The sequence below is a fragment of the Populus trichocarpa genome, chromosome 8, assembly GCF_000002775.5.
Source record: "Populus trichocarpa isolate Nisqually-1 chromosome 8, P.trichocarpa_v4.1, whole genome shotgun sequence".
Taxonomy (NCBI): domain Eukaryota; kingdom Viridiplantae; phylum Streptophyta; class Magnoliopsida; order Malpighiales; family Salicaceae; genus Populus; species Populus trichocarpa.
Window position 1 is genome coordinate 4,416,476 of NC_037292.2, and position 140,155 is coordinate 4,556,630.

Below are 140,155 nucleotides of genomic sequence, written 5' to 3' on the forward strand. Positions count from 1 at the left end.
GGCCGTGACAAATTACCCGTCATTTGTATTTCCCTAGTAATTTAGGCTAGTTGCATGAATCTCGTGGTTGCAATTTGCAACGTTGAACTAGCACTTCTCTTATTTATTTATTTTAAGTTGAAAGAACTAGCACTTCTTCAAGCACCATGTTAACATCCATTGTCGGGCCATTAATTAGTTACGGCAGGAAAAGGAGTAAAATTACTTTTTTATTAGTCAATTATTAGGCTGTTACTAACTAGTTTGATTTAGGCAATTTACTAATTTTTTACAGCTAGACAGGCCCCGTTCATAAAAGAAGAACAAAAACAGAAGGAAAGAATGAAAGATTGATAGAAATGCCGAGAGTGACTGGCAGTTCTCTTTTCTTTTCCACACAACAATTGAAAGTATAGTTTGGAATCCAGTGAGGATCATTAATTTTCCCGATGGTCTCTTCAAATTAGGTCTTGCTTCTTGACTTAGCAGACCCAATATAGAGCTGGCTTCCTCTACATGGATTTGATTGACGGCGAAACTGCTGAATCTAGTTCAATGACCTTGTAACCTCATGTAGTCCATTTTTGACAGAACAATTAGATTTCAAGTCCTTAGAGGGGACCATGCGAAATGAATGTGCCAGCAAGAGATCCACCATGGCCTGGCGCAAATTGACTGCCTTCTTTAAACAATAATTGACTGCCAAAATCAGCAATGTTAATTTTGACAAGCGAAACGTTGCAAGCCTAGCTATGTCTACAGTAGAACCTTGTCATCTCAACCCCAAGAGAGTCTATAACTCCCCATTCACCAATTATCATCTTCGATTGACTATAACCTCAATGGACCATGCATGAATTCGTCACCTTAGCGGAGAAAAAATAAAGGAAAGAAGCAGGAGATTAAAAGCATTGGCTATATATATAGACGTACCTTCCCTCAAGCTGCTATTGGACTCCATCTTAAGTGATGATTTGGTCTTCTTCCATCAGCATCTCAAATACTCGAGAATCGCGTGTTGAACTGATTCACTTGAAAGTTCTAGGATCGAAGACCATTAAAGCACGCCTTTTTGTGAAAAGGTAGGAAACTATTCGCTATTTGGGCCAACAAAAAGAAAGCCCAGCTTAAAAGGACACGGTCCATCCACATACAAAGGCAGGCGGCTTTCTGACCAGGGTACCTCGTGAATTTCTGTGCCATTCAATTTAGACTTGTCAGGTCTACTATTTCCCCTATTTCCCTGGAAGCCTTCCGGCTTCTCTACGGTCAAGAGCTTCTGCATGCTATCCGTTACCATCTCAGGCTAGGCCTGCTACCCGCATGTTTTATATTTTGTATCAATCTACTTCCCGATTACTGGAATTTCTTTCATCAAAATTTCCTACTTCAGATTACAAGTTCTCTTCAAGAAGATAATGAGCTTCACCAGGCCCTCTAGCAACAAGATCAGGTCTAGCACACATGACTACTACTCATCCTATCTGCCCTCCTTATAGTTTATACGTCTCCTAGCTAAAACAGTCAGCATTACCGAGATATGCACCCTCCTGAAGTACATTTCACAGTTTCAGCAAATTCAAAGACCATATTAAAATGAATAATCCTGCAGTTCAAGCACACAAAAAGATTATCTGATTCCCGAGTCGTGACAGGCAATCAACAAATGGCATGGATAACGATCTAAATACTTTGCCACTCAATGGTTTCATGGAATACCTTATAACATATGCCTACGTCAATGTTTTGTTTTATCGTATTATTTCCCTCTTTTTGTGCACCATAAAATTCCGGACCGACTTTCCACCATCAAAATTACATTTGAAACAAAAAAATGAAGGCTGTCTAATGTGTGATTTTCTTCGCAAGGCCAAAAACAAATGGAGAAAAGAAAAGGAAACTCAACCACCTGGCATGGAGGACTTTCTGTATTCTATGATGGAGAAGAAAAGCTGACACGGAATCCTGACTTGCCACGGTCCTCGCCAAATTTCTTCAAGATGTTGCAATAATTCAGCTGGAAATAAAATCAAACTCATTAGAGATGAAATGCCTGACTGAGGTCTTGTAGAAATAAATAAAAGAATAAAAAAACAGATTAAAACAGGAGATATCACTATGAAGTTTTCATTCCCACCTCCCCCATGAGAATAAGAACAAAAACAAATAAATTTTCATTTCCATTCCCTCTCTTCATTTCCATCCCCCATTGATTCCTTTCAACCAAACAACTTCAAAATGGAAACTTTCATTCCCATCATCCATTTCTTGTTACTAGACAGCATGTAAGTGGCACAAATTATAATAGTACATTCCATTTATTTGGTAGAACAAGAAGAATAAATATTTCATTGAGAGAAACCCTTCCATGACTCTTTAAGTTCTTTGGTCAATGTCTTGACGAGATAGCTCACATTTTCATGACATTTAAATTTTTTGATGTTGACTCTCCCACTGTTTCAATAGGATTGTGCTCAACAGCTACAATTTAAAGCCCAAAATGTCCTCTACTGCTTAGGTACAAAATGAAAAGGTAAGAAAATTACTCACCTCCATTCGGAAGAGATTTGTAGGAATAACAACTCCAACTCCTACGGAGCTACGGAATGATTGAGTGAACTTTTGCAAAGAAAAATTCCGATATGAATTTTCTGTTAGTTTGTCGACATTCCCAGCAGAAGCAAAAAGGTGTCCATGGATTCCTTTTGCACTTAACCACTTCGATGGAAAATCAAAAGAAAAATCTGCAAAAGCAGCAACAGCAAGATCTCCTCCAAGATAATCCCTTCCAGAATCAGCATTCTCATCAGCTGGGTTATTTTGCAATTGTCTTCGAGGCTCAGTAGGGCCAAGACCTTTAGTCCTAAACCCCCATAATGATGTTGGACCACCCAAAGTGCAAACTGGAGATAAGTTGCCACCAAGGAAGAACCTTTCTGGCAGTGGTGAAGGCATGCTTGAAAATCCAGATCCCCAGGGAAAAACAACACCAGCAGATATTCCCAGGTTCAGTGCAGAATGGTAAAATCCAAGAGGTATAGCACAACGAAGATCAAGCTCCTGTTTTAAGTAAGAAAAAATGGAAAGCACACAAGATTTAAAAGTGCAAGTAATGGAGATGGAACAAAAAAAACAGGCATCTCATATTCTAATGAGGTATCCAATAGCTAAGTATAATCAACATAGTAGCATAAAGCAGACCAATTTGTTTTAAAATAGAAACCATAGCAAATACAACCACATACATATATGATGTAAACAGAGAAGACCAGTTGAAAACCTGAAGCTCTTAACCATGCTTAAAATTAAATTTATTAATGAAAAATAGCTCATTATTGAACAAATACAGCTCAAGAGACAAGAGGTGTGAATTATTCCCAAGTAACATGCAACAACTAATCTATGCTTAATTAACCACTTAACAAACAAAGATTGAGGAGCAGAGCCTCGTGCATGAATTTAAAATGTTGAGAATGACATGTTAGCTTTCAAGTTTAGGACAAACAAATCGAAATGCTAGCTTTTGTGTGAACATTTATTTTGTTCCCCAATTTAAATCATTTGAGATTGGTATTCTAGAAAGGTACACATGAAAGGTTCTTCAAACCCAGACAATCTTCATACTCTAACACAACAAACAGAAAATTCAAAATTTTCTTTTTAAATTCTTTTGACTTTTTGTTGGTATATATTTCTCTATTTTTTATGGTGAACCACATCTGAACAATTAGTATATATAGTGTATTTGCTCTCTAGATAAAACTTGTATTGGCAGCCACTGGCGGAACCAGAAAATTTTAGGATGGGAATGAGAGCAACAATATGATTAGTTACAAAGAAGCTGGTAATTGAATATGTTTTCCTTACAAATCTAACAAAAAGCGGCTATGGAACTTTGTTTGTCATTGTTTTCTTAACGAAAAAGGAAAGAATGGGTAAAAGTGGGCATGACATGTATTTTGTCATTTAGAAGTTATGCAGTTTTGGTGCTTCCAACTTCCACGCTTGTACAAGTAGGCATGGAGTTGTCCAAGTGGGGACAATGTTAGCCAGTGCAAGGGATCAACATTAAGCATTCTAGTTGTTGCCTACTAGACTAAAGGACTCAAATATTTCAGTGCAGAACAGTTGACTCCACCATCCATTTACTTTATCCCCCACAAAGCTAGCAGCAAGACAATTACTGATTATCATTAATGGAGTTTGAGTTGACCTGGAGAAAAACTAAAGCCTAGTTCTTAGATCTGTTAGCATGACAAAAATTGAAGTAAAAAATTTGTTTGCTTCTCCTGGAAAAAGGCAAAGTGAGCCCCAACACACAGCCAAAAGAACACCTCAAAAACATAGCTTGCATTAAAATACAGCAGATGGCCATTATTTTCTATGCCAAAATCATGAATGGGAAAGTTTCAGAGATGCAGGGAGAAAAGTTGTAAGGTGTTATTAACACATAATAAAAATTACAAGCCATCAATAACTGTGAGGAATAAAAAGTGACCAACAGAGCTTTTCCAGAATCTAAATGGCTGGCCTGAGAGAAAAACAAGAGTACATTTCAGTATGATCTAATCCCACAGCATTGAGATTCAAAACACCACAGACATTTAGTTTTTATGGTAAAAGAAAACTGACAAAGCTAAGCTACATAAAAACAAATGACATATGGAGAGAGGTGGAGACATGAGCAAAGAAGGCAGTCAAAACAAGCTTGCATAGAGCCAAAAAGTGGCAGCATTGCCAGGAAAGAAAAATGCTTGAAAGAACTGAATAAAACAGGTACTAGGAAAACCAGAAGATCAAACATGAAATGAGTATCAAACCTGGCGCAAAAATCGTAAGCTGCGACTATCAGGTGCAAGGCCACCAATTTGGGTTGTAGAAACAAAAGCAAATCCACGTGTTGGCCTCAGAGGTGAATTTCTCCTGTCAATCTTAAATGTGTACTTCAAAGATGAAAGTAAACCATGACCAAGCTGCCCCCTTACTGAACTCGAAGCTGTTCGTGATGGATCTGTCAATGTACGCCAGGCAAGATTGTACACCACATCATGGTTCCTGGTTGAGAATAAGCCAAGAGATAGCCCTAGTGATCGCTCTTTGAAAGAGGAAAACTTTAGGCAGTCTTGAGATTGCAGGAATAGTCGCGCTGTTACCGGGTTCACAAGTCCTTTGAATCTTGGCAAAAACACACCAGCACTTACCTCTGCCTTGTGGTCACAATCATATGCCAGAGAGCCATCCCAAAGATCCCCATAACCAAATATGTTTTTGTACTTGAGTGTACCCTCCAATGTTGATGATGAAGCCTACAAAACCAACTTACAATTTCAGGAACCCCTTAGTTTCCAATAAATCTTGAGAAATGAACCTATAGTGTAAAAACGTGAATCAAACTCAGTAGAGATTTTATAATTATGCAAATGCAGAATATTCAGCTATCTAATGCCCCACCGATACGAATTATAACAGTAAACATATGCATGCCATTATGAGCCCACATCAACCACCTTACACTAGACATGTTCAGTTCCATGCTCCTAGTCACTAATACGAATATGTAATGACACAAACCAGTTAAGCCATTAAAATCTTTCTATTTCCCCTGTTTTTCAGCAACCAAACAGAGCACCGAATCATTAATCGCAATTCCAAAAAATTGAAACAAAGTATAAAAATGCCATTTTATTTGTGCCTAGATGGTAGACACTAGACAGTGACCAATTATAGCACCATATTAAACAAAACCAACTACACAAATGCAATTCCTCCCTTCCACTGTTACCATTTCCCGTTTAACAGACGCGCATCGTTATTCAGTCATCAATTAAACAAGCACAAATTTTCCCACATTTCTATCAAAATCACTCACAGTCACTAGAACAAAATCAATCACAAGAAATCGAAGCTACAAAGACGCACATTATAACATTATTCAATTACCCAAACACCGCCAATTCCAACTAGAAAAAGAATACATTCAAGATGTATACCTCGCCTTTGTTGAAAACCCCAATTTCACCCAAGAGAGGGCTCTTAGTTTCCACAACATCGACAATCACGTTAGCAGTCCCAGGCAACTCCGGCGGGCCCGAATCAATCGTGATCTTCACCGAATCAAAAATCTCAAGTGCTTGTAACCTAAAATTCACATCGCTTGAAGCCGCAAACAACTCTTTAAAGGTAGACGCATCTTTAAGCGACGCCGTTTCTGCTTCAATCAAAGTGTCTTTAGTTTTCGTGTTTCCTTTTATTACAACATCATGAACACGAATTGGGACCGATTCGTGTTGTATTCTGCGAAAGAAATTCTGAAATCGGTTTCGGAGCTTCGCCTTTTGGGATTCGAGGTCCTCGTCCTCGTCCTCGTCCTCGTCCTCGACGTCGTCGCTTTGTTCGTAGAGGTCTTCTTCGTCTTCATTGTTAGGGTTTTGTACGACCGGGTCGGAAATGTCGGATTCTGGTTCTGCCATAATGAGAGGGAATTGAGTGAGGCGAGGAGGGAGAGGGAGAGAGAGAGAGAGGGTTTAGGTGGAGAAGATTTAAGAGCGTACCGCTATTTTTTTTAAGTATTTTTTAATTAAAAATATAGAAATAATATTATTTCTTTTATATTAACATATTAAAATTATATAAAAAAGTTTTTTTTAAAAAAAAAACAATTTAACGTTTATAGATGACTTTAGTGTATGCCCTTGTGTCCTAGTGTGTGTTTTATACAGTAGGGTAAGATATTTTTAAAAAATATTTAAAATTTAAAAAAAAAAAAAAAAAAACAAAAGGGCATCAATGCAGTGTTTCACCGTGTCGTGTGAGAGATTTTAGTGTAGTGATTTTTTTTTGTTCCGTTACATTTTTTTTCATTTTGATACCTTGATTTTTTTAAAAAAAAATTATCATTTAATGTTACATCTTTTTAGAATTAATTGTGGTGATTTGTTTGTATGATTGTGTGTTACTTTCTTTGGTTTGACAAAGTAAGATTCGATTTTATTAATTTACTAGAATTAGAGTTTTGAGGATCAAATTTGGAGCTTAAATAAATATTGATTCTCTTTTATTTGTTAGTATTTGGAACTGATTTGGAAGGTCAAATGAATTTTTTTTGTTACTAGATATTCTTTTTAGTTTGATCCTTTCGCACTAACTTTATTTGAGATTTGATTTGGTATTTTTATCTTCGATGCCTGGATATGGAGCTCTCATAATGTCGCGACAAGATTCTGGTGTTTGATTTGAAAAAATAAAATAAAATCATGTTTATCTCAAACAACTAAGAGTTAAGAAACCAAAATTGAAACCGAAATAAATATGGTGGACGATGGTAAACAAACAGGGCATGTGCACTGCACGCACCAACATACAACAGTTATACACCGCAAACAAACAATGTGTGAGGTCACTTACGGTGGTCAATCACGATCGTTCGTCATTGCACTAGATTCCTCGCAGCAAGAACTTCCCGATGAGGCGGTGGTGTGCTTTTCTTTTATTTCTTCTTTTCCCTATTTTCTTTCTCATCTCTTTAAGATTCAAAAAATAAAAGGCGTTTGACATTTTATTTTTTCAAATTTAATTATCGTTATTTTGATTGATATTTTTTTATTTAAAGTTTTTTTTAATTGATTTGTTTTTTTTATTTTATTACTTAACATTTGGTTTAATGACATTTTCAGATCAAATTTTGTTCTCGTTTTTTTTATTTAGATCATTTTTTTTTTATTTTTTTAAATTTCACCAATCGACATTTTATTTCTATTTTTAGGTCAAAATTATCTTTATTCTTTCGATTGTTGTTTGTTTTGTTTTAAATCTTTTTTGATTTATTTTTTCTCATTTTCATCCCTCAGCATTTGGTTGATTATGAATCTAACATTGTTTTTTTTTTTTCAGGTTTACCTTACATAAAGTAATCTAAACCTCATGACCTGGGTTACAAGTTTGAAAGATTAGCCCGAGTTAACTCTGTTTTCTAGGTTTTTCAATATTTTTTTTATTTTATTATTCAATATTAGGTTGGCTTCATAATTTGATTTAATTTGACTTTTTACGAAGTTATCCCAAATCTCATGATTAAATCATGGATTTTACAGGTTAACTCAAGTGAACTTGGATTGTTTTTTAATTATTTTTTAAATTTTTCATTCAATAAATTTTATTTTATTTTATTTTCTATAGAATCGGTTGTTTGAACTTTTTCTCTCAAATCACGCCCTCGGCCACCAATCTCCTTTTTCTTTCTCCTTTCCTGTCGATAAAATGGAGGGTGAGTCTGAGTACTCTAAAAAGTTTAAACAAATATACGATCCATTAGATCAAACGACAGAAGTTAGCATATGAGATCCTGCACATGCTAAATGGGATATATAATATCGATCGATGTTCTAATTCAGTGAAAAATCCCAATCGTAGTTGAACAAGCTCTAGTTTTTCAAGGACTTGAAGGAATTGACGGGGAAGGTCTTAGTGATGCACGAACTTGATAAGGAAATTGATAACAATGTAGATTCGCGATTGCTTTAGTTTGGTGCTTTTGATCATGGTTTTTTCCTGGCTACAGTACCATGGGCAGGGTCCGGGCTTATGAACCAGACTAAATAACATGGTCGGTCCGGGCTTTGGACTTGTAAAAACAAGTCTGGCCTGACCCAGACCCATATCGAACCCAGTCAGGTTCAGCCATGAACAAGTAACAGGTTACAGGTCTATACTCTGATATAGTAGTTTCATAAAAAAAAATTCAAAAACCCACAATCCTCCGCTCCTCCCTCTTCTTCTCTCTGGTTGCTTCTTTTCAACTTAACTTGGTGTTCTATCAACAAAACAAAGCAACTAATCAACTCTTGTATTTCCAAATGGAAACAAAGAAGTCAATAACCCACAAACATAATGATCTCTTCTCTTCTTTAATATCGGACATCAAATCTTACACTGGCAATGACCCTCTTCTCCCTTGGCTCCGGTACTCCTAATCTTTCTCTTTTCTCTTCTTTGCTTGTTTTAATAATAATATTGCTGCTGCTTTTGATAACCGAACTTTATTATCTGTTCTTAAACAGGGGGATTAAGAAACTGAAGGAGTGTCTGCATCCGGATGCACTGAAACAAAAGCTGCCTCGTTTCTTGCAAAAATGCACACAGAGTTTTGAGTCGGATAGGCGTTACAGAAATGACTTGCGCTACCTTCGTGTCTGGTTACAGCTGGTGAATTTCAGAACCCGTCTCTTTCCCTTTTTATGTTTTTGTCTAATTTATTGGTTTTTGGATTGGTTTATTAGATAACTCTGATTTTTGAACTTGGGCTGTTTATTTTCTTGCTTGATTTCTCTGTTTTTGTTTGGTGTCTGAGTAAAATGGGCAAACAGAAAAGAAAATGAAATCGGAGAAAATAAAAGTGTATTAAATGTTAAGAAAGACTGGCTGTAGTATTTTATCATTGTAATTCTGGTTATTTGTTTATTTTGAATGGGATTGAGTAGATGGATTATGTGAATGATCCAAGAGCGCTGTTGAGCACCATGGAAATGAATCGCATAGGAACAAAGCGGTCGTTATTCTACCAGGCATATGCTCTGTATTATGAGAAGATGAAGAAATTTGAAGACGCTGAGAACATGTACCGTTTAGGGGTTCAGAAGTAAGTTAACTACATTTCAAAATATATCTCAATATTTGAATGGAAGAGGACCTTTGATGTTTAGTTCTACTGCACATTATCATTAAATGCTTACAACACATCTGAATGAGTGGTACATGGATTTTGTAACGCAACCCTTTGGAAGCATGAGGCCAATTAGCAGTTTAGTGACTTCCCAGTTCTGCATCTAGACAGTGGGCATGTTTGTTTTTCTCGGCAATGTAGTTTTTAGGTGGGACTACTCTTACCTGTTGGCTAAAGGTTGAGAATGTCAAGGTTTCTGAGAAAATAGTGGATTACGAGCTTAGATGAAAGCCTCTTTCCCTTTCAACTGGGTTTCTTAGCCATTTTCACCTTTCATTTGAAGCAGCTGGCTTGATTGAGCAGTCACGTATATTTTTTTTTTTTATCTAAATGGACTACAAAATGCAGTCATTTTACTGAGTATTTGCATTTTGTTCATGTGATTGGCTTCACCTCTTGGTTCCTGAGGGAATGCTAGAAGCTATATTTTGTTTTTTTTGTTCTCCCCTTCCTGTCAATATAAGCTAAACCTCACTCTGAACTCATGTGAGAATGAAAACCTTATTCATTATTTGACCATCTACCTCTACCATGCAAAGAACATATTATGGCTGCTAATTACTAGCTTTATTGCATCACAAAAAGAATAGCAACTTGCCAAATACATCATTTACTAAAATAGTAACTTTTGTATTTCATTATGTTACATAGCCCTTTGATGTTTTGGGTGGTATATGATTTTTTCTCTTGAAAATAGAACTAAGCAATATCCTCCATCTGAAACAACTTCTGAACAGCCTCGCTGAGCCTGTTGATGAATTGCAGAAATCATATGAGCAGTTTCTTCATCGCATGGAGAGACACAAGAAAAAGGACATCCAGGTGGTGTTCATTTTGTTTTAGATGTTGACCTGCCTTCATTATTTGTAGAGGTCTTCTGTCATCTAACTTTTCACAGAGGTCTTGCAGCACCAGACAGGAAGGAGTGGTAAAAGACCTCAATCTACCAGGAAGACGGAAGAGAACGATGAGAATGTATACAGAATTGAGGATAGACCTAAAAAGATACCGGATGGGAGTTCTCAGCATGTAAAGCCAATGAAGGAATCTAATCATGTTGGATTTTCAGGAAATTCATGTGAATTTGGCTTGGGTAGTGATCTGTCCACGAAGAAGGAGCATGTGAAAAAGATTGGACAGAGAGATGCATCTAAGCAGCAAGAGGATACAGGAGAGTCAGATGAATCCAAGATGTGTCACAGAGATGACACGGTCGTGGTAAAGTTTGTAGACACTGCAATAGTTGGGAAGCAAGAAGCAGAAGATGCCTGCCATCATGGACTCTTGGACCCTACAATAAATATGAAGGAGGCCATGAATGCCATCAATAGCATGTTTCGAGAGCCTTTAGAGATTGCTCCAATAAGTAGATCACGCAGAAGTCGACCAAAAGAAGAGCATAGTTTGAACAGTGAATTTGATGTCTTTATTGATGAAAATTTGGACAATGGAACCGAATCATTACATCAAAAAAAAGAAAAGAGTATTTCCCTGAAGGTGCATGGTAGAGCTCAAATCCCATTGATTCATCAAGAACCATTCCAAATATTCATTGATGATGAAGAAAGCGGTGAAAATGGTGACAGAACTCAGAAGAATAAATTAAAGGAGAGTAAGACTCGAAATCTGGCAGAAGGTTCTCGGTCATCTGCTTTACCTTTAAATGCTTTTGTCTTCCCAAGTCCGAAGGATCTTCCAACTGGAAGCTCTGATTATATGGATGATGAGAGCTTGCCTCGAATAAAGCATAGAGAGGATACAGTTGTTCACAGGTTTGTCGGGTCTACCATCTTAGATGCGGCGGCGGTGGAGAATGTTTGCCACCACGGATTAGTAGATCCTACAGTCAATTTGAAGGAGGCTATGGATGATATCAACAACATGTTTGGGAAACCAATGGATTTTGTAAGAACCAAGAGACCAAAGCAGGATAAAACACCAGTTATGAAACAAGACATTTGCGGATTTTCAATACTTCCTGATGATGATCTGGAACATCAACAAGGTCAGCCACCACCCAAGTCCTCCAGAGTAAGCAACTCTGATTTGTTTGAGCCAACAGTTTTTACAAAAGCGGCCATGGATGACATAAATAAAATGTTTGGAATGCCATTGGACTTTTAGGAGCAGTTATTATTAATGGCACATAAGATTTCAATCTGTAGCTTATTTAATGTGTTGTGATTTACCACAACATTTGGCTTGTGCTTGAATTCGTTAAAATTTGATCTCTTTGATCATGCTTCATATCAAAATCTTCTAATGTGGTTTAGCGTTTGCCTGCACTATCTTTATTCCAATCTCCGGTTGCAGCTGATCATCTTCATCTGCATTGTGCTGTGATCTGTCATCAGAGTCCTCGTGATGTCTGCAAATACAGCCTGGGCCCTAGAGAAAGAAATATCTAAACAACGACTTTGTAATAGATAAAATGCAACTCTTTATGCCATTATAATACTTTCGCAAATACAGCCAAGAAAAAGAAATAGCTTACAACAACATTGTGATAGTTAAGAAGTAACACTTCATGCAAAGGAAACAAAGTCGTTGAATAAATGGAACAGATAGCCACCATTCCTAGATTATAGTTAAAATCAACAGGGGAGGGAACAAAACAAGAATAAAAACCGAGATGAAGATTGGTCACGAGCTAAAAGATCAGTGAAAGAGCAGTAATATCAGACATGAGTTTCAGGAGTGCATTGAGCTGGTCGGAAAGCCAAGGGACCTGCAGCATAGATCACAGCTTCGTAATGACTTCCTCGCAACACCTTGTTCTCAAATCGAAGTGGAGCACCATAGAGTCCATAGTTAACATTGGAGAGGAGGCTGCAGTTTGCAAGACTAGATGAAATGAGTTTCACATGGCAACCATGGAGGGGATGGTCCAAAATATTGTTGCTCATCTTGAAGTCATCAAGTTGTGCGTAGAAGTAACCATATGCATTGGTTTCATATGCCTTGTAGTAAGTGACTTGTTTCTTGAAATTTTTGCAAATGACACTGACTTTAGCTGAAGGGATTGGCTCGGCCTCTGTCAAAGACCATGATCCAGAATACTTACAGCTTTGGCAATAGACCATGCCTTCAACCACCACATCGACTTTCTTCTCTACCGGCTTGGTTGGAGTAGTTTCATCATGGGCAGCTGTTGAAAGGAAGGCTAATGGGAGCAGCAAGAGAGAGCAGATGACAATTGTGAGCTGGTTGCTTGCCATATTCTCTGTGGAGGTTGTTGCAGCTTAAGCAGAGAGCAAAAGTGATTTGTAATTGTGTGAGGGTAGATTTGAATATGCAAGTATTTATAAGCACTGGAAATTTGTTGGTCCATGATCATATTTCTGTTTGAAGATTTTGATAGACGTGGGGACTACTAAGTTGCGGCTGTCAACTACTAACTTCGATCCTTTAAAGCTTGTTAACGTGAAGACCACCTTCCTTCCTGAATAAAAAATAACACGAAGAAAGAAAAACGCCTTCCATTTTATTTTTTTTCTGTCGCATGAGAGAGATTTATGCAGTATCTTATTTGTCTGAAAAGCACGAAGATGTATGATTTTTGCCTCTATTTGCTCGAAAGAATGGAGCCCAAGATTCACAGGCGGGAATAATTGAACCCTCGCATGTGCCCACCAACACAATGATTGTGGAGAATTCCTCGGCCTGCAGATTTTCAAACAGATTTTAGGTATTTTCCCCGTAAAATATGTTCAAAAGGGCTGTGGACTTGGGCCTACTGTTTATGGTTGTGCTAATTCTATAGAACTTTTGATCCATAAGGATCTGTATATTGGTATTTCGAGAATGACAAGTATATACTCTTCTTTCTTGTTTTTTTCCCTCCCTTTGTAATGCATTTTGGGAATGCTGAAAATCAAAGCAGTATATCCTGGTTGCAGTTTTACTAATAAGAGATGATAATTTTTTATTATTTATTTTTACATTTTAAAAATGCTTTAAAAAAATAAAGATTTTTTATTTTTTTTTACTTCAAATTATTTTTTTATGTGTTTTCAAATCGTTTTGATGCGATAATATAAAAATTAAATTTTTTTTAAAAAAATATTATTTCAATGAAGTTTCATGTGAAAAACACTTTAAAAAACAATCGTTACCATAATACCAAATAAGCTTTAATTTTTCTTCCATACATAGCACCATTGAGTTTTGAAAGATAAGGGTGTGTGTACCAATATAGAATTATTTTCATTTTTTTCAATAAGAAATAAAAAAAAGCATTCATTTATTGAGAATGAAAATGATTTTTTTCATTAAAAAAATCAAGGCTACAACTGTTTTTCATAAAAAATCAAACCTATAATTTAATTTATAATAGCTCTTAATATTTTATATTCATGACAATCTAATTACAAAATATTTATTTTATTTTATTTTATTCAAAGTAAAAACCATCATAAACTAAAAAAAAAGGAAATTTTTATATTAGATTTATGATAAAACAATTTTAAAAACATATTACTATATTTATGAACATCTTACATGTTTAGGTCTCACCTTGTTTATAAGAAGGAAAAAAAAAGGGGAGGCCCCTTCCATGCCTTTTTGGAAAGTAATCAAAATCCACTGGGATGAGAGAGAGCCACCGTGTTTAGCATTGACCGCAGCCCCAAACGGGGCTGTGGGGCAATCGCTGAACTTTCGTGGATATTGTGCTCTATAGTTGATCTTTACATTTTATTTTGGCAGCCAGAGTCATCACAAATCACAGTATATTTATTTGTGGGATACTTTGAATCGTCATACTATGGAAAAGAAAAAAAAGAATTATGAGGCACTGCTTGCTCTATGCCTATTATCTTCAGTTGAAGTCCATCACCATCAGAATTCAACGTGTCAAAGATAGAGAGAGGAGAGGAGGAACAAGTAAAGAACAAATGGAATATTAACTAATTTCCGTGTGGTTGTGCTTCTATGGCTCATTTCCCAGCCAATTTCCAACCTAAAAAGGAAAGAAATTACATATATATGTATAGAACAGGGAGAGAGAGGCGCACCAACTCGGGTATATACAAGTAGCTGATCTCCCTTACCTATGATAGGTAAAAGTGGGGAAAAACCTACAGGCAACTGGTTTTGTGCCTCTATAACTATAAAAAATGAGAAATTGAGCTCATACTTCCAGTCCGATCATATTTTAGCTGGCTTCTGTGGACAAAATTTCAAGCTCTGCCCACCACAGAGGAGAAAGTTTTGGGATTGCTGCATCTGGTGTTAATGTAGTTATCTCTCTTAACCCTCCAGTAACTTCTCTCATTGTTGGTCTTTGTTTTGGATCCGGGTGCACACAAGATTTTATTACTTCACCAATTCTCTCCAGCTTTTCCTCTTCGAACGAGTCCAGAGTTGGATCCACCTTTTCCCTGAGGGGTTGGTACCCTCTCAAATAGTCTGATGCCCAGTCTTCAAGTGAGACATTGTCCACCGAGTATGGTAGCCTACCAGTAACCATTTCAAATAACAAGACACCAAAATTGTAAACATTACTTTCTGGGAGTGCCAAAGGCACATCTGGGAGCTTCTTGCCAGATAGTTCCATCTCATTTGCAATTATGTCATTTGAGAAGGTGAAGTCTGAGATTTTGGATGCATAGTCCTCAGTTAGAGAGATCACCGAAGAGGTCAGGTTGCTGTGAGCTATTGGTGGATTCAGCTGGTGCATATGCTCAAGGCAGTAAGCCATGCCCATTGCGATTCTCAGCCGCATCCCCCAGTCCAAGTGTTCAGATTCTTTAACTGCAGGATGAAACTTAATAATAAGATTTACAATCTACAACAAAACCAAACACAAAGCAAATGGAGAGAGAAAATTTTCTTTTTCTAGGGGCAAGAACTAAAGATGGATTATGATTTTCAAATGCCTGACCCGCTGGCCAACTCAAGATCCTAAGTGCATAAAACTTCCAAAACCTCGGTGCAGCAAAGTAAATCTCTTATTCACAAAGTGATGAAACCCACACAAGGGAAAAAGAAACCCCTAAAGTTGCACTCCGTTTAATCAACATTCATTTTCTTTACACTCTCTATCTTCTCAAGATTGGAGGTTAATGGATCATTTGCATATGAAAGACTCGATTCAGGATACAAGGTAGATATCAGAAAAAAAAAGGAAATCAATAGTTTTAATATGAATATTAATGAGGCAATACTTGCAAACATCATTTGTTTTAAAAATATACTTCATAAAGTTTTTGCATTAACTCTACAAGTTGATTAGGCTCCATTTAGCATTGCGGTTTAGGTGCTTATTAAAGTGATTTTACAAAGTGCTTTTTGTCTGAAAAGGCACCAAAATTATTGTTTTTTTATAATTTTGATATGAGAAAGTCAAAATCATAGCACTTAAAAAATTAATTTTATGCATTTTCAGATGAAACACACTTTGAAAAAACACTTTCAACTGCCTTACCAAACACACACTTAGAATGATGATCTTTATGTTTTTATTTAATGAATCTCAACAACAAAGATCTTATTTTTGGTATGTGTTCTGCAACAAGGATGCTAATAACAAATGATTCTCACTCACTGTGTAAATGCTCGAAGAGTGTCCCATTCGGCGCATATTCAAATACCATCATTCTTGTGAAAGGCTCCTCCTCCTCACAGTACCCAATAAGGTTAACAAAATTCTTGTGGTTCACTTTTGATAATGTCTCGATCTGAAGCATAAAACGAGAAAACAATTAGGAAATGCCAGATCACACCATAAGCATGTATTGTTCAATGGGAGTTAAACGTAGATTACCTTCTGTCTAAACTGAACTTCTAGATTCTTCGACCAATCCTTGGCAGATGTTATTGCAACAGATGCCACAGCTAGCACAGCTATTTCAACTCCACTAGATAACGTCCCTTTGTATAGTGTGCCAATTGGTGAAGAACCGATTACATTACTAAAATCTTCACAGCCCGCTTCAAGCTCAGATCTCTTAAGCTTTGGCACACCTGAAATGTAAATCTAAATCATGTTAGTGCAAAGACAAGGTTAAAACATGAACATGGAAATATAAAACACTGAAGGGGATGAGGAAAGGAAACAGAGGAACAAAAGGATGTGGACCCACTGTCTCTAGATGCACATGTAGGTGGTCAAGAGTTGAACATTTATGACATCAAATACAGAAATATGATGGTAATGATCACAAAAGCATGCAAGATTAACACCAAATTAACTCAACTAAGTCAAACTCAATATCATTACTTCTTATTATCCGGTTCAGGTTTTCAGATAATATATTACCGAATAGATGAAGGAACAAGAATACTTTTTTCCAATTTGGAAATGGAGTCCCAATAAATACTTCTTGATTATTTTACCAAGAAGAAAGACTTACCAGTTACAAATGCTTTCTGAAGCTGTCCACTCAATCCTGTGGCCCAAGGTTTGACAGAAGCCTTGTTGGTTTTGCAGATATATATACTGAGGATTGAAATGAGAATAACTAGGGTGCCCCCTATAGCTCCAGCTATGATTGCACTTTTTTTAGATTGGAAAGATTCAGATGATATTCTGGGAGCACTTGAGTCAGATCGAGCTGGAGCTGAAATGGAAGGTGGTGCAGATGGATCACTTGTAGATGGTGCAGTTGACTCTTTTGGAGATGGTGAGGGGGATGTCCTAGAAGGACGAGGAGAAGTCACATCTTTGTTATTTTTATTATTTTTCAGCTGTCGTCTGTGAACTGCATTTTCTATACGCACAAGATTCCTATCGAAAATGAAAAAGAAAGGCATTATATTATAAAAGCATGGAGCACTTAAAACATTATGTACAAAGAAGATCAAGAAACACAAGATAAACTCAAGAAAAATTCTAAAGGTATGACAATTCAGAGGTCACTTCAATGTCAAAGACATTAGGGAAATGTCACCCCATGGTCTAAAGAGCCCATACAATAACCTCATAAGGACCCATCTCCTGGAGTTTGCCCCAGACATCCAGAGTGATATCACCCACAAGAGAGTATCATCAAGTTGATCATAGTGACATACCATGTAATGGATCTTTTGTTGCGGGATGAACCTTTAGCTGCATTAGATAACTCGTTCTCGTCTACTTGAAATTCAGAAAGCGTCTCCAGATGTTGAATTTCAGATGATAAGCTTCTGAGTCGCTCATTGTTGTCCAGCAGACTGGATAAAGGTAGAAAATAAGTTAATAAATCAACAGAAGCAGAAGATAACTTCGTTGGCCATAAAAATTGTTTGACACTCACAGGATTGCCAGGGAGGGATTACTGCCAAGATCAGGTGGAAGGGGCCCACTGAAGTTATTGTACCCAAAATCTAGCACTTCCAACTCCTTCAGCTCTCCAACCCCTTCGGGGATGATCCCCGAAAATGAGTTGTTGCGTAAAATACTGCAATAAAACATTAAGAGACAATGCTAGAGATTAAAATTTTGAGCATAAAACAGAAGGAATGGCTCAAAATATCAGTCACCTAATGAATACTCACATAGACTTTATGTGGACAAGGTTTGCGATTTCAGGTGCCAGTGTTCCTTCAAGACAAAGATCTTTCAAGTTCCTGCGAGTTGTATGACAAACACACCTTTAGAACAAGAAATTAAAAACAATCCTACCGAGAGAAAGACCGCATGCAATCAATACCAACTGCCCAAGAGAACATTTGTATGTAAATACAACAGCAAAAAGTCATCTTTACAGCAAATCAAACAAAATATTTAGAAGTATCGCAAGGAATTTAAAGAGAATTACTTTGTTCTAACATGTTTTTCCAAAAGAATTACAAAGAACCACTACTTCCTCATTGACTTACTTGATTAATTACATAACTAATAATAACAAAGTTGACCAAATCACAAATTTTAACATCCAAAATTTTAAAGTAACCTTGAATTCTCAAAACAAAAATACTATGAAGTTAGTAAATTAGTAAGCCTTAAGTTTACAGCTTATTTCAAACTCCTTCATTTCCCTAAATTTCCCAGAAACCAAACAGAACATAACAGAAAAGTCAAAATCTCTTAAAAACAAGATGAGGGAAGAAGAAGAAAAACTTACAAAACTACAACTTTGCCATCATAAGAGCACTCAACACCGAACCAGGAACAGGGATTAATCACTCCAAAATCCATTTTCCAGCTCTTCAACGCACCGTATGGATCACTCACAATTCCCTCTCTCAACTTCAACAACGCCATACCTGCATCATCATCATCTGCTCTTTTTATCACTTGTTCCACTACTTACTTTCTCGAGAAATTAACCCAGAAACGAACAACACAAGCATAGACACACTTACTTACCTTCATCATTAAGCGAAAAGCAGAGAATCAAGTTTTGATATACCAAAAACAAGATTAGAACTCCAAACCGACTGATTTTCCAGTTATTGATCTCCATGAGAACAACAGTGCCCAAACACCAGCTGTATTGAATTGTAAACAAGTAGAGAAACAAGGAAAGGAAGAAGAAGATAACATTCAAAAACTATGTTCTCTCTCGCGTGCGTGCTTGGATTTTTTAGACATGTTTCGACCCCTTAGAGACGCTTTTGATTTTTGAAAACGCGTCTTCTCTTTTTCTTCTAAATTTCTGGTACTGGACTTCTTTTTTACTGCTGTAAAATACATTATTTATTTAATTCCTGAAAAATAATTTGTTTTTATGCGTGGTGTTATTATAAAAAAATAAGCTGAATTTTTTTTTAGTATTTAATTAAAAAATAAGATAGAAAAAAACTTATTAATTTTTATTAAAAATATTTCAAATTTATTAGAAAAACTAGAACCTTATCTTATATGTAAAAGAGTTAAATAAGAATGAAATTGAAAAAAACAATTAATAAATTATTCAAATAAAATAATAACAATAATAAAAATTAAATCTAACAAACAAAAAAGTTAAAAAATAATAAAATTAAAAAATATATAATTTCATAAATTATTTTAAAAAAATAAAATGCAATAAAAAAAATGAATATCAAACTTAATAGATAAAAAACTTTAATTAAAAAAAATAAGAGAAAAATAATAATAATTAAAAAAAATAAGACCTAAAATTAGTATAAAAATAAAATTAAATCAAGTTTTATAAAATTTTAAAAAATTAAATATATATATATATATAGCAATTAAAAAATTAAAGATTAAATTTAATATTATTAACAAATAATAAAATATTTTTGAATTTCTCACATTTATTATAAAGTAATTTTTATCTAAAATAAATTGATGATATTTTTCTAAGAATAAATCAAATATGTTTTAATTAAAACATATTTTTTATTGATGAACTTTTGTAACGATAAAACACGGTTCTGAAAAATAATATCCAGTACTTTCCATGAAATAATTAGGCATTACTGTTAATTTTTGAGTCCTTCCAGTCAGGTGCCGTCAATGTTATAGACTTTTTGATCGGTAAGAAGAAGAAGTAAATAAAGGTAACCGGGAAACTCGGTCACTTTCCTAATTAATTGCTGTCCAAGTGATCATGCGGCCGACCGCTTGGACATTTATTGGAATATTTTAGAAGAATAGTAAAATGATATTGATGAATAGTGATTCCTAGGTTGGTCGCCGCACTGTGCCGTGGATTATTTTTTTTTAGCATAAAAAATATATATATAAAAATAAAGATTCAAGAATATTCAACCTTTATAATATTTATAATATTAATTATAATACTAATAGTAATATTTTTAATATAAATAATGATATTTTTAATATTAATAATAATATTAAACTTGTTTAACCTAACTTTAAGTGGATTTGACTATAACACCAAATCCAAAAGTCTTGGATGTGGATCTGATTGCAAAGCTGTGTCATGAAAGAATGATAACTAAATAGAAAAAAAAATTAAACAAAAAAAAATTAATTAAAAAAATAAAAAAACAAAAAGCAAAGCACTATTATAATAAACAGTGCTCTAGAAGGAGGAGTACAATAAAAACCTCCCATGAAATCAGGATAATTTAATAATAAAAAAAACAAAATAAATCATGAAGTTTAATTTTCAATCAAATCGATATTAAAAGATGTAATTGAAAGGAAAAAACTAATTAAAAAAATATGAGTCAACCAGATTAACCAATCAAACCAGATTAACCCAACAAACCAGATTAACTTGTTAAACCTTAAATTCGTATAACTAAATAGAAAAAAAATTAAAATTAAAAAACTAAATTAAACAAAAAAAATAATTGAAAAAAAAATATAAGGAAAAAGCATATTAATTGAAAAAAACTAAAACTAAAACTAAAAAGCATTCGTCATTAACTGTAAATTTATACAGTAAAAAGCTGAACTCGCCCTGTAATTGGATTCGGTGGGAGCTGTGGTTGTTTCCTTGATGTCTCTATTAAAGTCGAGGCTGTTGTTATCTTGGGGTCGAGGCAAACTTAATGATACTATTATACTGATTATTTAGCAGCGTTTTCTTGTTTCATAGTCATAATACAAGCAATCATGATATAATTAAATAAATATATGATTGATTTGCTCCATAATTTCAAGAAATACGGTCTCGCCATGGCCTCTCACATGGCATTATTGCTGCCTTCTGTAGGGTCTTAATCAAGAATTTAGAGTACTTTTTTCCAATTTGCAGTAATCCTGATTACAGTCGTTAATACCTGCAGTTGAATTATCCTCCCTTGTAGAAGCCTGATTAGACTTCTGCACTTTCTTAGTGTGAAAAAGTAGTTCTTACTACGTGTTCATCAAATATTAAAAAGGAAATTGCTAGCTATTTTGAAAAGTATGCTAGCAAAGTCGAAACCTGGGAAGTAAGTTAACCAGCAAATTGACTACCGAACAAAACATGGTAGACCTCGTCTTTTTTATATATTTATAATTACAAATGTAAATTGCAAACTTTAATCGGTTCACCGGACCTTTGTACCATATAATCTTTCAAATAATAATGATTATACTGGGTAGTGTTTAGAAATGCAGTTAAAATAGTGTTTTAAAAAATTAATTTTTTATATTTTTAGATTATTTTGATGTGTTAAGATTAAAAATTAAAAAAATATTATTTTAATATATTTTTAAATAAAAAATACTTTAAACCAGAAAATTATATACTCACCTTGTACTTATCCTGTACTTGGGTGGCCACGAATTTCTAAAGTAGAAGACTGAGTCTTAGCGCGTGTAATGCGAATTCAAGATTTGTATTTTAAAAAGATGATAAAAATAACGAACCGGCGTGTGGGTTTTAATTACCACTCAAATTATATAGGCTGGAAAATCTTATTTCGCCTGTGTTCTTCATTTTGTTTTCTAATTGCTGGCAGCTTGCTCTATAACATGATTTATCGGAGATAACTACTTGAAACATCGAGCATGCATGCATATGGTTCGTGTTCCGGTTCAGTACTGTTTGGTGTTAATCAGGAGTACACCGGTGCTATACATCCACCTCCGATCTTCCATGCTTGTGTTTGAAAAACATGATTAAATTTTAAACCGTTTGGTTTTAATTAGATTGGAAGGGAAGCACTGACCAGACAACGAAAGGGAAATGATGTTTGTATACGGAGAAAGAACGCAATGTGGTCCCTTTCTTTAACCAAAGCGCACGTCAAAGCCAATAATTCCAACCAGCTTTATCCAAATTTTGAACGGAAAAAACGCGGGGTTCGTCTATGGGTATTTAGCAGTCCCCAGTCTGACCGTGTCAATGAATCATAGGACAACGTGTTTTTTTAAGTTTGAGTGTATTATGTATTTTAAAATATTTTTTATTTAAAAATATATTAAAATAATAATTTTTTATTTTTTAAAAATTATTTTAATATCAGCGCATCAAAATAATCTAAAAACACCAACAAAATATTAATTTAAAACAAAAAAATAACATAAATTTAAATTTTTTTAAAAATATTTTTGAAATACAAGAACAAACAGGACCGTAGTTACAATTCTGAGATGTGGGGTCGAGTCACCGAGGACTTATAATTTAAGTAATCATTTTGAATTTAAAGATTAAGAGAAATTAATAAATTCATTTCGAATAGGATTCTAATTCCGGTATAACGATTTGTCTAAAACTAGATTAGAGAACGGTTTAATCTTCTAAAAAAATATATATAAATTACTTAAAAAAGACTCTGAAGTATAATCTGTATTGAATGATGAATTGACCCCAGATCACTTACAATCCAAGATATAAAAGCACCCTCGTACGTCTCATCTGGCACGAGGAATAATTAGGAAAAATCAAAATCACATAGAATCTGTAATCAACCTAAATGTTGTTGCGTGTTTGTTCTCATTTGAAGTTAAGTCAATACAGATTAAACCAATAAATTAATTTAAATAAAGTAATGGGGAGTGATCTTTAAATTCAGATTTATTTGATAATGTAATAAGTATAAGCATTTATAGATGCCAGCGTTCTAATATCTGTAAAAACATGCATGTATCAGAGAAGTACAGTTTGAGCTGTCTTGCCTTTGTTGCAAGGCATAAGAAATATTACAGGCTTGATAATTACAGTAAATTGTGTAGTTTACTTGGTAGGTAAAGCCATGGGGCATTCCTCCGAGACTTTAAAATTATAGATGATCAGTATATTCATAGATGAAGCTGTGACATTGAATAATCTACCAGCCTCACCCGCAATCTGTTGGCATTGGACTTTATACCAAAACCATCACGTTCGAGGTTTGAGACTGATGAAGAGAGAAGATTAAAAGGAAATTGAATAATCTATTAAACGATTGCCAGTCATGGCAGATATATGTCACAGTCATTCACTTAGAAGTTACTGTTAAGTAATATTTATCTAGTTTTATTTATTAAGGGTAGAATAGTATTTTCAGTTTAACCTATATATAATTCCTTTGTATTTAGGTTAACTTAAGCACTCATAATAAACATATTATTGAGAATTCTAGCCTCCTTTTATGTTTCATCTGAATTACTTTAACATGGTATCAGAGTCTAGTTGATCGAACCCTTGGTTTGTTAATTTTATGGAACTCGCTGTCCTTGTAGAAATCATGTTCACCAATGTCAGAGCCACTGCTCGTATCAAAATCATTATCATCATCCACTTCATTCCCTGTAGGATGTTCCAGCACGCTCAATGCATTCTTTTGAAGCTTAACTTCAGATCCATTTTTCAAAACATCAGACATGGGTTGTTTGACCTATTAAAAGATGGAGGATGAAGATCAGGTTTTGTGCTTGCAGCTGAAGAATTAATATCTGAAACTTTATTTTAGATTCTTCAGCTTCTGCAATTTGGTATTTCTTTTTTGTATTTGCAATTGTTTTGGTATTTCGTCTTCTCTTCGGTTTCTGTAATTTGGTATCAGCTTCTGCAATTTGGTATTTCTGTTTTGTCTCTGCAATTGTTTTGGTATTTCGTCTTCTCTTCGGTTTCTGCAATTTGGTATCAGCTTCTGCAATTTGGTATTTCTGTTTTGTCTCTGCAATTGTTTTGGTATTTCATCTTCTCTTTGGTTTCTGCAATTTGGTATCAGCTTCTGCAATTTGGTATTCGTCTTCTCTTCGGTTTCTGCAATTTGGTATCAGCTTCTGCAATTTGGTATTTCTGTTCTGTCTCTGCAATTGTTTTGGTATTTCGTCTTCTCTTCGGTTTCTGCAATTTGGTATCAGCTTCTGCAATTTGGTATTTCTGTTCTGTCTCTGCAATTGTTTTGGTATTTCATCTTCTCTTCAGTTTCTGCAATTTGGTATCAGCTTCTGTTTCTGCAAAAATAAAATAAAATTGGAGTGATATTTTGTCTTCTGCTTCTGCAAAATCTGGTATTTCGACTTTCCTTCAGCTTCTGTCATGGCATTTACTACCAAAGAGATTGTTTGGTTACGTTGGTTACTTGCTGATATGAGAGTTTTCTTTTCTCATCCTACTCCTATAAATTGTGACAACCAGAGTTCTATTCAGATTGCTCACAACTCGGTTTTTATGAGCGAACTAAGCACATTGAGATCGATTGTCATCTTACTCGTCATCATCTCAAGCATGGCACCATTATTTTGCCTTTTATTCATTCTTCCTTGCAGATTGCAGATTGCAGATTTCTTTACTAAGACGCATTTCATATCTCGTTTTTGTTTTCTAGTTGACAAACTCTCGATGCTTGTAGATGTCGCATCGTGAGTTTGAGGGGAGATGTTAAGTAATATTTATCTAGTTTTATTTATTAAGGGTAGAATAGTATTTTCAGTTTAACCTATATATAATTCCTTTGTATTTAGGTTAACTTAAGCACTCATAATAAACATATTATTGAGAATTCTAGCCTCCTTTTATGTTTCATCTGAATTACTTTAACAGTTAGAACCAGTCATGCCCTTGCTCCCAAGGCATGAGAATTAAGTAAGGTTTGCAGATATGTTGGTTACAGTTTGAGTATCAAACTGGTTTTATTAGATGAATATTCATCTTGATTTCTTCTTCTTCTTCTGATCTTTATCCTTACAGCAGACAATCAGACAAATGTAACTTGGACAAAGGTTAGCTTAGGTGGTGACTTGGATCTTACCATGTTTTTCCGTTCCATATTCAGGAACAGTATGCTAGTAACCATAGTAGAAATTATCTAATCAGCAACGTCTGGGAAGTGAGTTGACTGGTTTTCTTTCGTCCAGAACACATAAACCGAAAAGCCAACAGATTCCTTCACGGTTGGTGTTAGGAAAAGACCTACCTAGAAACGGACAAATTAAGAAATCAAAAGATACGAATTATATATTAACTTAATTATTTTTTTGTTAATGTCTTCCTTGTTGAACTAGTCAGAAGTAAGAACCCCTGGTTGAAATTAAGTTTCCTCTCAATATTCATGTCTTAATTTTCCACTGCGCGCAATGTCATTTTTATGAACCAGACATCACAGTGTTGCATAAATGGTTGAGAATCAGTGGAAGAATTGCAAGTCGATAAGGACTTTTGTTTGGAGGTGCTTCGTGTTGCTGGTTTGAGGTCAATAGCCACACAAAGCTTTATCTCTTGAGGTCAATGATTTGTGTGGTGCTTTCATTGTACAGTATCTAACACGACACCAGATATTTCTCGGAAAACCATTCTTTCTTTCTTTTTTTTTCTTTTTTTATCGCTCACAAAATCATTCTATAACGTTATCAACCGAATACGAGCATGGAGTGGATGGCGTCTTATTGACCTAAGTAATTAATAGTAGTATTTACTTTGTTTTTTTTTTTTTTTTAATATGGATATCTAGGCTAACTTATGTATATTTTAACTAATCTAACATGTTCTGAAATTAACAACCATTTAAGTTTCCAGTGATCCCGAGGTTTGTAGAACTCAAACCGATAACCTCTAAAAAGCAAATCTAATATCTAACCAGTTGAACTATACCCCTCGAGCCCTATTATTTTTATAATATATTAGAGTGGTCTTTCAACTAATTTTAGTTGAGTTGCTAATATCAATACTCGAACCCCTTTAATTTCTTATAATTACTTCAGAGTCCCTTTTTTCTTTATAAGCATGAGATACAAGATAACGCCTGGAATACGCAAATAAGAAACCAAAACAGAGGAAACGAAGAACCATGAAATTATTTCATAGTCCTTTAATACTGAAATATAACTCAATGCTCTAACCACACCTTTTGTATATGGAAATATGTTAATATTAATTTGAGCATTTTCATGAGTAAGCATTTGATTACAACAAAAAATTGTAGAGCACTTGTAAAACGAAGAAACTGTCTAGTTTTTCACGAAACAGATAGCTAAAGGTTTATCAATTTAAAACGAACTGAAGAGTTGGAGAGCTTGTTCTCTGCAAATTGGATGGTGGAGGAACGTAAACGTCGATTTAAGAAACCGCTAGTGACTAAATCATCAGAATTTAAAACCTGATCACCAAAGTGCAAGCACTAAGACACCATAGCTTTTTGTGCCATTAAGATCCATATTAATTAGCCATAAAAACACTATTTTACGTAGAATAATGCCATTTAAACGACCTATTTACTGGATTGTCTTGCGGAATAGATACAAAGACAGAGCTTGTTAGTTATCTGTGCTAACGTAGATAAACAAAATAAGCTTGCAAATTTGATGGAGAAAAACTTGCAACATTGTAAGAGATTGTTTATTTGAGTTGGGGAAAGGCGAAGGAACGAGGAGGAGATGGGCCAGGGATAGATGATTAATTGGGGATTTTGTGGAGAATCTCGAGAACCATGGCTTGAGGTTTAAGCCTTCTAGAGAACGGGGAGGAGAGAAATTCGGACCTTTTATGGAGTTTGATCTAGCAAAGCCCATTCGACAAATGCACGTCCTGTGGAGCCTGATTTTCCTTGGATTTAGTGTTTTTTTTTTTTAAGTCTCGTAAAAAATATTTTTTAAAGTATTTTTTATTTAGTATTATAATATATATATATATATATTAAAATTTATTTTTAATATTAGCACATTAAAATAATCCAAAAACATTAAAAAATAATTTAAAACAAAAAAAATTCAAAATTTAATAAAAAAACTAATTCAATCACAGCTAGTATAGAAAGAAAAAGAGAAATGAAAATTCTCATCACTTTATTAGTAAACAATATTTTATTGGATCCTTTATTAATATAACATTGCATTTTATTTAATAACAACCCTTTGTTAGTTAATGTCATTAGAACTTAGCAATTGACCAATGTACATGTATGTTTTTGAGTAAGCTTTGCACATCTATTTTTTTTTAAGGATTTTTTTCCGATGATAGTTTAGAATTTATCTTGATTTTGGTGTTGCCACTGTAAAATGTTCTTCTAAATAAATAGTAATAAGATTAAATTTGTTGACCTTATTACCGATTTTCTATAACCAAGTATATTTAATGGCAGGGAAGTTTGACAGAATGTCCACGAGTGTTGAGAAACAAGGGCGGAGGCACAGGAGCTGGCAGGCCCCGGCACCTGCAAAGTTTTTTTTTTTTTTTTTCCATCCCTCTTTCTTGAATAATTTTAATTTTTAACTTTGAACTTTTGACCCTCTAGAAATCTTTTTTTTTATTCATTAATTTTCCCCCAACAAAATTTCTTGCATCCGCCCCGTCGAGAAAGGAGTGCCGTTCTAGGAATAAGTAAAACTTAGCGTCCAAAAGAATAGATAAATGTCCTGTGAGGCCAGATATGCAACGCACAGTTTCTTTCTTATTTATCATGCATCGCGCCTATTTAACTCAGAAGTTTTTATTAATTTTCATGGAAAAACTTGGGTTTTTTAAATTGAATTTTTAACGAAAGAGTGCAAGAACAACCTAAGGTGTGCGAGCCATAACCATACACAGCCTCTTGCGAAAACAACATAATTAACAAGTTCAATTGTTTAATATTTTAGTCTAGATTTTAATATGTAAGGGCTAAAGGTGCGACATTTCTCGAGGAGCAAGCTGCCTTTTTTTTTTTCACGTAAATTAATCCTGTAGTAACGAATAAAAGAAGGTCAATGCTTAGTGTTTCATAACTAGAAGCCCATAAATCCGAAAGCAAATGATCTGTGCATCGATAATCATCCCTGTTCATGCGCTATTTATTTATTGAGTGGATTTATTATTCCTTGATTGCTCTATTATTAAATAGAACCAAAACTATTAGCGGAACATGAATTTACAAGGATGAAATGGGTTACCTATTCAAATTTGATCCAAATTTGTTAGAGATTTTTCTGGAATGTGTTTTTTTTTAATTGAAAATATTGATATGATTTTAACTCTTATTCACAGTGGCGGAGCCACAGAGGGACAAAAGGGGGCAATTGCCCCCTTAACTTTTATTTATTTATTAATATATTAATATATTAGTTTAGAGAATTTATTGTTACTGAGGGAAGGAAAAAGGAAAGTTGATATTGTTTATAATTGTTGACTTATATATTAATATAATATAATATAATATATATACATAGCTTATTCCACGGAAGTTTTTCCTTTTTCCTTTTTATTTCTATATTAAATCATTAGTACCGGCTTAAAATTATAGAATCAAATTATAGAATCCCTGACTAACAGAGTATTTTTTGTTCCTGCCTATCTTTTCATGAGCTGCTGTGTTTGCTTTACTCTTTTCAGTTGTTGTTCTCTGCCTTTCTGATATGTAAATTTCTCATAAAATATAATTAAGTAATTAATTTTTTTTTTGTTTTTTGTTTTATATTTTAGCTAAATTTTCTTTATTTTTTTTATTTCATTGTTTAATTTTAATATTATTATTTTATAATTAATTATTAAAAATATTAGGGTTTATGATAATTTAGGGGTTTTGATATGAATATGTTCCAATATGTTCAAAATAAATATTTAAATCTACTAATTTAATCAATTAAATGTTTCTTTTCTTATTATAAAGGAATAAATTAATATTCATGCAAAACCACTATTATTGACATATCTTGCATTGGTAGAGTAGTTTATTGAAATTTAATATTTTCATATGACTTGTTTGTAAGTAAAATATCAAGTAGAAAGCATGTTTTTCAAAAATTGTTCCTCTTGCACATACACGAGGCATTGCTCCTCAATTAAATATCTAGAAATGATTAAGTATAATTTAATCAATATACTTATTATATGCATATAGATATGAATTGAAATAGGTTTTGATTTTGATGAATTGATGTGTATTTTGCTATGAATTTCATATAGAAGATTTAGAATTATTGTGTAACTCAACTGATTTTTATTTAAAAGTGAATTATTGTGTAGTTGTGTTAATTATTATGTAGACACTAATGATGATAAAAAATCTAGCAGGTTCATATTAAATTAACATGTCACTAGACAAGTATTTCAAGCGTAAATCCCTTGAGGATGAAGAATCAATCAAAGCTTGAAGTCATGTAACTCAATCAAGTTCAAAGAAAAGTCATATTGAAATAGGATGGGAGATAAGTGGATGAATAATAGTTTGGTTGTATACATTGAGAAAGATAACTTCGATAAGATTGATAATGAAGCTATTATGAAGCGGTTTCAAAATATGAAAACTCGAAGAGAACAATTATAATGTAAGTTTTTTTAGTTTAAAAGTATTTTTAAATTAATTTTACTTGATATGAATTAGTATATATGTTTCGAATTGATTTCTAATGTATATCTATATAATATATTATTTGTTAATAATTTGCCCCCTCATTAAAAAAACTCTGGCTCCGCCACTGCTTATTCACAAAAGAAAAGGAAAAAGAAAAACTGGAAACAAAAAAGAGCACATAGTACCTGTCTTGATATCTGATATGACTTTTAAAATGCCTAGTCATAACAATACAAGCGAGCCCTTGAGAGCATTTAAGCCCACAGCTTCCATTTCACATGCACTGTATAGATTTTTGATACGTACGTGAATAAGTTTATAACGATTCTCTTTTCTGGACCTAAATTTCTTGAGGAGAAGAAGGACATTAATGAAATAATTAAACTAAAATTTCTCTTTTATTAAATGAAGTATAAATTCGTCAATGTTTTGCAAATTAATCACCAATTTCTAGTCTGCTACATTGAGAAAAACCTCAATACATACATGCTAATACTGGGCACAACCGAAATATTGAAGTTTAAATGATTGGATAGATGATGAGTTGGTACGTTCTACCACCAGTTTTAATCATTTTATTTGGTGGAATTTTATTGTTTCCATCTTATATTTTCGGCTATTTTTTAAATAACACATCTCGGACGGATCTTAGAATGGGGCTTTAATGCACTAAATCTCAACAAAGTATTATTTTATTAATTTTACTATTCGGTGATTTTTAGTTCGATTTGTGGAATGGTAATAAATTCTCATGTTGGATTCAAACAAGTTATTCAGCTGCGTGCAATCAGGAAATATGTAAAAAAATTTACTTTTCATCATAAGCGATTCGAGATCTAAGCTAAATTTGCACCTCGACCAGCAACCTTGAATTGACAAATCTTATGGAATGTGATTGCTATGTAAATTTGTCTCTGGCTCAAAGTAAATGTGCCGAGGAGCTAGATGCACATTGTCAGGACAGCACAAATGGAGTAGTAATTGTAAATATGTTGTTTTTATGAAGATTGGTGTATTTGGTGGTCGAATCTTAGAATTCAAAGATAGATTTATGACTATCATACAATATTTCAATAATTTTGGATACGTACGAATATTTTTTTTTGTGCTACAACCTTTCGTTCAGAGTTAATACTGTTTAGTTAGCATGATTTTTAGATTTTAATTTTTTATATATAGTTTTTAATTGTTTTTTTATTAACGTGGGTGTCCGGGCCAGTTTGCGCACACCTCGACTAAACCCACGGGCCCTAAAGTTAACGACCGTGTAAGCCTCCAGTGACCATCATATTAGCAACCACAGGGCTCGAACCTGAGATCACATGGGGAGCAAAAGTTTTTTAATTGAATGCTTTTATAGATTGTCTATATTATGATACCAGAAGTTCGTTAAATTATTTTTGAGACAATCCTTTTTAAGCAAATAAATAAATATGGATTATGATACATGCAAGATATCATGTATATCAGCTTGATTTCTATCAATAAATCAAAACTATTTTTGGCAATAGCAATAACCAGTAATACATTTATCCTGGAGTTTCGTAGGTGTTTGTAATATATTATTTTTTTGGTTTTTTCCCCACTTTCAGTTCTAATATAATGGTTAAGAAAACGTGCCTTGTGATGGTGAATATATATATATATATATATTATTGTAGGTGGTCAAGCTTCTCGATGTTGTAATTGGGCATTTATCATGTTTAATATATATTTGATTGGACAATTGTAGTGACAGTTCATAAAAGCATAAATACTTGGCAATCTTTCATCCTTTTTATCTATATTTGACACAGCTTCTGCAATAAAAAGGTTCTAAAACCTCATTTTCTAGGCAAAACATAAACCTTCTGAGGTTTTGGGGGGAAGTGGGGGTTTCGCTTTGACTCGGTGCCCTTTTTTCTAAGATATATTATAATATTTATTTATGTACTTTTCCCTCCACCTCTTACTTTGGAACCCTAAATAATAAATTATAATATATCTTATCCTTTTAGCATCGGTTTTTTAGATTTTTATCTCCATGCCTAGAGCAATCAAGGAATAATAAATATTCCACTCAATGAATGCCTTGGAAAAGTGCTGAGATGAGATGAAAAGGTTGTTTTTAAGCACAAATTCATGAAAAATGCAACTGAATTCAACACGACTTAATGAATCTCTAACATTTATACAAGCTATTGATTAAAAGTGATTTTATTTAGAACTATCGAAGTTTTCAAGAAAGGGATGATAAAACTCAATACGACATTAAAATATGCGACTTACCCCTGATTGGCTACTTACCCTTGATCTAAACTATAAACTCAATACACATTCCACATAACAATATACGTTTTTTTTTTTTTTTGGTTGTCTGAACTTTGCAAATAATAAACCTTGGTGGTAAGATAAAAGAATTGCTGGGACTCCGAAACATCTAAAGAAACAAATCCCGGAAAATAAATGTAAGCCATTAAAATACACACGGGATTTCCCATAAATAAACAACACCAAACACTGTCCTGTATAATTTTAGTTTGACTTTCTGGGCTAAGATGATGATGACCTGCGCCTACGTAGCGAAGGAACACAAGTGGGGCATCTAATCAGACCGTTAACATTGCAAGCAGTGCAGTTTTTGAACCCATACTTGGCGGTGTAGATCTTGTGGCTCCCACTACACTGTTCGCAGAGAACAAAACTGAGCCCTCCGCATGTATCACAGGCATTGGTGACAGAAAGCGGTAACCCGCCAATCAGCTTCTTCAAATCTCCACTCTCGTGTAATTCAGTGATTTCCTTGACCCCGCCAATATATTTTCCTCCGATGAAAACAATTGGTAAAGTAACTTTTTTTGACCCAATAATCTCTTGTAACTCGTCTAAATACATACCGTCCATCGATAAATCACGTTCGTCTATCTGGACACGAAACCCACGGAGGATGGATCTGACGGTCCTGCAATCCTCAAAGGTTCTGCGGACAATGCGGAGACTAGTAAAGTATAGAATGATGTGTTGGTCCAGGTGGGTTGGCAGTGAAATAGATTGATTGGTCGATGGGTGTGCATGGCGGTGGGCCCATGAACGGAGGACTGAAGTGGAGATCCGGGCCCGGTGGAAAAGGGAGGGCGATTTGGGGGAAATGGGTTCGGGTTCTTCAGTGACGAGGGTTTGGATATCCTTGAAGGAAGAGCAACAGAATCTTGGTGACGGAGGTTGTGATCTCGGGGAGGGGGGAAATCTTGAGGGCGATCTTAACCAGTTGGGCCACATGAATGGAAGAGAGGAGTAAGGAAGGTTTTAGGGAGTGGAAGAATGCTAGCGAGGAAGGGTTTGGTGGGGGCTATTGAGAAAACGATGACGGAGATATTGTGATTATGTTTTATTGAAGACGTGACTATATAAGTGCTTTTCTGTTATGGAATTACAAGAAATTAATATGGTATGTTCTTTAATACCCCCTTTTGTTTCTACTAGAAACTTGGTGTAAACATTGGTAAATCCGCTTCTTTCACAGAGTAATGGCAGGGATTTTAAATCTTTTACCCACACTTACTTTATTAGCATGTAAATTTACTAATTTATAGACATAGCATTATTATTTTTTTATGAAAGTCGTCCTCTATTTATTGATAAGTTTTATTTTCCCTACAAATATATATAAAAAAATTAAACTAAATTAAATCGGTTGGCTACTCAAGGATTACCCAGTAAAAAAATATCGAAGGCTTCAAGGTAAAAAAAAAATTAATGGGATGACACGTGTAGAAGCTGTACATGTACTGAAACTAGAATAATTTTATAGTGTTTAAATAATAATTGTTGACATTCTATTAATGCTATCCGCTTGATTGCTATTATTTAAAAAAAAAAATCATTTATAGAGTCTGAGTTGTCATGACTGCAACCAATATCAATGTTACTGTGCTTTTCTGCCTGTTATTCCCATATTTGCCCCGCCTCACCGCCCCCAAAGTTCTCAGCACTTAAACCCCACCAATACGTGGTGGCGTTACTATTAAGCCACTAAAACCCCACCAATACGTGGCGGTGTTCACGGCCCGGTTTAAGCTAACCGAACCGATATTTTGAACTTTTAGAAATTTTGACCCGAAAGCGCCGGAAACCGGTTGAAACCGAACCGGGCCGGGCCGGGCCGGTTTTTTGCTTGAAAACCGGGAAACCCATTGTCTGCACAGATGGTGCCAAAAACTTCACCAGTTCCCCGTACACTCCTCCAGACCATAAGGCTAAAAAACCATGGAATTCATGAATCAATAGAGAAAAAGCAGGCAACCCAGTTCAACTTTCAGCATAAATGGTGGGGATCTTACGATTAGAAGGTTGAATAACTCTTTTCATGAGTGGCATGCCCAATTGGATTTGCAATGGCATTGCCAATAGGAAGGCTTGGGGGAGGTGGCGGCAGTGGATGAAGTGGCAAAAAATTTGAATCCACGCTTGTCATGTTTATCCCATGATCCATCTTTTGCTTTGAATATGCAGTCAATGTCTTAGAATCAATATCCTTTCACCTTGTGCCTTTGCAAATGCTTCCAGCCTTCCAGTATCAGAGAGAGAGAGACGGCAAGGGAGGGGCGGCTGACAGGAAAAAAATGATTTAGGTTTAGCATAAGTTTGTATTTATACTTTTGATTCTTGCTCTATTAAATAAATAAGGTTAATCTGGTTTGGATTAGTTCAATCAGTTTTAATTTTATAAAATTAAAACCAGATCAAATCAAATGGCTTTTTTAGTTTTTATATTGGTTTCTTTAGTTTTTTTCATGATTAATTTTTTTAATTAATGTTTTTTACTTTTTTTTTTAATTTAATTGATTGATTGATTTTTTTAACATTCCTAATACAATTTAAATATAAATGTCAATAAACCTTCTTTTTAGGAAGGCCCTGGCTAAAGATGCAATGGATCCAGGTTTTTTTGAACTCGGCCCTGTTGTTACCAAAATAACAGTAATTATATTATTATCTCGCGGACGTAACGTCGATTTTTGTTTTTAATTTTTTTAAAAAAATAATATCCATGCATGCTAATATATTTTGTAAGAGAATAATTTTCAAATTATAAATTCAAAATTTGATATATATTAGAAGATGTTTTTTAAAGATATTTAAAAATATTTTTTAAAAAATATTTAAATAACAATATATTGAATCGATCTACCTTCGTAAACTCATTTATAATCTTGAAAAAATATTCAAAATGCTTCCAAAACTCAAAATCAATTTGAAATCAAAAACTTTTAAGCTGAGATCTACCATCTCAGGCATTGAAAAAGCTAAAGAACACTCTAACGCAACGTCTCTTCTTCTAATGAAATTTGATAGCACCACAATTGATTTTTTTGTGGTCAAAATCTATTTCAAGCGATAATGTTATCTATATTTAATTAAAATATGATGATTTTTTATTATTTTTAAAATCAAGGATTAAAAAATATAAAAATAAAATTTTAAATCAAAATTAAATTTTCAAAAACTAAAAGAACCAAAAGTTATCGATTGAAAAATAAAAGGATTAGTAAACTTTTTAAGCTAATTTTGACTATCTATTTTTCTTGTTTTATTTTTTACTTTAATCCCTTTTTTAAAAAAATCTTATCTTTCCCTAACAAATTAAAAACAATTAATCATTAATTTGATCACACAGGAATCAAATTGTAGAAAGAGAGTTTGATAATTAAAATGAAAAAAAAATATTGCAACAATCCATAATAACCTATACCGCATAAATCAAATATAATTCATGAATGTCATTTCTTAATTTTTTTTTTAAGAATTCAGATGGAAAACTTAAGTACTGCAGGATTGTGAACATCACTCCACGCTTCATTGAATTAAATTAAGTCATGCATATCATAGTTGATATGATTTTCGTTTTTCTAAATCAATGAAATTGTAGCAGTTTTAATATGATTATTAATTAATATATATAATTCAATATAAATGGATAAAGTATGAAGTAGTGGGAATTTTTTTCCTCTGTTTGCCCATGTCATCTGCTCATGAATCATCCATTCATTGGCAACCGAAGCTATACCAGCGAAATATCTCATGTGCAGCATATGTTTTCCCGCCTTTAATTAATTTCATGACAACGTAGACATATCCTAGGATTATACATTGCACACCAGCCATGCTTCAAGAAAATAAAAATCACGAGAAAACCTATTCATGAATAAAAGAAAATATCAAAAATGAAATTAAGTTCTGTTAGATCTTGTTGAAAGTCATAGTACAGGCAAATTACAAGTTTTTGGTAAAATTAAGTCTCTGCTTCCTATCTTCAACCTCTAATAAGTGGCCGTTTGTGTTTGTATTTCAAACGGAGTTTTGAAAAAAAATAATTTTTTTATTTTTAAATAGTTTTGATATATTAATATCAAAAATAATTTTTAAAAAATAAAAAATATATTATTTTAATGCAAAAACAATTGATATAACACTCATAGACACTCTTTAATTTCAGGAACACAGTAGCGTTCTTACTTCATAACAATGTTCTTAATTTAACGTTAGCAGGCCAAAGACAAATTATTGGGAAGAGAACCTTGTTCGCTTTTCCACGAGTAATTTTGGTTCTCTGCAGTCTTTCTAAAAATGTCTTAAATCTCCGTGTGCATGGGAGAAATATAGTTTTTGATCTATTGTGGGGAAAAGAGCATAGGGAACCCCAATCACCAATCAAAATTCAGTAGTCCAGAACAGTCTAATACTATAAAAACTTTCCTGAGAAGAGAGGAGATTCCTTTGCTATTTATACTATCTTACCAGCTGGCGAATCTCACAGGAATGTGAACTCCTGCTCTCCAATAAAACAGTAAGCTGCATAAAACAAACATTGTGAGTTATTTGTAAAACCATCATCCTAAAAATATCCGAAGACGAAAAAAAAATGGTACACATACAAGATGATGACCTATTAATGCATCTTGGCTCCTTTAGAGATGAGAATATCCCCATAAGGCACCTTTTGTTCAACTCTTAGGAAATCACGTGACGCAAGAACTGCATACAATTTATCCAAGTTTCAATCAAATCAGGTCAAGAAAAAAAAATTCACAGTTTCAGTCAGTTGGAATTATGTCAAGCTAGCATTTGATTTTAAAAATTAAAGAGTAACTGCTGCTGATGACACGAGAAAGAATATACCACAAGTTTGATAAAACAGCAGAGCTGCTGCTTTTGTGTTCATTCCAGCAGCCAGGTTGTTCAGGGATTCTACTTGAGGGGCTCCTGGCGTTTCAAAATGCGTTTTCATTTGCCTGTGCACATTTAAGTATGGTTAATGAGTTTAATGATCATATGACAAACGCAAGAACTAAATAAATTCAACAAAAGGCCAGATAAGAGCAATACATTCGGATAGAATCAGCTATCTTGTCAACAGGCTGACCAACAACATGATGTTGGGTTTGTGTAGGTTCAGTTTCAACCAACAGTTCTGTGGAAAATTTAACAGGGGGAATTAGGATTTAGGTTCTTTGATTGGAAAAGGTAGAACCAAATAGCCAAAGCACCGCAGCCAAAGACATGAATTGCCATGCCATTTACCTTGATCAGGTGTTGGGCCATTCTCAGACAGCCTTGATAGCTCAAAATTTGGATCAGCAAACCGCCAAGGATCCTCTTCAACTACTGTCTCGAGACTACTACCACTGTGTCTGGATGAGGAATGACGTCCTTTCTTACTTGATCTGTCGATAGTCAGTACATTAAATACCAAATGCATCATTTCTCTTTTATCTGAAGAGCATAATGAGTCTTAACTCTTAAAAGCTAACTCCACAGTGATCCCAATGAAACGTTCCTACACAGTCATTCATCACTCTAGCTAAATATATATGGGTTCCACTAACCGTCCTAAATTGACTTCCAAATAATGTGGTGGAATGCCATGCCCTGATCCAGAGCTTGGAATGGACCCCACTCCATCTCCTGTAATTCAGATCAAGAAACGAACTTTGAGAAGTGTAATCATAATCCTCTAATTACCTTTTAGTCATTATCTAGACAAGTGAAACATATGAAGCAGAGGAGAAAGACGCAGCATACCAGAATTCCTAGGTGTTGCCATATTGGCTTCAGTCATCCCCACACCATTGTTCCTAAGGTTGGCTTTTAGTTCTTCCATGAGGATATCCATGGATTGCTCATCATTCACAACGTTTGTTCTCATCTTCTCTATCGAAGTACCCAGTGACTGAGAGCCAACTCCACTATGAACATCATCAAAGGTCTACACTCCAAACAATCAACATAGAAAGGCTATAATATTTCTACAGAAAAAAAAAGAAGAAGAACCAAGTCACTGCTGCTGGGACTTACATATCCAGCTGGTTCTTCATAATTTACTCTGTCTGGTGGTGACGATTTTGATGGTTCTGGTGGCAGTGGTGCAGAAGTCCTTTCTTCTTACACAAGTACAAAACGAATCTCTAATCATTGTTAGGAAAATCTTCTTAGGAGAACAATCTTAAAAGTTACAATGTTTAAATCTCACCAGAAGGGGAGTCATGAGGAGGCTGGGTACTTTTGGTCCAAAGTTCCAGAAGAGGAGCTGGATAATAGATTTCTCTATTTCCATTATCATCAATAAGAACAGTAGGTGGGAGCTCCATGAGGTTAGATATTTTTGTAGTGGACATAATACCCATGCGTGCCTGAAAAAAAAGCAGAATAGGGAACTTATCAATAAAACATCCAGATAATTTTTTTTCCTTCCCTTTTGCTCTCCATTTCAAAAGGGTAACAATTTCAAGATTTTTTAAAATTTGACGATTACAAGTATCATAGAGCACTCATGCACCCATTACAATTAGCAATTCTTAAACTATGTAATTCGTATGATGGTAAGTCACAAAGTTTTCCTCGCACAAGCTTAGTTGGTGAACCTTCACCGAAATGCGAATCATATTGGAAATCGAGACCTGACCTTCCTCTTTCTTCCTCTCCTTGAGACAATGTCAGAAGCATTTTGAAGCCATGACTGGTATACATGACCTGGAATAATGGTTTGTTCATAATCAACGGTAGTAGTTGCTTGTCTTCTTGTTTTCCTTTTAATTGGCCTTCGCTTCTGCTGATCCTGTTGCATCCATACTTTGAAGTTTGTTGTACTTGTATTGTTCTTTTATTATAAAATGATAGTATCAGTGCAGGAGATGTTACAATTAATTACCTGCCTGGCTCCCTTGCATTCATTAGATTGTTGATTGACTTGGAATTCTGGATGATGGTCTTGGTTTTCTTCCGCTGCAGGAAGACCTTAACATTAGCATGTGTACCCAGGTTGATAGTTTCTTTGCTGAATGCTCTTTATCAGTATAAGTAGTCTCCGTAAACTTTTAAGCATAAAATCGCTAAAGAGTTACAAATAAAGGAAGTTAATGGGGCTAGTCACGCAACCAGTTGACTTAGATTAGGTAGGATCTCAGTGGAAGGAGCCATGCATGTAAATCAAGAATAATTTACAAATGTTACATATACTGGCACATCCGTGACAAGGACCAAGGCATTCTCTCAAATCAAGGACAAAACTTAGAAAGAAGACAACAACAGTATAGCATCTTAATAAATAATAACTTTAATTGGGCATTTGATGATTGACCATCCAGCATGTCAACTCCCATATCTGAAATAATTCAATTGTTTAATGATTGGCTTCTACCCAGAAAATAACTAGGTCATATATACAGGCTTCTGGATTAAAGAGTTAGAAAGAAAAAGGGAGGCAAGGGAATTAGAGAGCCATCCTTTTGATTGATCTTCCTCTCTCTGAAGTACATGTTTAGACATGATGTTTGTGGGTTAATGAAACGATGACATCAAGCCAGTTACAAGCTTCATAAAGAAATTTATTAATAAGTCAAAAACAATAAAACATAAAATAAAATGAGGTGCTGTTTCATTTCCAATTCAGTCTGCAAGACATAATACTTTTAATAAGGTGTCATTCAAGAGCATCCTCCTGTTTCTATCATTTTTGTGTTTTCCTACGATTTGCATACTGATGTCAATGGGCAAGGAGATTGAGACGGTACTGGATACTATCCTCACCAAGCATATTGATAAATCAACTCAAAAGACTTAAGCTTGAGCAAGCAACGCAAACATAAAATGATTTGCAGCTTAATTATAACCAGGTTCTATCATGCCAGTCATAGAAGGAGAAGGGTTGGTAAAAGGAGAAAGAGGAAAATAGCTCGATTTGGTGGGATGTATATATCAATTCAAAGTGCTTGTTGCATAACCTTCTATTGGAATATATAGATGTCGAAGGACAAAGGTCAATCAAGGTGGAAGTATACACTATATCAACTTCAAAATCATTCAATAAAAGTAATTAATCAAAAAACAAGCAACAGTTGTCTAACATGCATTTTATATTGCTGACCTCTTTGAGCTTCGTCTTGTTCATGTGGGGAGGGTATGAGAGTAGTTGGGATATCCATATGATCTGCTGAAGTGAAGTTCACCTGTGTCTCTTCATCCCCTTCAATATCAAATCTGCCACACCATCGTCCAAGATCAGCATATGAGAATATAATGAAAACCCAATAAGATTAAAGTAAGGGAAATGCCTTGTCAACCACAAGGAGAGAATTTTAACTTCCATGCATACAATTTTACTAGAATGAACCACATTATGCACAGGCAGCGGCAAAGCCCTATATGAAAAGCATAAACTAATTATGCAAATCAGAACCGATATTGCATCATGATTGAATTCACCTTTCAAAGCGATTGTACGCATCAGCATCAGCCTGGTATGAATCAAAACGTTCAAATAACGTGATGTTGTCGGCATCAGCTGAAAAGGCATCTTGAGTTAACTTAAGGGAACAATATCAGCATGCCAGAAAACTCACAACTAAAAGCTTGGATGGAGGAGAAGCCGGCAAGTAATAAATGGAAACCTTGATGTAAGTGATGGGATGCATCTCCCTCCCTGGTATCATTGTTAACAAACGGTTCATCCACATTGTCAAGCCGCTGAACAACATAGAGGGGTCAAAAAGTGATCAGCTGCATACCCTATTTTAGAAGTATTCATTTTAACAACTTTTTTTTTCCCAGCGAGTGCATGTAGTTCTATTACCATTGATATGCTTTGATTCCTTATTAAATCACATGCAATGACTTAGGTTAGATCATGCATAATTGTAAATTTGACTTCAATTTCACTGAATGTAAGATTAGAAATTTATACATTTGACATGCAAGCTAGTGCAGCACCATAAAAGCTGTATTATGAATTCTACCTCAATGACATAATATTAGTATAATCAATGCTAATTGCTATACATCCACAATAATATGCATTTTGTAACATGCACAAGGCATCTGAAGCAAAATCCACAACTGCAACGCAACAGCTTAGACAATGGACTAAACATAAATTTACCACATAACAGATAAGGCAACTAATTCGAATTTGTGTGGGTTAAAGACCTTTTGCGGCTTAATGCTTAATTGGGTTCGTTAATCAAACACCTTCCCATCAAACAAAATAAGGTCACCATTTGCTCATGCACGATAAAACCTACCAGATAGACAGTCCACAAGTTTTTGTGCGCTAATTTGCCACCAAGTAAACACAGCGTAGTTGACCACAAAAAATGCCCAAGACATAACTTCATATAACTCATTGATGTAGTGTTAATGAATAATGCTGGAGTTGTTTTATGTCCTTTTAAGAGTGTGATTAAACAATGTACCATCCTATAAAAGAAGAAGGAAGAAGAAGAAGAAGAAGAAGAAGAAGAATAAAATGAACAATTTACCATGGTGAAATAGGCTGTTTGTTGAAAACCCATGGTGGTGGTTGCAGCATTGGAGTAATTAAGGGATTGCTCAATTTCTCCCACATCTGTTTCTTGGTTCTCTGGTAAAGTCACTGCCTCTTTCCTTCAATCATAGACACACAGCATCACAAAGTAAACAAAACAAAATCCATGCACTTCGACTTTTACTACCCTTGCTTTAGCACCCAAAACTCACACTCAAAATTCATGAAGTATCGTTATCACTGTGAGGTGTGAACTGTCACCGGTGCTACAATGCGCGGAGGTCGTCCCCGTAAATTTGAACTAGTATGAAGTTTTTTTAAAAAAAGTGCCAGGTTTTATCCATGCTAAAATACGCCACTCCTCCCAAACATGTGCTAAAAAACGCTGATTTAGAGCTTGGATAAGAATTTACAGTGACAGACCTGGCCTGTGATTTTCCCTTAGGAAGGACAGTGGGGTCTGGGGCTACCTTCACTTTCCATGCTTCGTTTATTTCAACCTGACGAAAATCAAATCAAGAAACGAGCGACGCGTCATGAAATAATAGTTGATCATAGCACGGAAATTGAAAGGGAAAAACAATACAGAATTTAGATTTTTTTTTTGTTGAATTATATGATTTCAATGTATGTACCAGCAGGCGGGTTACATCATCTGTGAAGAAAAACCAGAGTATAAAGAAGCATTATCAATAAGATTATGAAATTGAAATTCAAGTACTGGTCAATAAAAGAATGAAAGGAGATTCACCATAGAGGAGCTTCACTTTTCGTTCATAGACAATAACAACTCCACCTGAGAGGGAAAAAAAAAACAAGAGAGGAAGAGAAATGTCTCTGTTACGAACTTAAACTTTGATTAAAAACAGACAGAAGTTAGAACTCCTAACTTGAAAGAAAAAGAAAACACTCTTAAATGAGAGAGACAGGACGAGTACCCATGAGAATTCCAGAGAGTCTAAGAGCCATAGGCACTGAGGGATTCAAAATCTCTTCACTGTAGAAACAAGCAAAAATGAGAAGAAAAATGAAGTCCGCCATATCGATTTGAGCGGATTTGGAAAAAGGAAAGGAAAATAGAGATAGTTTAAAAGTAAAATAACCAGATACGGATGATGTTGAGCTTATTGAGCTTCTTTCGGTTGATCTTCGCATGCATGGTTGCAGCCATCCTTCGTCAAACAGAGGAAACGCAGATTATCGTATAAATCCACTTTAGTTAACAGAGACAGAGAATATCATGCAAATACTACACTCCATATTTGCTTAAAATAAACCGCGTCCAGTCGCTCAGTTCAAAAAATGAACCGAAAATCCTTTCAATATAAGTAATCTATATTCACAATGAATACATTCCTTGTTTTTCCAGAAAAAACAGGGTAATTATGTAAAAAAAAAGATAATCAGCAGAAATAGAGCGTTCCTGAGTATCATAATATTACTAATCACTTCAAAAAATAAATAGAGACAAATGCACAGAACAAAACAGAATTAAAATCCTAATAACAAAAAAGCGAAGCAAGCAGCTTATAGAATTTTTTAAAAAAAAGGTGAAGAGGAGATCACCATATCTGGCCAAGAGGTGCTTTGCGAGCTAGAAGCTGGTGTGAGTAAAACATTTTTTTATTGTCAGGGAGGATTTCACTCTGAAAACAAAAGAGAGAGAAGAAGCTTAAGAGAGGATCAGAGGTATCGACAATGGCGTTTTAAATAAAAAGCTAAGTCGTTTTGAAAGAGAGGAGGGGGGGAGCTAACTGTGAATAGAAAGAGGTGAGTGTGGTGTGTATGTGTTGTTTCTTTTATTCTCTTTGAAACGGAAGGGGCATACCAGCCTTGGCAGCTGAGAGCGTTTTTTGCGGGAAGGGAAGAAGAGGACGATGGAATGTTCCTGGCGATAAATTTACCTGCCTGTCATGAAAGTTTCTGTGCTTTTTAGAAATTTGGAGCATCAAATGTTAACACGTGGGGGTGTTTAAGTGCCTGTCTGTCACCGGCTTGCTGAAAATGAAAAGGCTCGCTCATAACGACTCTGGGATGTTGTTTAGAAAAATGGCCGTGGGCTCCACCGGATCAGCTTGCTTAACACACTCTTTTTGCTCGGTGTTTTGTCTGGTGCAGGCAATGATCAATTGAGCATATCACAAATTAAAATTAATGATCAGGATGATGAATTTATGATCCTGAATTTAATTTTTTCCTTTTTTTTACATGTTATTTGAAAAAATTAATATTTTAATAGAAATGAAATAGTTTCAATACTATGTATTTAATTTTAGAATTTAAAAAGCTTTAAGCAACATGATTAACTTCTACAACTAATTAAAATTAAAGTTTTTATAACCATCTGAGCTTGCTACACAAAAGATGTAGTCCTAACGACATGAAGTTATTAGCAGCAGGGTTATGAAACGAAAGGGCGGGCCGCCGGACCTCAGGCTAGTGCCATCGTTTGACTTTTAAGGTAAAAATAGTTTGTTTTTATGTTTTAAAAAATATTTTTAAAAAACTTTAAAAAAATTTTATTTTTTATTTTACTTTAAATTAATATTTTTTTATATTTTTAGATCATTTTGATGCACTGATATAAAAAATAATTTTTAAAAAATAAAAAAATATTATTTTGATATATTTCTAGGTGAAAAGCATTTTGAAAAGCAACCACAACCACATTTTCAAACAGACGTGTTTAGGGTGCCAGAGTTGTGTTTTTTTTTTAAATGATTTTTATATATATATATTTTTAGACTATTTTAATATGTTAATATTGAAAATAAATTTTAAAAAATAAAAATTATATATTATTTGAATACATTTTTTTAAGTGCAATTTTACTATAAATTTTAATAAAATTTGATTTTTTAATGCATGGTTTAGAAATGCAATTATACTCTAATCAAAAGTTTTTGTTTATTATTGTAATATACTAAAATTAAAAATTAAAAATATAAAAAATATTATTTTAACATATATTTAAAAAAATAATTTTAAAAAACACCTCATGCAACTCTAATCTCAGTGATAGCTCCAGGCCCATCATCCGTGATACAGCTAAAAGAAAGCCATATACACATGCATCAAAAGCCACTGTGACCCAATTCCAGCCCATGGCCGCGATTTTTTCGTTAATTTTTTGCACTCATATTGCAATGATATAATATTAGTTTGCTTGGTTAAAATAATAAATATTTTAAACGTATCAATAATTTATTTTTTAATTTTAATTAATTATCAAATGTTTTTTTAGTCTTTTATATAGATGACTCGCCAATGATTAAAATAATTTCTTAAAGTAATTTTTTAATTTATTATAATTTTACTAAAAACCAACATTAAAAATTAAAAAATTATTTGATTGGAACATTTAAAAAATATTGGTGTATAAAAATAAAAATAAAAAGTTTATATACTCGAAAAACATAAAATTAAAGTTGGGTTACAAATAACAATTAAAAGCAGATGATAGTTCATCAAATAACAAAAAAATTGACACAGAAGGGCAAGAACTTCGTTGAGAATTAAGAAAAATAAAATTTAAACACTCAAATTAATGAAGAAGAAAAAAAGGTCTCCAGACAAGACCCCTACATATTCACATGCACTGATCATCAAAAACCACACAAACTTCACTGCCTGTTACCAACAAGACACCACTCCTCTTTCTCTACTCCGCACACCTGCAATGGAGAGACTGGTAGAAATGTTAGACCCACAAGAACGCATAAACTTCTTTCCCAATCCCAAATGCCGAGCCACCGTTTGTTACGCAAAACACAATTCCTTTACTTGTTTTTCTTTCGTGATTAATGTTAGTTTCTCTTAAATAAAAATAATATATATTTTAATTTACATTGCATAGCTGTGATGAGGAGCGTCAGCTTGTTTAATCACTCAAAGTTGAACCTGTGATTAATTTACTGTAAAAATCTCGAGCCCTTACATTTCGTTGTTCTGCTTTTACCTTTCTTATAGTTGATTTTTTTCTTGCTTTTCAATTGAAACAACGCATAACAATGCAGGAGGGGGGTTCTGGGGATTCTACAGTGTGGAGAACTAGTACTAATGGCCGCAAGACGAGGTGAACTAGCGAGTCTTGAATCATTATGGTTTCACAACCGTGCACGCAGCAGCTGTGAAAGGGAGCAAGGACATAGTTTCGATGCTTGTTGAATTTGGAGTAGATTTAGAATGCCAGGACAATGAAGGTCATGCATGCCCCATTGCATTTGGCAGCGGAGGGTGGCGACGTAGGACGGTTGAGGTGGTGATCGGCAAGGGAGCCAATGTTAAGGCCAAGAGCAGTCGAGGTGCCACCCTCTCTGTATAGCTAAAGTCATCGGTTATTAGGGGAGCCCAAGTCTCTTGAGGGCAACACTTTACAGTCTCATTCTCAACTCGAACTTTTGATCATTTTCATATCTGATAACAGAGGATATGGGGATCTAGAATGGATCATTGCAAGGAAATTATGTTGTGGAACTTCGTTGTGTATGCTCATGGAGAAAATTAATTATCAATTATTAAAAAATTATAATTATCCACTCTTAGAAATGAAGAATTTGCTGGTAAAATGTTTGAATTTTACGAACACAACATATCTGATACTATACTATAATAAATAATTTAAATTGAAATGGTTAATTTTATTTGAAAAAATTAAAAGCTACTTTTGTGTTTCTGGTAAAAAAACTACACAGCAATTGGTCAATGATTGGCATCTCCAACTACAAACAATGACAATATATCCAGTGCTGTACTAGAGGTTATCTTCAATGAAAATATTAAGTATAAAGATATTATATAAAAATTAACTAAATTAATTATATTAAGATCAGTTAAAGTAAGTGGTTGTATTAATATTAAATATATTAAAATAATATTTTTTATTGGAGTAAATATATATATAAAAAAAGTTATATTTAAAATATAGTAACGTGCAAGGAAAGGGTCCAAAAGTGGTGTTGTGATAGACAAATCACTACGAAAACAGTAACATGCAAGGAAAATCTCATTAGTCTGGGGCCCATCCATCACTTCTTAGTAAAATTTTGCCTGCGCTAACTATCTTTTACTGGGTTTTCATTCATCACCGTCGTCAGAAACGGAAAGACCCAAAAAAAATTAAAAGAAAAAATGCAACCATTCCCCGCTATGTTTCTTCTCCTTTTGCTCACAGTGTCCCTTCCACTGACACACTCCACTTCACCAGAACGCTTCTTCAAACCATCCTCACCACCTCTGTCGTCATCGCACAAACCCAAACCAAAATCCAAAGAATACTTCGAGCTCACCCATCCTCTACCGTCCGATCGTTTGAAGCCATCATGCGAACTTCACATCATCCAGCATTCATTTGCCAACACAATGAACCAGCCTCCTTACTCCACCCCATACTTTCCACCATTCCAATGCCCCCCTCCTTGGTCCCACGTAGCCCTCGAATTCCACGTCAAATCCAAAGGTGATCAACACGACCGCATCTCCGCCTTATGGCTCGGTGGCTCCGAGCTCCTCCGCACCAGCACCGCCGAACCCGGAAAACGCGGTATCTTCTGGAAGGTTCGAAAAGACATCACTAGATACTCCTCTCTCCTCCAACAAAACAACCTTAACTTTACTGTCATGCTCGAAAACATCGTTGACGATATCTACACCGGCGTCTACCATGTTGACGTCACTCTCTATTTCTACACGGATAACGCCATCAAGGTTCCGTTCACGGGTATAACTCAAAATCTAATTGCTCCAGCTTTACAATTACCCTTCTTTGGAGACAAGAGCATGTATGACCCACCAGCTGATTTAATAATTCCGATTTCAGCCTCCGATAGCACTAAGGGTTATTGGTTTATAGTAGAGGGAGATTTGGATGTTAAGTTTGAGAAGGTTAGGTTTCCGTTGAATACACGGAAGGTCGTTTTGGAATTATACGTTTCGTTTCATGGAACTGATGAGTTTTGGTATTCGAATCCGTCGAGTTCTTACATTAGAATGAATAACATGAGTAATCCGAGGGGTAATGGCGCGTTTAGGGAGGTTTTTGTTTCAATTGATGGGAAATTAGTAGGATCAGAAATGCCATTTCCGGTGATATTTACCGGAGGGATTAATCCTTTGTTTTGGAAACCTATCGTAGCAATTGGTGCTTTTAATTTACCTTCGTATGATTTTGATTTGACGCCGTTTTTGGGCATGGTTTTAGACGACGAAGATCATGTTTTTGGTGTTGGAGTTACGGATGGGATTGAGTACTGGCTTGTTGATGCGAATTTGCATATCTGGTTGGATTCATCCTCGACTATTGTGGAAGCGAAGAATGTTGTGAATGTTTATCCTGCATCAGAAATAAGTCGTGGTGAAGAGTTTCAATCACTTGATGGATCGTTTGAGATTAAGGCGGAGAAGTTTACGCGAATAGAAGGGTGGGTTAAGTCGAGTTCAGGAAATTTAACTACCAGTATATTGCAGGAGGTTAAGTTTAGGAGCGCCATAAAGTTCAAAAGGAAGGGGACTTATAACACCGTTAAACAGAATATCGAGGTGAGAAGAGAAGCGAGAGTGTTGAATGATGTGGGTGGATTGGTTAGTCGTGTTATTGTCAAGAGAAAGTATCCTCTCAAAGTGATTACTGTCACTCTCCCTGGGTTGAAGAATGATACTTTCATGCTTGTTACTAATGTTACTCATGCAGTGAATGAGAGGATTAAAAACGGGAAGTTGTCAAGCCATGTTATTAACAAACAGGTTTCCAATGGTTGGATGGAGGTTAGGGATCATTCTGTTCTTTCAGGTGAAGCGATGACGAATCAAACTTACGTTTGCAGGGACGAGCTAGGTTGCTATGTTAGGACTGTTGGAACATTGAATGGAAGACTCGTCAAAGACGATACTGCTTATGCCTGTCCATCACTTATGTAATGTAATCTGACTACGTTCATTTTAATGTTAGTTTCACTTGTATTAAAATTTCCAAATAATCTCTGCCTGTTGCATTTGTACATGTCCATCTTTTCATTAATAGAAATTTCTGGTGTCTATTTCGTTGCAAAATTTCTTGTTCAGTCAATCTTTGCTTGTTTTGGAGTCTTTTTGGGTGCTTGTTTCTTAACATAACATTGAGCTGACTGATAGCCTATGCAACCCCTGGTGCTTCTGTGTCCAATTAAAGCTGTAATGTCCTGGAAATACTTGATTAGCTATTGTTCCCTGCCATTCTATGTGAATTCGGTACATTCGCCTCGTTGATGATTTTTCGCAGATTCTCTTAAGTCTTACTATATAACATATGCACTTGATTCAGGTTTTTATGCTCTGATTATTGTGCATTGATAAATCTTTACTCACGAAGAAAATTGAGCAGACAAGTTGTTATGTTACAACCGTAGGTTGTCATCTTTCGAGATTAGTAGTCATCAGTAAATGATTAGAAGGGAGATGATTGTGTAGATGGGAGAAGTGATGAATTAACCAATCTGCTTGGAATGTAATTATCTAGGAAAGTGGTGAATTAACCAATCTGCTTGATAATTTAAGTGTGTAGATGGGGAAATTGTCTCGATGAACTAATCTGCTCGATAATTTAATTTAGTTATTCGGTTATATAAAGATGTCCACGCAGCGAAGAAAGCTGAACAAGGATATCCTACCTGCCTGAAAATGATATCCTACCTGAGCTTGGGGGGGTGGAAATTCCACCTGTGTGTGTGTGTGTGTAATGTAGGGAAAAACCATATATTGACTGCATCAATAATGCCAAGAGACCAGCATCTATATATGAAGCTTCATGGAACTTGCGCCTATTGTCAGGATTCCCGAGCTATCGGAATTCAACTCGACGATAGACAATGTGATACAGACCCGCATGTAATGTACATAAGTTGTGTCAACGAGAAGCAAGTGCCAACGGATGCTGCTTCTGTTTCTTCAGAAGCATCTGTTCAGTCTGAGATCTCCGAGAAGATTTGTGGTTTGCTGGTTCTCAATTTGACGTGGGCAGAACAGCTGTTGACGAATGCTAAATCTATGGTGATGCCCCCTGAGTAAATACTAGAAATGGATTGTAGAGGAGATGGAGAAAAAATAAGACTGCTGTCGCTTGATCTTTCTTGAAGCATTTCATCTTCTGTGATGGCTAACCACTGGGATTTACTCTTGATCCCAAAACATTAAGTTCCCCGTGAAGCAGTGATGTTGCTGGACAAATATCACGTTATTTTACAGTGGCTTTAAGAGTTCGTTTGAAATTATATTAATAAATATTTTTTTATTTTAAAATATTTTAAAATAATATTTTTTTATTTTTTAAATTTTATTTTTAATATTAGCATTTAAAAATACAAAAAATATAATTTAAAATAAAAAATTCTCAATTTTTTTTAAAATATTTTTAAAATACAAAAATAAACATTCTAAAGTTACGTCATTATATATGACATGTCATAATCATGACATGTCATAAAGATTAAGCAATTAAATGTTTTTTTTATACATCGACAGAATAAGCACATAATTTTCAGTGATTGAATCAACCACTGGTATATAATCCACTGCCGCCGCTCCTTTACACGCCTTCCCTTCAAGTCAACTAGTAAATTATAATTAGTGTTGGAATTATTTTCACAATCATTTGATGAATTGGGATCATTACAGTCAAAACGCCCTTGGTACTATTGGCATCACCGACATCTTGGGCGGAGCCGAGTGAGAGTGGTGGCGTTTTGACAGGGTTTTATGGTTAGGGTTTTAGGAGGCAGAGACAGGAGATGGCATTGGAGGATTTTAAATGTCGTTTTCTAGGAGGAGAAGAGAGAGAAAGAGTAAAGGGACTTTTAAAAGTTTGCCTTCTAACTATATGGGCACTATCGCTGACATTTTTATTATAATTTTTTAATTTTTTATTCTTTTATTTTTCATATAACCATGTTAAAATTATAAATTCATGTTTTTTTTATTGATAATTTTTTATTTCAAACCATACTAAACAAAACTTGTTTTCATAAAAAAAAAATATACATGAATAAGGAATGAGAGTTTTGAATAAAAAGGTGCATTTCCCCCCTAATTTAAACTATTAAAATACGTATTTTAATTTCTTAAGCCTTTTATTCAAACAAACATGTTTTTGATAAAAGATAGATTTTCAAAAAAAAATGCTGAGGAATTTTGATTATATTTATTTTAATTTCCTTATAGTTTAATAAAAAAAAATAAGAAAGGCCTCATTTAGCAGCCCACGGGCAAACGGGCTAGTACAGCTATGAGCATTGAATCCAGCCCCTCAAAAGGCAAAAGTTACGTGTGGTTTGTTTTGATTGGCGAGTTACCTACACGGTGGTCAATTAAGAACCAAGAATCCATTTGCTCTAAACAATGCATAAGCTAAACGGATAGTGAGAAGTTCCAGCCACAGGATTCCTACAAGTCGCTAATCTTACCTACAGTGGCGTACTTGTAATTTATTGATTTATATCATCTTGGCATCTAAACCATTTCCTTTTTAAGCAAAATAAATCTCCAAAGCAACGCAAAATAGAAAAGCCTATCCCCACCATTTCAGTTTAGGACTTCAGTGGAAGACTACGGGGGGAAAAAAGAAGCAAAAGGTACAAGAATAATAGCAGTAGGGCAACACAGAGAATGATAGCAAATTGTTTAGCAGTTAGATCAATAACTTGTTCTGTATCCTCCTAAAAACTATCAATGATTCAGTAAACTGGTAAAATAACTCATCAATACAACGCTCCCAAAACCTTGTTAAAAAATTTGGGAAAATGATTTCCAGTAAAAAAATAGCAGTATCCGTTGCCTTTTTCATTCCACTATGCCCGCTGAGTTCTCCACATCAGCATCTCCCATCCCTGTGTCTTCTTCATCGCCACTCTCTTCATCGCCACTGATCTCTTCATTGGCACTCCGTAGCTTAAGCATGTGCTCAGCAAGTAATTTATCATCTCGTTCGCTCACCTAAAAGACAATACACCAAGTCAGAGAAGCCCAGAATGGAACTCAAGTTATACATTAAGTAAACAAATAGTCCAAAACGAAGCCCTTTTGGACTGACATCAAAAACTCAGAGATGGATTCAAGTTTCACTGAGTGTTTAAAAAAATAAAAACGCTTGAGCAGATGAAAAATTGACACTCACTGCTCTCGGTGGCTCCTTCACAACAAGTTTCCCCTTCTGCCCCTCTATTGCTTCAGTGCAAGCAGCAATTGCTTGGCTGAGAATTTGTATTCCTTGTTCCTGCATAGACCAGTAGAAATCAGAGCATTTCATCAGCAACATACTAGCCATTGATCTGACAGCATCCCATAATTATCTCCAAGGAAGCGGCTAAAAAAACAGTTGACAGGACCTTTGACTCTAGCTTGAAAACAAATCATAGGAATCAGAATGCTGGCTTGTAAATTGGCTAATCATCAACAGGTACCAGCCAAGTTCATATTCTGGCCTCAAACAAAAATGTGCAACAATAGCTCAACATAAATTAAGTGACATTACAAGATAAAAATCCTAATTGATCAGAGTTCTTTTTTCTGGAGGCTGATTTACCATGACAGTGACAACTTGCTATCTTGCACGAATCACAAAATCTGAAAATGAACTGGCCTTCACTTTATTAGGCAAGCTAATCACTCCCTACCAGGTGATTAAAAAGAAATGGGAAAAAAGGTGAGGGACAAAGTATTGTTGTCACCTCAAGTGAAAGGGAGGAAAATAAAAAACAATACACAGCAAGTTTGTCCATTTACTTGTATCCTCTAACATGTGTTAGTGCATCATTGTATAACCAATTAGATCTCTGCCTACTTGCTTTTATGTCGAGTAAAGCATCAAAGAATATAAAAGCAATGAGATTCAGCATGTAGACATAAGCATTGCACAATTGCCATTCTCCCAAAGCATCACATCATCAGTTATTTGGGAGTTGGGACTTGCACATAGATTTTCACAACTGCCTACATGATTTTTTTTAAAAAGACAAATTTATCACCTAAGGCTCTCTAGTTTATCCCAAGAGAGTTCCCAAGATAAGGCTTACCTTGTCTAGGGTTTGTGTGGTGAGAACATAAAGAGGAGGGGCAACCAGTTTGATTTTCACAGGACAATCTGCATTGCCAACAGCCTCAGCTTTCCGCATTGCATCCTGCAAAGTCAAAGGTAGCTTTTGCAATTTAGAATAGCATCAAGAAACTAGAAAGTCTACATTCAGTAAACTTAGGTCATGTGCATTAACACCATCCATAGGAGAAGAATGAAGGCAAAACTAAGAGAAGAAAATTGGACCTTAATGTGGAGAACGCCATCAAACTGGAAACATTTCATCTCAATATCAGCCCGTATCTTCAGTGGCTGTGGGGTCATTCTTCTCCTAATATTCCTGATCAAGGCTTCTTTGATTTCCTCTGACACAGCAGGCACTACCTTGGTTACCTGTGCCATGAAGGAAATATTAGTAATCAACAGAGAATATGACAAAGACTTCACTGAACAATGATTACCTCCTGTCCGTCAGGGCCAGTTTCCTTGACTTCACGAGTGAGGGAACCCACAACTGAATCAGGGTCAGTCACCATGATTTTGAATGCCTGCATTCAACTCCTTAAGTACTGCATAACAGGTTAAGACGAAGGAAAAATCTCCACAAAGAAGAGCTTCAGATTCTCACCTCAAAAGCATGTCCATGTTTCCTGTACAAAGGCCAGCCAATATTGACATACAATTCCTGTAATAAGTACCGATTTTCTTTAGGCATGAACTATTTGAAAGCATTCAAATTCTTGACCATGACATACTGTTAAGTGTTATCTCAGGTCATGATGAACTCAAAAGAAAATCTGGGAAAGAAGCATGTCACTGAACAAAAACCACACATTACAGGAGCACATGAATGGGATATACTCGAATCAAACAAATTATTATATTGGTTCAATTAAGTTCAGCCACCAATAAATTTTCCTTGTGTACTCTTTGCAGTTAGGAGCACATCCAGAAACAAGAAAAAGAAACCGCAGCAAATTAGCTGCATTGTAAAATAAATTAACCTCACTCCAAGTAGGATTCCCCATTCAATTTCTTGAAACAACAAAGATTTATAATAAAAAAGAAAAGCACAAAATAGCCTAGCCACCCCTTAATTTCAATAAATAGAAACTGTAACAATCTCGAATTTCAAAAAAATAATCTCATAAAACCCTAATATTCAATCACATCGAGAAAAAAAAACCCAGAAATTTACTTATGAATAGATACCTAAAATTCTATATATAAACACTCAAAAAAGCGCAGTATAGAATTTCACTAAACTGAAATCAAAATGACAAAATTAACCACGAAAATCCTAAAATTCGAGAGAAAAAATTACCTCCAAATCAATACCCAGAGTCTCAGCGACATGTCGCATGATAGAATGAACAAGCTTGCTCTTATTATACCTCTCTTCACAAGTCTGAATATCCTCTTCACTAACTCTTCTCTTACTCAAATCAATATAGCCTTTCTCTTTATCGACACGTAAGACCATGACAGGCTCGATGCGGCCAACCTTAATCAAACTACTAACACTCCGAATCCGACGGCGAGACAGCTCCGAAAACAAGATCATACCCTCGATGTTGTTGTACTCGAGTAAAGAAACATAAGCGCCCATGTCGGCGATGTTTTTCACTTGAATCATAACTGCCATATCAACCTCTGGGTATCGCGCTTCGTACATGCGACACTCCAGATTTGGTGAGTGCGTCGCCATGATTGCTTTGATTGATCGAAATGGGTATTTTGCGTCTTTAAAGATTTATTCTTGCAGTCTGTGTGTGTTTGGGGAGAGAGAAGTGGGGGTTAGGGTTTTGAGCAGGGGTGGTAGCTGGAGATGGTATTTTTAGTAAAAAACGGCGGCTTTTATGTAATTTACTCAGATATATATTGCTTGCGTGTTTTTACAGCATTTTAAATATAAAATCTAAGATATAAATAAACGGAAAACTGAGATAATTCCTTTATTTTGAGGGGTTGTATACTTGTATGGCTGTGATCTTGTAGGCCCATGTACACGTGGAGAGTGAAGGGTGGATTGATAGTCTTCCTACCCGCTGACAATTAACAGGCCGGAATAAGAATGAGGTATATATGGTTGTTAATTTTATAATTTGTAGGATTAATTAAAATACGTGTAAATTGATTTTGATATTTATATTAATAAAAAAAATATTATTAAATTAAATTGAAAATAATAATTTAAGATGGTCCATCTTCACTGCAAAATGCAGAAGTAGTTTGGGTTAGTAATTGTTGATGTGGGTTTTTTTTACAAGTGTTTGATTAATTAAACAATCACAAAAAAAAAAAGGAATTTAAAAGAATGTGGTTTGGGTTGCCCTCAAAAGATTTATTCAAATGGTGGGTAAAAGATTCATTCAGTTTAATTTTTTGGCTTTGAGTATTTTTTTTGAAAGACAATTTATCTACTTCTAGTTAACCTACTTGGAAAAAGCGTTTTAAATTTAAGTGTAGTGGGTACTTTCAAATATAAAAGAATGTCAAAAAATACAATATTTGATTAACCAATCCAAATATTCATTTTTTTATTAAAAAAACACAAATGTAAAAATATAAATCATTAATGAAATCATTTTTTTATTGGAAAAAAAAACATTTTAAAATACACGTAATTGGATCAAGATACACTTAAAATCATTATTTAATTTATTTTTTAATATACCATGTCCAAATGGATGGAGGGATTCACTCTGATTAGATTACAAAAGCACGTGAACTGCGTCCTGTGATTAGATTACAAAAAAGAAATCGCCCACCGTGGGGCTCGAACCCACGACCACAAGGTTAAGAGCCTTGCGCTCTACCAACTGAGCTAGACGGGCTTCTTGAGGGAAAAAAGACATTTAACTAATAAATTAATATCATTATCTTTTGTACTCACATGCGTGTTGGGATACATCATACATCCCAGTTGAATTTGTTCATGGAACTTCACAGAACTATGTAAACGGTATGAACTAGGAAAAGTTTTTTTCTAGATATAAAGAAGAAGAAGAAGAGCCATGCTTAGACAAAAGGGAACGTTAGAAGTGAAAAGAAACAAAAAAAAGAGATTGGAGAGTCGATTTTCAATTAGTCATCGTTATCTTAGCAAGCGATATATCATGGATAGGGTTAAATTTTTTCTAACGAATAAAAAGATACTCGGTCGATAATAATATTTTTAAAAAATTATGAAAGTTTTGGGACCGGGTTAATTTAATACTATAATTAAAAGAAAACCAATCAAATAAAAAAATAAACATTTGTTAGTATTATAAATAAATATTCTTTGAATATTTTAAAAAAGTCTCGACAATCTTATTTGAGAACAAAGCAAAGATTAAATGAGAACAAAATAACTTTCTAAATAAAAAAATAAAAGAAATTCAAAGCTCAATTATCAACAAACAAACATTGAAAGATAAATTAAAATAAAAAATAAAAAACAAAAACAAAATCTGACTCGATCCAACATGTCACACTCATTAATCGATCATGAGACTAGGATAATCTTGTCCTGCACAACACCTGGTTTCAATGTTGTTTGTCAAACGGAACTCATTGGAGCATAGTTATTAAACCCGGACCGGCCTGGCGGGTTGATTTTTGACCCGGTTGTTGGACCGATCTAGGTAAGGCAAAAGACTGGAATGAGCAAAACCTAGTTGAATTGTAACTCGAGTGACCCGGTAAAACCCAGTTGAGACCTGTTTTTTTTTTTCAAAAGTGTTTTTTCTTTAAGCAAGAGATTTACATATATATATATATATATATATATATATATATATATATATATTTAGTTGGTTATTAATTCTTTTCAAAATTCACTATAAATAATATTTTATTTTTTTAATGTGAAATTTGAAACTTTTTAGTATATATACTCTATGTTTATAAGAAAAAAATATTTTTTCAATGTGGAATTTAAAGTCTTTTAGTATATATATTCTATATTTACAAGAAAAAAATTGTGTTTTTTTAATGTGAAATAAAAAAATTTTATTTAAATACTTCAACTTAAAAAGATAACATACTAATATAGTATCTTTTTAATATGAAATAAAAAAATTTGAAATAAGTTTTTAAATTTTATTATTTATAACATGCATAGTCTATATTTATATGGATTGTTTTTTAATTTTTTTATATAAAAAATTAATTTTTTCGAGTTAATTCAAGTTAATTTTCGAGTAGGGTTAGATATAATAAGGATGCATTGGTGTTTTGAAATTTCTTGAAACAGAGAATTTCAAGTCCGCATATCTTAGGCTATGTTTTTTCTCATGACTAGAGGGCATGAGCCTCAGATATCTATCAATCTCAGCCTAAACTTGTCCAAGTTTATTACTCATGATAAATGGTAATTTGGATTTATCGTAGATGTGCGTGTAATAAAGATAATGGTGCACCATTGTCACAGGTGGTAACCAGTCACACTTTAATTATTTTCTAATATTATTTAAAGAAAAATAAACTAAAAGGGATCAACATTTCAATGTGCATGTGTATTGGAAAAGGAAAATGATAGTTTTGTTTTTTTCAAATAAAATTATTTAATTATCTATCAGGGGCTAAAACAATATTTTCCAAAGTGTTTATTAGTTATTAATATATCAATCAAGGATAAATTAATAAATTATATTTTATAGTTAATTAAATACCTTTAAAAGGAAGAAAAACTAAAACGAGTGTCTATGAACTTTTTCAGTTTTTTAATTCTTTGATTGCACAATATAAAATCTCTAGTTAAAAGAAAAAACACATTTGAAAAAAAAACAAATCTTATCCAGGTTTTACCAGATCGATCGAGTTACGAGTCAACCAAGTTTTACTCATCCCGGTCTTTTATCTTACCTAAACCGGTCCGACCACCAGGTCAAAAATCAACCCGCCAAACCGGTCCGGGTTTAATAACCATGCTCCAATGAGTTCCATTTGACAAACAACATTGAAACTCTCACGATGAATCCGGTTCCCTGCAGATCGCCAGGAGCGAAAGATGATTCCTCCGCCTTACCAGCATATGAACCCTTATTCCTACACAATATGCTGCTCTCTACAAATTCTTGTTACTACATTTAGATACATGTACATAAAAATTTAAACGAAACCGCCGTTTGCAGAGACAATGGCGAGGTCCGTATTGTAGTTGATCGTGGAAAACGGGATACACGCAAAGTGAAGCCTATTAACATCCAACTAGAATACCAGTAGAAGTTCCATATGGCAGAAAAGGGACGGTATTAAACTAAAGTCTAAAGCCATCAGGCGATCTACATGAAATTACAAGATTATTTCCCTTTCAGATATACAAAAGGGAGTAGAACTGTTAAAAGGAGGCACAGATCTGTCAGAAAAAAATACTATAGATCAGAATTCAGAATCGTGCCAGTAAGTTCAGTGCCGTGAGACAATCAGATCAATCCAAAAGACACTCGGCTAAAAGGGAGAGCTGGCCTTGGCTGAAAATCAGCATACATGGAGGAAAAAGTAGCATGTAAGAAATCTTCTTGCTTTGATTCTTCAATAACAAACTATAAATCATCTTTCGTGGACGGTGTATCATCATTCTGCATAGAGAAGAGCCAACGAAACAGTTGTGATAACTTACTGGCTACAGGCTTCTGCTCTGGTGCTTCCAGGTGTACAGTGCACATACTGTTATAGTCGTGCTTCAGATGAGGAGCAACTATTTTTTCCTGAAGAAGGAAAAAGAATATGCAATCAGCATAGGTGAATCAATCAAGTAAATTAGAACCAAAGCGTTGAATGATGCTAGTACCTTAAACTCTTCAAATGGGCAAAAATCAGAACCACAACCCTATTCACAAAAACATAAAAGTTAGTATTTGATTTTTTTTTAATAAAAGTACATGTCAAGAAAGCACACAAAATCATAAGCATAATCAGCACGTGAACTAGAAAAGTATACCGCCATCAGAATAGGATGTTCATTGTGGAGAACTTGGACAAAGTACTTGCTTTCAGAATTTGCAGGACAGCTGTGCAAGACCAGCATGTTGTTACCAGCAAAAGGAGCCACAGTGCTGCCCCGCCAATTTCTACTCTGGGGAGGTTTTGAAGGAAGTTCCAAAGGTTCTTCCCTTTGTATTTTTTGGAATTCTGAAAGTTAGTGAAAATAAATGGTGATTCAGTATACAACACAGACAGAATCCTTTATGGAGGTATTGCATCTGTGGCTGAATTGAATGGCATATAAATATAATCATGAAACTGTTTCATTCATGCAGAGACAGATGCTAAAAATGGAGTCCAAGGATGAAATCAACTCACCAGAACCATCAAGAAAAAGTCCAAGCAGACATGAAAATGGGACCACAGTCTCTGCATGTGCAAAACGCAGCCTTGCCTTCTCATAACTTCCAGGAGCATGCTTTTCTGATAACAATAATAATAAGACGACAACGATCAAGAATATAACAACAAAAACAATAATAGAGCAGGAAAAGGTTCATCTTTATCATTTTTTGTTTCTCTTAGCACCCACAGAAGAAAATTTTCCACCAAAAAGCCTTAACTAGTTCTTTGAAGATGACACATATAACTCTGTTTTTTTTTGTAATCTACGAGGAACTGGGGTCTTTGCAGAACCTTGGGACACCAAAACAAATCCTCCCCCACTCAGGATTGGACATACCAGGCCCAATTTGCACCAAGTGGGCCAAGCCCTTGCTTAACCCAGGCCCTTCAACTAGCTGGTCCCATACATAGGATGGCGAGTAGCTATCCAAGGGTAGGAGTTTAAACCATGACCTATGTTGTCACAGGCACTCAACTTACCACCTCATTTACACCCTTTGGTGGCTGTAAATATCTTATTGAAATTGAATTAACAATAGCAACCAATGAAGACTACAAACTTTGAACAAAATAAAAGATGTAAAATAAGGTGGTCAAATAAATGACTAGGGTAATCATATAACCGAGTGTTGATGGTTCTGGCACTCAATGCTGGGCTTTAGCTAGCTAGTTTTAGATTGTACCAAATGCTAACCTGATAAAAAGGCAAATCTACAAAAAAAAATCACAAAAAAATTCAAAAGGTTGCTCCTTGCCCACAGCTCACTAATGCATATGAAAGAAAAAAATATTTGTTCAACAAAGGGACTATGAAAGTTAAAATATGCTTTGTTCAACAACGAGACACAACTGTATAACCTAAAGAAAGGGACACAATTAACCAACGACATAAAACAAGAACACGGACTCCAGCATTTGACAACTTGTAATTACCTTCTTTTGCTTTAATGGCTTCCTCCATGGACTGAACAACATCTTCAAGTAATGGCACTCCCATTCGATAATTTATTGAATTACCATAACCCTTCAATATAAACATCTCCAGATCATCTGTCCACTCCAGCAAAGCAACCTAAGAATGTGTATGGACTGCTGATCAATATCGATAAAGCAGAAAAGAGAAATACTTCTTTAACTTGTGTCAAAAAATTACCAATGCAGGTTTCGTATAAAAACACTCTATCATACAATTACAAATGCACCAATTTTCTGAAGCTAACCAGCCATGTATAACTTTCTTGTCAATCCAGCATGAGCATTCTATTTTCTCATTTCTTTTAACACATGGACCAAAAAAAGAAGAAGTATTCAAGTGATCATACTAGACAGACTTCATGATTTTATTGACATACAGAAATCAGGAACAATTATTAAGGACAGCTCAAATTTTCCTATAAAAACCAAGTTGAAAAGTTGTGAACAGTATTGATTCATCACCAGCGCTAGCCAAAGGAGAAACAAGGACCTAAAATAACACAGCACCAATATCCAGATTACCTCATAAGGGCTGAAGAGACCACAAGCTTGATCAGTTATATCCAAGACAGATGCTTCCTGCCGAATTGAAAATCCAATGGCACATTGCACCAGAAGTAAGTAAACTAAATAAATTAATTCAGGACCCATAACAAAATGAGATTTATTTCATACTATATAGTCAAAGAGACAGAGTCGTCGTCACCTGTTTACACAGAAACCACAACATAGCAACATCCTGTCTAGTAAAATTGAGTCCATAGCGGCTCACTAATGCAGAAGTGATTTCATCCAGGACAGGTTCCTTAAGCTTATCAACAGCAGGCTCCTGCCTCTTCCTAAAAACCTGAACCCATACATGTAATTCTGAGAGGAAATTGACTGCATCATAACAACTTTGGGCAGAGAACATGGGCTAATATGCAAATCCACAACTTTTATGTATCTCACTAACTTCAATAAATTACAAATCCTATCCTAGTCATCACCTAGTGTCCAAATCTACAAGTCCCAACTAAAATCCGTTTACAAAGAAAATAATTATTTTAAAGTAATGAAGGTATTATCGTATTGGGCTCAGAAATTGGGAAGACAAAGTAAATAACCATAAAAAATAAATACTGACTTAGAATGTACAAGTTGTGTGGTTTGCAGAAGAACATAAAACATGAACAAAAAAAATAAAACTGGACGGTACCTTATAGTTTCCACAACAATCATGAAACCTCAAAATTATGTCACTCGCACGGCTTTCACTTGTAACAGCGAAAGCTCGTTGTCGTGCAGGTCCCAGACTTCCCTTCTCACTTAACAGCCCCATGCCAAATGCCACAGCACTAGCTGATGCGCGAGGAACCTATCAGATTGGAGAGAATAAAAAGGAAATGAATGAAATTTACCAGACGAAAAAGTAAAGGACTACAAGAACAGCACAGGTATGAAGTTGGGATTGATTGGAGAGAGCAATCTCTCAGATTTAAAATCTAAAAAACATATTGAAAAGACAATTTTCCTTGTAGAGTATTTTAGAACAGAGCTCACTTGTGAAGCCTTTATAGGATAAACATCCGGGTGGTATTCCTCTTCAAATAATTCTGGAAATCTCTCTCTGATCCTGATTCCAAGATTGTACAATTCTTCTTCTCCTTTCCTGATCAATTCTCCACCTTTCAATTTCCCTCTCCAAGGAGATTTCCATCCCCGTAACCATGAGGGAACTTTTTCCAAGGACAAATTTTGTTCTTCAGCATCTTTTATGAGCTCTTCCAAGTGAGAAGCCAGCTTGTCTAACTCTCTCATTCGCTTTTTGGTAGGGGAACGAGTTCCATGTCTTGCCTAGGAAATTCCAAAGGATTAAAATTCATTTTGGTTTTAAATACACAGTAATAACTTCTATCAGAGCACCTAATCACTACAAGAATTAGAAGAAATTAACATAAAAACCCAGCAAATTAGAAGGTTGAATCAGAAAGAAGCCATCCAAAGTAACCAACAACGTAAAATGTCCAGGCAAAGGGTCATGCTATCATTAAAAAGGTACCAAGAAAGAAAGTGATAGCTCCAGATATCATCCCTTAAAAAAAAGGAAAAGGTCAAAATGGTTTAAGCAAACTCTACAAGTGACACCTACCGCAGGAACAGATGCATGGCTCGTTCCAACTGTCACACACTACGGCATGCTAACATACAAGTTACACTATATGATAACTCGCATGCTCCAGTTCTACAAATTTCAATAACTCAGAAACTACAATTAGTGCATTTTTCCTGACTTTGGTTGGAAGTCCTTGATTTCAAGTGCATAATACATTATGTTCACACCTGAAAGTTTTCATTTATAAAGAAAAATGATGCTTCAAGTAATTCTGAGGGCATCACAGCTTTTTTTTAAAGAAGCCACACCTGAGTCCAGGGAATCATCTTCAGAGACAGATGGGAAATTCAATTTTTTCCGTGACAATAAGTGCAAAATCATGCCCAAAAACTAGAAACTAATCGTACCCAAAAAAAAAAATTAAACCCAAACATCTTTCAAAATCAGTTAGTTACTTGAGCAGGTACTCGGCGGCAAAATAGCAAATCTTAATCATAGTTTATAGACAATCTGCTACATTATCAGCTAACTTAAACCCAAAATTTTAGCATTCGAACACCAACAGCTGTAAAGCAAAAACCACCAAGACAAACTCAAGCCATCTAGACGCTCTAGTTGCTCAAGCTACGGTATTGACTTTTAACATTCCAAATGAACGACAAGAAAACATCAATCTAAAATTTTGCAACAAGAAAAAAATTACCACAAGGTTTAGGTGGATAGGAGTGCAACCATCAGGAGTGCTATTAGCAGAAGCTTTGACAATATCTTTCACTACATCATATCTGCACACAATTTATCAAAGAAAATTAAATAATTACACTTAACTAATTAGCAATTCGCTTGTTTTCTCTTCTTCGAGAACACTGATTTGTGATCCTATGGTAGCGAGCACTAGCCAAGTTATTCCATAAACAAAATTAAATTAGATTATCTAGAGAGAGAGAGAGAGAGAGACGTTGTTACAGTGGACAGGTAGTGACGGACATCGAATCCATGATCAGCTTTTAATTGCGCCGTTATCGATAACAACACAAAGATCAGAATAGCAAACATTGTTGCGTCTATAGTTTTTCTCTCCTCTTCCTCTTTGTAGACGGTAGTAGAGTGGTAAAGAGAGAAGAATGTATAGTTGGGAATTGATCAACAGGGAAAGGACGCCTCCACGGTTTTCAAAAAGGAGAAGAAAGAAAACGCTGTTGATGCGGTGTATCGCTTGCGCCTTGCAGATTTTCGCCACGATTTAGATGCTTTTGTTTTTAACCGTGATGCAAGTAACCCAATAATATGATGGCACGTGGTCTTTTTACCCCTTTTAGAGTTGCAAAATTTACAAGAGGGTTGTACCCATGCTTCATCCCTATACCATTACAATTCTTTTAATGATCTAGTACGATGACGAAATTTTGATATTCAAATATAAGGGGAAAAAATGCTAATTCTAATTTTTTTAAAAAAATAAAATTAAAAAAAAAACATTTTTATTAATCCAAGAATCAACCCATGCCCTAGCACCAGTAAAATCACTTGTTGAGTTGTCTATACATGTACATGACTATATAAAAAAAATTATCTACCTTTTTTTTAATTTTTCACTCGCTAGTGAAACTTATTTGATTTTAAAGAATTATTTTTGTTTTTTTAATTTTAAAATATATTAAAATAATATTTTTTTATTTTTTAAAATTTATTTTTGATATCAGTGTATTAAAATAAAGAATAATTTAAAATAAAAAAAATCAATTTTATTTAAAAGTTCGGTGCTCCCACGAAAACAAAAACACTAAGGCGTGAGTGCGGTTGCGGTTGCTTTTCAAAGTGTTTTTCGTGTCAAAATGCATCAAAATGATATTTTTTTATTTTTAAAAATTATTTTTGAAATCAGTATATCAAAACAATTCAAAACCTATAAAAAAAATTAATTTTTTTAAAAATTAATATTTTAAAAACATGATTTCTACCACGTGGCAATTTTCATTTTCATGACAAGTCTCGTAATGATGCGAGAAGAGGAATACAATTCTAGGAGTCCTAGTACCTATTCATTGATAAAAATATCATTTTCCACAAGAAAAAAACGTCTTGATTTCATTTATAGAGATTCAGTCCTAGATTTAAATTCCACTAACTAACCATGCTACTTTTAAAGAGTGTTTGGTATAATTTTTTTTTTGTTTTTATATATTTTTTAAAAGTACTTAAAGTTTTTAAAAATATTAAATTAATTTTTTTAATATTTTCTGATATTTTTTATGTACTTTGATGTGCTCGTTTAAAATAAATAAATAAATAATTTAATACATTTTTAAACAAGAAAATTATTTTAAAAAGTATCGTAAAACATTTCCTTAAAACACACTTATCATACGCCTTGCAACTCCAAGATCTTGTCATATTTTCCCATCCAACATCACACTCTTATTATCCAATGAAGCTCAGTCGAAAAGGAACATGATCCGTTTCAATTTAGGGTTCAATAAAAAATATGAGACTCGTGATGTTGTTGGGTAGGGTGATGTTCACGGTACATGTGAGTTGTTATATTCTTTGTTGGTGATGAAGGGGTTCTTTGGAGAATCAGATTTTAAATATTGTTTTTTCGGATTTTGATTTTTTTTATTTAAAATTATATTTTAATGTATTAATATTATAAATAATTTTAAAAATATAAAAAATATTATATTAATATATTTCCAAGTAAAAATATTTTTAAAAATAATTATTACTATACTTCTAAATACTATAAATAGCTGCAATTGTTCTTAGTTTTGAGAAAGAAATTAATGGAGATGAGATTTTAAATTTTGAGGTTTATTTGTTTATTTAGCTTGGAGTAATGATTGAATTGTTAGTTTTTTATTATTATTTTAATATGTTAATATTAAAAATAATTTTTTATATATTTTTAAATAAAAAACAATATCTACCACCGTCATATCCCTTGGTTTCTTAATCATTTTTGCACATATAATCCAGAAAATGGAAAAAGATAAACCTTTTCTCTGTTGCTTCAAAATGTTTTGTTGCTTCAAATTATCTGTCTCCAACCCGTGGGGAAAAAAAAAAACTTTCAGTCTTTTTTTTTTCCTTTTTTATTTGGGGGGGGGGGGGGGGTGGGATTAATGACCAGATGTTGCTGTGATTGGTCTAGATTTTGTTTCCATGTAAAAAATTGTCAACAAGTGCTATATTTCAGCCCAAACCAAACCAAACCAAAGTCTTAATTTTTGTTTGGGCCGATATCCTTGGATTGATTCCCGTCCGTGGGCTACTTGTCATTTTCGCTTCATCATTGGATACTTGAAGATAAATGCTGTCGGCCGAACAATTCACGTTACAGGTGCAATCTCGATCTCCTGAGCTGGTAGGAATAGAAAGTAGGTTTTCCCTCGTACCATCAGCCTCTACATCCCCATCTGGCAAATAAGGATTTGCCAGGTGACAAGCACTTGAAAGTGGTGTCGCGTCAAGAAATGCAATTGCATGTTTTCATATAGGGGGCAGATATGATTGATGATTATTTTATTCAAGACTAGGATTAGACAATCTTACCCTTCATGGAATAAAAAGAATGAATACGGTAAGGATAGAAATGCAGTGATTAAAAAAACACATATAAGAATATAAAAAAGTAAATATGTTTCTCCTATCATTTTAGAATTATTTTTTATATTTTTAAAATAAAAGTATAAAATTTCAAGTTTTTGAGAGATAATATTTATTTATTTTTTTATTTTTAAAATGCCACTTTAAAACAATTTAAATTTTAAAATGTTCAACTACAAAATATATAAAAATAAAAATAATTATTATTATAGTTTTAAAATCCAACTCATCAATCATCAACAAGGTGGAAAAATCAACTCGAGTTTAACCCAAGTTAATATTAATATTAATATAAAAATAACTATCATTTTAGATTCAAAACTTAATTTGAAAATCAATCTAAAACAAGATCTAAACTTAATTTGAAAATCAATCTAAAACAAGATTTAGACCATGAGATTGATTAACCATAAATCTAGATTAATATAAAAATAATTATTATTATTATTAAACTTTAAAAACTCAATCCTCATTAACTTGAAACAGGGCCTAAGTCATATATCAGAAAAGTTAACCCTCTTTAACTTGGTTAATATAAAAATTAAAACCTGTTTTAAAAACTAATCAGGAGCAAAACCTAGATCACATGTCATGAAAATCAACGTATAGATACAAATAATTATTTTAACCCGAACCGAGATTTAATTCAGGTAAGGTATCATGGCACACGCACACGAGCCCACCAAGAATGTATCAATCTATCCCGTATCAACTCGCTTCAGTTTCAACTTTATGATTCTGGGGAATCGTATATTGGCACACGCACACGAGCCCACCAAGAATTCGACTCAGCATACTGTGAGTAGAACGGCTGATGGTCTTTAACCATTTCCCTTTACACTTTTCTTTCTGTAGTGGTTGCAATTGCAGAACAAGATACGCTAAAATTAGGAGTGAAGGATAACCATAAATTTTGAACCACCTTCAATCTCTAAGAACGATGGCTTAGCTCGTGTTCGATCCTGGACAACATTAAAGTGTGTTTAACCAACCACTGAAACACATTCCAAAAACCTCTGAACAAAAACTAGATTAAAAAAAAACGATAGCATAAAACACTCATAAACGGTACGCTAAGCAAGATCGCTTCATAATTATGCAACCGCTTCTTCCGCACGGAGGAGCATCTGGTCGAAGTGCCATACTCCTGATAATTCAAAGAAAAAGTAAATCAGTTCAAAGAAAGGATGAAAAAAAACACATTTAAAATTCATAAATAAATACGGCGAAGGAAGAACTTTGTTCAAGAGAGAGTTCCATACCATGTCCTTTGCCCACCCTTCTCAGCTGAGAAACATATTCTGAGATCTTTTTGATAGATTCCACCTACAGAGCACACAATTAAAAAGGCTAAAACCCAAATTCAATTGGCCTGCCATAACTGTGAAATATAAAACTCGGTGGAAGTAGGCCAACATAAAAGCTATACATACCTGCTCGGCTAAAAACTCACTTTCAACAAAATCTACCAACTGCACATCATTGTTCCGATCAGCCACCTGTTGAACAGAATTTAATTCAAATTGTAAGCACTTGGCAAACAAAACTAGAAAGCATTAAAAAATTTGTCTCCCAGAAGGTTATACTACTCGCAGCATCACTTGCTAAGTGCAAAGTGAAATTTACCATGTAATGAAGTAATGTACATTAAATTCTAACTTGAGGAGTGGAAATGTCTTACACTATGCAAGTTCAGGAGCTTTTCATTTGTTAGTTTCTCCAAACACAAGGCAAGCTCCATAGCTGAATCAACAATAACGTAAATTGAAGATAAAACTAAATATTTCATAACTTAACAAAACAGACACCAATGCATTGATTGCAGCACAGATTCCAACTCATCCATCAGTTTCTCTACTCCTAATCTTAACCAAAATATTGTCTTTTGCTGGCCATTTCTTGTAAACTAATGGATGCATACAAATTCTTTCAAGTTAAACATACATCATAAGCCTAAGAACACAGAGACGAAGACTAGTATTTGAGAAGCTGCTTATGAAGCCATAACTAACACACGATTCTTAACACAAGTCCATGTAGTTTCAGCACTGAATATTTCCCATCAGGTCAAATTCGCAACTATACCTTGTGCCAAGAAACAGCTAAGCACCAAAAAAGAAAAAAGATAATCATGCCCTGATTGAGATATTCGAGCATAGACCTAGTGTAAATCAATCGCATTCCAATACATTAACTACATGACTTAGAATGAGAAGAATTATTCAAAGCACTGGCAAATGACATTGGACATCACAAAACAGCTTCAATGACTAAAAAAATCTATCCATTTTGCTTAACTTCTCATTTTAACATATACAAGGCTCGTCAAAACTCACCATACAGCGCATCTCCTTTTTCCGTATGATCAAACTCAGAGAGGGGCATCAAAATAGAATGCAGCTTCACTTTTCCACCTCTTTTGTTCTGAAAGATTTCACAACAGTAACTGAAGATTCAATTACATTGTAAAACTAATAAATAACTTCTAAAGCTAAATTGAAAAGATGAAAAACAATAGACGACTATATCACAATGTGAAGCTAATTACCTGGTATTCCATCAATTTCTCAGCATGCTCTCTTTCTTCAATACTTGATTCCTTGAAAAAACTATTAGAGACAACACCATAAATAAGCGTTAACAACATACAACCGAGGATAAATCTTATAAGAACAGAGACTTTCCACGAGAATTTACTTGGCAAGGCCCTTGAGTGCCACATTATCTCTATCAAAGTAGGCAAACATGGCATGGTACACATATGAGACATTGTACTCCACACTGTCATTCCAAAAAAGACATAATTTATGGTTAGAAAACATAGATAAACACAAAGAACCAAGAAACATAGATCTAGATATTGAAAAAAACTACGTGAGAGTACTTCAGCAATACTGATTCACTCAGAATTGATGCGAAAGATAGAGCAAACCGATCTTCCACAGAAAAACAAAAGTTGCAGAACAGAGCACAAGAAATAAATCAGTGGAAAAAAAACAGCCCAGAAGATCAGAAAGAAAGGATCTTATAAAAAGACTCCTGACACAGGGAAAAAAATAGAATCTTTAATCCAGCTCCAAAATAAAGAAGTCGTTTTTTACATCAATTAAAGAAAATAATTCATTCCTTTACCGCAAAAGAAGAGTCGCTCAACAAGAAGACTAAAAAGAAAAAACCTCACTTGATCTGTTGATTGATGGCGGCTTCACTCTCATCAGTAAACTTCTGTCTAGCAAGAGAAACATGTGGCAAAGTAGGCACGAGATTGAGTTCTTTCTTAACCTCCTCGAAAGGCTTAAAGACAACACCAATTAAAGACTTATTAGTAGCCCCTTTTGAAGCACAAACAAGAAATCCAGACCCAGTTTTTGAGCGAAGAATTGAAGGAGAAACAGCAAGATTATTGTTAGACAAAGAAGAAGCGGAGGAAAACAGGGGACCCAAACTATCCCCTCTAGTATTCAACAGAGAAAAGGCTGGTGCCGCCTTAAGTAACATGGTTTTTTTATACTGAGAGAGAGAGTAAACAAAATGAAAGACAGGGTTTTTGATTTTTATTTAAGAAGAATTGAAGACAGTGATTTTTTGTGAGAGATTAGCGTGGTGACGGAGTGAAGATATGATATAGAAATGGAGAGGTATTGGCCATTGGATTGAGGGACAGGAGGACGGTGGAGAGAGTGAGGAGATGTGGGGCGCGTGTTAGGCTTGTGGTAATTCCGGAAAGGAGTAAGATAGTCACGTGTGAGTTCAATTAAAAGAGGAATCTGAGATATCTCGGTCCCCAAAGGATCAGGGTTTGTTTTTGTTGGCTTTTTGGCAGTCACGGTTTTATTTGCCAAAAGCAGACAAGATCAGATGAGTTCAGGGAATACAGTGGTTTCCCATTTGTGGGTTTTGTTAGGAGCTAAGTGAATAACTGTACTTTGCCTCGCATGGTAGTTTAATGGATGAAGAATACTTGAACTTGAAGTACTCTTTAGGATTTTAGTTTGTAACCGTTAGGTCTTTTGTTTTGTGGGAAAGAATGAAATAAAAGGATAGGCAGTAGAGTTTTTTAAAAAAGTTTTTTTTATTTTGTAATAGATTAAAATAATAGTTTTTTAAAAAAATTATTTTTAATATTAATACATAAAAAATGATTTAAAATATTAAAAAAATTAATTTGAAATAAAAATATTCAAAAGACACAATTTAAATAAAAATATTCAAAAAAAATTATTTTTTCTTTCTCTTTCTTTTATCTCTTCTCTCCCTTTCTAATAATTTATGGTAATTTATTTTTAATTATTTTTTAAAATATCACTATTTTCAATCATTACTTTTTAAAAAACACAATTTTCACACATGACTTTTACCAGACTATATTATTGGTAGCTTATGTTTATTACACAACTACAAATAAAAATTTATTTGGTTAGTAAAATAGTTTATGTTTTTTGCATTGTACCTCCTAATTATGCTTTAAGCATTGGTTTTATAAAAACAAATAATATGTTTTTTTATTTATAAATATTTATTTTACATCTAAAAATTCTTTTTATAACCGCTTTCATTAAATATATATTTTTTATTAAAATTACAATTACAAATATTTTTTAAAAACTTATTTTTTTAGATAGCAACCACAGACACTGATGTGCTGATTTTCCATAAAAAAATCCACTTAAAGCTCGCACAGGTAAGCTATAGGCTTAGCATATAATCAAGTACCGAAGTTGGATATATCATACTGATTGAGTGCATTAAAGTAAATTTGACAAATACTCTCAAGAAAAATCTATTCTTTGCCAAGGAAACACGCACACACTATCATGTCCTAATCTAACATTAAAGCAAGGGAGGTCTCACTTAACTATCATGTCCTTTTACATGTTAGTCTACTTCTAAGTACAAGCTAGTATTAACTCTTTTCAATGAAAGCAGATCACTCGTCTCATCTTTGTATGAAGAAAATCGTCAACAATTCCGTCGTAGTACCCAATTTGACATGCAAAAAAAATTTAATTTCAAGAAAATGAGTTCGTTGATTGGGATGTTGATGCTTCCCGATGAATCATAGAACATGTCAAGCAGAGAGGGGCGTTGCTCGAAGGAAAGCTACTGTTCCTCTTTTCAGAGAGGAAATACTGTACACTGAAATGAACTGGGAGGTATAGGAAATGAGATGACCTTTTCGAAACGTCTGCCGAATATGATTCCATGGAGGAAAATCGTCGCGACACTTACCTCGGTGATAAGGTTGAGGGGATAAGGGAAAAGCAACGTCAACGTTGGGATTGATTAAAGTATGATTGCCGTGGACCCCCTCGATGGATTATTGTGCTGGTCGTTCTCATTCAAGTCAAAAACAATTTATCTTATTTATTTTATGACCCTTTTAGTAATCTTGGATATGCTATCCAGCTGTCTAACTTTTTTTTTGTAAAAAAAAAATTTTAACACGCCATTTTTTAATATATTTTTTATATAAAAAAATATTAAAATTAAAATGAAAAGCTTATATACATATTTAATTTTAAAAAAACCAGTAGTCTCAAACGTTATGGTATATATATCGATTTCAAAAACAAATTCAATATAGTAACTTAAAGTTATAAGATTTTATTTATGTTAATTTTTAACATATTCTATCAAGTAAAAACACAAATTTAAATAATCTTGTATTATTAATTAATTTTAAATAAAAATAAAGTAAAATGATAAAATTTAAAATCATGCTCATCTCATCAACAAGACTCAAATGTTTTTTTTTTAAAAAACCATCTTAGTATAGCACTCTGACTAGATAATAAATCAATATATGAAGATTAAGATGAACTTCTTTCCTTGTTAGCTAACGCCCAGGACAATTTTAAGTAATGTGCAAGTTGAAGATCATGTCTGGAGCATAACATATGTAATAAACATAAACTAACAGTAAGAAATATACGCAAATGCATAAGACTACAGCAGAAGGGGAAATTCTTTCCTGTGGACAAAAAGAGATCGGAAAGATGTTCACAAAAAACTGATCACAAGAAAACAGCTTCAGGCAAACATAAAATGGGCAAGAGATCGATAAACATTGTGGATCCCTTCTAGCTTTGAAACCTAAAATGCATGACTGTACATCTACCATGCCGCTAAAAAAAGGTGCTTTCTAGCTCGAATGAACTAGCCAGGAACTTATAAATTGGAAGATCCCTGATCGACAAAAAGGACAAGCCATCTTTTGGACGTCATGTAATCAATTAACTGGAAAAACAAAAATGGAACAAACTTCTAACTTTCTTCGGGTATGGCATGCCCTCCCATGTCCTCATCTCCTTCAAACCACGTGTCTGTGGCTGTGGGCTGATCTTCAGCGTTCACTACTGACGTCTATTTCCAAGCTGTCCTGCTCACATCCATTCTTGGTTAATTATCATTTACCTCGTATGGACTGTAGTAAGAAGTCCTCCCCGGAACAAAAAATCCAAATTTGTATGCATTCATGTTCGTTGACCAATATGCGTTGTCCTGAATAGGCAACATGAAGGGAAAATGAATTATCAGAGAAGTTGCACCTACCATTTCACTACCAAACCAAATAACAGGAAAAAAAACGCCGACAATACTAGCTAGGAACATTCGAAAATTAAGGTTATGTTATGTGAACAATAACTATACCTAAATTTGGGTTTCTTTTTAATAAAAATTTAATTAACTGTTTTTCTACTCTCCATAACATGTCCGAAGGTCTGAAATTTATTGATTGAACAAAAATAAATCAAATTGTTTAGGGTTATTGTACTTTTAGGATTTAATTGCCTTTGAAATTTTAAGCACCATATTTGTTAATTTTTTTTGTTAAATCAAGGAAACAAAAAGTATATTTTAAAGACTTAACAATAACAAAACACATTATCAATAGATTTTGAAATATTGATTCAAGAAAAGAATTGGAACGTATCTTTTATTGTTGAGTCTCAAACAAGAAATCGATTACAATATCAAAACACAAGAAAAGAAGGTGATAAAGAAGATGTCTCGGGAAAAATTGTGTTTGATTTTATCTAAAATGATGGATTTGTATTTAATCTTTCCTTTTGAATTTGTGTCAAGTGCTTGACACAGAAGATGACTGAGAGAACATGAAAAAAGAAGAAGAAGGTGAGGTTAGAGAGAGAGAGAGAGAGAGAATTAGTGGCATAATAATGGTGAAATTTCTGATTTAATATATACGAGGATATTATGGTTATTTCATTAAATTTCAAAATCTATTTTGATCCATGATGCAAAATATAATTTTTCAAAAATTAGTTTTGATCTGAAATAAATATCAAACTACATTATGGTCAGGTAATTTTCCCTATTAAAAAACATATATATTTAACAAAAATGACAATGTTTTGTTGAATGAGAAGCCCAGCAAATCTCTCTTGGGCCTAGCTATTGTAAGCACCTTCTCAAACACACCCCCTTTCGTCACCGAGAATTCATGGTTAGAAATTTAAAAAATCACGAGAGAGAGCAAGTAATTATAGCATTTGGAAGAGAGTCCGATAAAATCAAGGATGGCCATCGCACCGAATTCACCTTTTGAAGCTCCGCACTCGCAGAGTCACGGGTACGCAACAACGCAGTCCTCTTTTAGCTAAAAAATCTCGCCGCCTAAGGCCTCAATAGCCAACAGGGCCACCTCCGCCTTGCCCATGAAAAAAGATCTCCTCTTAGCATTACGAAGCCCGTTATTCTGGGCCTTCTCAAGCCGAAACTCCTTATGACATCATCTCGGGTTAGTTGTGTCCGGCAGCTCTTTACCATTAAATTTTAATTAACTGGATTTTTTTATTACTAATTCAATTATTTGTAATTTATTTTCAAGCACCCAACATCCTTAACTGGTAAGGTCGATAAAGAATATATGATACCAGAAAAAAATATATGATATCAACTTTATCTGTCTATATTCAAAGAAAGCAACAGCCAAAAATAACCCGTACGAAGGGGAAGTTTAAAATTGTTCTCTTTCCTTGATAATGGTTTTTTTTCCTTTCACATTTGATTTTTTTTTGTTGAGAAGAAAATCTGCATCGATTTTTCTCATAAAAAAATCTAAGGAATTCACATGGCTGCGACAAAATTTGACTTTACCATGCTGCAAAATTTACACATCTGAAATTTGACTTTATCATACTGCAAAATTTACATAATAGGAGAAACAACTCTCGAATCACACATCTGAAACCAACGTCTACAGTCAGCCACCACCCTCCACCATAGATGCCATGAAAATCAACAGTCGTACTCCTTCACGGTACCATCTCCAATTCGTGTACACAAAACTAGATCTGTTACTCGGTTGGACAATTATTTTCTTGATATAAGAAAAGAATGTTAGAGTAAAAAAATAAAGAATTCGAGTTATTGGTTGAATTAATAATTTAAATAATATAACAAAAAATAAAATAATGATAAACAAATGACAACGAAAAAGAAGATAAAAATAACCAAACTTAACTTATCTTAATTATTACACGATTTAATGTTAAATAATAAAACTGTAAAAAAATAAATTTATAAAAACAAAAAAAAAACCTTGTTAAACCGATTGAAATTACAAATTTATTGACAATGAATATAAGATTAAGATAATCTTATAAAAAAACAGAAAAAAAATTTGGAAGGTGAAATTGAAATGAATTAATTTAGAAAAAGATAAAAAAAAAACTAAAGTCAAACTATGTTAATCTTTGAAACCGGTTAACCTGGTCATAAATCTAGGGTTAACCCTATAAAAGACAAACTATAAAAAATGACAAAGCAAAACTAAAAAAGAGGATAAAAAATAAGAAAAGAATCAACCTAAAGAGGAAAAAAAAACAAAGCAAAAAGAAATCTTGGACCCAGATGAACCTTCTAGGTCTGATTTAAATCTCTAAAACTCGCAACCTAAGAAATCTTGGACCCAAGTTTAATCAAAATACTTATTTCTCGACTAATTTAATTTAAAATGATAAAAATATAAAAAAAATATTAATTAAAAAAACTTGTAAAGGAAAAAATATATATATATAAAAGAGAATAAGAATAGAATCTGATAGAAAAAAAACCAAAGAGGATGAAATTATATATATAAAAATCAATTTTAAAAGTTATCATAGACAAAACAAATAACAATTAAAAGAACGAGTATCAAATTTAAAATATCAAAATATAGTGGGGGTGAAATTAAAAAATATTTGTAATTTCATGAATTATTCAAGATGAAAAAAATAATAATCAAAATGATAGAGATCAAATGTGAATGAAAAATAAATTGCAGGAATTTATTTAATTTTTTTAAGGGGCTAACATGGAATTCGAGATGGAAAGAAAGAAAACACGATGAAAGGAAAAAACAGTTGTAGGAAGCTAAACTCGATGCGTGCTAGGGGCACGCACCACCACATTACATTGAGGGCACCAAGACCTTTTAAATGTTGTTTTGGAAGGCGGTATTTTGTCTAAAACAACTTCGCATGCACTGCTCAAACAACGCGAGGGTTGTCAACACGCCGACACCAATATATTTTTTAATTATATTTAATAAGTACAATTTACAACAATGTACTTTAGTGCTCTTAAAATGTATAATAAAACCAATACAAAATGACAAAAAAGCTATGGGTGAGAGTTATATTAGTGTTATTTTCAAGGGTATCAAAGTAATTACACTATTCTATTTTTTTTTAAAAAAGAAAAGGTGTCCCTTTATAGTATGCTTTATATTGTTTTATTACATAATTAAATTAATAATTTTATTGTATAAAAATGATAAAATAATTAATCTAACCTTATATGATTTGTAAAAATAATTATATCAAGGTAACCACCTTACTTCGAGGGTTTACTTAAAAGGTTTAATTACTATAGGTAATTTGCTCGTTATACCACTCTAATGAATAGTAATGCAAGTTTTGTACGTTAACTTTACCAGGAGAATTAATTTTTTTAAACTAGGGAATACCTTCTGGCGTGTACACAATCAATTGCAACCAAAACCACAAACCCAGTCAATATTTTGTCTCCAGTCACATCCATTGAAACCCAACTTCACAAATCAAAAGCACCGTCACACCATATAGCCACCGCTCTATACCTCAGTGCCCCCACACCACATTTGAATTCCTCCACCGCACCAATTCCAACATCTATAACCTCAGTCCAAAATGAACCGTCCATGATAGCACATCACACAGCCCCAGCAAGTCATGTTTAAGCCCAGTCTTACAATTACATCCCTATAAAAGATTAGACGCCACGCCCTCAAATTCTGTTTTTTATTCTTTTAAAAAAGAATCGAGGTCTTCCTTAGAGAAAGGGACCCCGCCAAAGTTAAAGCCTTGGGACCCAATGTCGACACGAATACGAAGTGTGTGGTTCTCTGGATTTATCTGCAAGATCGAAGTCGTTTCTCTTTCCTGTCGAGATAATCTTGTGATCTGCTAATTAATTCAATAGGGTGGTACAGAGGTTTTTCTTATATATATAATTAATATAGATATTTATTTGAATTTATGTGCATCTTAATTAATTTTATAAATTATAAATTCCTAGTAATCATGAGAGAACTCGAACTCATAATTATTAAAAATCAAATTCAAGATCTGACTAATTAAATTTTTTAAAGATGGAGTTAGGGTTGGAAAATGGGTTAGATTTAGGGTTCTTGTTCAAGAGTTTTTTTCTAACTTTTTTTAATCAATGGAAAAACCCATTTTTTAAATGGAGATATTGATCGATTTTTGATGACTCTGGAAGATAGATCCACATACAGAGAAAGAGAGGTCTGTTGAAATAAAGGAGGAGAGAATCGGGAGATTAATTGATTCTGGGAGAGATGAATAGAACGAGGGCAATTTTGGTTTTTCAAATTTCAATTATTTATTATTTTTCTTACGTACAGATAATTTGATAATAGGATACAAACTACAAAGTGTAATCGAACGTAAAATACAAGCTAGGAAGTGACTTGCTGCACGTGTGCGTGCTCTCACGAGTCATGACAAACATTAAGAACCAACCGGTTATCGTGTTTTCGGCCTTCATGTCACCGAATTGAAATTTCCGCTCAGGTGAATTAGCTGGTTTCTTACCTGGTTCTAGCGAGTCTTATGTAGCTTCAAAATATCACGCGGCCAATAATTATAGTAAAATACTGGTGTGACGAAATGTAATTTTTTATTCTTAAGTTTAAAATTTTAACGCCTACTGATTAAATTTCCTCGGGAAGACAGTATAATGGATATGTTTGCCACGCAACCTGAACCCTGCGGTAACACGAAAGGGTTTTCCACGTAATTAAAACAAAAACTCAGTAATCCTCTAGTGATTGGGATTTGGGAAGACAATTCACTGTGATCATATCAGTGTTTTATTTTTTTTGTCTCGTTTTTTTTTTAATTTTTTAATTTGATATGTGTTAATCAGGGTGTTGAATTAATTAATTATTTTAATTTATTTGTTATATGACTATTGTAGATTTTTAAAACTATCTTGACGTCAAGTTGATATTTAATTTCTTGATAAAGAAATCAATTTGGTTGTTTACAAGGAATTATTGGTGAGAAGACCAAAATTAATTAAAGCAATAAAAATATCATGTTTTTTTTTTTTTTTTTAAGGTGGTCTCTTTGTTTTGTCTCATGTCGTCAAATTTTCTTTCCTTTTAATTGAATTATTTAATATTGTATTGATTGAAATTTAAAATAGATGATTCATTTTAGTTTATTTTTTATATGGTTAACTTGATCTTAAAAAAAATCCCGCAGCAATTATCCTGGTGCTAGAGTTAATGAGAAATAATTTGATTAATATTGTTTATGAATAATTGGAATTGAGAAGATTAAAGTTGTTTCAAAGTACAATTAGGAGGCCCTTTTCTTGTATATAAAAAAGCGTTTCGGCCTTCTTCCCCCACAAATCTGATCTTTGGGTTTTGACAATAATCATTTTTTGTCCCTTGAGTTCGGAGATTGAATGTCTTGACCCAACACTTCATTTATCTTGCATTTTAGTTCTTATATTTGAGAGAGAAAAGAGAGACTGTAGAATTACAACGGGTATAGATAGAAAGTTGGCGAACATCCATTTTTTCACGACGAAACTCTTAGTTTTAATGTTAACAAGTTACATTTAATGAGGGAAGATCAATTTAGTTTTTCCTCTTTTTATCTTGTTAGAAAAAATAAATCGAGTCTTTTCTGATTGTATCACATCAGAATCGCTTCCAAGGAGTTTAATTTCAAACTTAGATTAAGCAAAAAGTTAGTATGGAATTTCATGATTTATCCGCTGGCCACAAATTGAACATTCGTTATTCTATGAAAAATAAAATAAAATAAAATTGGTGTGGCACACGGTGGAGCGTGGGACACGTATACGGTACATATCAAAGGACAAAGTGATCTTACAATGACACATCAACCGGTTAGCACTGAGATAATCGATGTTTTTTTTTTCCCTCCCAGGAAGAGAGAGATTACCAAGGTTAATTAAAAAAATAATTAACATTTAATTACAAACAATATATTTCATGATAGAAAACCATGCATCTCGAAAACGAATCTTTCATTAGCACGAAGTTACAGCATTTAATGCTTGCATTGGAGGTCTCGTTTTTTTTCCTTACAACATGGTGAAGATGTCTGTTTTTCCTCGTAATTTATTTGTCTCAAACTTTTAAAAATCAGAGAATCCAAACAAGGTTCTTACGCTCATCTTTCCCCTAGCTAGTGCTTAGTGTTCACATATGTATATATAAAGAACATGTAAACAGTGGCTCTTGAAGTGGGCACTCAGTCTCACTGGCTCGGGGCAATTCCCAATTACAGGCTTGAGAATTTGACAGAGATTAAAATATTAATATATATGGTGGAAAATTAAGAGGATAGAGCACCGGATTAAGATTACGTTTTTATATTTAACTAATTACTTCAACAAATTTTTATTCTGTGTAATGTGATTGTATAACACAATTATATCTTATAACACAATTATATCTTATTTAATCCTATCAGCTTCTTAAAAAAAAAAAAAAAACTTGTGTTTATAGAAAGAAATATTTATGTGTAACAAACAAAGATTCAAGAGCAGTAAAAAAAAAATAATAATAAGAAAAGCGGAGTTGAGGAACATAAAAAAAGGACCTACACAAGATAGGAGAAAGAGAGGTTGAAAAATCAAAATTCTCTAGCTTCTTATCAAATCATTATAATCTGAATATAATATCAAAAAACTATGTTTAAACAGTAAAATCCTAAAACAACTAGTATGAGCTTTTAGTCCGCTCTATAAAATGGTCCAACTAAATAATATTAAACCTACTAATAAATTCAAATAAAATTTCAAAAAATTAAATCTAATAACATTAAGCTAAAACCCAATTTTCCAACCAAAGAACAACGATTTAGACTAATCTTCATTCTAATAATTATATGCGCGCATAAACTATGTCTTGGATTTAGTTTCCCCAAATATATATATAAGACGATATTAAAAAATTATCAGGTTAAATAATTAGGTTACATTTGCCCTAACAGAGTGTTTCCATCTTCATCCTGTAAATTTTTTTGCAAAGCTAGTTCCATTTTGCGAATTCAGTCTGAGACTCAAAGGTGAAGTTGACATTGTTTTGCCTTGTCAGTAGGGGAGAAACTCGTCTTTGCGACATGGGATTTCATTTTAATTTATGCACAAGGTGCGCCCAAAGGACTTATAACTATATACCTCTCAATTGGAGTGAGATTCTAGCTGTATTTTAATGCAAATGCTTTTAGATATGAAGAAGTACTTTATTAAATTATGTCGAAGAGACCAACATCCAATGAAAGGAGAACTGTTTTATTTCGGAAGACAAGAAAAGAAGCCTGGAATCATGTGAGGGACATTAAATGCAAGAGTTGGGTAATCGTAGGGCTTAGGGTTCTACGACTCTCATACAACTTTCAATATTAATCTCCCTCGAACTGGGTTTCATTTCAATATTAAGAAAACAAGTGTGGAATCATGTCAGGTCTCATTAAATTCTCGGTGGGGTACGTTTTCTTTGATTTCAATTACCATCCTTATTAAAACATGCATGAATTCTGCCTAGATATCAGTGAGTTTAATCATATCCAGCTAACCTTCGATGCTTCCTGTGTGAGCATGAGTCCAAAGCATAATGTTTCAAAAACTGTTAGATATATAACGATCAGCATAATAACAGACTAATTATCATCACCTGAATTCTGCGATCGTACAGTTTTTCCATGTGAGGACGACTCTTCTTGCAAGAAAACACACCATAACATTGACAGCTAGATTAATTATAACTAGATATTGTAATTTAATCTGAGCGGGGTGGATATAATCCGACTCAATTTGAATAAATAAGTATTATTTAAATTAAATAGATAATAAATAATAAATAAATATTATTAAATTTAATTTGAAACCTGTCCAAACCTAAACTCAAAATATATATTTATATTATATAAATATATTTGTAGAATATTTAGTTTTTTTAATACAATATAATATATACATACATTAATATTAATATAAAACGCATATATATTCATAATATATATTATTTTATAATTTAATATATATATATATATTAACTATTTTATTTTTTATTAATTAATAAATAGTAGTAGATAATAAATATTTATTGAATACCCAAAACACAATAAATAATTTATGAATATTCAAAAAAAATTATCCAATAAATAATAAATATCGATTTCAAGAAATCTAACCCCGATAATACTCATTTTCATCCTACTAATTGTAACCATTTTCATCCCTACTAATTGTAACCCTAGGCGGCACATGCAAAGGCAAAGCTTGCTTCACGATACCTATAGCTTATAGGAATGCAAACGTGCCATTAAGAGGCTTAACGCCAGGATTTAATTAAATTATCTTATTCGTTTTTTTCCCTGAGAAAACTTGTATACATCACCCCTGGTTTTATATGAATAGAGTAAGGTGAAATGAGGATAGCATATACATTTTTTGTTTTGTTTTCTGAATGCTTTAAATTAGAGAAATTACAAGTAGAGTTTCTTTTAAGTTCACGCTACCGTTTATATAGATAAAAAAAATAAAAATAAAAATAAATTACTAACCCCTGTAATTAAGACGTATCATCATCATTCATACACTAGCTGCATTTAGTACTCTGTATAATTAATTATGATATTTGCCAGAATTCTCATGAACTAGTGTATTTATACACTAGCCTAGACGTGACCAAATGAACTCCCTACATCTACTGACTTGGCAAATTGCAATTGTTTTTTACGAACATAAGCAATTCCAAGTTGACGTTTGCAGATGAATAGAACCAGTCTAGCTCACGAGACCAGTCTACCAACAATTTCGAAAAAGAAATGAAAGTAGGAGAACTAACGGCCAGGGTCAAGATTGCTTGATATGGAAGATCTATATATATATATATATATATAGAGAGAGAGAGAGAGAGAGAGAGCTTTTCTTAATTCAATTCTCTAGTCACTTTAATTAACGAGGGACACAAGTTTCCCAACTCTAGCATAGCTTCGAAACTGTATAAATTACAAAATTCCTGAAATTTATCAATAATAATGTTTATTCGATAACAAAAAAAAAAATCTTGCAATTAAATGATAGTATATATTTTTAAAAGTTTTCCCGTGATCGAGAGAGGGGTTTGGTGTAAATTTAATGACTAGTCTGGCTATTAATTAGGTCAACCAAAGCATGTGGGCGCTTTCCCGTGAATATTTGTGTGTCTACACAAACATTCCGTAGAGCCTTCTCTACCCTCTCGTTTTCTTGGCTAGGGTTTCACAATTCACATATCAAGACAAGATATTCTTATTAAGATTGGGAAATTTACACATTACGATTCTATAATACTTAATACTTGTTAGAAAAGACGATTCTCACCCTAGCATTACCTTAAGGATGGAAATAGAAAGGATTTGGGAATTGGGATGAGTTATACCTAGCTCCTCCAATATCCCCACCCTATACTAATTTTCTTTCCCAGATTTAGCGATTCTTTGTCAAGGAAAATAATATAATTTTGATAGTTAATACACAATGAGAACAAAAATATTTAAGTCCATTTGAGTTTTATCATTAACTCTTATAAACGATTAGTTATAAATAATTAAAATATAAATTTAACAATAAATATATTTTAAAGTATCAATTGTTTAAGTAATTTATATGATAAAAAACAAAAAATTGGGTTCAGGTTTTTCACGAAGCATATCCCTATTTGTTTATAAGGAAAAAAAAAATGCTCCCCATACCTGCTTTCATGGATTATTTCTTGTAATTTGTACCCTAATTTTTGTTTTATGGCAGTGGATATAGCAAGAAGATTTTAAGGTGTAAAGATCATTATATTTAAATTAAGTATTAACTGCTTCTATTATATTTGCTGTAAAGTTAAAATAATATATTTTCTGGATATAGTAAAATCTTAGAACTTACATATAATAAATTTTATAAAATTTTTAAGAATTTTTGTTTTACTTCTGATGAACATAAATAAAGAGTTCGTAGGAAAAAAAATAAAAAGAGAAGAAAATTGTTTTCTAATTGATATTTGTCAATATAAAATTAATATTTATAAGAAAAATAATTCATTTTCAGACCAGTGTGTCCATAAAAATTTAAAACTACAAAGTATATGTAGAATTTAAAAGGTACAAAATACAACTTTTCAGTAAAATTAACTGAATAAATTTGGCATGAGAGGTTATGCATAATTAATTAATTTTGAAAATTAATTAATTAAATTAATTCTGACAATAAAAATTATTTATTTTTTTATAATACCAAGTGTCATTATATATGTATATATATTGACTTTCTCTTTATATCTTTCTTCTAACAATCAAATTTATTGATTTGATATTTTTCACTTTATAAAATACAATAAAATCTATTTCATTTTCAATACAAGAGATTTCTTTTTATTTACCTCCTATTCAATCTATTATAACATCTTCAAAATGCATAATCCTAATCAATTGCCAATATCTAATTCGTGCATGGCACAATATATAATTCGTGTAGAATTAGGAGTAGTCAATTATTTTTAACAACGTCGAAATATTCTCAAACCTTGCATACCACAACTTTGGCGGCAGCGATCATCTAAAACTGTCGGTTCCATACCATGTTCCTCGCTTAATTAATAGCCACAGGCATACCAGTTTTGCTTATTAGGGCATTAATCATTCCCAAAATTGATATTTGTGTAGAGTTTCAGTTGGATAAAAATAGGTTTCAAGATTTTGATTTCATGCGTATATATACGTGTCTTTTGTTGTGATCATATGGGTGATTTCCATTTTATACTGCGAATTCGATCACTACGAGCCGTCTTCTAATTAGAAATTCGAACGTATCTTCATCTGCTTGGTTACTTTTTTTCTTCTTCTTTCGATAAGGACTAAAAACGTGAAGGTGTGGCATTATTGCAGCCGTTTTTTGACTGATGGGCTAACACAAAAGCAGGAGTATTTTTTTTTTTTTTAAAAAAAGAATTCATGCTTTGAAAATAAGGTTACCTAGCTAGGTTACGTTGATTGACCGTCCATATGGCCCCAAGAATAGAATATTCAAGTTCAGATTCCTCCCCTCAAATTAAATTATCAAATTCTAGAATTGAGTCTATTTATTCTATTACGAAAATGCCCCAGGCAGTATGAAATGGCTCATCAATTGTACTTGATCACTAGAACAATAGTAAATGTGCATAATTTTGGTTTTGAATCTTTGATCACAGAGAGCTCAGTGAAAAAGAAAAAAAAAGGGTGGGGTGCAAGTACCCTCTAGTGTTATTTCAGAGGTCACCCTAATTATTTAGAACTAGAACCTAGTCTAATTATTTAATCATTAGCGTCCCTAAACAGTTCGTGACTTCGATCTATAGTACACGTTCTAAGCCACTATATATACGCTCCATCCGACCTCATTCTCTGTCAAGACTTCTAGTCATCTGCTCCTAGGCTTGCTTCCTCTTTTCCCTCTTCACAATTCAGAACATTTCTTTTTTACAAACAAGATGGGTGGAAACTCACCATGCGCTTCCTGCAAGTTGCTTAGACGCCGATGCGCCAAGGACTGCATCTTCGCTCCTTACTTCCCTTCTGATGACCCCCACAAGTTTGCCATTGTCCACAAAGTCTTTGGCGCTAGCAATGTTAGCAAAATGTTGCAGGTCTAGCTCCTTTTCTCCCTTTTTTAATTAGTTTGAACACGCGGGTACATATATGTTTATATATATATATGAATGAAGACAGTACGTATACATATCATCGTTTGTATGCTGGAATGAGAAAGGTTTTCTTTTGGTAGGGTAACTGAAAGATGGTAATAACGACAGCTTGGTCGTGTACCCTACCAATTGGACAGAAAGAAACTAAGCTCTGATCTCTCTTACACACACGCATACTAATTAATGGTTTTGAGATGATGCATGTATTTGATTATCTTAATTAGACATTAACTTCTCTCTTTTTGGCCAAGCAGGAGCTACCAGTTCATCAGAGAGCGGATGCAGTGAGCAGTTTGGTGTATGAAGCGAATGCGAGAGTGAGAGACCCAGTTTACGGGTGTGTTGGGGCCATATCCTACCTGCAAAACCAGGTTTCTCAGCTACAAATGCAGCTTGCAGTGGCTCAAGCAGAGATATTATGCATCCAGATGCAGCATGAACCTGTGATGCCAACCCCACAGATGGACCCAGAAGACAAGTCATTTCTTCTGCAAAATAGCCTCCCTCAGTACCTGAATTTCGGGTCTTCTAGCAATGTAATCCAATATGACTCTCTCAAGAGAGAGACTATTTTTGAAGACATGATTTCTTAATTGAATAGAATTGATCATGCTAGCTTTAATCCAGCCCTTGCATCTCACTTTATGTTCACAAAGTAATATAATTTGAGAGGGGAAGGGTTGTCCACTTGTCCTTACTTGATGTTAGTTAAAGAAAAAGCTTTATAAATAAATATTACTGCAACAGAGTAGCTAGTATAGTTTGTCTTGAAACAATGGTGACTCGATGCGGTCAACTCTTGCATGTGATAAGTGAAGTAAACTTGAATTTTATTTGGGGTTAAGTAACCTACTAAACAAGTTAGCGGTCGGTGGCCTCTCAAACACAACCCAGACATAAATTCTTGTAACTATATAACTTACAGTTTACAGTAATTTTATGCAAGGCTTTGTTAATAAATAAAGTATCGAAGATAATGATAGGCCAGTGAAAGAAATCTCAATGGACCTCTCTTCCATTTTTAAGATGACTAAACACAACCAAATTAAAAGCCTGTGTATCTATAAAGGTCATCATCAATTTAGTATTTTGTATAACAATGTTCTGTCAAAAACAAGGACGATTGTCGACAAGTTATGACCCCATTGAAGTGGAAACTCAGGAGAGAGTTTACAAATAGTTTTAGGCTTCTGTGTTTTTGCATGAGTTGGTTGCTGTGGCTTTGAATAGTACTGAAACCTATAGCAAGCCCAAGATTTTTACTATAAGTTACATTTAGCAATGGCTGCTCTATGCATAACACGAGCCATGAAGTTTTTTGTAGCTAAAGAACCTGTAGAATTAAGTACACGAAACATGGACTGTGCATTTAACCCTTAATTCTCAATTTCTAATACTGTGTTTGGTTCAGAAGAAAATTAAGCTATCACAATATGCTTCCGTTTGAATTTCTCATGGTTCTAAAATATTCCTATTATTTAGTGCTTGCTGTATTCACCAAATCTAATACGATCAAGAAGTGCAAAAAAGAACAAAATTGGACTATCAGCCACTCGTCTAATCGGATCACAGATTCTTCTACCAAGTTCACGTGGAGAGCAGTGCAAGGATTAGTGCTAAGTTCATGGGAAGTATACAAGAGGGAGTAGTTTTCTTTTTTGTTGTTTTGGGCTTTTAATATGTCTTTGCCGGTCCATCTCTCCACACAATTACATGTCGAATCAAACTGATATTTTAAATGGTGAACAAAAGACAAAAGGCAGCAACTGACTCGAAAAGATTCCTCAATAGCTTTGTTTAATGCGTATGCATTTTTCAGGTCAAACTTCACACTTAGCTTCTATGCCCTATCAAATCCTCCACTCTTCGTAGCCCTTTTGAAGCAACTTCTAGTTTTAAAGGTCATTCGTGCCAGTGGACCGGTGGCTGTAAATTAATTAAGGAGAAGTTCTACGACTTTTTTCCAAGAATTTCCACTGAGATCACAATGCGCCCACATGTTTTGGCTTATCGTGTACATAACAGCGGTATTGTTTAAAATATAAACTCGATCCTGTCATCTATCGATGTCTTTTCTAGCCATCCATTACCTGCTTTCACTAAACTTGAAAATGTTGCCGTAAACAGTTTTTACTCTTGAATTGGTAACGATACGCTACGAAAGAAGCTAAAAATCATGTAGGGTCCTTAAGATAGAGGAAGGGAACATGAAACGATAGAATGGTCCCTTGAAATACTAGTGGTTGATGCAAAGGGTACTTTTATATACAAGCTAAAAAAAATTCTTTATTAAATTCAAATAATAAAACAAGAAAAAGAATAAAAAACAAGAGTGGATTATCATGTAGAAAAATAAATAAATCCATTTAGTTAGTTTTATTTTCCTTGCATTCTATTATATATATACACTCATTAAGATCATGTTCGAAAAATAGAATATATAGCATAAAACAAGGTAAAAGAAAACTGAGACTAAAATGCTTCACTTTGCATTGGAAAGCCAAATCTAGTTATTTTAATTCATTGAAATTCCATCCAATAAAGCAGAAGAAGAATTATAAGTCTCCAAAATAGTAGATAGAAATAGAAAAGAATTATATTGGTGAATCGCATGTCTCAATATTTGGGAAAAATAAACAGAAAATATTAAATGAAGATATGGTCAAAACACAAGGGCTTCCAAATATTTTTAATATCAAATCGCACCTAATACAATATACGATGGAAGTTCTCTGGTTGTCAGTTATGACTATATATACGTTTAATTAATTTTCTTTCCCCCTTTTCCTCAAGCTCACAAGGAAGAGGACATAATTGTTAAGCAAAACAACAAGAGAATATATCGGCAATTACTTGTGCATCAAATTTCAATGTATATTATTGAGCCTGGTCATCAGTTTGAGAGTCTCTAGAAATTTTTATCAGAGCGGGGAGAACATGGCTACAACACTGTCAAACCTTTTCTTGCCCGATAAAGCTTCAGAACATATTTATTTGCCGCAGCCCTTGATTATTTGACTAGCTAGGAGTCAGTATTTAATTTTTAAAGGGAAAGATTAATGAAAGAAAAGCTTTTGTGCTTATAAGATGAAAAATCTGTACGAATGAGAAATATCATTATCAGGACTGAAATGATTGCTTCATTCTGGATCGTTTTATTCTGATTAGTTAGTTAGTTTACTTCAGATAATGCAGAAAAGGTGAGTACTGCTGTCAACTGGAGCATGAAAGGAAGAAGAATAGAAAGAATCTTTGCACGAACGTAATCCTCGTATTAATTAGCCTCTAAGAAAGGAGATTATTGTAAAACACGTGTAAATCATAACCTTGAAACCTTTTAGTAGGCTGTTGTGACTGTGGGGTCAGATAGCTTACTCTCCTACCTCAACTTCTGTGGTGCAATGAATATGAAATTTAGTGAAGGAGATTTTAAATCTTACGCAGTACATGTGCTGGTTCTTTTTTTATTTTTTTTAAGGAAGTGGAGAGGTTGAATAGAAGAACCTGAAGATTTGTTACAGATTTTGGTAATAAAAATAGTTGAAATTCTGTAACCAAAACACAGTTGTACCTGTACTTTCCAGCTAAATGACATAACAAGCTTTATCGACGGTGTTATTGGTTAGTACAGGACATAGAGGAGGAAATTGGACGACTTTGCACCCTATTTCTAAACATAATATCCAAACTACTAGTTATTTATTTAAATCAATAATAAATGAAAAAAAATCATTAATAATAATAAAATAGATATTGATAAAATTAAAAGATAAATATAAATCAAGATATTCAATCACATAAAATGAGATATTTACCCGGTTGTGTTTACTGAATTTGTTTATTTAAATAAATAAAAGATAATAGAAATAGAAACACAAATGAAATTGATTAAATAAACTCACACCCTAAAAAAAATATTGTGTGGGCCGAACATGACATAAATATTATTTAAAAATAAATATTTTTATTTTAAAAAATAAATTTCATTTGTATAAAATAAAAAAAAATAGATGAATTAGAATAATATCTTTAAAAATCAAATACAAAAAAAAAATTTAAAAAAACTTCTATTAAAAAAAACCTGCAAAACTCGCGACTTAGATCATGAAACTGTGATAAACTTATAGAAAAGAAATTGAAGAAACTTACAAAACCAATCTTTTAAAAAATAAAAACTAATGCAAAACAATAAGACCGTGAAAGAAAATGAGAACAAAATAACAAATTGTAATTGAAAGACTAAATTGAAAATAAATTAAACTTTTACAAAAGAAATAAGAACAAAATAATAAATAAAAGAACGAGGACTAAAATTGAAATTGAAATGTAAAAAATGAAGAGAACAACAATGCACCTTTTGTAGCATGAGAGAGAAAAGAGGGGGGGAGAAATGACCACTAGGGACAATTCAATCATCAAACATTGTCACGTGTCATACCATGAGAAAGAGGACATAATAGTGCTTTTAAAGACAGGTTAGGTCACAAAGTGGAGTCACACACGTCGCCCAAATGACGTGGACATCACCCATTCACCAACGCGTAATGAGCAAGTGCCAACAATATTTTTGAAAAAAAAATTAAAAATTCAATATAAAAATACCAAAAACACCCATAAAACCATGGGAAAAAAAAGGTGTGAAAGGACAAAAATGCCCCTGATATGCATACCTTATTTTTTGTTTTTTCTAAGGTCAAATACATGTTTTTACTGCATACCATGAAGGGAAAAAAAATTATTGGTCAATCTCTATATTTTTTTTACCTTGGAGGTAAAAAAATATTTTTGCTATTTAAAAATTTATAAAAAGACAAAAATACTCTTAGTCAACAACTCTAATTTTTGTTGACCTTAATGGTAAAACTGTATTTTTACTGTAAAAAAAAATTAAAAAAATACTAACATACCCTCAACAATCTTTTAATGACCATTGGGTCACTAAAAAAGACTTAATTACCCCCACCCTCAAGACTTTCATTTTTTCACCCAAGCACAACAAAATAATTTTACTACAGCAATCCATTTTAAATTATATTTAGTACCGCAGAAAAAAACCCACACCCTATATTTCTAGTTAAATATGGAGTCAATTAATAGTAAAGTTACCACTCGCAGTTAAATACGGAGTCAATTAATAGTCAAGTTACCACTCCCATCAATGACTTGGCTTTCTTGTATTGAAGCAAAGTGCTCCAAGAAAATCCAATCCAATGACTCAGATAGGAGTAGAAGAAATAAGAGTCATGTAGAACAAACTAGTTAAGATGATTAAAGGAGGGAAAAGGAGGGAATGGTTTTTGAAAACCAAACACTTTGCTTTTGGATGTATTATCCTCGAGCCCTCAAAAGAAAAGTAGAGGATCCTTCCACTATCCTTTGTTGTCTCCATAAACCACCAAAATTCGAGGTTGATTGGTAAAACACAGCTGCCCTTGTCTTGTCATGTAAATTGTGATCAATTTTCTCTCTCATTGCTTATTTTCAACATCAACTCGACTCCTTCTAGTCTCCACCATGGAAGTTACATGTACTAAACCTCATCGTGTCAAAGTTTCTAGCTGTAATTCGAGTGCGAGCAGTCATTTTCAGTCACTGGACTTTCAAGAATGCCTTCATGACCGAACAACAAGAGCCGTCCAGTTTTTACTCAAGCATGTGTATTCCTTCACATGCCAACTTGCACTCTCCTACCATTTAATTGTAATCTGGGTCACTCAACTAGTTCCACTATTTTTTTTCGGGAGTAATGTAGGCTATTTCTTTCGTTATCAAAGATGCTGCTCGAAAGTTTGACATGGCATACCTCTTCATTTTCTGTTCTCTACAGTGCATTATTTGGCTGCTTGTTTATCTGTTCTACACAATATAGGAAGGAAGCTGGCTAGCATGCCAGCTAGTGAAATTAATGGGCTGTCACCTAAGACATCAAATAATCTTCCTATCCCTAGCTAGACCTCCATCTTTAACTCCCAGAAAGAGAAAGTCGGTTATTCAGTTAGGGAAAATTGGGCTTTATTAATTAGTAGTTGCATGTCAGTGGGTGAAATAGGGATTTTCATATTCATGTAATTTTATGTGGTAGTCCTTTTATTTATTTATTTATTTTGATCTACTTGATCTACTTGATCTACTACAGAGCACAAGAAAAAGGAAAGGCACATCAGACCAGTTTAGAAATTTAAAAACAATTTACGATCACTACATCTTTCAAAGCACATAGTGTTGCAAGGAAAAAGTTTATCGTAAATCATTTTAATCATGTTTATTGACACTATACAACACCAGCCAGACATAAGCAGTGCTATTTGCGATTCCTCGAGGAATAATACCGAATTACTGATACAAATGGAAAAGCAAATCGAGGCAACAAAATTTACTGACCTCCAACATCTAGTAGCATATATGGAGAATCCTCCAGCTCCTGGCAGGTTCCATCAGCAGCACAGACTTTGATAATGAATTTGAGACTGCCGACATGACAGGGAATGGAAAGGCCAGACATATAAAACCCTTGAACACGTGCCGTCCCAAGATACTATCTAGTTTTCCAGTTGCATTTTCATCAACTTGTTTTGCTAGTTTCTCTACATAGATATTGTACTTTGGGAACACAAAATCATTTCCATCTTTCAGTTTCCAAGTGGTTTTCAAACTGGCAGCTTTAAATCCCTGAGAAATCGAGTTATACTTAACATATTGACTCTCGGTTAGCGATGCAGTTGATGGAGGAAAAAATAAGTTCTCTGAAAGTTTTTTAAATGTGAAGTTACCAAGCACTGCAAAGTACTCTGCAGGACTGGGATCTAGAGCTGTATCTTGGTTATCTAAGCCGAATTCTGATTGCAATTCAGTATGTGTAGACTTTGTCCAGTAGCACGCAGAATGGATTTCTGTTAATACGTGCCCATCCATGGCGACAGTACCCCATGTATGATCCATTCTGAAGCCATTTTGCTAGCTTGATGTGGCATAATCACTCCACTGAATTTGTGAAACAATCCGTGCATTTCTGATGGTGCAACAAGTGCTCTTATTCTCTCATTCATTACAGCTGCGAGTCCCCCCTTTGATTTCATGTGCATTACTTGAGGTGGCCACAGCTGAACCAGATGGAAGTGGATGAAAAACATGTAATTATTTTATCAGTTTTAATTTCTGTTTGCATAATGTGTCCCAAATTTCAGTCTTCAAACAACAGGGAACTCTGTTTATCTAGAGAAACGGGAACATATACACACCACCTTGTTCAATATATTTCTAATCTATGCTTATATTATTCTTAATAACTGTACATTCACAGTATTTTTATTTCAAATTATTATTTTACATCTAGCATGATTGATCTAGATCAACCCACGAATACCAAAAACTTATTACACGTTCCAAACCGACCCATCACAAGGTCCAAAGCGAAGGTATTGAATGGACTGGTTGTGTAAGTTTCGGTCAAGGTTAAACTTAGAAATCCTTTAGAGCATCAAGAAGAGACCTTAGTACATTTAATCCATATGCAAGAAAGACCCAATCCATCTTTATTTGGGCCATTAAGTTTCGACAACAAGGTTGTCAATTTTGTATCAGTTTCGATCAGCCTTGTTATGTAATGTTTTTATGTGTTTTGTGGATTCCTAACTAGTTTTGGATTTCCTTATATATGAGAACATTAATTATTTTCTTTAAATATTAGAATTTATTATTTTTATTTTATTTCCTTGTCATATGAGGAGAAAACACAACAAAAAAAACAAATGAATCCAAGCTGATTTAGAAAACACACGTGGCAACAAAGTTTCCTTGTTGTGCAAAAAGAATAATTCAGCAACTTAATTGTATTTTCTAGTATTGGAAGGATACCAAGAAGTGACAAAGATGAGCATTAAAGAGAGCATCCTTTTTCTTCCAAAAGGATATGTACGAGGCTGAAATCAAAATTCTATTATAACTTGAAAACCAAAGATACGGTAACTTCTCCTTTAGTTCCTAGGATTATTTGGCAGCATTATAAACTATAAATAAGTCTTGTATCAGACTTACAATGTTTTTTTTCTTCTTCTCTTCTCACGGGAGATAAAGATTTAGGACTTAAGAACTTTATTTTTATTTTTTTAGCTACTGTCCAAGGCTTGTTTGGGCTTAATTAATACTTTGTTTTCAGTTAGGATCCAAAGGCTTATTTGGATCAAGGTTTAAGCTTGTTAGTAAAGATTTTGGGTTAGTTTTTGTAAGTGGACCAATTCAGCTCACAATAGTAAATCCATTAGGGTTAATTTCTTAGAACTATTTAAACACATGTAAGCCTAAATTTCGGATGTTTGATGAATAACACTTCTGAACTTTTCAGTTTTAACGTGTAAGAGAGATTTTTGTATTTTTTTTGTTCTTGAACGAATTGAATCTAACTTATCGAAGATTAACTGACTTAGTGGTGTCATTCGACTTCATTACAATAGTGCTAGTGTCTTGAAACAAGTTTTCATTGTATCACATTCCTATCAAACCTATTTTGGTTTTCTGGGATCAGATCACATTCTTAATTGTGAGTTGTGTGATCAAATAATCACAATCACAAGGTTCGCATCAATTATCATTTCAAATTGAAGGCAGTTGAGTTCATTTACAGGATGGACATGAAACAGGGGCTTGCCATTTTGTTACGGAATAAGTAAGCATTGTATGGAATACTTTCTGTGTCATCAAACTTGAACCAAATAAGAAAGCTTACAGAGTATGCAAGGTGGAGAGGTAGGTTGTCCAAAAGAAGCTCCCCTTGAAAGAGAGCCTTACTGAGAAAGGAGCGTTGCTATCATCTGCAAATATCAGGTAAGAAAAGTGACAATCAACAAGCCGAAATCAAAATGAGTGCAATTAAGGAATGCAGTACCAATGTCATGTTGTGGGGCTACGTAAGCTAGCAAAAAGCCACCAATCTCGAAACGAGGAAAGATACAAGCATGCTCTGATGTCGTTATCATGATTAAGTCTGTGGAAGACTGAAAGAGCTAGCATAAACTAGAAGCATCCATTTGTCAAGGCTCGGGATTCTACCATCCACAGATATGGTTTATTGATGCTAGGCCCACAGAGCAATAAAAGAAGAACCATTTTTTCTTCAATATTAAGGCACGCCGCAGATTGGTTATCTTTGAATAACAAGATCAGGAAGGAAATTGCAAAATGAGATGTTTATAAAGCAGTTCATGATTATTGTTTTTTTGGTGAGCGGGGGGGTGGTATTTGACTAGTGTCCATGAAGGTAAGTATATATGCTAAATCTACACTATTAATGTCGAGTAAATAAAAGATATCAAAAGCACGAAAGCTTACTCAATAATGAATTGAATAGCATCTGGAATCGCCTCGTCAATAAACTCAAGACAAGTCTGCCAATTATGATAGATAAGAAAACAAGACATCATACAACGATGCCAGTGATGGCTGCTCAGTTAATTGCAGGTACTGGAATATTTCAGATGGAACACAGAAAACTAAATTTTGCCAAATGTATTGACCAATTATACCTCTCCACCTCCATCACACTCATAGGGTCTGGTTGGCCCTGTTGTGCTTATGAGTAAAGCACCCCTATTAGCTGGTTGTAAGAAAAAAGTAGGGGGAAGACCAGCTTCTCTTATAATCAATTTAAGCTTCTTTACCAAACACTTCTACTCTTAAAAGTTGCATGAAAAACTGCTTAGCTTATAAGGACAGCAAGGCCAAACGGGGATAGGGCAAGAGCAAAACCTTATGAAGATAAACAGGACATATCTTTGATAATTAGCTTCAAGGGGAAGCTATATGAGTGACAAGATTGAACTCACTGTTCCCAAATAAAAGCTAGAATCTAGTATTTGTTTGGAAAATGTGCACTTGTGCCATGGGGGGGATGTTTTTCACTGGGTTAGCAGGCTTTGGTAGTTCAAAAGGGGGGCAAGCGTTGCGGACTGCTTTGTTTGCTATGGTATAGTGTATTTTTCGGGAACGCAATTCCAGAACAAAAATTACCCTTCTTATTGCTTTGGGATACAGTAGTGCTTTTAGCTTCCTTTGGTTCTTTACTAAAGGCTTTTCATGTGAGTTTCCTTAGCGGACATGGAGAGAGATGAAAAGCCCTCTTGTCTAGTTTCTAATTGCTTCGTTTTCCTCCTCTAGGAGGATTCTTGTCCTATCTACCTGCATTCTTCTGCCTCTACATAAATTTCTCTATTCTATCAACGAGAGAGAAAGAGAGTGCAAATATTTCATACCCCCTGATTAGCATCGTAGGTTATTTCTTGTGTTAAAAGAGAATATGATAAAAATACTACTCATGTGAATTCACTGAAACTGCACTAAATTCCCTTCCATGCAGGTTGAACTCAGAAAGGATAATAAATTGTGAGTTAATAATAGGCTAAAATTAGCTTGAACTTCGGGTCAAACTGAACTTAACTCTTCTACTTTTAAGTTTTGTTTATTTGAGTACCTCAAACTATTTTTTTGATAAAAACTAGGTCTTTCTGTTAATTTTGATTGCAGATCATGGTTTTGAAACATAACATGGTTCATGAAAACATGTGATTTGAAAACAAAAAATTAACGTAGGGATGAAAACCTGGATGAAAAGGCCTGTTTTTAACAAAAAAAATAGTTCATTTTACTCGAATAAAAAAATAAAAATAAATAAAGCTCAGCGGCTAAGTTTAGTTTGATCAAAGTTCAGTGTAATTTCAGATAATTTAGTCTTAATAATAACGTCAGGGTCAAAATGTTTTGTGAGAATAAACAATCTTCATTGAATGTTGAGCATTTGATATTGTTAGTAAAATACATGAGAGCAGAGAACAAGTGTGACCACATCTGTCATGGAATATCCAAAGTTTCCCCATAATGCACTTTGGAGACAGTTGGAAGTGTCTCCAAAACACCATCCATTTCATAAAAAATTAAATCAAATGGTGAAAGGGGGGAAAAACTGGCAGTTCCAAGAAATATATTGAAAAACAAAACATGTCAAACCATCAACCCATACTAAAAGAAATTAATAGCAGCTCTTTTGGTGCACACCTGAAAGCCTTGGCAAGACATGTTGTTCCAAGGAGCATCTGTTAGTTGGTTGCCCTTGACAGAAACACGATAGCCTTGACCCTGAACAATATCAAGTTTGTCAGTGCTTGGAAGCATGCTTGATGTTTACACTTGTGAAGATCATGAACGACATTCAGACAATGATCAGTCCCAACAAGTAGCGGAATCACATGGTTACTCAAGGACAACGTAGAAACTGCATCAAGAGAGAAGGAATCCTATCACTAGCTCTCACTTGCAGAGATGAAACACAACATACAATTCTTATCTGGACTTAAGCTATTTTATTGAATGGTTTCTGCTGCAGTCTGAAAGCTGAATGCAACAAGGCTATGTATCACCAATGATCTATAGAAATGCAACTAAATCATTTCAAGAATTATCCATTCCAGCTTTCAGGAAAATCAGTGTAAAGAGTAGGATGCAGTTGCATCCTGATCAAAATTTATGTGAAATGGTAGTAACTTAGGATAATTGTTCACTCTTCCCCGTGATTCAGCAACAAGTTCCCACCGACTCCAAACACCAAATTACATCACAATCGAACTCATGAAAAAGAAAATTGTGTTCAGATTTAAAGAGTAGACCACGTTTAACCTTGAATATGCAAAATTGACGCCCACATAAAAATTGACTTTCAAGAAGAAAAGTAACAAGGAATAAAGAGTGCCATTTAATGAATCTAAGCAATCTGGAAAAACTTTTAGTTCATAGCAAACAACAGATGATATCAGTTTCAATGGAAAAGAACAAATTTACACAAATCAGGGGAACAAGATCATGAATTCTAAGAAAAAAGCGTTATTTAAGCTGCCTGCACATATAAATTAATATAAAATTTCTCTGAAAAGAGTAACCATATCAAAAGGTAGGGATACAAAATGATATTTTTTGACCTTATTGAGTTCATTCATGCAACTAGAGAGGAGAAAGGCAATAAGAGAATCTTAAGTTGCAATATTCAAAACAGCCAGCATCAGAAAGCATTGCACAAAGTGCATCATATTCTTTCGTTATCCAGAAAACAATATAAAAATTACAGAGCATCTAAACTTCTCTAATGAAAAATTGATGCTGATTTGTGTCAGGTATTAGGAAACACTGCTCATAATCTAGACAAGTTTTGCAGGAGACCTAGAAGGCTAAGGAAGCACCAGAAGTTGAAGCAGTATAGCATACAGCCATATCAGAGACAAAACATTGTTAATTCATGAAATTTTGCAAAAAGAGACAACAGGATTATCAATTTCGAGCAGTCTGAAAATCAGGCGGTTGCTTTGTCTCATATAAACATCCAGAAGCAAATATGGCAGCTGACACATTAGCCTTCTTTAGTACGTCAACTGCGACATTTGTCTGATATCACAGTTACCATACTTCATTAAGAAGTAGCCATAGTACCCCATGTAAGTTTAAACATGTAAATTTAACAAATATTAATAAACTATATCCACAACTTAAGAGTACAGAAATGACAAAGTTAACAACTAAATGCCATCCTTTATGTACAAATGATCTCACAACATGCCTAGTAAGAAAAGGGAGTTTATATTTTATGATTTGAACATTCCTTCACCACTCCTTTGTTTTTGGCACAAAAGGATATGACCATTATGGATGAAAAGAAAGGAAGATTCAACAAGGAAAACTCCTCCAAATCACCATCCACTATATGTATTGCCATAGATCATATTAATTCACCCATGAGAGCTATGATATGATTTCCTGAAAGAAACGAGAGCCAACTCCTATCAAATGTACAGCATATATGGCTCAACTCAGCCTAAATATAAGAGTCATATGTGACCAGAACTGGTACCATTCCTAGCAGGAAGCATCAAGAAAGCTACAAGTCCACAATATCATTTTTGATACAAGGACAGATATCCAATTGTTTCAATTGGAAGGAGGTGTGACCTAACTGATTGATCTTGTAGTTCCCCCGACCTAGGTGAATACGATCTACAATTGTGTTATGACATTGATCCTCCCTACAGGCCCAGAATCATTCCATCCTCACGAGGCCACCTTTAAGGATTTATCCAGGTAATTTCCTGGTGCATGATGAGGAGAGCCTGTGCAAAGAGGGATCATTTGGATGCTTAACAAACTCCTGGCACTTTTAAGGAACCAGGTTCTGCTGGAAAACTTTGTTCAAGGTCTCATGCAAGCTTAGTTTCGAGTTTTCACCATTTTCACCTGCTAGTAGCTACACTATCAAGAACCGACTATTTGCCTACTAGCCAGAATTAGGACCAGGACATCATGTGCAACAAGAAGAACAAACTCCTTGAGAACTGAACTTGTCTAATTAGTTTTTGTATGTACAAAAAACTGTCCATGTCTTAAAGGCTGAATCTCCAGTATTTGCCCCAAAAGTCTTGTTTTTAAGCAAAATAAATTCCCTAAGTTCTGCACATTAACAAGTGCATGTACAATGCATAATGCCCTTTCTTTTTCTTTAAGTGGATACTTGAGACATTACGATTTACCACAACAATGCAGCAATAAAGCTGACAAGATTTGAGATAGAAAATTGTAAAATCAACACCAAAGAGCATTTAAAAAAAATGAAGAGCTGCTAGAGAGGAAGACACCCCCCTCGAACACCCAAAAAAATAAACAAAGAAAGCGAACTAAAAGATCAAAATAAAGAGCATTCTGGCCCTGTTAAGTTTTAAGTAAGGAAATCCTCTAAAAGTCCCAGAAATAGAACATAATAAAGTGGTCAAGAAAAATGTTCTCCCTACAACAGTTGGTTAAAAAAAAAGTTCTAAAAGATTCTAGAGTTCCACTCCCTATAACCCCAGACAAACAAACCCACTAAATGAATCAATAACAGAGCTTCCACCCCACTAAAAGAATAGAAGATAGTCATGATCCTTTAAATGAAGTAAATCAGATTTTAACATTTTTCTTTGCTTTAAAAAAATAGTGAGATCATCACTGACTTTCACCTTTTAAACTAGATGTTAGTTCCAGAAACTGAACCAGAATATTCACAAGCAAAATATATGGGTGGATACCATGCTTGTTAACTAATGGCATATTCATTGCATTTGGACAAAAAAGAAAAAGAAAAAGAAAATGCATGTGCAATGAACATAATAACTTTGTGGAATATCTTCGACACGGACTTAATCTCATCAAAATGATGAAACCGAAACCACATCATACAATAGAGCTTGTAATTAAGATTAACATGTCTAAATGATTGGAATGATACCAACGTTCCATTGTCCACCACCAAAAGTTTTCCTTCCAAATACATCCATTCCCATGTAGACATCAAACTTTCTATTTCCAGCCACAGCAGCTGAAAGATCTGGATAGTTACTCTGCTCAGAAAATGATTAAATTTGCACACATGAAGAAATGGATCAACAAAATTAACTCTATATGGAAGAGAACAAGATAATCTGGTACCTTCCATGTGTAGTTTACAAATATGCCATCACATATGTCAAAGAAACGTTTATTATTTTCAGTCAGTTGATCTTACCACCAAATATATTCAGTGGTTATGACACTGTCATAGCTGCATAATTTGTAACAAGCAATACAAAAGAAAATTCAGGATAGACAAAAGATTCAGGCATCAAGGAATGCATTGTATGGGTTAGATGGCTCACGAATTCTTCAAGATTAAGAATTTGTTGCTTGTGCAAATTAACCTCCATATTAATCTGCAATGAGCAATTGCCACCGCAACTGAATACCCACAGCAAACAAAATAGAAAGAAAAACACATCCAAACTCCTTTCCGCTCTTCCTCCGGAAAAGCATTCTTTGTCGCTTCAAATATTTAACATATTTCTTTGTATCATACACGACAGTATCAAAGATTGAAAGAAAATTGCAAATTTCTCTGGCAGTAATTGTCAAAGAAAGAGGCTTTATATTGAGGACTGCACTAATTAAGTAGTATTTTCACGCACATCCAGAAAGTGATTGAAATGACATGTTGCAAATTCTTTAACATAGGAAAATTTAACAAACTACATACCAGCCATCCATCAAAGCCCAAATCAACAGCAAGCTCTGCCAATCGCTCAGCATTCATCCGAGCAGACTTCATTGTTGCAAGCAATTTATTGCGGACAAGTTTTCCTTCATCCCATTCTGTTATGAAAGTCCCAAACACCTTCCATCAACAGGCACAGGGAATAACATCGAATGCATCAATATCTCCAGCCAGTCACTTGTAACAATGCATCAAGTGGGAATAATATAGGTTACAAAAAAAAAAATACACCCAAGGAAACCACTACCATAATGCCTGGACTGCCACAGAAAACAAGTGGTTTCTTTTTCAATTTCAACCGAATTCTTTTTCCATGAAAGTAAAAATTGAATCTCGGATACACCAAATTCTGATCTCTGTGAGTTAAATGCAAAAATCTTCTACGAACAAGCTCTGAACTTGGCACTCAAAGCAAAAAAGTCTAAATTTTCCCGGCAAAGGTTATACCAATAACGTACACTACCATTGAACCAGCCATTTTTTAAAATCAACTAAATATGTTATTTAGAAGATTTGAACTATTGATAACCAATGCAAAAGCCTACCATATGTGACATTATTGCACCAAATCTTTCTTCATTTTCAAACATCAATACAAACTGAAAAGGAAAAGACTTTGGTAAACTACAAAAGAACCAGAACTCACAACTTCACTACCAAATCAGCTTCCTGCCCATTCAAAATAATCCAAAAAGAAAAAATCTTTTCACTCGTAAACTCCAAAATGGCCATAATTTATACTCGGAGGCCTTCACCTCTGCAACTAGCTAGCTCTGTCGCCTGCCCCGCCAACGCAAACCAGCCTCCAGGGCAATTCCAAAAAAAATTAAAAAGAATCTCCTGACGTATAATTATCCAAAAATCAATAACAATTCGCTAAATTCAACAACTAAACTAGTTCTAATACTAAATTAACTTATATATATATATATAAACATTCCAGCTCAAGAACTGCAAAGACATAAATAAGAAATTTAAAGTACCTTGACACCACGTCTGTGAGCAGTATTAGTCCAGCAAGGAGGAGGCAAGGTAACCAAACTATGAGAGAAGTAGACGAAAACATCAATCAAATACCAATGCCAAGTAGCATAAGCATCAGGATTAGTCCCTCCTTGAACCCACTTGTCATTCACATAACCTCCTTGCATATCATGGCGAACAAGAAGCCTAGGCCTATTTGGCTAAGACTTGGGTTTTAAAGGAACATAAGATTTGTTAAATGGGCAGTGAAAAGATTCAAACTAAGAACGAGTTTCAAGCTCTTCAAAGGTTTTGATTGGGTATGAGATTGGAATGGAGGAGTGTGATCAATGGTGGAGGATTCTTGATCTTGCGGGGGGGTCGTTGGATTTCATATTTTTTAGTATTAGAGAAAGGAAATTGCAGAGTGACTAGGGTTTGGCGGTTGATGTAGGCACGAAGGACGGAAGGAGAGATATAAGCACTTACTCATCTGCCTGTTTGTTTTGAGAGACAAGACAGTAGGAAGTAATCTCTTTACATAGTTTTAGTTTATGTTTTGGAGTATTTTTTTCATCATCATTATGGTGTGTTATGGTCATTGGTATGGTTTCGGAGGGAATCTAAAAGGAGTGAAAATCTATTTCTACTTACAAGCAAGTGCTTTGTTTATTGTTACTACCAGGAAACTTCATGTATCGCAAGTAGTGATGGGCTTTTAAGATTCTGGATTGCGGTTTGAGATGTTAGCACAAATAAAATAAAGAATTATGAGAGAGGTTGCACTGAGGGTCTTGGCCTGGTGGTAGGAGGGGTTTGTCTTCTCCTGCTGCTCCTGGGTTCGAGTCTTCATGTGCACGTCTGTTATCCCCGCGGTGCTTTACATGCCCACTGGGTTTGCAGGGTGTTTAAAAAAAAAAAAAAAGAATTATGAGAGAGGTTATGCTCTGGGAACGCATAGGCATGTTCTTTTACGAGTACCCTTTTCTGGTCGAGCAATATTTCGTTTTCCAAGTTGTTACTTGGAAAAGGAGAGAAATTTTGACTTACTCTGAAGAAGAAAAAAAAGTAGAAGCTATTGTTAGGACTAAGATTGATGTCAGAACACAATGTTTGGCAACTATCTATGTTCACAGAGCAGCCAATTTCATTAAATAGAGAGAAAACTACAATCTACAGTAAACGAGGGCAGAAATGAGGAGGAGGAACACATCAACTCAACTCTCATTTTATATAGTTGCCTCACATTTCTTTCTATCTCTCTGCCTTGCTTGCTGCTTCAAGCTACTTCTGCCGGCTCTATCTTGCTCTTACTGATGGCCAGTATCTGTAGCTGAAAATGGGGGAGCACACATTTCATTTTCAACCATGATTTCTCCCAACAAACTATCAGAAAATCTTCCCCTAATTTTCAGTCATGAAATCCCCCAGCCTAATTAGTAGCACTGAATTCTTCCCTTCCTTTCCAACTTGATGTGTCTTTATTGTCTCCAAACTCAACAGAAATCTCAACAGGAACGTAACATCCGTTAAAAGGGTAGTGAAAGCACTTGAAGTTATTTACTTGGGAGGAGGAGGGTCCACGGTAGAGGATTGGTGTTCATTTGATCCAGACATGGTTAGGACTTAGGAGGAGGAGATTGCAAGAAGAGATTCGGGATTTGGCAGTTTTTACATGTATTGAATCCAAGGATTGACAATGGTGATTGTAATATAAGATTTTGGCAGGAAGTTCTTCCATTAACTTGATCAGAGAATCAAGTGTAATCAGACTAACTTGATTCTCTGATAGAAAGTCTTGTGTAGTATTACTTTGTTTTGCCGTTTTTTGCCATTGGTGCGGATGTTTGGTGGGGACTATTTTGAAAGACTTGAAAGCACGTGTGGACATGTGCTTCACGTTCATTGTTACACAACAAATACGGCAAAATAAGGAAACAGACTTGAGGATGTCCATGCTCCATACTTCTTTAAAGGATAGTTTATAGGTAAATGGTTACTGCTAAAAATATTTGATATAATCAATGCTGATACTGTATGCATCAGAGGCAAGGATCCTGCGGAAGAAATGATGCATTTTATTATTATTATTATTTTACAGGGGTCCTTGCAGAAAATAAAGATTTGGTGATTTTCTCCAGGTCTTAGCATGTATTCGCATTTCTCTCTCGTAATAGGTGAATTAACATGTTCCATTGGATTGTATCATAGAACTATCAGAGATGGTGATGGAGAAAGGATATGCAATATAATAACGCTGTACAAGAAATTGATGGGTTGTATTCGATTGGATTATCATTGAATGCATGCTTGTATTCAAGTTCTTGATTGGTGTTTTCAGTGTCGCTAGTCCTTGTGTTTTATCGTTAGTAGTCAATATCTGTGGCTTCTGGGTTTTTCCGCGGGAAGGGTTGAAGACTTCGGCTTCAGATAGTACAAAGACTAGCATACAATTAAAGGAGATTGCTCCAAATTAAGTCTACCATGCTTCTTTTTTATGCACGCCTGCTCTTGTGACCTGAAAGTTTATGTCATCACATGGTTAGGAACCACGAGTTGGGATCTGCTCAGATGTTTTTAATAATATTTTCGGTTGCATACGGTTCAAGCAAGTGCATCTCTCGTATCAAAGCCTTTTACCACTGATGTATTTCCAATTTGAATTCGTACTAATATCAACATCAAAAGCGTACACTGACAACCACTAACACCAACATACAGGTAAGGAGAGAACAAAAAAAATGGCAACAGAAGCAACCACTTGAATCACTCATGCAAACCCAAAAACTAGGAGGGAATCGGAGGTCTCTCTATCGGATGTGAAGTTTCTCTGCATCAAAACTTTGCAACATTTGCTGAATTTTAGTCTTCGGGGCAAGCTTCAGATGTCTTTGCCAGTGGGTAAGAAGAGTTTTAAGTTGGTTCCTCAACTTTAAAGCCCATATTCAGGTCGCAGGTGATAATCCATTCATGTAAATTCACAGGATAGCTATCTGCAAATCATGCACTTCAAAGTAGTTCATCGGTTCCTGTCAACTTTTCAAATTCGCTTTCATCAATTGTCCCCTTCTTCAGTTTTTTCAATAAACGATATTCCCGAGCCAACTCTTCTTCATCCTCAACTGTCTGGGCAGCTCGTCTCTGTTTAGCAGTTTTCTTTCTCATGGCAGTAGCTGCAGCACTGGGGGTCTTGCTTACCTTTTGGGGTTTTGATTCTTGCTGCCGTGCTTCTTTCTTGGCTTGCAAATTTTTCCGTCTTTGTTTCTGACGAGATTTATCCCTAATCACAATTACTGGCTATTAGCACTCAGTCGCTATAAGAAAACAAGAAGATGAAGTTTTATGACACCATGTCCATGTGGACACTGGACGAGATATGCATGGGATAAGGAGTTCGAGCCTTAAAGATTCGTGTAAATACAGGTAAAGCTCAAGTGAGGGGACAAACCAATTTTTGAAGCTGCATAACTATGACAGAATAATATGAATCAAATAATAAATCAGACTAAGGACGAGAACATTCAACAATTTCAGGCCTAATATGTCTAGTCATGAGTACTCATACACTGGTATTGTAATTGCTGCTACATAACAAACAGTCCCTTCTTCACAATTAACGTGGTAAGCAAGGCATAGTGAAGAACTCTTACTTGTACTTGATCTCCTCTAAATTGAGGTCGTCAACTGGAGTGAAATCCTTGGTTGAAAGTGAGTGGTGCTTTACCTCTGGCATTGATGGGAGCTGTAATAAGCCATATCCCATGCCCAACTTCCCAACTTCAAGTTCTTTCCACCTGTAAAATACAATATGAGGCAAACCCAGTTACAGTCCAACAGAAGTAAAGGTTCTAGGATGGGAAACCTAAAGATGGTCTTATCCAGTTAGGGGTTATGTTTTTTTGTGGGTTGGGGGGCAGTAGGTTAGGAACAGGATGAAGCATGATTATTAACCTGAAAATGTAAGAGCAGTGGTGTTCTTTATATGCACGAATGTACGAAACAAATGCTCTCAGTCCTTTCTCCATGACATCACGGTCCTTTTTAGCAGCAGATCGTATCTGAAACAGGTAACGACCAGAAATATTGGATCAGTGACCAAAAATAGAAGGGCATAGCAGAAAAGAAAATTATGAAATATGATGCTATACAGTATCTAGAAAGCAAGCCAGTGGTTAGAATATAACAATAATAGCAGTGAAGATATTAACTTTTGAAACATGTGGGCAAAAAATCATATCTCAACATGTGACACAACTAGCAGAATTGAGTACCATAATTAATCACAAATTATTTCAGTGTGTAGTGCTGGCAATCAAATCCAAATAAGCTTGACAATGATACATGCACCATAAGAGAAAATGGTCATTCAGGATTGACCATAGTGCTTCATGGCATCAAGGTTAGTTATGCTAATAGCATTGTCAACCTAATCAGGATTTTTTGCTCTATCATCATCTTCTAAGTTACTGCATGGAAGCAATTGAGGTCACCTGCGGAACAACATCTGGTGCATCATCTGCACATTTCCTTTCCAGAAGAGGAACCCTTCTTATGCGCAGGAATTCCACATAAGCTTCCTCCTGCAAGAAGTGACTACATTGATCACTTTTGTTGTAAGTGGATGCAATAGATAGAAAATAACATGAACAAAAAGAATTCAGAATAACATATTTAAGAGCTAATAATAATTGCTTCAATGCAGAAGTGATAAGCTACACCTTTGGCAACAGAAAAACAATGGAACTTCCTTGCCTACCCAACCGAGCAGTTCGACCAACTCTATGAACAAAGACATTTGGGTCTTGAGGGGGATCGTACTGCAAGATTAAATGAAAAAAATATTTCACCTATCAATTAACATTAGAAATTCAAAAATTAAAAGTAGCATTCTCTTCATAAAGTTACAACGCTGCAGAGTGTGGATAGTTACTGCACTACCTGCACTATACAGTCCACACCGGGAATGTCAAGTCCACGTGCAGCAACATCAGTGCACAGAAGAATGCCACTTGTGAGAGATGTAAATGAAGTCAATGCTTTCTCTCTTGCTGTCTGTCAGGCATAAAAAAAAGAAAAAGAAAAAAATATGAAAATGTCGGAACACACGGCGGCCTGCTGGAGATCTCTTCACCAACAACCTCTGCTCATCTTTGAATTTTTACCTGCTTCATCTTCCCATGAAGAGATATCAGAGAGAAGCCATTCAATACAGTGAGACGTGGAAGAACAACCCCCCAGTAATCGACACAAGCACATGTCATGAAGTATCTGCAGATTATGGAAATCATTTTTCGTAACGAATGATATCTCATCAGACCTTAATAATGTAGATTGCTTTGCCATCCTTTTACAATATAGAACACAACTTACATGATAATTTTTTTAGATTTGTTCTTAACAAGGAGATCAACAAGCTGAGACGGTTTCTTATCTGCTTCACATTCCAGATACTGCAGAAAGAAAAGATAAGTTGACATATTGACTGCACGAAAGACAAATATTGACCAAGAACTATTCTCCATTAACATGTAAGGGATAACCCAGGTTGAATGACAAATTAATGCCATGTAGAATTAGCATAACGCAACATACAATATACCTCAAGTAGAAGGCCTGATGGTGTTTTGGAAGGTGCTAATTGTTGACCAGACACTGAGTTATTTAATGATTTTGTTTCAGCTCGAACTTCAACTTTCACAGGATTCCTCAGTCCAGCTTTGGATAGCTCTTCAACAGCCTCGGTTTGAGTAGCTGAGAAAAGGCCAGTTCTACGAAGCTTGGGTAAGCGAGATATAATGGAGTTTAGCTGCTTCTGGAATCCCATATCCAATAGCCTATCAGCCTCATCTAAAATCAAAACCTGTTCAACCAATGGACAAATTTACCAGTAATCTTCATGATTGCTTTTATTGTGCACCACAAATCATCCTTGTTCACAATCTCCATAATTAGTAATTCAGAACATGGTTATCTCAATAAACTTCTTAAAAAGGCATGCAACATTTTATCAGATGTCCCTAATTCAGTGGTCATGTTTTCTTTATAAAGAAATAATCAAGGTAAATGCTTTGCATTCCTAGAGAATGATAACATATGAAACATAACAAGCACGAGGGTATAAGAAGCCTCAACCTCATCAAGTGGTTAAAAATCACTACCTCGAGGTTTCTAAAGTCCAAGACATCCACACGATCCATTATATCAAACAGCCTCCCAGGTGTTCCTATCAACAAATTAGCCCCTTCCTCCTCTATCATCTTCACATCAGCTTTTACATCCATGCCTCCAACAAGTAGCATGGACTTAAAATTTGATAAGGTTGCAATAAAAGGTTGTGCAACATTATATATTTGCGACGATAACTCCCTTGTAGGAGAAATAATTATTCCCATCACCTGTTAACCACGTAAAGCACTGAGATTATCAGCTTAATTATTAAGCTACAGAACCAAAATTAAAAACAAATGCAAGGAAGCAACTATGATACAAACTCCCAAAAGTCACTGTAGTTAAAATTTTCCACCTTCAATATCAAAACAGCTAAAAGCATTAAAATTCTCTTCTCATTTTTCAAATTATCTCAGCAACTAAGCAGGCTGAGAAAATCAAAGAAAAGGTGAACAGCTTATTTTTCAACAATTCAAATGCTGATTCAACCAAATTACAAATAGTCACACAACTAAAACAGACCAAAACTAAACCAGTCTATTAAATTAAGCAACTTGAACACTGAACCTAAACTGGACCCGCCAATTTTCAATTCAAACAACAAAAGACACTAACTTTCCTTCGCTCGCTCCCAGTTTTCAGCAGTCGAACAGAACGCATAAAAAATAGAGAAGAAAGCAATCACCTGGTGAGGTTTGGGAGAAGAGGATCGGCGAAGAATTTCGACGAGAGGTACAACAAAAGCTAGAGTTTTTCCGGATCCAGTGGCGGCGTCGACTGCTACGTCTTTGTAGCTGCATAGTAAAGGGATAGTAGCGGCTTGAACCGGTGTGCAGTAGTCGAACCCGGAATTGGTTAAGGCTTCGAGAACGGGCTCGGATATTGAAGGCTTTAAATCGGAGAAGCGGGTGTTCGTTAATGCTCTGTTTGGGTTCGGTGATTCGGTGGTGTCCATTGTAGGGTTTCAGGTACCGCCGCTTCTTTGATTCCCTTCAAAATCTATGTTGCGGCTTTTGTTGCTCGTGTGTCTGGAATTAACAGAAACGTTTCTTTAGGAATTGTTGAATGGAGAAGTATATAATTCTCCAAAGAGAAAAGCAACGTTTCTTACGTTTTCTTATTCTTTTGCAGCACTTAGGTTAGGTCCATGACACCAGAGGAACGAAAGCCTGGCCCAGTCTTTTGTGCAGGCTTGTTAAGCGTTGCTTGCGAGCACGGATGCTACATTTAAAATTAAAAAAAAGGAAGCAGCTAATGACTCTAGCCTTGGATTCATTGCATTGTGCATTGGATGACTATTTTACCATTGTCAGATAAAATTAACTAATTTGTTATCAGGGACGGTATTATCTTTTTCACATTAATTACTAGTAATTATTGAATTGATTTGGATATATCATTTTTCTTGTATATTTTAGTACAGTAAAATTATTCTTAAAAGCTAAAAAGTATTAAACTTATATAGGAATTCTTTGTTTTTTTAAGCACTGTTAAATTGTTAAATTACCTTTAAAATAACAAAAAACAATTATTAGGCTGAAGTCCAGGGTTTTTTTTTGCATTCTCAACTTGGTTTTTTTTTATTATAATCAAGTAGGTTAATGACTAATTTTGTGTTTTAATAAATATTAAATATTATTTAAAATAAAAAATAGTTGGTATGTGCAACACGCGCGCTACCATGTAGAAGTCACGAGTGTCATTGAGTAGCTTGCGCAACATCGCCTGGTGCTCAAACGATGGCTTTCAAGATAGCGTTCAATTTGTCTTAGCGACGCCTCCATTCTTAGGTGTGCACATGTGGCTGATAAACCTTCGGTTTAGTGACGACGGCCTTTATTATTTTCCCTTCTTTTCTTTCCCCCTCAATTTTGGTGTCCAGCCCTTCATTTTTTCATAACAATCTTTCAAATTGTTTTTCGTCTATATTTGGTTTATGTTATTTTGATTGTTATCTATTTTACTTGAAAAGAATTATAAAACTAAAATATTTTTTTTCATCCTCCTCTAATTTTTTAAACCTTACAAGTTTGGTCTTTGTCATTTTGATTGCTATTTTTTTTATTCAATATATTTTTTTATGATTTCATCATTTTTCAATTTTTCTCCTATCATATTTGATCATCGTTATTTTAATTGTTATTTTTTTACTTTGAAATATTTTTTATTTTTTGTTTCAATCTTATCCTTCAACATTAAATTGGTTAATAATTGAGCTTTTCAATTAAATTCATGTCTATGATTTAAAGGATTGTTGTTTAGCTTGTTTTTTTTCTTTTTATATATTCAAAAAAAAAATTTGTTTCATCATCCAGCATCTAGTTAATTGGAGATTGGGATCAATTAATATTGTTATTTGCTTTCTATTGGATTTTTTACTTATTTTAAAAATGATATAAGTTATCTCACCTAGTCAACATTAAGTTGTTTGATAATTAAAGTTTATAGTTTTATTTAACTTACTTTCATCAAGGTTATCCCAATATCACAATCAAATTGCAAAAATTATATGCTGACGAGAGAGAGCTCGGATCATAATATTTTATTTTTATTTTGTTGGATTGTATTTTTTTTTCTTCGATCATTTCCTTTAATATTTTGTTTGCTGAAACTTGAGATTTGACACACACACACTCACACTCTTCACGGAGTTATCGCGTTCGCATTTATTTTTTGTTTCATTATTAGATAAGATCCTCTACATTTGATTTTTTTAAAAAATATTTTTTTCTTAATTCGACATTCAATTGACCGAGAATTGATCATTGTGTTTTCTTTCTTGTTTTTATTTTTACGGGATTATTCCAATCTGTGGCTCATAATCACGAGGTTAGCAAGTTAACCTTGTTTAACATAAGTTTTTTTTAGTTTGATTCTTTAACATTAGATTATTTGACAATTGAACTTTATGATCTTATTCAATTTGCTTTTAACATGGTTAATCCGATATCACGATCAAGTTATGTATTTGACGTGCTAATCCCAATAAGCTCGAGTCAAGATTTTTTTACCTTTTTTTGTTGGCATTTTCTTCAGTTTATTTATTGTTATTGTATTTTTTTTTACTTATCTTTATATATCAACCGAGCTTATTAAATCCAACCGAGTTAACGACCCAAGTTCAGTCCTTTTTTTAAAAAAATATAGAAATGCTTGCATCATCCTAACATCCTTTTCTTCTACATTTAAAAAATTAGGTCGGTCCATGACACTAGAGCGGCCTATCAAGTGCAAAGCTAAGATTAAGGGGTATTTGAGATTGAGTTTCAACTTACTTTTTGTTAAAATTTGATTTTTTTTTCTTTAAATTATTTTTTTTAGTATTTTTTTTATCGTTTTTATATGATGATGTCAAAACTAAATTCTAAAGAAATAATATTATTTTGATATATTTTGCAGTAAAAAGTACTTTAACAAAAAAAAAAAACCACCATATTTTCAAATACCCCAAAGTTGAAAAAAAAACAAGAAGAATAAAGAAAAACAGGGGACCGGATGGAATCTGATTATCGAAACCAGTAGCACTGTAATTCTTTAAGGTTAGTGACAATACAGTATACAAGGAATTTCTGGATTGTTAGTTTTGATTTAACTGTTTAAGATCTCATCTCATCCAATCAATAAATAATTAAAATTATCAGTATTTTTTTATTGAAAAAACCAAAACCATTAATTTCAAAATTAATGTATTCAAGGCCCTTGACTAGTAGGGGTGCTTCACTTTACATACATGTATATAAGATATTCCTGAACATGATTCCACGTATTAAAATTATACTTCCTTTTCCAATTAGATTTTAAGGAGGTTATTCTATCCAAATAAATGAATTCAGAGAAGATATTATTCTGATGACCTCTTCTTGAAATGAAAGGAGGAAATTTAACGACCAGTCGTTACAGTTAGTTTTCCAAAAGAATAATTACCCGAGCTCGAGGTGAGCTGAAATCAATTCGAGATAAAAGCATATCTGAGCTGAATCGCGAGTTTTAACTTATCATAAACACGAGATAAGTTTCAGCTCTGGGACATAAAAATATAAGGACTGGGCTAGAATTCCTGGCCTTTTTGAGGTCTGGATTACTTTAAATTTGGGCTCACGTTGCCCTCTGTTTCCAACCTGGGCTTTGACCCATTTCCATGAATTAATTGACAACAACGACGACAGACAGACAGACTTTGGCAATTTCTCTGCTAGCCAGGATCGACTGCGACTCAGGAAACGGGGAAGGATCCTTGCGCGCTTCTATCGCTCTCTTTTTTGGCAATTTCTCGCTGCTCTTCTCTGCCGTACCTCAACAGCATTAAAAAGCAAAGCAGGAAAAGAAGAGAGAAATGAAAATAACCATAAGTTTCTTCAATTCTTTGAGATACTACTTTCTAATCATTGCCATTCTACACCGAGTTGGGTCTCTCGACCCAGTCTCTGCAGTCTGCGAGCTTAGTTTCGTTGTTAGAGACAAGGTTTATAGCTTCAACTTGGTTTCTCCGCTCCCGAATTTCCCTCACGGTGTCCTCAGCGAAGATGGGTATTCATTTGCTCTCTCTCTTTCTTGATCTGGGTTTTTCCTATCTTCATTGAATTTTCTCTTATTGCTTCTGTTTTCACCTTATTGTGCTTGCTTCACTTTGATGGCATTCCCGGCTCACTGTTCAATTAGATACTGTTGTATTGCTTAATTTTGCGTTAAAATAGCTCGGCATAATAATAATGTAAATTAGGTGAAATAATGATCTTGTTTTCTTTACATTATCACTTCTATTCCCTTGGTTTAAAATTTTGATGATGTAGTAATGGAAAGTGGCAAGAGTCGAGCATTAGTAGGATTTTTAATTGAGTAGAACTAGGCTAGTAGGAGACAATACTGTGGAGATGTATGTAGGAAACGTGGAAACACGACAAATGATTGGATAAAAAGTAAAGTTGCAGCCATAAGGAAGTGAAGGTGCCACTTATGTGATGATAAATTGAAAGACAGCCATGTGATATGATTTCATCATGTATTCATGTAGACTTTGAATTTGCTGGTACAAGAAGTGATTTTATCCATGGAGAGAATAAGGAGAGAGCAAAGTGGGGCCAATGAATTTTTTATGAGCGTGGAAGGGAGACTTAGTTAAATTGAGCTGTTGTTTAAGGCCAAGAATGAGAATAATAAACTTGGAATGTTTGATTTATATTTAATTTATGTGAAGGGTTTATCAGAAATGAACATAGCAAACATTAAAAATCGATTCGTATACATGTGTATGTATGATTTTTCCATATCAAATCCAGCATAGAATCATTGCTGGACCATGTCACATGTATTGCAAGATTCAGGGAATCCTGATTTTATCAAATAGGGATGGATTCTGATGGAGATCTATAACTTCTATTCTTTTTTGGTTGGTGTGACTGATATAGGTTTTATAAGGCAGCAGTGAACGAGACTGTGCTCTGGTTTCAGGTTGGCTCCATCAGGTTACACTTTATTTACTCGTTTTCTAAGTGATCTTTGTTATTTGTGTAAGCAGTATGCTTACCTGTTTATCAGATGCGGTGCAACCTCAAAAACAAACACGCACTTAGCTAACTCCACATTAGAACTTCCACAATATCATGTAAAGAATAATCACATTCCAGGATTGTTATTTATGAATCTGACTTGCAAATTATAAAGTTGATACCTTTTAAATTCGGAAACAAGATCTTGCTGATTCAAGTTCAACAATTTATTACCTAATTAGAAAACCCAGCAATATGGTTCCATGCCGCAAACGCTGCATATTCATTAAGGTTCTTTTATGAACCTTTTCTTGCAATAGCAATCTTGATTCTGAATTATTTCCACTGTTTGAGAGCTGGTATTTTGTATGGAGTCAAAATCTTGTAGATTGAAATTCAACAATATACTCGATCCGATGAAAAATTGAAACCAATGCTATGGTTAGAGGTGTTGAACTTGAACAGGAAGATTTGCTATTAATTTTCTATTTTTTTTCCAGTAATGATCCCTCTACATGAAATTATAGCTGAATTATTCCAGTTGATTTTCCATTGATTTTTTCTTCTTGGTTTCATGGAGCAGCTCTGTGATGGAATGATTTTTAATCATGACCCCCCTAGATGTGTTGAATGCCTGGTAAATTCCTCTCGTCAATATTATTTATAGTTTTTTTTTTATATATATATATTTGGGAGCTGGAAGTTCTCGATGATGAGTCGTCAAAGGAATATTGTTAAGGCATTGGCACGAGATGGACTCAGAACCAGCACAAGTCAAACATTCCCATTGTATGCATCTGATTCATCTTCATTTAGTTTGGCATATTGTCGTCATATGGAATTGAAGTTGTCACTGCATGGTTATCTTGTCTATCTACCTTTAAGGATAAAATCATTGTCTACAAGATTGGTTTAGAGAACATGTGATATGCTCTCTAGGTAGACCATATAGAGATGTTCCAGTGGATTGTTGAAACATATCATTACAGTCAGGTGGCATTTGTTCATCCGCTGCAGCAGAAGTTTGCTGGCATTTTTCATCAATGAAGAATTGGGTGGAGAACCATCAGATTCCATGTGATCTCTTTCAATCTTTTATTTTTAGGATGCCTGCTAATATGCTCAATTACGTACCCTGTTAGCCAAGAAGCAGATATTCTATTTACCATCAGAGTTACAAAAGGTTTTTTTATTTGACTGTCTTTTGGTTACTGCAGGACTGCGGGGGGGCATCGCGTTGTGGCATGGAATGCAGTGCTCTCATGGCAAGGAATATTGAAGGTAAACAATGTTAAAGAGTTTATACATGTTTGATATTTTAGTTGCACCATACTTGCATTTATACCTAAACCGTACTGATGTACTTTAAAGTTTTTCTTTTTAAATATCAGGTTTCCCCAATATCTGAGTCTGTTTTGAAAATAAGCATTAAGCATGATTAACTCAGTTTTTTAAAAAACATGGTTTCGTAAATAGTGCAGATCCTTATCTAATGTGTCATTTGTCAGATTAACTGATAAGGCTTTTTAGTGCCATCTTATTTGTAATTAGTCAGTGTAAATTAATATTATACATTCAAATGCACCAGGTCTAAAAGGTGTTAATTCAATTCGGAATGTGAAGAATTTGCATCCCTATGCTACGAAGACAAATAGTATTGTTTCCACTTGACCTAAATGAGCATCATGTCCTTAACTAAATCATTTCTCACAAGTTACAATATGAGATAGCTATATGTACACGACATGTGCATCATCATTAATGTTGGCAGAGCATTGTATCTTTTTCAACCGAGTAGTAATAATCTTGTTGAACTAGTTTTCACCACTCATTTAGACATGTCACAGCCTCAAAATTAATTATAAATTTCAATCACAGAGGTAATATTGCCATCATTATCCAAAATGTTTCTTTGCCATTTCAATTGAGCTGTCTGAATATTATATTGCCATGTAATAAATCAGAATGACGAGGAAATGTCTCCCTAGCTCTATTATTTTAGTCTTAGAGACAACCATTCTTGAAACATGTTAAACTAGACCCAGGTTATGATTAGATCCTGACATGTTTGCAGGTTATGATGTATGCACCACTATTGGAAAAGTCACTAGCACTAGCACTAACATTATTGGTAAGATAATTATCTTTTCCTTTTTCTATACATAATACAAATGATATATCTATTTAATTCTTTATGCGTGGGTCTCCAATATGGGTTGGTTATGGCAGCGTGGGTGTGCTAGCCCTTTATGATCCTGTGGTTTATGAGAGTCCTTCCCCTAATTTCACCTCTACCTTTTTAAATTATTGCTAATGCTTTGTCCTATACACATCAATGTTGCAGATAATCAAAATCCCCACAAGGGTGTGATTGTTAAGATGACAAGCAGTGGATCAAAGCATAATTGTTCACTCTCTGTCTCTGTCATCTGTGATTCAAATAGAGTTCATGTGAGGGAGTTTTCCTTGAATCTTTCCCTCCAAACTTTCTTATTCTACTACATTAATTTTACTGGAGCTGTTAATACCTGATCTACACCCTTTGACTTCATTTATAATTCTGTTTCACAGGGGCCACACTCACTGGAGAAACTAGGGACCTGTGATTATGTGAGTTACTGAATAAATCATTTATAACTTAAAGTGGTTGTGGTTTATGATTAGTTAGTGACACAATGTTCTCTGGGAATTGTTAGACGCAACTGATATGTGCTGTGAATGACATGCTTATTATGCATACAGACTAGGCCCAGAATTATGTAGCCTTAAAGTGTTACTCTTTATGGTGGTACTTATTTCATTATTTCTCTGAATCCTGTAAATCATACAAGTGAGATCTATAGAGAATCCATCTGCTGGCTCTTATAAATTACTTCTTTTGCTTGTTTGCTTATCTACTGGATATGGAGCTTTTGGTCACATCATAGTCTGTGTTACTAGCAAAGGTGCCCATTGTCATTTTTCTTCTGTGTAGTCAACTTTACGTTTCGGACATTGAAAATGTTGGTGGATATGCTTTAATGTGCATTTCAGTATTTCAGGCTTCTAATTTTCTCTTTCTGACAGGCCGCAGTGCTACAGCACCCTTCTGGTTGTGCCACAATCAATGGTCATGGAAAAGGATGGGGCTGGTTTGGTACCTTGATGATCATGTAAGGGTTTCCTTTTCTTCTTCTTTTTTCCTCCTATTATGAATGCCATTCATTTGGTGACACTTTGAGTTTTGAAGAAGCTGTTATGCTTATCTGATTCTTTTTTTTTTTTTTTTATAAATTTCAGTGTCTTTTGTCTTTTTGGAGGTTATTTATTGGCGGGTGCAGTTTATCGACATTTCTACATTGGAGTTCATGGGTTAGATGTATGTTTCATCTCATAGCTGTTATTCTGATTGTCTGAACTGTTTAGATGGCTATTGGCAGCAATATTGTCCAGTTAGTAACTTCATCCCAGTAAAACAACTTATACGGTGGTTTAAATCATCTGACTTTAGGGATCGACATTGTCTCTGCTGTGGGATAAGAGTTCCTGATTGCGGGCTAATACGAGATCTAGTGAGATCTTCTTAGGCTATGATCATTATATGATTTCAATATTGTTAGCCAAATGCTGCTACATTTTTTTAAACAAGCCTGACTTTGCTTTTCAATATAGTGGCTTCTGTTCCCCAGTAGGCCAAAGGATGGTGGCATGATCTAGATGTTATTATATATAAATCTGAGCTGCTAGAACTTGTAAAGCTAACATAAGAAGTAAAATCAAACCTTTCTGGATTCAGACATCAAAAGTTCTATCTCATTCTCCCTTGATTATCCTTTTCTTTTGTCCTCTTTTTGGCTATGATTATGTTAATTGGTCTCTACCTTATGATGCAATTCTATCTTAGTCTATTAGGATGTAATTCTGGGGGTATTAGTACAATTTCCTAAATGCTTCTGCTTTTCTAGGGTTTCTTGTGTGACTGCAGAAATTTCTTTCTTGTAGCAGTAGGGTTGTCATGCTTGATTTGGGGTGATGGATTGTCTCAATTTTATTTGGTGTCCAAATTTCTTTTCCTCTCTTTCAGCACCAAACAGCTAACGAATGCATGAGAAGCAAATAGCAAAGCATGTTCATTGTTGTAGGAAAGACATCATTCATGACATGAACCTCCTGCAACCAATCAGTCACACAAGCAGCTGTGAATTTAACTGATTTTGTTTTCCTTCTTTCATCAGATGATTCCAAACTTGGATTTCTGGACCAGGCTACCTCACAGAACACAGGTATTCCTTTTATGTGCTGTGTTTCCTTTGTTAGTGCTGTGGCCTTACTATCCGCTGACCGTACTATCCGCTGACCTTACTATCATGTACCTATCTTGCAAATGTTTTAGCTGATTTTTCTCCATAAAGAATTTGCCCGAGGAGGAACAGAATTCATGCCTAGTTTCAACTAGTTTTCTTGCACAATTAGAGTGGAAAATATCTCTAAAGAAAGAGTTCTCTCAATTGTCCAAGTCTTATGTTTGGTTCCATGGGGTATTTCTTTTTAGAATGGATCCCATGGGATACCTACTAACCCAACTATGAATAGAAGTGGTTAGATGATTTATGGGATTTTGACACATTTTGGTTGTCTTAAGAGATGGTTTCTAAGGTTCACCAATGTTTCACTGGAAAAGAACAAAAAAATCTGCTGTAAAGTTCCTGAAGTTGAAGTCTGGTGTGGTGGTGGTCTACTTTGAAGTGAGCGTATGATAGATGCTTACATAGTTCACAGTATATAATTGCTGCTCAGAAAGATCTAACTGCTAGCTAATTTACCAATTATAGAAATGTTGAATACAGACATCTGAAAACAATATAACAATATTATATTTTTTTGCTTCTCACTTGCAGAGTTTTTTTGCATCTTTGGTACGGAGATTTAGAGGACCTACTGAAGGTTATCGAAGCTCCTATTCTCCTGTCAACTTTTGAAGATCTGGGACTTGATTTGCGATTTTTTGGTGATGAGGCTCCAATTTCTGAATGAACCTCATGCAAGTAAATCCGACCATGCTGATGGTTCCATTTTAGAAAAGCTGCTGGTAGTCAAGTCTGAAGTGTATGCTTGAAGCAGGGTTTGAAAATCCTTTTGCACAACCATCCTGTTCACGATTACACCACAATATCCAGGTTTCATATTTCCTCTTTTTTTTTTTCATTGATGATATTCAATAGATTGTAATCTCTTTGACATGACAATATCAAGTATTATCATTCATTTTCTTTTATGTGATGTGTTGAAGTTTCTTTCCTTTCCTTTATGATATTAGATTATGCATTTTGTATTGCACCCCCACATTCCACTAACACCTTTAGTGCCCTCATGTACCTGTTCCTTCATTTCATTATTCTCTCATTCATAGCAGTCAAATGTCTATCACTGTATCTCGAATTCAATTAGGTCTATCCTGCAATTCCCTTTTTTTCTTCAAAGCATTCTAATTTTTTCATAGCCCTGATAAGTAACCTCTCAACCATTATGAGATGCTCCAAAATGCTACACCTCAAACTCTGCCTACTCCAAGCGCACATTCATTCCCACTCCAATCTTAGATCACTCCTGCCGAAGCAAAATTTGCAATGGTATTTATTTTTTCAATTTTTCTCTCTCAAAAACATGATGAATCCTTTCCAGGCAGCAGGTAATTTAAGTGAGTTCTAAAACTTGTTTTCTTCCGAACTTGGGTTTTGAATAAAAGGAAGTTTGTGAAAGATAGAACAGGTGTATAGATAATGTTGTATAAGAACTTGATATGAGTGTTACAGAGTGTGTAATTGAAACATGGGACAGGAGCAGATGGAACCTGCGAGGTGATCTGCCAGATGGAACCTGCAAGGTTGGTTAGTTTTGCCTAAAGATAGTGGGATGTCTGAAACAATCTACAGCAAGTTATCAAAGTGTTTTGACGAGGCAAAAAGAGGTTGATATAGTCAGAGAATTAACCTGTTTACTTTGGAAACTGGCCTATTTTATAGCTATTAGAAGCACTTTATTTAATGTTTTATTAAGCGATGGAATATAAAGTTTCATTTCTTCCATATTTGGCCCTGTAAAGGGTAAAAAGAGGCAGAAAGGAAATGCATAAAGGATTGGAAACCACAGATAGCCGATAGTTGTGCATGAGAAAATCTAGTGATGCCATGGAATTGTTGAGAAAAAAAAAATCGAGATGATAAAGACATATGAGAAGCCTTCAGCTGCTTCTGACTCATGTTATAATCTGAATGTTCGCATTTGAAGTGACGTTCTTGGATATTCTACTTGGCATGATTACTTCCATTTGCATCTGAACTAACTAATACCCAACTATGATTTCGGAAGGTTTCCTGCTTTCCTCCACAGCGGCTTGTATTTTAAGCTATTCAATTTGTGTGTCGCCAATTCAGCAAAGACAAAAAAATGGTGAATGGCATCATTCTTTGGTGAACATAAGGAATCTTGCAAAAGGTATTAAAATTGTACCAGATAGAAGTGCAAAAAAACGGAGAGCCATGGATTGATGAAAATATGGTGTACTCGAGTAGTATGGAAGACTCGAGGGTTTATGTGATATCATTTTGAATCATGGCTCTAAGGTCTAACCCAACTTTAATTCGATGTGTAAACGATGGAGATTTTATTAGGCCCGTGGTTACCATGTGTTGTTCGATCGCTAGATCCTAGTAGTATAAACACTGGATAAAGACTATTAGATAGTAGAAGAGCTGTCTGAGTCAAGAAGAGCTGTCTTCTGTGACTAGTGTTATTTAGCCCCAATTAAAAAGGCAAGCCAACCTGTATTTTTAAAAAAATTAATATTTTTTATTTAAAATTAATAATTTTAAATATTTTTGAATCGTTTTGATATACTAATATCAAAAATAATTTTTAAAAAATAAAAAAACATCATTTTAATGTATTTCTAAGCAAAAAGTACTTTGAACCGCAATCACAATCCCAAATAACCCTTAGTTTATGCCAAAAATCGGTAAATATTAGCTGAGATAATTTACTTGCCTTCAAGAAAATAAGAAAATAAAGCATATATATATATATATATATATATATATATATATATATATATATATATATATATATATGGATGGTTAATAGTGTCGGGTTACCGCCACACTACTGTTTTTAGGCTTGTTTCGTCTAAAATCATAATTGAAAAGGAACTTTGTGGTGCATGGAAACTAATCCAAGAGCACCTTCACCATTCGAAAAAAGAAGTTACAGCCAGGCCACGAATCATAAATAATCTATAAAATGTCATTATTTCTTTTCCATTCCGTCATTCGAATATTTCTTCATGTTTATATTAAACCACAAGCTTATTCTATACGAATTCTCAAAGTCGACGGCACAACAAGAACGAATAGACAACTAATAAACAACAAGGGAGGTGAGGATCATTAGTAGGTAACGATTTTTTTAATCCTAGTATTAGTTAATCCATCGCCATTATATACTTCCTAAAGTCAGCGTAATTGCAGCTATTATGTAGCTTGTATGATATGGACTGAAGAGTGAAGGGGAACGTAAAGTACTATACAAGATAAATAAATAAGAGGCCAACCACTCGAAGCAGAAATGCCACCAAATGCTCACCTAAACCTCTCGAATAAAGAATTGCAACTCCGCCTCATCTTCTCTTGATCGTATTGTTATAGTTGTGAATGAATCCTTTGTGTATTTAAAATGTCAAGTCTACCATGACAAGTGAAGACAATTATGTGCTAGCCATCTCTCACTGCTTGATCTTAACGTATAAGTTAAGAAATTATCATTGCTTCCTCTATCAATCATGCAATGCCCACAAGGGCCAACTCAGAAATTATCATCGCCCCTTGCCAGGAGGGCTTGGTCTTCTCTCCTCTTGTGCTCTTGAGTTTTGACTCTCATTTCGGGTGCCTCTTTGCAACACGCTAGGCCTCAGATGATGTGGACATGAAAACCAGGATATTAGATGAAAATGAAAAGCTACAGTGAGCAAATTAGATATTAAAAATCTCGGACAATTTTCAGTTTTTATCAGATACTGCTGTAATCTGCGTGGAGATAGCTGGATGTCTACATTTCCAGAATCTTCCAGGAGCTGATTTTGCATTATTGTTTTTGCTTTTTTCTTTTTTTGGCGAGGAGGGGAAAAAAACCTTCTTTTTTATGTCTACAAATTGTTTTTTTTTTCCTTTCAAGAAGATCATTGCTCTAGTGAACTAATTCTAATCATCCAAACAAGTCAAATAAAACATCGTGGATACAATACTAAAAAGGTACACAAATCACATGCATGTTAGTTGGTCAGGGGTTCGGTGAAATTGCAAATTGTAAGGTCGTAGGCCAGATCAACAAACAACGTGTTCCGTAATGCTATATTTTTAGAATTTCGTTTTCCTTATATATATATATTAACTTGAAGCAATGCATAAGGTTTTGCTAAACTCCACGCCAAGAAATCAATGGTTGTGTAGATAATTACACGTATTTGATTAAACTGATTAATTTGGCAGCATAAAAACGATTTATTTTGTCATTGAACTTCCTTTAAAATTGCCAGAAAGATAAGGCAAAGGATCAAGAACCAGAGTTGTATTTTTTTTTTTCTTTTCCTCCACGTATCATAACCATTGTGTTTTTTTTCTCTCGATTTATATGTATATAGTTACAAAAAACATTGTATCATCCTCGAATATCAATCCACCTAATTACAATCATGCATTTGAACAAGACAATTATATTCGCATTCAATAATGTGTGGGAATTAGCCAACCATTCATCTTAAATTAATTTATTAATGAATATCAATTATATATATTAATAAAAACAAGAAGAAGAACAAGAAGAACAAGAAGAAGAAGAGGGAAGAAAGAGAGAGAGAGAGAGCTAGCTATGTCGTCTTGTATTCGAACCGTACAAAAAAAAACAAAAAAAAAACAAAACGGTTATCACGACACATCAAAAACAACATGAGTATTTCCTTTCCTTGATTGCTCCAAACCTACATGGTTCCTATATATATAACACCATGAACATAAATAAACGTAATCTCAAACTAACAAATATGAAGCAACCGTTCACTGCTTCCTCTTCTTCTTCATCTCTAATCAGAAAGGCCCGTCTCTCTCCTTACCTCTTCACTTTATTAGCCTTCATTGTCTTTGTTGCCATCCTTTATGGCGAGGACTTCGTGTGCCTCCTTGGCCAACTTGACCCCAACGTGGACCGGCTAGCAACCATAACCGGTGAGTTGAGTCCATCGGTGGATATCAAATTTTAACTCTCTTTATTCATATATAATTTCTTCTTTTTAAAAAGAAAAAAAATGTTTTCGTGTAAAAATGTGTGGTTTACTGAGATGGCCGTTCATGTCATGTTTTGGGGTTAGAGAAGAGGTGGGAGAAGCTACCTTTCTCAATAGGGAAGGCCCCAGATGGTTGTGACTTGTTTAGTGGGAGGTGGGTGTGGGACGATTCAACTCGGCCTCTTTACGAAGAATCGGAGTGTCCGTACATACAGCCACAGTTGACATGTCAAGAGCATGGCAGGCCTGATAAGGATTATCAATACTGGAGATGGCAACCTTATGGCTGTGATCTTCCCAGGTAATTTAAACTTACCAAATTAGCTAAATTGGACTGTAATTTTACAGTTTGAGCAAATTAAGTTTTAATTAAAATCATACCGATGCCAGCATTCTTATTTTAAGTCGTAGTTAGATGTTATGATAATGCCATAGAGCTAGAATATATCTCGCGTGGCTATTATGTCCTTTCCTAACTGTAAAAAGGTAATATTTATCAACTTTTAAATACTTTTAAAGAAAAAGGGATTGGTTGTTTTTTATTTTTGGGGTTTTTTAATTAATTAGTTAGGTGCTAAGCTAGCTAGCAAATTAAAATAGACCTTTACATTTTATAAAACTAAATCTAATTAACAATACTTGGAGTAAATATTTTTTGAATGGAACAAATTAATTAAGTGATTGCTAAACGGTCCAACGTAAATGACAGTGCTTTTGTCGCATGTTTACTATGCAGTTTTAATGCCACGTTGATGCTTGAGACCTTACGAGGAAAAAGAATGATGTTTGTTGGCGATTCCTTAAATCGAGGTCAATATGTCTCCATGGTCTGTCTTCTTCACAGACTCATCCCTGAAGGCCAAAAATCCATGGAAACGTTCGATTCTTTAACAGTCTTCACTGCCAAGGTGACAAGAATTGATTTTCTCCTATAATTTTAATTGGCTTCACTGTGCTTTAATCAAAATCAAAATGTGTCGTAAACACAGAAAAGTAACCTTGTTCATGATTGTACAGGAATACAATGCAACAATTGAGTTCTATTGGGCACCATTTCTCCTTGAATCAAACTCGGATAATGCCATCGTTCATAGAATATCAGATAGAATTGTGAGGAAAGGTTCAATCAATAAACATGGCAAAAATTGGAAAGGCGTTGATATTATTGTCTTCAATACTTACCTATGGTGGATGACTGGCCTCAAGATGAAAGTCTTGTAAATACTTCTTACTCTTAACTTGTCACACAGCTTTTGAGTTTTGTTAGCTTGAAAAATTAAGGTATAACAGCTTATGTTTTTCAGGCACGGTTCTTTTGAAGATGAAACGAAAGATATCATAGAGCTGTCAACTGAGGATGCCTATCGTATGGCAATGAAAAGCATGTTGAGATGGGTGAGAAAGAATATGGACCGCAAGAAAACAAGGGTCTTTTTCACTAGCATGTCACCTTCTCATGGCAAGTGAGTAGACTGTGTCCCATTTGATCATGTAATTTCCAAAAAAAAACATGGATGTTGCAAATTAACGAACCAAAAAGGGCCAAAGATCTAAGAAACAGAGCAGAATTACATAAACAGAAAGGGAGATAGCTGCAAATATTTAGGTGTCTAAGTTTATTTAAACAGGGGATTAACTAACAAATGATGTGCTTGTCAGGAGCATAGATTGGGGAGGCGAAGCGGGTCTTAACTGTTTCAATGAAACTACTTTGATAAACAATGCCACGTACTGGGGATCGGATTGCAGGAAAAGCATAATGGAAGTAATTGGAGATGTGTTTAGGAAATCAAAATTCCCCATCACATTTCTTAACATCACACAACTCTCAAATTACCGCAAAGATGCGCACACCTCAATACACAAGAAGCAATGGAATCCCCTGACTCCTGAGCAAATTGCTAATCCTGTCAGCTATGCAGATTGTGTGCACTGGTGTTTGCCAGGCCTTCAAGACACCTGGAACGAACTCTTATTTGCCAAGCTGTTCTATCCTTAACATCCACTCGCAAGTGAAACCTGTTGTTTTTTTCAAGTGGGAATTGATGTTGGTACAGAGGTGTGATTTTCTTTGGAAATTGTGGTGCATGGGAAATGCGAACAGGATGAGAAAATTGTAAAGAGATTAAAGATGACCATGTGTAAAATACTGTTGCTGGAGAAAAGTCACCGGAAAATTGAATTGATTTGTTCCGGTTGCTAAATTAAATTCTAGTTGCATTGAATTTCTTTTACTTAGGAAATTACACTTTACCTGTTGAAATTGCAGTAAATGTAGATTCGCAGCATTATCCATCATTGATCATCCCTAAAAGTATGCCTCTTGGCCCAGCCCGCACGAGGCTTATCCCATCTCACCAAGCATTCATGATTCAACCTTCCCGGTCCCATGTCGATCAACCACTTTTAGCATCAACACAAACTAGCCCAGTGGCCTGGACACAAGACATCATTGACTCCACTGTAAGGACCATCTCCATTTCGAAAGCATTTTTCATTCCTACCCTTCTATAATCTTCACTTGACTCTGAGAATTGGATTTGATCATTAACAATCATGTTCTATATCTTACCATTAACGATCTAAATTGAATGGGATAAAGAAATGATTTTTAAGTTGTCATACTAAAAGTACATAAAATAATGTTTATTTATTCTGAATTTAAGAAAGATATGAAATATAAAGAAAAGACTATGAGAGGATCTGGATAACTAAAAATAGTCCCCACTCCTCTACAAGTGTTCTTGAAAACATCCGATAAAACTGAAACAATGTAGAAAAATGTAACATGGTTCCTGCACAAAGATGACACGAGAATTGAGAAATTGTCCTCAGCTTTTTTTAACACCCCTGTCATTGTTTTTCTCCTAAACGCAGAAAATAAAATCTTACGTCAGGTTAATCAACCTGGAAATTCCTTTCTTTGATCCTCTTCACTGTGATAGATGATTTGATGAGCTTATTTGTGTGATCTGCAGTCATGAAGAGTGTTGCTAGCTTGTGTAGTTGGAGCTTAGTTAGAACATTTAGCAATTCATTTGGATAATCAATACAGTGGAATTAATCCACGAGGAGCGGTACGGCCCTGGCCCCTCGAGGATGAAACCATGTGATATAATTTTAAACAATTTCAATTTCATCTCTGAAAAATAAATAAAGAATTATCCCCTCCAGCAAAAAAAAATTCCTGCGTAATTAATCCTTAACAACTGAAAGTTTGATCCATCCCCCATTTGAAGGGGCGATGCAGCTGGCCTCTTTCCTTTAAGAGAACATGATCTATCAATTTTGATCCATGAAAACTGAAAAGTGAAAAGACATGTAATCAATCCTCGTTTTTAATTTTATGGTTAAGAGCTTGAGGCAGTGCTTGCTGAGCAACAATTAATACTGGACCTCAACTTGATTGTGGGACTATCCCAGAACATATCTGTTCAATCGAGAGATTTGTTTTTAAATTGTTGAAAATATATTAAAATAATATATTTGTTATTTTTTTAAATTTATATTTTGATATTTTACATAAAAAAACAAGAAAAAAAATTAAAATTAAATGAAAAACTAGTTATACCAAAACCCCAAACGGGCCTAAAAATGGCATGTTCCACAAGCAAAATTCATTAAAAGGATAAAACTGGGCCTTGATTATGTCTAATAAGGCCTTCTTTCATCCTTTCAAAAATTATTTGGGGGCATTGTTGTTTAATAATGTTTTTTGAATTTTTTTAAATTTTTTGAATTTTAAATTATTATTTTTTATGTTATTTAATCGTTTTGAAAATAAAAATTATTATTTTAATATGTAACATATTTCCGGACATGCTACAAATCTTTTTCACGGCCATTTCTTTGGCATGAAAATCGCCCGTAGCTTTACTTCTCGGTTTTGGATGCGATCGCGCGCATGTGTGGTCTTTGATGGTGACCTAAAGTAAAATTTATCCCCAAGTTTGCATTATCGGGGAGTAATTTTAACCCGCTTTGGTTTTTGATATCGGCCAGAAGTTAAAATAACAACAGCCAGAAACAATCTTATTTACTATTTAAATTAACATCCCAAGTCGTATAGTTGGATTTCAGTACGTACGCTGTTAGATATTCTTGATTAATTTTTGGGACAAGTGTTCACTTAACTCAACGGTTGTTTCTAATAAACTAAAAAAACATTGATGTTGAATGTAATAAAAATACATTTACCAGTTAATAGGTCATATCAAAATATATATTAAAAAGTACAAATAAATTATTTTTCATTTGTGTTTCTTAAACTATTTACTAATTTTTTTTAGAGTGATAGTTGTAAAAAAAAACCATCTAAACCTAAAGACTTAAATTTTTAGGTGAAATTTCAAGATATAATTTATATTATTCTCTAACACACCCCTTAAGTGAAAGCTCTTTGGACTTGAAACTTACACAAACTCACATTATTTTATACTTAATTTTTATCAAATAATTAAAAATTATAAAATTTAAATTCGTGACCGCTTAGTCATTAAAACTCTAAAATCATGTTAAAAAACCATCTTAATCTAAAATTTTAAGATATCATTTCTATTATTCTCTAATAAAAATTAGTCTAAACTAAACTTGATTTATTTCTCTCCAAGACATGTTTAATATACCCTTGTCAATAACATATATTTACTCCCTATTTGTTTTTGCATTTCAAAAGCGTTTTTGAAAAAAATAAAATTTTTTATTTTTTTCTTTACTTCAAATTAATATTTTTTTATGTTTTCAAATCATTTTGATGTGTTAATGTCAAAAATAATTTTTAAAAAATAAAAAAAATATTATTTTGATATATTTCTGAGTGAAAAACACTTTGAAAAGTAACCGCAACAACATAAATCTTTTTTTATATATTTGTTTTTGCAATATATCTCCATAAATCATTGGACTTTCCTTAATTCTAACATTTCTCTCGTTATTTTTCTATTCTATTCTTGTATTTTATTTTTTATGTTTAGGTTTTCTTTTACATATTTTTTTTAATTATAATTTAGATATGTTGGTGCTGTGGGTAACAAAAAACTGTTCCTCTTCTCATTTTTTTGCTGATATTTTTTTTTCTGAAATATGATAAGAGCCAAATTGAAACCTCTAAAAAATTGGATGGTCAATGCTATCATTGAAGTAAAAAAAAAAAAAGATTAAGTTGGTAAATTTAAATTTTAATTAGATATTTTAAATAGACGATAATCATCCTATTCTACTATCCATAACAATGATACTAACGAGCCTAATTGAATACTCGTCCAAGCCCATGTATACCTATTGGCCTAGTTAATTAAATATCTAACCATTATTTAAGACTGGCTGGACTTCTTTCTGTCACTCCCTCAAGAATCCCGATGCAAATAATTGTAGGGCGTTTCTGCTGCGCTTGAACGCATGTTTGTTCCGTGGTTGGAAAGTTATTTTAAAAAAAACAAGAGTTGTTTTTTTTATGTTTTTAATTATTTTTATTAGTTAATATTAAAAAATTAAAATATATATTATTTTTATATATTTTTAAATAAAAAATATTTTAAAAAATAATTACTACCATAATATCAAGCGGAATCACAGTTGGAACATAACAAAGATAGGTAAGAGCTCTGATGATGTTTAGTATTATTACAGTAATTGTGTTTTTTAAATTTTTTTTATTTAAAAATATATTATAATAAATTTTTAAGTTATTAAAAAATTAATTAATTTGTTTTCTTAAAAGATGGCCCACGCGGCAATAATAAACAGGAACTAAAAAGATTTATAATTTGGGTGTACATAGTGGCTTAATAAGAAAAATAGCTTTGAGAGGTCAAATCAGGGGTGGCTTTGATTTGTTCGTTACGTGGACAAGCTAGTGCAGTTGGGGTTCAATAAAAGCCCGCTTGCCCACTTGCATACCAACTTGCCGAGCAAATAACATAGCAGACAACAACCATCTAAGTGGTGGTCCAATGATAAAAATTTAAAATTAAAAGATTTGTTTTCTTTGTGGTCTCAGGTTCGAGTCCTGTGGTTACTTATATGATGGCCACTGGAGGCTTATATGGTCGTTAACTTCAGGGCCCGTGGGATTAGTCAAGGTGCGCGCAAGCTGACCCGAACACCCACGTTAAACTAAAAAAAAAAACAGACAACATATAAAAGGTAGCAAAAACTACAAGTTGCCTCTGTCTCTAATTAAAAGTTTTTGTTTAATTAAAATCAACTTGGCACAGCACCTGTTGATTCCCAATCGCAAAAGAGAGTTTTCCAAATTTGTATACAAGCTCTCCATCCAAAACATGGCTAGCGATTCGAAAACTTCTAGCTAGGGTTTTTTCAACTAGAGCACTGGTTGAAATGTTGAGATTTCTTTGCAACTTCTAGCTTGAATGGAAAAGAAGTTTCAAAGAAAAAATAAATACCACTCCCGAGTCCTTAATGAGTATTTTTTTAAAAATTAGCAAAGTTTTTTTTTTTTTGTTAGAATAACACCATTTGACGAAACAAAATTGGTGAAATAATACATTTTTATATTATCGTGTTTTAGAAGCACAATATTTACTGAATATTGATATTTTTTAAGCGCGACAAAATAGTTAGTCGCGCTTCAGAATAGCGACATTGAGTAAAAGTCGCACTTCTAAAATGAAACGAGATGAAATTCTAATCATCTGGCTCGACCAATCGATCGATTGGATCCATTTGTATGAATCGGTCGACCGTCTAACACATAAACTGTAATTTAATGAATTTTTTATCCCAAAAATGTTTTACGAGTCAAAATATACATTTTTATTCAACTTATATATTCCAATTAAAATCTTAAAAGGTTATTGTTCACACAGTAGTTGTCCTTTATTTTTCAATGTCAATGATATAGCCGGGCTTGCGATAACATGTGATTTTAAGCAAGCAGATATAAGTTTATCATAACTAAATGAGGATTTGCCCTAAACAAATTACGTGGATGGTTAACAAATGCATTTATGGACTAGTAGAACAGGTCCAGGCCTAGAAAAAGATCTGGTCGTGCTGGACCAGAATAACGGCTAAAAAATGTTATAACTTTTTATCCGATCATTGAATTGTGCTTAAATTTTATCAGGAATTTCCAGAGATTATTTTCCCTACAGTAGCCGTTGTGTCACTACGCGAGCCATCAAATCTTTATATTTCAAAAACCTCACCAAGGCCCCATGATTTTAGCAGTCTTGAGATTTTCCTTGTTATTTTTGAAATCGATCGACTGGTTTCACTTATCATTATGAACCAGTTAACTGATTGAGCCATATAATTAGAGTTTTACTTTGTCGTGTTTTAGAAGGGCAACAAGGTAAAAGTGTATTACTTCGCTAAAACTTTTTGCTCCTATGTTAATTCACCAATTGTTTTGATTTTGGAGTGTTTTTTTGTACTTTAACACCTAAAAAAAAGGATAAAATAACACATTACATGAAATATTTAGCAAAGTAACACTTAACCAACAAATGTGTCAAGTCTCATTTTTTTTTGGATGTCTCGTGTGGCATACTCCGGTCATTGTTGGTGATTTTTTTTGACGTCATTGGATTCTTTTCGTCGAGATCTTCCAACAATACTAATACTGTCATTATTAGAGCTTCATTGTGTCTTTGAGATCTTTTTTTTTTCATTGATTTTTCCCTCTCTCCTCCTTGTAACTCTTGAAGAGATATAAGAGAAAAATATAAAAAAGACCTTGAAGTTATATTAAAGATTTGATAATGACATCTTTGATATCATTTGAAAGACAGTTATAAAACAAATTCAAAAATATCAAAAAATATCACCAACTATGACTGGAGTGTGTCACATGAGCCATCTGAAGACAAATAAGCTTAGATACATTTGAAAGGCTCGCTTAGCCCACTTTAATCACCATTCGTGATGTTTTTTAGTGTTATTGGATTCATCTTATTGATATATTTTTAATGATATCAGTGGTATCATCATCAGATTTTTAACGTGTCTACATAGTCTTTTTTTCTTTCTTTCTTTCTTTATTTTTTTATTTTTTTTGCTTTCCTTTTTGTTATTGTAAATTTTATTAGCTAATTTTTAGAATTGAAAAGAATCATAGATGATATCTCATACTTTTCTAAATTCTTTTATACTGTTGTTTTTTTCAAGTACTAAAGGACGAAAACACTCTTGATTTTTGTGAGCTAATTTCCTAATTTGTCCCAGCATACTGTAAGGAGACCTGCAGCTAGAAAGTACAATAATTACGCTGATTACCAAATCAATGGTTGACAGTGTATTATCGGCTCGAGGATCAAGAATTGAGAAAAAGGAACATTGTCGTACATCATACTTTTACATCCCAATTACAACTAGCTATCCTTTGCTCCTCCTTGACGTTGAAATAAAGCATGCTAAATCATCAATGTGAAGCAAATATAAAGTTGGAAACCACCTTTAACACCTCGAGCACTGTTTGAAAGTGTGCCCAAACGAACCTGTAAAAAAAAAAAATTATTTAAAAATTATTTTAATGTACTAGTATTTAAAATAATTTTTTAAAAATAAAAAAAATATTATTTTTATATTTTCAAATGGTTTAAATATACCAAGTTGTTTAAGATTAATATTCAAATTTTTATTTAAATATATTAAAATAATATTTTTTATTTTTTATATGGAAATGATAAATTCAATAAAAAAATTAATTAAAACTAAAAAATTTCAAAAAATATAAAATGCAATGCCAAAGGTGTCTGTGTATTGGACTGTAATTATGACTGCAGCACGAGATCCATAATTCAACGATTCTGTTTATCATCAGGTTGGCATACGTTCCAGTGCGCAATTATTTGCATAGTAGCCAGCTAGCTAATAAATCAATGGTGCCCAGCAGAAATTCACTCATAATTTTATTTTATTTGTCCAAGGAAATACTCGTGCAAACTGGGGTTGATAAAAACATAGACCCAACGCTCTTAACATTACAGCATATTTCTTGAAAGAAAGAAAACAAATACAAAGGCAAAAATCGGAAGATCAAGTAAACTAGTGATTACTATACTCACACGGCAATTGGTATTCTTTAGTTCCCATAAGAATAAAAATATTTAATTTAACTGGCACAAATAACGAGATAACAAAAATTAAAGGGCATTTCATAGACCATACGACTTTCTGGATTCACTGTGATTATGCGCTCATGGAGTAGCAGAAATTAATCTCGAAGGGAAACAAAGTTGACATGTACAGAATCAAAATATACCATCACCCACCGATCTATGAAATTTCTGATAAGTGCGTCGATCAAGATTCCATGATGATCATCAATCCATCCAAATCGGGGGGGAAAAAACTCAATCAAAACAAATACTCATGATGTTATTGATATCTGGTTATTCCGTGCCTTCTTCCCAGCAATCTGAGCTAAGGATTGTAAATTGCACCGCACAATTGTGTCCAAAAAACTACATGTGTCCTCTTTGGTATTACCAGTGGGTACATCCACAACGTATGATTCGACGACAACTGTCCCATTCCCATTGGGCGAAGCGTGAAGCGTGGTCACAGACCTGTAGTTATTTAGCCTGTGAACGCCACCGACCACACTAAAGCTCAAAATATGTTGTTCATCGTCAAGAATTTCAAGCCTCTCCGTGCTTGATGCTGCAGGGAGGCCAGACACCACGTGCACCTCCCTGAGGGAGCCAACCTTCCCGTCTCCGTCGATGACATGGCAGCTCTTGAGGAAGTGTTTGTAAGCTTGAGGGTTATCAAAACGACGGACGACAGACCAAACGGTGGCAACTGGCGCATTGATGGTCTGAACAACCACTGAGCAGCACTGGTTGGGCCCCGGAATGCGTGTGTGGTGGCAAGAAACGTAGTCTGGTACCGGAGTGTCCCATGGCAGTGGGACCCCCCATGTGTTCACGGTGGTTTGTGATTGTTTATGGCCAGTACGGGTCGTTGTGGTGCTGGTGGCTGCTGCTCTTTGGAGCTGTAGCGATGCAGGCATCTTAAACCTTTTGGCTTTCTTTTTTCGGTGATCGGTTAGGCTAAGATACATTCATGGATATATATATTGATATGCATAGCTAGATAAGGAAATTGTTGTCCACTTGGATTAGTTTGATGTTTTATGGAAGAGATTTAGTTCGGTGTGAGAAATATTTTAAGGCTGATATTACCAAGCAGGCTATGCAAGTTGATACTCAACTTGCAACTTCTTTGGACTTCATTTGGGTTGATTATTCCATTATTTAATTTAAAACTACAATAATGCCATTTTGTTCATGTCATTTGTTAGGTAGGTGACTGGTACATACATATATACATACACACACACACACTATTGTTTTTGAATTTCAAGCTTGCTAATTGCCATGCTAGTGCCCATTTTTTGGGGTGTAACCTGCTATTCTATTTCAAAAAACAATTTTTTTTTTATGTTTTCAATTAAATTACAATGGAGTTTCAATCCCTTTATCAAACCAAGCCTTAATCTATAGATGGGTAATAAAGATTGTAAACTCCTAGGTGCCTAGCTATATATAAGACTACAATCCCAAGATTTGGTATATATATATATATATATACACACATGTGGGGGTGGTGGGGGGGATTAAGTGATCCATACTTAGCTTGTTTTGTCTTGTTCATCGAACTGAAGGTTTCACGATCTTTTTAGTTAGATATTTCGTTTAATTAAATATGATTCTTCTTGAGAAACATTTAGCTAATATATATACACGCGTAGATTGTATTGTCAGGAAACGGATTTTTTGTGCCATATAACATATATTCTGATACCTGAACCCCTGATATCTAATTTTTCGGCGGCTTTGTCGTACAACTATAACTCCAGAGACAATAGTGTGTTCGAAATTTTTTCAGAAAACCCCTCAATATATTTGAGTTAAAATTAAAAGTAAGTTTTATTTATTTTTTGAGTTAAAATTTTATTTAAATTTAAATTTTTAATGTATGCTCTTTAATATGATAAATAAAAAATTTATCTTAAAAAATCTTAGTTAATATATTTTAACGAAATTCAAAAACCTTCTAGAAACACTCTATTCTACATTGAATTTTTTTTCTCGTAATATTTATAAAGGATAGATGATGAGTTAAGATTCCGCTTAAATGGCACCTAAGTTGAGGTGAGAGTATCAACTCGTGCTCAAGCCTTGGGTCCTAGTACATGCTTATATATGAGTCCGCGTTAAATGTAAAATAATTTTTTAGATCATAAAAAGTTATTTTTTATCAACTTAAATCCAGGCTTAGATTTAGTATATGAAGAATAATTTATTCCAATCTAGCCCACTATTTTATTCATATAAAAAAAATAAGAATCTTATCAATTTTTACAATATTTTTTCAACAAATCATGATCTTACACAAGTTTTTCAAAGTAAAAAAGCATTTGTTTTATGACCATAATTTTCAAGTTTTGTTATGGTTTCATAAGAATTAATCAAAAGTTGATAATGTAAAAATTAATTCATGTTAATACTATAATTAATTATTTAACTTTTTAATGCTTATAATTAATTATAAAAAACAGGTGTTTCAAAAATGAAAATTATCATTATTTATCTTTATATACATATATATTTGTTATAATAAACTAATCCATTTAATTTATGTTTATTTCCTACTTACACAGCCCCCCTACTGGAATTGTTTACATAAAATGACACCCCACTTGAGTAGTAGATGTCTTTTTCCTTGCAATCTTGAAGATTGTTCTTGTGTTTTCAAGTATCAAATCAATCACTGGTTTTTTATTTTTATTTTATCTTTTTTATTGTTATCTTTTTTTTTAAATTATTATCATTATCATAAAATCTATTAACATTATCATAAATATTATTTTCAAAACCGTTACAAAAATATTACTAATACCCTCATTGTTATCATATTATCGGGGATCATTTCTGTCATTTTATTATTGCTCGCTACCATTATCATTACTTATTAATAAAGTTATGATCATTATACATTCAGTATTAATATAATTATTATATAACTTTTAACAATGTATCAATAATTATTATACCGCAGTTATTATAGCCATTATTACTATGAATATCGTTGTTGTGATTTCATCATTTAATTATCATTATTAAATTATTGATATTTTTTAATTATAACATGTTTTCATGTTTGTTAAATTAGGTATGTATAAAAAGACTTGTTAAGTAAACACACAAATAGCTTTTATAAAATAAGAATTAACAAATATAAAATATTTTTGGTTATCTAAAAATAGAAAATAAAAAATGGTATCAAGTGGGTTCTTAGCGATAACTATCCTCCCATACTCATAAATTTCTGAACCAGGCAACATGGAAAAGGTATTTTCTCGAAAATTGTTCGAAATGGAGTTTTTGAAAGCCTGAAATTAACTAATAAATCTTCGAAATTGAAAAATACAGAAATTGAAGGATTTGGAGCTTTTGAGTATTATTCAACAAATTATTTTCGAAGCACAACAATCAAAGCCAGGGATTAATTAAAACTTTATAAGAGGAGAATCTATATTGTAAAAGTACCAAAGCTATATTTATAAATGCAGGGGAAATCTTGAACAAAAATTCAAACTTTGGATGAAAAAGCCTACTCTATTTTGGCTACTGATCAGAGTCATTCATCACTAACAACTCTAACCATATGAAAGCTGCAACTGTAACTCACTTTTATACCAAGCGAGTCCAATAATTCACTGCCTATAAATATAGATGCTACCGGATAATTTAAAGTCAAGTAAAATTTCAAATAAAAGTGAGATATCCTTAGTGAAATGCCGCTTCTGAAAATTCTTATAAAGTGTTTGTATACATTATTCTCTAGGGAAATTTTAGAGGTAGAATTGTGACAAAGTGGTGTTTGTCGCAGCTTAATTATGCTTCTATTTTTAGAAGTTTTTTTACAATAATTTTAGTTTTTAAAAAATATTAAATTAATGATTTTTTAGTGTTTTATGATGATTTTGATATTATAATATTAAAAAAAATCTAAAAAATATTTCAATACTTTTGTTTTTAAATATCATTCATCAAAATACATAACACCCCAAATTCTCATACCCAGCCGGTGTGTGTATGTAACTAGATTGATATTTCGTCATCCTAGTCGTCATCCATGACAAAAAAGTTCTTCGCCTTCGTTGAATAAGAATTTCCGTTTTCAAAGTACAATTAAGTTGAATGCAACTCGGTAACAAATCTGAATTTTAGTTTGAATTCAAAAGCACAGAAGACACGCAGGAAAATAAATTATTCGCTTCGGAAAGGAACCCAATGTGATTGTTTGTTTTTCGAAAATAAACTACTGGTAAGGAATTAACGGGAAAGCGTGCTATACAGCTGCTCCTACATCAATCGATTTTTGCTCACAAACAATTAAATACCGATTAACGTTATGCATGAAGCATTGCTGTATGTATCTTGCCTAAATAACAGAGATGATTTTTTTTTTAATAATTCAACCGAGCTCGTCTAAAACCTTGAGACGGGGGGCTTTCTTTTGTTTCCCTTTCCCTTTCCTTGTTTTTTTTTTTTTTTTGGTAAATGTTGAGACTCGAGAGCTTTAGTGCTTTTTAATATTGTGGTGTATTATATTTTTTAAAAGTCTATATATTTTATTTAAAAATATATGAAAATGCAGGTAAAATCAAGGCAGCACGGTGAAGTGAATAATCAGGTCTGTTTATTCTACTGTTAATGCATGTCATGGGTGTATACAATATATTAACACTGCACGCACACGAGACTAATTTTCTGTCGAGAGAGAGGAGAAACCAGACGAGAAAGGAAGTTTAAGGAATTTTGTTTTGTTGTGCACAAAATCCTCTTGGATACCCTTATTGTAAATACCTGAAATAGCTGAATTCATAAACAAAACAAAAATTGTTTTTTCACTACCTCAACTGATATGACATCAAACCTTAGCAGCCAAGATAAACACATATGTCAAAGGCGTGTTAATTGTAAAAGCTTAACCGTTAATCCCATGTATTAATTATTATGTCAACTTTTTTAATATTGTCATTGAAATTTATGCACCTTTGGAATTTTAGTCTTAGCAATTATTTGCTCTGACGGAAACGATATTTAACTGACAGGATTGGTCACTGAAATTCTCCTTAGGTTAAAGAGCAACATTATCTCGAGATCTGGGAGCTTGTTACATAATTTCAACCATCAACTAGAAGCTATGTCGTCATGCATCGACATTTATGTGGGATTTTTACACTGTATTCGGTAACATTTGTTTTTTAATTTTTTTTAAAATTATATTAAAATGATATTTTTTATTTTTTAAAAAAAAAAATTAAAATTTTTAAAAACACTTTTTTAAAAGCTGTAAGTGGACGATACATTTATGTGAAGCTTCTAGAAATGGGACAAGTGGATCGAGTTCGGGGGCAGCTATTTATTTTCCATTAATTAATAAATCTATTTACTGCAATTATTTTCCCAGGCTATGCGCAGGGGTATTTCGATAACTTCGGCCATCCAACTTGGGGCTTTATATAATTCCATTATCAATTTGAATCATCTCTCTACTCCAGTAGATAGCTAGTTGAGGTATTACCGTGTAGTTTAATCTTCGGACAAACTTTCTAGCTCCACTTTATTGTCTTTTCTTCCTTATTTCTTTCCTATTCGTACCAACTTCCATTAATCTACTCGATTGTTTTTAAGTCGAGACCAACTCTTCGGTTTATGGAAGACAGGAAAAGAACGACAACAACGACTTTGCGCTCTCACAGGAAGACCTTAAGTTTAAAGTTTCCATATAATCAAGCCTTAATTAAAGTTAGATGCTTTCCAACTGACCGCCCTTTCCAGCGATTGGGTGATAGCTTTACAACTCCCACTGATAGCGTTATGTACAGTGTTGACCCTAAAAAAGGAATGATCATTGATAAGTGGACCACATTAAAATTTTGAGAGTATGTTTGAAATAGCTTGTAAGATTGATTTTTAATTCTGAGATGTTATTCATTTTTCTTAAAACAATATTTAATGATAAAAATAAATTAAAATAACTCTTTTGAAAAATAAATGTTGCATGGGTTAGTATCAATGAGTTAAGGTTAGAACTTTTAATTTAATTTTATAATAAATCTTTGAGTCAAGTCACAAATTAATTATAACCATTGATTTTCTACCCTAGTTGAAGGACGTTTGACACTGGGATCAAAATATTAATTAATTAAAATTAATATTTTTTATTAAAATTAATTTTTATCGTTTTGACGTGGTAATGTTAAAGATAAAATTTTAAAAATAAAATAAAATAAATATTATTTTAATATATTTTTAATCAAAAAAATAACAAAATGGGAGCACAGCTCGTAAATATGAAAAGAGATGGAAGATATATAGTTGAAGATGCTTCTTATGGAAGGCAATAGATCTGAGATGGTTCTTCTTGTATTGAGGGACTGCCCCATGCATGCGATGCCTGGAGAGAGAGCATAATTGATTCGTGGGTCACTAGCTTTTATTCTATGGATTTGTTTCCTTGGATGCTACACAACCTCTCGTGTAATGCTATGGTTGCAGAATCTATTCTGTGGACTCCTCGGTTTGGAACTGGGTGCTGGCAGTCGTGGAACTGGCGCAACTCCACTTGTTTTTGTACCTGAATTTCTGCCGCCGAGGAATTAACCCAGTGTTTGCTATGCAATTTTCTTGCCAGAGAAGTTGAATAGAGATCATTATTTTTATTTTATTTTAGTTTATAATGCATGTTATTTCTTAAAACTAGTTTAATTAAAACCATCTATTCACTTGTTTTATAAATGTTAAAAAGTGATTTATAATCATCTAGAAAAAGATAATTCATTGTTAAAATGATATCATGGATAAAAATATTATGACCGAGTCAATCAATAATTTATTCCTTTAAATATATTTAATAATAAAATAAACAATTATAAATAAATCATATATCAAATAAAATATATATACCAACACAAAACTAAAATCAAATATAGTTGAAAATATATGCAAGATAATAATTTCATCACAAATGTATATTTGTTTTTGCTAACATTCAATCTTGAATTTGTTTTTTCATCATATGATCAATTTTTATTTTTATATATTATTTATGTTTTAATTATTGTATTATTTTTTAATAGTGATATTCATTGTTTGTCATTCAATAAAAAAATAATTTACTCTAATTTATTCTTTTTGTAATTGTTACAAATTATTAAATTGATAAAATATTACGACCTCTCTCTTGTTTATATTTCTCTTTTTTCTTCTTTATGATTTGTAATTTTATATTTTCTAGTTTTCAGATGTAATGATGAAAATTAAGTTATGTGGATTGAATGGTTTAAATCTGAACGTAAGGATAAATATTTAAATTATGAGATGTTTAAAGGAAAATATATATATATATATATAGTCTTGTCCATGTCTTCTATGTCCCTCTAACTTGATTTTGTCTCTATTGCAACAACCAAATATATTTTCATTCCTCGTGTCTTATTTTTTCCTTAAGACAAACAAACAATACTTCGATACATCACTAAATTTATACAGAGCCATGGTGGTTGTATTCGTGTTTTGTTAGAGGATATTTGGAGGGCGGCTAGCCCTGGAATAATCCGTGTGTAATTTTCGGAGCACAGTTCTCATTCCAATAAAATAAAAAAGAAAAAACCAAATCTTGTAACTGAATCAAAACTTTTATGCCAAACTACTTTCAATTTTTTTTAATATTTATTTACTATTAAAAAAAGTTGATAAATAAAAAATACTTTACTATTAATGAAAAAAATTACTTAGTTTTTAAGAAAGAATTTTCCTTTTATTTCGGGTAGAATACACATTTGTCAAAGAACCAATTCAACCCAAAAGCTTAAGCTTTTAGGTGAGGTCTCAGGATATGATTTATATTATTCTCTAACAACCTTCTTGAAGTTATAAAAAAATAAAAAACATCCTGATATTTGTTAATTATATCAAATTTGATCTTTAATTTTTTGATTGCTATATAGTTTATTTTGATATTTTTCAATTTTATCCCTTGAAATTTAATTTTTATACCAACTCCGGTCCTTATTTTTTTTTATTTTTTTTCTCTTATTCTTTTTTTAATTGAGAATTTCTATATATATTTTATCTCTATTCTTTTAATTGCTATCTATTTTATTTAAAATATTCTATGAAAATGATTTTTTTTTCAATTTAATCTTCTTTTATTTTTTTTATTTGTCATATTTGATTTTCATTCTTTTAATTGTTATTTGTTTTATTTAAAATAATTTATGAATTTGTTTTTAAATTTTATCCTTTAAATTTTTTATATGTCAAACCCATTCCCCATTCTTTTAATAACCTTGAAAAAAAATTAAAACTAAAAATTATTTTACTATTTTTTTATGACATCATCAAATATAAAAAAATTATTAACTTTTCACCAATTTACTTCCCTTTAATTCGCTTTTCAAAATAAAAATAAGCTGTGCCAAGTACATATTATAAACCTTCCCACAAAGGAGAAATTTCAACCGAAAAAGAAAAGGGAATCACCTGCAACTCTTCGTAAACCAATGCCAATTGAAAGCCGTGCAGTGCAAGCAGTGGCAAAAAAACATTCACTCAATATTGTCAAACATAACGAAGAGACTTGGAAAAACACCAAGAAATAAATCAGATAGAGATTACAAGTAGGCTAGCCTTGGAATGAATCAACAACTTCCCTATATCAGATACAAACAAGACTCTGAATAGCAGCCAAGTTGCCTCATTAACCCAATATACTAGAAACGGATCTATGGAATTCTTAGTCAAGGAAATTAATCTGGTGTGGATTATATGTGAGAGTCGAATTGAAGTTATAAATTTTCACGACCAAGTTGCAATTGATGTTTATTTTATTTTCGTCAACTTGGGACATACCGTGGATGTTCGGCTGATAGATGCTCCTAACAGTTCATGGTTGAGGTCATCTTTGAGAGGCCAACAGTTTTGCAAGTTGATGGTGGTATATCCATCGAATCCAACCCATGGTTTTGCTACTTAATACCACTATAAGATACGTATCCCTCTCAAGAAGAGCCAACAATTTAACCTCGGTAAAAGACTTCTCAAAGACTTCAAAATCGAAACTGTAGTGTGGTGTCCGTTAGTGATGCACATTGTTATGCCGAGACCACCTCGGTTTCTCATTTTAATATTGCAACTTACCATTTCATTCGTTCCTTGTCTGTCTGTATAATGTCGGGGAACCATGCGCCCGGAGGACGCTGTGAGTTTTTTTTGGGATGAAATTCTATATATACGCATAAGCTTACGAACATGACTGCACACCATCTCCAACTACTGAATTAGAGGTATATTCATATATGTTAGCCACTCACCTTTTTTTCTCAACTAGTGTGGGTAATTTCCACAATCACCTTGCATATGCATCTCAACAACGAGTCGAAATTTGACCACGAATATAATTAAGCACAAACATGTTCACAAGTAATGGTAGCAGGAGCTTTCTCCACTCACGGTCAAGTCCGGTCAAACTTCCGGTCTGGACAAGAAATGGATAACCGCATAATTAAAGTATCCGCCATGCCTTTGTCCGGTGCCTTTGGATGAAGGAAGCTCCGTTCAAGCGATACGCTTATAGCTCACAGAAAAAAAAAGGCTGATGTTGAATTGTAAAGGCACGTGGGCCTCTTTTAGACCAAAAGGATTACTGTCGGCCGGATGCCCATGTATTATAATCTCAAAAGACAGGAAAGCCCGATCCAGTTAATTATATGTAGCCCAAAAAGTAAGGCCAGGCTCGAAAGGCAGCTAAAAAAATTGTGGATTCAACTTCCTGTTACTATTTCAGGAGAGGAATGAAATTGATTCTTATTAGTTGATACTGTGCTACTCACAAAAATAAAATAAAAATAAAAATAAAAATAATAGAAGAGGCTTCCCTGCAAACAGTTCTACATGATTAATCCAAAGAAAGTAATCATTGGAACTATTCATAAAAAAAAAGAGGTGATGATCGATACAACTTTATGGGTTTGCATCAGAAGATAAACATAAAAGACAAGTATGCAAGTAGATTATTGATGCAAAACAAGCTATAAATATCATTATTGACTACAAGAAGCATCTCAATTATTAAAATAAACCATGTTCCATGTAAAATATGATCCCATGAAGCATCAAAACAGAGAAATTTATCAGATGATTCAGGTACTTGCATTTCAAGCTAAATTGAGTTATCATGATGTCTGCGGGCAGGTTTCAAAGCACCAGATTCTTTAACCTAGCATGTCAAGACTTAACATGTATGTACGCATAAGGTTTTGAACAAAGTT

The 140,155-nt window shown here is 33.9% G+C and overlaps 17 protein-coding genes, 1 long non-coding RNA gene, 2 other non-coding genes and 1 pseudogene across 44 annotated transcripts in view; 7 read left to right on the plus strand and 14 right to left on the minus strand.

Moving 5' to 3' along the window:
- Window positions 1–1,570: 1,570 nt before the first annotated feature.
- Window positions 1,571–6,524, minus strand: LOC7462086 (uncharacterized). Its single transcript, XM_002312137.4, has 4 exons — window positions 5,970–6,524; window positions 4,800–5,285; window positions 2,530–3,039; window positions 1,571–1,996 (listed from the first exon to the last, which is right to left on the minus strand). The coding sequence occupies exons 1-4, from the start codon at window positions 6,447–6,449 to the stop codon at window positions 1,913–1,915; spliced, it is 1,560 nt and encodes a 519-aa protein (XP_002312173.1). The 5' UTR covers window positions 6,450–6,524; the 3' UTR covers window positions 1,571–1,912.
- Window positions 6,525–8,655: 2,131 nt separating this feature from the next.
- On the plus strand, window positions 8,656–11,960 carry LOC7462087 (uncharacterized). The gene is made up of 5 exons (XM_002311208.4): window positions 8,656–8,938; window positions 9,036–9,180; window positions 9,456–9,613; window positions 10,435–10,519; window positions 10,607–11,960. Exons 1-5 carry the CDS (start codon window positions 8,832–8,834, stop codon window positions 11,819–11,821), a joined length of 1,710 nt encoding a protein of 569 aa, XP_002311244.3. The 5' UTR covers window positions 8,656–8,831; the 3' UTR covers window positions 11,822–11,960.
- Window positions 11,961–12,113: 153 nt separating this feature from the next.
- On the minus strand, window positions 12,114–13,195 carry LOC7472444 (non-classical arabinogalactan protein 30). Its single transcript, XM_002312138.4, has one exon. It carries the CDS (start codon window positions 12,913–12,915, stop codon window positions 12,376–12,378), a length of 540 nt encoding a protein of 179 aa, XP_002312174.1. The 5' UTR covers window positions 12,916–13,195; the 3' UTR covers window positions 12,114–12,375.
- Window positions 13,196–14,582: 1,387 nt separating this feature from the next.
- Window positions 14,583–19,247, minus strand: LOC7462088 (inactive receptor-like serine/threonine-protein kinase At2g40270). 3 transcript variants are annotated; one of them, XM_052455444.1, is made up of 9 exons: window positions 18,990–19,246; window positions 18,745–18,886; window positions 18,176–18,247; window positions 17,935–18,078; window positions 17,711–17,851; window positions 17,053–17,336; window positions 16,464–16,663; window positions 16,245–16,377; window positions 14,583–15,451 (listed from the first exon to the last, which is right to left on the minus strand). In XM_052455444.1, the coding sequence occupies exons 1-9, from the start codon at window positions 19,084–19,086 to the stop codon at window positions 14,853–14,855; spliced, it is 1,812 nt and encodes a 603-aa protein (XP_052311404.1). In that variant the 5' UTR covers window positions 19,087–19,246; the 3' UTR covers window positions 14,583–14,852. The 3 variants fall into 3 exon arrangements, with proteins under 3 accessions (XP_052311404.1, XP_052311402.1, XP_052311403.1); XM_052455442.1 differs by having other exon boundaries at window positions 17,053–17,426; XM_052455443.1 differs by lacking the exon at window positions 18,176–18,247 and having other exon boundaries at window positions 17,053–17,426; window positions 18,990–19,247.
- Window positions 19,248–32,082: 12,835 nt separating this feature from the next.
- On the minus strand, window positions 32,083–33,225 carry LOC127905644 (uncharacterized protein At5g39865-like). Its single transcript, XM_052455152.1, has one exon. The coding sequence runs from the start codon at window positions 32,978–32,980 to the stop codon at window positions 32,255–32,257; it is 726 nt and encodes a 241-aa protein (XP_052311112.1). The 5' UTR covers window positions 32,981–33,225; the 3' UTR covers window positions 32,083–32,254.
- Window positions 33,226–36,162: 2,937 nt separating this feature from the next.
- On the minus strand, window positions 36,163–43,272 carry LOC7462090 (sister chromatid cohesion 1 protein 1). The gene is made up of 21 exons (XM_002312141.4): window positions 43,086–43,272; window positions 42,623–42,691; window positions 42,458–42,516; window positions 42,271–42,315; window positions 42,155–42,174; window positions 41,943–42,019; window positions 41,515–41,638; window positions 40,648–40,723; window positions 40,463–40,541; window positions 40,125–40,237; window positions 38,910–38,983; window positions 38,664–38,816; window positions 38,232–38,391; window positions 38,057–38,139; window positions 37,784–37,967; window positions 37,588–37,666; window positions 37,283–37,425; window positions 37,088–37,172; window positions 36,881–36,993; window positions 36,637–36,736; window positions 36,163–36,553 (listed from the first exon to the last, which is right to left on the minus strand). Exons 1-20 carry the CDS (start codon window positions 43,136–43,138, stop codon window positions 36,651–36,653), a joined length of 1,875 nt encoding a protein of 624 aa, XP_002312177.3. The 5' UTR covers window positions 43,139–43,272; the 3' UTR covers window positions 36,163–36,553; window positions 36,637–36,650.
- A 3,311-nt stretch (window positions 43,273–46,583) lies between these two features.
- Window positions 46,584–48,566, plus strand: LOC7462091 (peptide-N4-(N-acetyl-beta-glucosaminyl)asparagine amidase A). The gene has a single exon (XM_002311209.4). It carries the CDS (start codon window positions 46,650–46,652, stop codon window positions 48,432–48,434), a length of 1,785 nt encoding a protein of 594 aa, XP_002311245.4. The 5' UTR covers window positions 46,584–46,649; the 3' UTR covers window positions 48,435–48,566.
- Window positions 48,567–51,153: 2,587 nt separating this feature from the next.
- Window positions 51,154–54,400, minus strand: LOC7472445 (eukaryotic translation initiation factor 2 subunit alpha homolog). Its single transcript, XM_002312142.4, has 7 exons — window positions 53,882–54,400; window positions 53,186–53,242; window positions 53,019–53,105; window positions 52,804–52,950; window positions 52,559–52,663; window positions 51,661–51,759; window positions 51,154–51,479 (listed from the first exon to the last, which is right to left on the minus strand). The coding sequence occupies exons 1-7, from the start codon at window positions 54,263–54,265 to the stop codon at window positions 51,327–51,329; spliced, it is 1,032 nt and encodes a 343-aa protein (XP_002312178.1). The 5' UTR covers window positions 54,266–54,400; the 3' UTR covers window positions 51,154–51,326.
- Window positions 54,401–55,321: 921 nt separating this feature from the next.
- Window positions 55,322–55,394, minus strand: TRNAK-CUU (transfer RNA lysine (anticodon CUU)). Its single transcript has one exon. It is a non-coding gene; the product is annotated as a tRNA-Lys (tRNA).
- Window positions 55,395–57,643: 2,249 nt separating this feature from the next.
- LOC7462092 (uncharacterized) lies at window positions 57,644–63,186 on the minus strand. Of its 2 annotated transcripts, XM_024607768.2 has the most exons (12): window positions 62,904–63,186; window positions 62,649–62,730; window positions 61,393–61,686; window positions 61,049–61,207; window positions 60,557–60,697; window positions 60,373–60,429; window positions 59,809–59,947; window positions 58,849–58,953; window positions 58,487–58,677; window positions 58,337–58,375; window positions 58,166–58,253; window positions 57,644–58,016 (listed from the first exon to the last, which is right to left on the minus strand). In XM_024607768.2, the coding sequence occupies exons 1-12, from the start codon at window positions 62,999–63,001 to the stop codon at window positions 57,994–57,996; spliced, it is 1,416 nt and encodes a 471-aa protein (XP_024463536.1). In that variant the 5' UTR covers window positions 63,002–63,186; the 3' UTR covers window positions 57,644–57,993. The 2 variants fall into 2 exon arrangements, with proteins under 2 accessions (XP_024463536.1, XP_002312179.2); XM_002312143.4 differs by having other exon boundaries at window positions 57,644–58,253.
- A 3,252-nt stretch (window positions 63,187–66,438) lies between these two features.
- On the minus strand, window positions 66,439–69,241 carry LOC7462089 (ferritin-3, chloroplastic). Its single transcript, XM_002312144.4, has 8 exons — window positions 68,733–69,241; window positions 68,249–68,332; window positions 68,100–68,160; window positions 67,888–67,975; window positions 67,233–67,294; window positions 66,985–67,050; window positions 66,814–66,877; window positions 66,439–66,698 (listed from the first exon to the last, which is right to left on the minus strand). The coding sequence occupies exons 1-8, from the start codon at window positions 69,047–69,049 to the stop codon at window positions 66,646–66,648; spliced, it is 795 nt and encodes a 264-aa protein (XP_002312180.4). The 5' UTR covers window positions 69,050–69,241; the 3' UTR covers window positions 66,439–66,645.
- A 14,276-nt stretch (window positions 69,242–83,517) lies between these two features.
- LOC7462094 (LOB domain-containing protein 12) lies at window positions 83,518–84,569 on the plus strand. The gene is made up of 2 exons (XM_024605946.2): window positions 83,518–83,768; window positions 84,080–84,569. Exons 1-2 carry the CDS (start codon window positions 83,613–83,615, stop codon window positions 84,416–84,418), a joined length of 495 nt encoding a protein of 164 aa, XP_024461714.1. The 5' UTR covers window positions 83,518–83,612; the 3' UTR covers window positions 84,419–84,569.
- Window positions 84,570–89,970: 5,401 nt separating this feature from the next.
- Window positions 89,971–90,907, minus strand: LOC18101420 (cytosolic endo-beta-N-acetylglucosaminidase 1-like; annotated as a pseudogene).
- On the minus strand, window positions 89,971–100,673 carry LOC18101421 (cytosolic endo-beta-N-acetylglucosaminidase 2). Of its 17 annotated transcripts, none has more exons than XR_008059866.1 (7): window positions 99,897–100,672; window positions 99,655–99,753; window positions 98,896–99,033; window positions 98,116–98,227; window positions 94,869–95,085; window positions 93,150–93,205; window positions 89,971–92,965 (listed from the first exon to the last, which is right to left on the minus strand). XR_008059866.1 is itself a non-coding variant. In XM_052455155.1 (7 exons), the coding sequence occupies exons 1-7, from the start codon at window positions 100,062–100,064 to the stop codon at window positions 92,629–92,631; spliced, it is 654 nt and encodes a 217-aa protein (XP_052311115.1). In that variant the 5' UTR covers window positions 100,065–100,673; the 3' UTR covers window positions 89,971–92,628. The 17 variants fall into 17 exon arrangements, 7 of the variants coding, with proteins under 7 accessions (XP_052311115.1, XP_052311116.1, XP_052311118.1 ...); XM_052455155.1 differs by having other exon boundaries at window positions 89,971–92,632; window positions 94,869–94,949; window positions 98,120–98,227; window positions 99,897–100,673; XM_052455156.1 differs by having other exon boundaries at window positions 94,869–94,949; window positions 98,120–98,227; window positions 99,897–100,673.
- LOC127905645 (uncharacterized) lies at window positions 100,537–102,674 on the plus strand. Its single transcript, XR_008059875.1, has 2 exons — window positions 100,537–100,655; window positions 100,816–102,674. It is a non-coding gene; the product is annotated as an uncharacterized LOC127905645 (long non-coding RNA).
- LOC7462096 (DEAD-box ATP-dependent RNA helicase 18) lies at window positions 102,496–107,135 on the minus strand. The gene is made up of 11 exons (XM_002312146.4): window positions 106,730–107,135; window positions 106,035–106,271; window positions 105,476–105,736; window positions 105,247–105,326; window positions 105,039–105,144; window positions 104,815–104,928; window positions 104,595–104,693; window positions 104,367–104,456; window positions 103,828–103,934; window positions 103,527–103,670; window positions 102,496–103,156 (listed from the first exon to the last, which is right to left on the minus strand). The coding sequence occupies exons 1-11, from the start codon at window positions 106,997–106,999 to the stop codon at window positions 102,886–102,888; spliced, it is 1,779 nt and encodes a 592-aa protein (XP_002312182.1). The 5' UTR covers window positions 107,000–107,135; the 3' UTR covers window positions 102,496–102,885.
- A 3,079-nt stretch (window positions 107,136–110,214) lies between these two features.
- Window positions 110,215–117,812, plus strand: LOC7462097 (uncharacterized). 3 transcript variants are annotated; one of them, XR_002983536.2, is made up of 12 exons: window positions 110,215–110,571; window positions 111,450–111,492; window positions 112,114–112,167; window positions 112,748–112,811; window positions 113,605–113,661; window positions 113,875–113,981; window positions 114,102–114,140; window positions 114,597–114,682; window positions 114,810–114,888; window positions 115,745–115,792; window positions 116,408–116,686; window positions 117,348–117,812. XR_002983536.2 is itself a non-coding variant. In XM_024607915.2 (11 exons), the coding sequence occupies exons 1-11, from the start codon at window positions 110,378–110,380 to the stop codon at window positions 116,486–116,488; spliced, it is 852 nt and encodes a 283-aa protein (XP_024463683.1). In that variant the 5' UTR covers window positions 110,215–110,377; the 3' UTR covers window positions 116,489–116,784. The 3 variants fall into 3 exon arrangements, 2 of the variants coding, with proteins under 2 accessions (XP_024463683.1, XP_024463684.1); XM_024607915.2 differs by lacking the exon at window positions 117,348–117,812 and having other exon boundaries at window positions 116,408–116,784; XM_024607916.2 differs by lacking the exons at window positions 114,810–114,888; window positions 117,348–117,812 and having other exon boundaries at window positions 116,408–116,784.
- A 2,716-nt stretch (window positions 117,813–120,528) lies between these two features.
- On the plus strand, window positions 120,529–123,065 carry LOC7472447 (protein trichome birefringence-like 33). Its single transcript, XM_024606087.2, has 6 exons — window positions 120,529–120,781; window positions 120,925–121,141; window positions 121,577–121,748; window positions 121,858–122,057; window positions 122,145–122,303; window positions 122,500–123,065. Exons 1-6 carry the CDS (start codon window positions 120,565–120,567, stop codon window positions 122,837–122,839), a joined length of 1,305 nt encoding a protein of 434 aa, XP_024461855.2. The 5' UTR covers window positions 120,529–120,564; the 3' UTR covers window positions 122,840–123,065.
- A 513-nt stretch (window positions 123,066–123,578) lies between these two features.
- LOC112328530 (U6 spliceosomal RNA) lies at window positions 123,579–123,681 on the plus strand. Its single transcript, XR_002983545.1, has one exon. It is a non-coding gene; the product is annotated as a U6 spliceosomal RNA (small nuclear RNA).
- A 6,072-nt stretch (window positions 123,682–129,753) lies between these two features.
- On the minus strand, window positions 129,754–130,965 carry LOC7472448 (abscisic acid receptor PYL4). The gene has a single exon (XM_002312147.4). The coding sequence runs from the start codon at window positions 130,868–130,870 to the stop codon at window positions 130,175–130,177; it is 696 nt and encodes a 231-aa protein (XP_002312183.2). The 5' UTR covers window positions 130,871–130,965; the 3' UTR covers window positions 129,754–130,174.
- A 9,048-nt stretch (window positions 130,966–140,013) lies between these two features.
- LOC7462098 (SNF2 domain-containing protein CLASSY 2) overlaps window positions 140,014–140,155 on the minus strand; it is a 7,457-nt gene continuing 7,315 nt past the window's right edge. For all 4 annotated transcript variants that reach the window (XM_024607097.2, XM_024607100.2, XM_024607096.2 and 1 more), the window contains one exon: window positions 140,014–140,155. This exon is cut by the window's right edge and continues 267 nt beyond it. The gene's annotated coding sequence lies outside the window, so the exon portion shown is untranslated.

Excerpts from the sequence above, each read along its gene's own strand:
- LOC18101421 (XM_052455153.1), bottom strand. The coding sequence starts at position 100,064 with ATGCAAGGAGGTTATGTGAATGACAAGTGGGTTCAAGGAGGGACTAAT. Across the intron at positions 98,228-98,895 it reads TGGGCTTTGATGGATGGCTG|AGTAACTATCCAGATCTTTC; the intron begins GTATGTAGTTTG and ends TTTTCTGAGCAG. Across the intron at positions 95,086-98,115 it reads TGGTGGACAATGGAACGTTG|TTTCTACGTTGTCCTTGAGT; the intron begins GTATCATTCCAA and ends CTCTTGATGCAG.
- LOC7472448 (XM_002312147.4), bottom strand. The coding sequence starts at position 130,870 with ATGTATCTTAGCCTAACCGATCACCGAAAAAAGAAAGCCAAAAGGTTT.
- LOC127905644 (XM_052455152.1), bottom strand. The coding sequence starts at position 32,980 with ATGTGGCCCAACTGGTTAAGATCGCCCTCAAGATTTCCCCCCTCCCCG.
- LOC7462089 (XM_002312144.4), bottom strand. The coding sequence starts at position 69,049 with ATGTTACTTAAGGCGGCACCAGCCTTTTCTCTGTTGAATACTAGAGGG. Across the intron at positions 68,161-68,248 it reads GCACTCAAGGGCCTTGCCAA|TTTTTTCAAGGAATCAAGTA; the intron begins GTAAATTCTCGT and ends TGTCTCTAATAG. Across the intron at positions 66,699-66,813 it reads AAGGGTGGGCAAAGGACATG|GAGTATGGCACTTCGACCAG; the intron begins GTATGGAACTCT and ends TTGAATTATCAG.
- LOC7472444 (XM_002312138.4), bottom strand. The coding sequence starts at position 12,915 with ATGGCAAGCAACCAGCTCACAATTGTCATCTGCTCTCTCTTGCTGCTC.
- LOC7462096 (XM_002312146.4), bottom strand. The coding sequence starts at position 106,999 with ATGGACACCACCGAATCACCGAACCCAAACAGAGCATTAACGAACACC. Across the intron at positions 104,457-104,594 it reads TTGTTTTTCTGTTGCCAAAG|GAGGAAGCTTATGTGGAATT; the intron begins GTGTAGCTTATC and ends CACTTCTTGCAG. Across the intron at positions 103,157-103,526 it reads TTAGAGGAGATCAAGTACAA|GGATAAATCTCGTCAGAAAC; the intron begins GTAAGAGTTCTT and ends AATTGTGATTAG.
- LOC7462088 (XM_052455442.1), bottom strand. The coding sequence starts at position 19,086 with ATGGAGATCAATAACTGGAAAATCAGTCGGTTTGGAGTTCTAATCTTG. Across the intron at positions 18,248-18,744 it reads GATGGCAAAGTTGTAGTTTT|GAACTTGAAAGATCTTTGTC; the intron begins GTAAGTTTTTCT and ends TACAACTCGCAG. Across the intron at positions 17,852-17,934 it reads AATCCCTCCCTGGCAATCCT|TCTGCTGGACAACAATGAGC; the intron begins GTGAGTGTCAAA and ends ACCTTTATCCAG.
- LOC7462094 (XM_024605946.2), top strand. The coding sequence starts at position 83,613 with ATGGGTGGAAACTCACCATGCGCTTCCTGCAAGTTGCTTAGACGCCGA. Across the intron at positions 83,769-84,079 it reads ATGTTAGCAAAATGTTGCAG|GAGCTACCAGTTCATCAGAG; the intron begins GTCTAGCTCCTT and ends TTGGCCAAGCAG.
- LOC7462092 (XM_002312143.4), bottom strand. The coding sequence starts at position 63,001 with ATGTTTGCTATTCTGATCTTTGTGTTGTTATCGATAACGGCGCAATTA. Across the intron at positions 60,698-61,048 it reads ATTGTTGTGGAAACTATAAG|GTTTTTAGGAAGAGGCAGGA; the intron begins GTACCGTCCAGT and ends GTATGGGTTCAG. Across the intron at positions 60,430-60,556 it reads TGTGGTTTCTGTGTAAACAG|GAAGCATCTGTCTTGGATAT; the intron begins GTGACGACGACT and ends TCAATTCGGCAG.
- LOC7472445 (XM_002312142.4), bottom strand. The coding sequence starts at position 54,265 with ATGGCGACGCACTCACCAAATCTGGAGTGTCGCATGTACGAAGCGCGA. Across the intron at positions 53,106-53,185 it reads AACATGGACATGCTTTTGAG|GCATTCAAAATCATGGTGAC; the intron begins GTGAGAATCTGA and ends AGTTGAATGCAG. Across the intron at positions 51,480-51,660 it reads TGAAGGAGCCACCGAGAGCA|GTGAGCGAACGAGATGATAA; the intron begins GTGAGTGTCAAT and ends ATTGTCTTTTAG.
- LOC7462087 (XM_002311208.4), top strand. The coding sequence starts at position 8,832 with ATGGAAACAAAGAAGTCAATAACCCACAAACATAATGATCTCTTCTCT. Across the intron at positions 8,939-9,035 it reads CCTCTTCTCCCTTGGCTCCG|GGGGATTAAGAAACTGAAGG; the intron begins GTACTCCTAATC and ends GTTCTTAAACAG. Across the intron at positions 10,520-10,606 it reads ACAAGAAAAAGGACATCCAG|CACCAGACAGGAAGGAGTGG; the intron begins GTGGTGTTCATT and ends GAGGTCTTGCAG.
- LOC7462090 (XM_002312141.4), bottom strand. The coding sequence starts at position 43,138 with ATGTTTTACTCACACCAGCTTCTAGCTCGCAAAGCACCTCTTGGCCAG. Across the intron at positions 42,020-42,154 it reads ATGATGTAACCCGCCTGCTG|GTTGAAATAAACGAAGCATG; the intron begins GTACATACATTG and ends GATTTTCGTCAG. Across the intron at positions 37,968-38,056 it reads ATGAAGAACCAGCTGGATAT|ACCTTTGATGATGTTCATAG; the intron begins GTAAGTCCCAGC and ends TTTGGAGTGTAG.
- LOC7462097 (XM_024607915.2), top strand. The coding sequence starts at position 110,378 with ATGAAAATAACCATAAGTTTCTTCAATTCTTTGAGATACTACTTTCTA. Across the intron at positions 110,572-111,449 it reads GGTGTCCTCAGCGAAGATGG|GTTTTATAAGGCAGCAGTGA; the intron begins GTATTCATTTGC and ends TGACTGATATAG. Across the intron at positions 114,141-114,596 it reads AACTAGGGACCTGTGATTAT|GCCGCAGTGCTACAGCACCC; the intron begins GTGAGTTACTGA and ends TCTTTCTGACAG.
- LOC7462086 (XM_002312137.4), bottom strand. The coding sequence starts at position 6,449 with ATGGCAGAACCAGAATCCGACATTTCCGACCCGGTCGTACAAAACCCT. Across the intron at positions 3,040-4,799 it reads GCTTACGATTTTTGCGCCAG|GAGCTTGATCTTCGTTGTGC; the intron begins GTTTGATACTCA and ends TACTTAAAACAG. Across the intron at positions 1,997-2,529 it reads CAAATCTCTTCCGAATGGAG|CTGAATTATTGCAACATCTT; the intron begins GTGAGTAATTTT and ends TTTTATTTCCAG.
- LOC7462091 (XM_002311209.4), top strand. The coding sequence starts at position 46,650 with ATGCAACCATTCCCCGCTATGTTTCTTCTCCTTTTGCTCACAGTGTCC.
- LOC7472447 (XM_024606087.2), top strand. The coding sequence starts at position 120,565 with ATGAACATAAATAAACGTAATCTCAAACTAACAAATATGAAGCAACCG. Across the intron at positions 121,142-121,576 it reads TATGGCTGTGATCTTCCCAG|TTTTAATGCCACGTTGATGC; the intron begins GTAATTTAAACT and ends TTTACTATGCAG. Across the intron at positions 122,304-122,499 it reads ATGTCACCTTCTCATGGCAA|GAGCATAGATTGGGGAGGCG; the intron begins GTGAGTAGACTG and ends TGTGCTTGTCAG.